This window comes from Podarcis muralis, chromosome 2, assembly GCF_964188315.1.
Source record: "Podarcis muralis chromosome 2, rPodMur119.hap1.1, whole genome shotgun sequence".
Lineage (NCBI taxonomy): Eukaryota > Metazoa > Chordata > Lepidosauria > Squamata > Lacertidae > Podarcis > Podarcis muralis.
The window spans coordinates 106,844,161-106,958,715 of record NC_135656.1 but is presented as its reverse complement, the minus strand read 5'-3'; the positions used below and the strand labels follow the sequence as shown (position 1 = coordinate 106,958,715).

Sequence of the window (114,555 nt, the reverse complement as noted above, 5' to 3'; positions counted from 1 at the left end):
ATAAAGCATCCAGCCTGGTGGCAGGATTTTAGAAGGAGCATCACATTTCCAGGCCAGCAAGATAAACTGCCTTATACTTAGTTGGGCCACTGGTCTTTATAGCTCCATATTATGGACACTGGCTGGCAGCAGCTCTGCAGGTTACTGAGATGTGGAGGCTTAAACCACATATAATTTGTACCTTCGTGTCCTGGAAAGAAAATAGGGGAGGAAGGAGAGAGACACCACCTTTTTTAAGCTTGGAAATTACTGATGGGGTACTTGTTGTCCACCATATGTTGTTGGACTCCAACATTTACTTGTTTATCCTATATTTTATTCTGTGAACCGCCCTGAAATCTTATGATTAAGGGTGGCATATAAATCTAATAAAATAAAATAGATCCCCATCAGCCCCAACCAGCATGGCCAATGTTGAGGAATTGAAGAGAGTTGTAGTCTGGGGTTTCACCCAGTCCCATCTTTATTCCAAAGAGCCCTGGTGGCTTCAGTGGCTAAGGGTATATTTTACCAGTTTGGGTAGGTAAGACAGCTATGGCTGTTTCTGAACAGGGATAGTCTGGCTATTGTTGTCAATGCACTGGAAATCTCCAGACTGGATTACTGCAATGTGCTGCATGCAGGGCTGCCCTTCAGGGTGACCCAGAAGCTGAAGCTAGTGATTCATAAATGAAATTGGGGGGGGGGGTTGTCCAGCAACATCTGGAGAATCCCATATTCCCCATCCCCATTCTATACCAGAGTTTAATGAATAACGTGCAGAAAACACACACACACAAACACATATCCCATGTATCCAGTGGAGCTTACTCCCAGGTAAGTGTGCATAAGATTGCAGCCTTCCAGCACAGTCCTCTACAACTACTCTGAAGTAAATCCTATTGATTTCAATGAAGTTTTATCTTCATTGAGTAAATGGGACTTACAAAATATGAATAGTACTGTTAGAATATGAATGTCTGAAACAATGAGTGATCACTTTGAATGAATGGACATACCTGCCAGATTGGATATAATATTCAAATTTGATTGTGAACAAGCAATAAACCTACAGGTTAAAGTTTGTATGGTTTTATGTGTCTTTTTAATAAAATTTTTATAAAATCAAGTCACACACTTTATTCAGTTTTCTCTGAACTTCTCCAAAATTTAATGGGCTTGCAAGCCGCAAGCATTTCATTTATCAGTATCAGCACAAAATCCTACTTTGAAACAAAACAGACTTATTTTGTTGGTTAATGAATTTACAAATAAATACCACTGGGAGGTTGGAGATAAAACAGACTCTTTTTAACTTATCAACTTCAGTTGAAGTTTTGATCTGGTGTCTCTATTAATGTAAAGGCAAAAAATGTATGTCAGGCTGTTTCTGCCCGGTTTCGAACCGGGGACCTTTCGCGTGTGAGGCGAACGTGATAACCACTACACTACAGAAACCCAGCTGTATGCCTTCTCTGAGCTACTGTGGCTGATTGGGAAAGCATGGCTGGTATGAAAGCCATGGGAGTCAAAAGGAATCTGCTGACACATCATTCTTGGGTCTGAGTCACTCTAGTCTCAGTGGGAGTTATTGCCGGTAATTACTGCCACTGCTAAGACCCTCAGGCTATAAATTGAACTTACTGAGTGTATAGGATTGCAGGCAGAGTTTATTCTCACAGCAGCTCAACAGCTTCTACAGCAGCAACATGCACAGATTTGTGTGCAAAAAATGTAGAGCATTTAGGTTCTCAAGAACAGGGACTATGCATTGGTTCAGGTCATAAACTCCAGCCGGTTGCCAAAGGGAAAACAACACTGTGGAGTGATCCTTTGGGAAATCTGAGCCAGATCCCCAGAAACTCTGCTGTACTGGAGGGTAGCAAGAGACTTAAAGGTAAAGGTAAAGGGACCCCTGACCATTAGGTCCAGTCGTGGCTGACTCTGGGGTTGCGGCGTTCATCTCGCTTTACTGGCCGAGGGAGCTGGTGTACAGCTTCCGGGTCATGTGGCCAGCATGACTAAGCCGCTTCTGGCAAACCAGAGCAGCACACGGAAATGCCGTTTACCTTCCCGCCGGAGCGGTACCTATTTATCTACTTGCACTTTGACGTGCTTTCGAACTGCTAGGTTGGCAGGAGCAGGGACCGAGCAACAGGAGACTTAGCAACCGGAAAATATTACTGCTGTTCTTGATATTATATTGAATATGTGATTTCAACATTTCTACATTACATTTCTGTTGCTTTTCACTATAGGCCATGATGAGGGTGGTTTTAATAGAAAAGCAGGGAATAACTATTAATTCCCCATCATCTATATTTCATGGAAAAATCAGGAAATGCAAGTTAGCAATTGGGGAAAGGGTGGAAAAGAAGGGGGAGCTGGGTGTCCACCGGCTGTTGTATCTAGCTTTGAAAGAAGGAGCTATGATTCCATCAGTAAAGGATATTAAGTGGGTCCAATGGTCAGGAAGGCGGGTTCTGCACACCCTGTACAGAGACATGAGGAGCAGATATGGGGCTCATCAACCTGGGAAGGCTACCCATCTAGGAGAAGGAAAACTCTGATGCTAAATCTCCACTGCCTTGCGGGATATTTTCAGGAGAAGAAAAGGCTAAGGAGTAAACCCGACACAAATCTGGAGTGGAGTCCTTAAGATGGTTGGGTGGCATTTTGTACCCCTCCTTCCAGCAACTCCTGCAGCCAAGCTGGTGCCAAATGTATTGCTGTGGTTTCCTTTCGACCACATCAGCAAGGGGAGTGGGGCTCTTGTCATCTGGGCAGCCCAGGACCTCCATACACACTGTTCAGGCTTGCACCCTGGAAAGGCCACTTTGGTGCTGCTTGTGTAGCCATTTGACTTCACCCCTGGAGCCACACTCCATTGCTTCTTAAGATATATGGATGCCAACCACATCAGCTTTCACAAACCTGGTGCTCCAGCTGGATAGCTCAGTCGGTTTGAGCACGAGACACTTAATCCCAGTGTTGTGGGTTTTGAGCCCCACGTTGGGTGAAAAATTCCTGCATTGCAGGGGGCTGGACTAGATGATCCTCATGGACCATTCCAGCTCTGGACCATTCCAACTCAGACCATTCCATTCCTCATGGACCATTCCAACTCAGAGCGGCTGGGGCAACCCAGCCAGATGGGCGGGGTATAAATAATAAACTATTATTAATAATATTCTGGTAACCCGCCCTGGCAGAAAGGCGGCATATCAAGGAAGAACCGCCGGCCCCAAATCAGTTGGAGATGGATCAGTTCACTGAGCAACGAAGGGCTCGGAATGAGTCTCCCGTAGCAGATCTGCCCATTAGCGACCCCGTCCAGGAGACCACCACCCTCACACCGCACGCGCGGGCAGAGGAGTCTCGTCGCAAGATATCGCGAGATCTGAAACGCCAGGGCGCCGCCATGTTGGCTGCTGGTGGGGAAGCGGCTGCGGCAAAGAGTCTTTTCTAAAGAGCGTGCCGCCGCGTTTCGTGCTTATGGATTCGCAGCATTGCGCGTCGCAATTTGCCTCCGCGAGGCTGAGGAAGCGCGGCCCAGCGCAAGGTGCTCCACCGGGTCGTTCGTACCGTTGACGTGGGGGCCGCCATGTTGCTGTACGTCGGCGCCGGCGCCGCGAGAGGGCGCCGGGAGAGGCTATTTCCGCTTCCGGAAGAGGCCGCCGCTTCCTTTCTCTCCCTGGGCCTCAGCGAGCTGGCAGGTCCGGGCTAAGGGCCGCCGGTGAATCCGCCTCCATCCTCCGCCTGTCGCGGGAGCTCGAGCCTTCTCAGCCGCCGCCATGACGGAGCAGATGACCCTGCGTGGCACCCTGAAGGGCCACAACGGATGGGTGACCCAGATCGCCACCACCCCTCAGTTCCCGGACATGATCCTCTCCGCCTCACGCGGTAACGGAGGGCCGGGCCGGGAAAGACCAACTCGCGAGGCGGGGGACGCGGGGAGGGAAGCGTGGAACGGGATGGGAGAGACCACCGTGTGATGCGGGGGGGGGGGGGGAGAGAAGCGCCCAGTTGTCGCGTGTGACGTGAAGGACGCGGCCATGCAGCCCCATCTACGTGTAATAGGGAATGGGGCATAAGGAGAGCGAGAATCACATGCTAGACAGGGTGAGGGTTTGGGGAGGCTCCCAGGCCCCAAGGGTTTTTTGGGAGGGGCGATTAAGGTAAGAGGGTAGGAAACCAAATGAACAGCAGGCGATCAGCCACAGCCGGGAAGGGACCACGAGGGTCATCTAGTCCAACCCCCTGCAGTGCAAGAATATTTTGTCCAATGTGGGGCTCGAACCCACAACCCTGAGATTTAAGGGCCTCATTTTGTACTGACTAAGCCGTCTCAGCAGATTGAGGCAGAAAATGAGGTGTATGTAGCAAGGCCCACCTGCTTCTCTTTCTTCCCAGCCCTGATGATTAAATTTGACATTTGTCTGCTGATCTTCATGAGGTCTGAAGACATGTCCTGCAATTATGATGGGGCAGGAGAGGATCTGTTCTCGAAAGGGAGCTTTCGGCCTTCAAAGCCAACCAAAAGTGGCCAGGAGCGAGCCTGCAATTCAGGAATAATGAGGCTCTAAAGCTGGTCGGTCATACTTGTGGGTTAGAGGGGAAGTGAATTTCCTTCATTAATTAGCAGCTCTAGCTTAGGAGGACTGATTTCAGACTTTAATTTCTGTCTTGTTAATTTATACCCCATCTTTACTCCAACACACTCAAGTTGGTGTGTGTGGCATCCAGTTTAGTGTCACACCTTGTAAGGCAGGTGAGGCTAAGCAATTTTGTCACTGGCCCTGTGTGCTTTGTTGCTTAGTGAGGATTTGAACCCCGAGGTCTCTCTGGTCCTAGTCTGACATGGTAATGGGGGGGGGGCCGGTAAGCCAAAGTGGTGCTCTCCAGATGTTGTTGGACTACAACTCCCATGATCCCTGTTGGTTGGCACCTCATAAACATCCTCTGCTCTAACTGCTATACCAGGCATTACATCCTTAGCACATGGTTCATAGGGTGGTTCCTTTCTGAGCCTCGATTATGCCAGAGAAGGAGCAAGCAACCTATTTATTTGGTGATGTGAGCCAGTACTAACTTTTATAGCAACGGCTGAAGCCGGAGGAGTCCACAGCTCTGGTGAGCAATTGAGGATAGCTTTCTCTGTGATATTAGTGCACAGGTGGATGTCTAAAAGGGGGTAGTACTGGGGTGTTACAAAGGATACCTCGTATTTGGATCTAGATGCTGAGACCTACAGTTAATTTCTGGTGAAGCTGTAAAAGCTGGGTCATAATTGTGTGTATTTGAAGGCAGTCTCTGGTTTGAGAGGACTTTTCTCTCCAAGGGAATTGGAGAATGTTTCGTGTGGTTTCACATGAGGGCATGTGAAGAGTTTGCAGGAAGCCTTGGCTAGTCCGGTCCTCACTGAGATGGTAAAGCAGAGTATTGTAACACTTCAGAATGCAAGTGGGGGCTGGTATAACTTGAGTGCTCCTCCAGCCACACACTTCCCTTCACATGGAAAACTAGATGTTGGGGAGAAGTATTCTAACCTAGCCATCTCCCTGAAATGCTAGCTTTCTGTGTGCAGGAAAGTGTTTGGCAAGGTGGCGCATTCAACTAGGCAAGTCCAGTCTGAAGTGGTACAGTCCAGGCATGACTTTACTCCCTCACTAGGAACTTGGTCACAGTGGAGTGCAGCAGCCTGCTTCAGGGAATGAGTAGTAAAGGAATGAGATGCCTCCCGCCCCTCAAGTAATATCTATCTCAGATTTGAGAAAATCTGTGGAAGAGCCATTTGCTATCTTTTTCCTCTTGCAGACAAGACGATCATCATGTGGAAGCTGACCCGGGATGAAACCAACTACGGGATCCCCCAGAGAGCCCTTCGGGGCCACTCCCACTTCGTCAGCGATGTGGTTATCTCCTCAGATGGGCAGTTTGCCCTCTCTGGCTCATGGGACGGCACCCTGCGCCTCTGGGATCTTACCACGTGAGTGTAGATTGGGGAAACAGGGTCTGTGTTGATTGAAAAGGATTGTCCTCAGCAGACTGATTATATGTTTCACTCTGCCCAGTTCTCCTGTGGTTTCCCCCTTTCTTCTAGGTTTTTATCCTAGTACAGTTTCCTGTTTTTATCACTGGTTGCTTTGGGATCAGGGTTTTGTGCTTGCTTCCTCCTGTCCCGATGATTAGATCTGACACAATATCTACAGACTCCACTGGGGTTTGATGATACGTCCTGCAATTATGATGGGACACTACAAGAGAGACTGAGAAAATGGAAGCTTTCTGTTTTATTGGAAAGGGGAGGGGAAGGGGAAATCAGTTGGAAGGAGACATCTGTTTCTGGCAGGTTTTTGGAATTGCACATTTCCCCATACAGGACATTTCAGGTTGCCCTTGTCATGGTTCCGCAGTGAGGGTGCTAAGAAATTCTCAGATCCTTCATGCCCCTTTCATTTCCCAAAGTTTGGGGAGGGTCATGGACTCGGTTCAGTGTAGATCAAAGGGAAAACCTCTTGTTGCTGGTTTGTTAGTTGCTCACCCTATGAGAGCTGCACAAGGTGGTAGGAGAATCTCTGCTTCCCTCTCTTTAGGACTCATTGGCTACTGAAATTGGAGTGAGGGATGTGGTCCTGTCTCAACTCCCAGAAAAGTTCCATTGAAGCAGGAGATCCTCTTCAAAAATTAACCTTATGCGCCCTAGGAGGAGATCAAGGCCAGAAGGGGAGGGTCTTTGCAGGGGAAAGAGGTTACAGGAAGTAGCATGGCAAGGGAGGGAAAAATGAGATTTGGTCTGAGGGGCTTTTTCTTTCCTGTGTTGCACTGGGTTTGTAATGAAAGGGCATCTCCCTTTCAGAGGCACCACCACCCGGCGTTTTGTGGGCCACACCAAGGATGTGCTGAGTGTGGCTTTCTCTTCTGACAACCGCCAGATCGTCTCAGGTTCCAGGGACAAAACCATCAAGCTCTGGAACACTCTGGGAGTCTGCAAGTACACTGTACAGGTGAGCCTCTCCTCCCTCCCAGATCTGGGCAATGAATACCACTAAAGTTCACACCCCTTTGTTTTAGATTTTTAAAATATACATCACCCAATCAACTGTGTCCTCTGTATGGGTCACAAATATAAAATAAATCAAACACAATAAACAGTATTTTAAAAGCAACACCGTGATATCATTTAAATGAAGCACCAAATCTACAAAAGCCTTGATGTGCCTTTAGTGGCTGTTCATCCAGACAGTTGCTGCAGGTGCTCAAAAAAGGAAAAACTTCTCAATTCATGTTTGTGGAGAAAGGATGGGTTGGATCCTCCTTGGGTCTGAGAGCATACTCTGCGTTTTACATAGAAGTAACATTTTGATCCTACCCTTCAAGTCTCTCCTCAACCTTCGAGGGGGCTGGAGCTGCAACACTTAAGAGCCTGATTTCTAGTACAAACTAAGCACACTAGTGGGGCAGGCAGTCCTCTTAGCAGTGCCCCTTCTGCAGAGCACAGTTGCCAGCCCAGGATATATATTGGGTGAGGAGATCTCTTGTGTACCCTGATCCCAAGTTGTTAAGGGCTTTAATTGCTCAAATGTTAACCTCTGCCAATGCTCATGACACTTTATAGCAGTTCATAAAGGGAGAGAAAAAAGACTTCTTTGCCCCAAGGAGCTTACAAGCTATAAATTTTGACAGGATGTGGAGACAACGGAAGGCAGGGAAGGATGGAGGGAATGGGGAATACATGTGCAAATGCAGTTAGATGTGCTCAAGTTTCCTTATTGATAAGGAGCTAGAACTAGGAGGTGACACGTGTGCTTCAATTTTTCAGAATGGTTGTTTCTCTGTAGCATCCTGTTACCAGCTTGTACTGAGAGCTGTCATACCTTCTTTTTCCCCCGCTCAGGACGAGAGCCACTCAGAGTGGGTGTCCTGTGTGCGCTTCTCCCCCAACAGCAGCAACCCCATCATTGTCTCCTGTGGCTGGGACAAGCTCGTGAAGGTGAGTCGAGGATCAGCCTTAATCCTCAAATCTCTGTCTAGGGCCTCCCCCTGGAAGTGTCTAAATGATGCACAAGCATTCTCTTTCCTGTCCTCTCTTTTGATAATCTGGAACCAGCCCTTCAGATCTTCTGGTAAGGAGGGGCAGGACTTTGGGGTGTGCTGGAATCTCACCACCTCTCTACTCAACTAGCAAAGCAAAAGTCCTGAAGCCAAGCCAATGAGTTGTGGAGGTGCGGGAGGGGGGATTGGAGGGAGAATTGGGGCCACGGGGTCCATCAGATTTGCAGCAGCTTATAAACAGTAGGGTGTTCTCTTGTCCTCTTAGCATAGGTGACTCAATGAGTAATACAGTCTCTTTGTTGCTGCTCCAATTGGAGCAGGAGTAGAATTCTGCTTACTCAGTCTTGCAAAGAGAGGAGATATATTGGTTGACTGCTCTTTTCACTAAATAGGCCTGCATCAAACAGCCATGTTTTATTATGTATCGGATGTTCAGTTATACTTCTATTAGACAGGCACCAGTTTTGTTAGGCAGGCTGTAAATTACCCGAGTGGGTGAGACACTTTTCAACAATCACTGGATCAGGAATTTGGTCACACGGCAAGAGCTCACCTTGAGATTAACAGCATCAGCGAATCATTTCTGAATTTGTACTCTCCCCATCTTGCAGGTGTGGAACTTGGCTAACTGCAAGCTGAAGACCAACCACATTGGGCACACTGGCTACTTGAACACAGTGACAGTCTCGCCCGACGGCTCCCTGTGTGCTTCAGGTGGCAAGGTAAGTCTCTGTGGCAAGCCTCCGCTCAAGAGGTTGAACCTGTGCAAAGGTATAGCCGTGTGCCTAAAGCTTACTTGTTCAGACAAACTTTGCCCAGTAAGTCATGTTACCTCCACACACAACCATCCAATAGGATTGTGTATGAATTCATGAAGTATGGCTTTGCATTGATTTATTTTCTTCATTGCATTTTATCAGTTCTGTGTTATACGTTGCTTTAGATACTTTTAATACAAAGCAGTATAACTATTTACTTGTTAATAAATAATAAACCAGAGGGGGTGGAGAGGAACTATTTTTCTTCTTTCTGTACACTTCTGCTTAGCTGATAAATTGGGAGGGCTGCCACTATAAACTGGCCAGGTGTTTGGTTTATTAGGGAGGGAGAGAGACAGGAGGAAACATGGGCAGTTGCTGTGAACCGGATGTCGTGTTCTCACTAGAAGCATCTAACCTAGACTTGTAAAAATAAGTTACTGTATTTTTTGCTCTATAAGACTCACTTTTTCCTTCCTAAAAAGTAAGGGGAAATGTGTGTGCATCTTATGGAGTGAATGCAGGCTGCGCAGCTATCACAGAAGCCAGAACAGCAAGAGGGATTGCTGCTTTCACTGCGCAGCGATCCCTCTTGCTGTTCTGGCTTCTGATATTCAGAATATTTTTTTCCTTGTTTTCCTCCTCCAAAAACTAGGTGCGTCTTGTGGTCTGGTGCGTCTTATAGAGCGAAATATACGGTACTAGTCTGCTAGGGGCATAGCCATGCTTGTCATGGAGGGAAGGGGAAGCCCTCTTCCATTTCCAGTAAGGAAATTCAGGATTCCTTTTCACCAGCCTTCTAATTGCGGACAGAGGGGAGTTAGAGCTGAGGGTCCGTCTTTCTTACCTGCACAGCTACAACGACAGCAACACAGGAAGCTGCCTTAGAGTCAGACCATTGGTCTGTCTCGCTCAGTGTCATATATGCTGAGTGGCAGCAGCTCTTCATGCAATGGTTCTTTTTCGGCCCTAGCGGGAAGATACTGGGGACTGAGCCTAGGAGCTTCTGCTGTACCACTGGGCTATGCCCTTTCCCTGAATCGATGGCTTGGGGGCCAAATATGGTCCTCTGGATTCTCCCCAGGCCACAATTGCCACTGCCATTTATATGCTAAGCATGGTCCTCTTTGTGCGTAACAGGTGGCGGTTACAGAAACAAGCTTCCTCAGCTCTTCTAAGTATCGATCGGGGGGGGGGGGGGGCTTTTTCCCAGCCCAATGAACACTGTCCCTTCTGCTGATAACATAGGGAGTGTAGCGTTAAAAACAGTTCTGGAGTTTGTATTGTGGAGATATCCTCAGAATAGACTGCAGAAATAAATAATCCTAATTAAAAGCAATCTAGGAGCAGAGGAAGCTTCGCAGGCTAATTTAGAATTGTAGAGTTGGGAGGGATCTCAAGGGTTATCTAGCCCAACCCCCCTGCAATGCCAGAAGCTTCAACCATCCTCTGCTTTGAAACCTTCAAGGAAGGAGGAGGTCTCATTGGGGGGGGGGGGAGTTCCGGGATGCTTGATCTACAAGAAATCATGCTTTTAAACGGAGTATGTGAGCAAGATGCTGCCCCCTTTTCTTCTGCCTAGCTCAGTGCTCTTGTCTGCTTAGTGACATTTAGCACTTTACCATCGGGTAGAGATCTAGTCAGAGAATCCTGACTGCTGTGATGAAACTTATACATGCCATCTGACTTACTACCATGCAGATACTCAGAGGCTGTTTCTGAGCTGTCAAACATTGGGTGGGAGATCTGTTGCTTTGGAGAAATGTTCCTTTCCCCCCGCCCTTGACAATTTCTGTTTGAGGGACAGGGGGTGCATGAATTAATAAGTTAAATGCCTCAGATTTTTTAGGGGCCTTGAGTAGGTGCTGGGAGGAATGGGGAGACTCGGACGCATTAAGATTCGCAGCCTATTGCCCTTTCCCATTGCAAAACCATTCTGGACTTGGGGGCTTTAAATCTAACGTCTGCTTTCTTCCACCGCAGGACGGCCAGGCTATGCTGTGGGACTTGAACGAAGGCAAGCACCTGTACACCCTGGATGGTGGAGACATCATCAACGCCTTATGCTTCAGCCCCAACCGCTACTGGCTGTGTGCAGCCACTGGACCCAGCATCAAGATATGGGTAAGTTCAGAGCTTGATGTTGGCTGTTGAAGGTTTGGGAAGAAGGGAGGAGATTAACTCTTCTCCCAGCCTAGGTCTTGTTTTCCTTGTCAGAATTAAGTTGCTGTTCCCTTGACATTTCTTCCTTGGCAGTCCTGGGAGAGTCATGTTAGGTTCCTGCAGCTGAAGTTCCTTGAATTTATAGTTTGAGCTTCTGAGATCTCAGCAGGCCAGAGCAGGATGTTCAGGGGTCAGGCTGGCATAGCTCCTTATATGGTAAAAACAAGCTTAAGTTATGCAAAGCATTGTACACAAATTAATTTGTATGGGCTGCGGAATGTGCCTTTCTTTGGCAGATAATTACTGTTTCAAGGCTAAATGTGGTTTTCTCATTCTGCTGTCTAAAGAGCAAGGGGCCTTTCTCTTAATGTCAGTGTGCAGAAGATTCAGTTGCCTGGACGTCTCCTGCTCCCTGCAACTGCAACACCCAGCCTTCTCATTGTTGAACAGAAGATGCAAATCTAATTGTGGCTGAAGGTGTTTGCGTACTTTTATTCCAAGTTAAAATCTGAACTGCCACAGTGGTGTAGAAAACAGACATTCTTACTTAAGAAGAAGTAGCCTCTCTGGTAAGAGAACTGGTACAGTGGTGCCCCGCAAGACGAATGCCTCGCAAGACGAAAAACCCGCAAGACGAAAGGGTTTTCCGTCGCGGAGGCGCTTCGCAAGACGAAGTTCCCTATGGGCTTGCTTCACAAGCCGAAAACGTCTTGCGAGTCTCGCCATTTCTCCCCCCCCCGCTCCCCCCCCCTTTTTCAAAGCCGCTAAGCTGTTAATAGCCTTTTAACAGCTTAGCCACTAATAGCACTAAATCGCTAATAGCGCTAATCCGCTTAGCCGCCAATGGGGTTGCTTCGCAAGACGAAAAAAACCGCTAGAAGAAAAGAATCGCGGAACAGATTCTTTTCGTCTTGCAAGGCACCACTGTACTTGCAAGCAGGTAGATAGTAGCAGTGATGATATTCAGATGACTGTTAGGGCCCACCCAACTGTACAATTCTGTGAAGCAGAGAAGCAGCAACAGCTGCCAGTGGCAATGGAAGGGAACACAATTGTGAGTGGTGATTTCAGGCTTGAGAGCGAGGGGACTGACGTGCTGTGATGAAACACACTGTGCCGTCTGATTTTGCTCCCGTGCGGAAAACCAGAGGCTGTTTCTGAGCCTGTTGCCCAAACTACATACAGCATGCAAATAGCAGCTGGAAATTGAACAAAATGTTCGGCCTTGAAGTCAGCAACTCCCATTTGACCATCTAACCCCTGCTTTCTTAACATCAGGACCTGGAAGGGAAGATCATTGTGGATGAGCTCAAGCAGGAAGTGATCAGCACCAGCAGCAAGGCGGAGCCACCCCAGTGCACCTCATTGGCCTGGTCTGCTGACGGACAGGTAAGAACCGGGCTGTGCAATCAATCTTCTTTGCGGTCAAAGACCAGACAGCAAAGCTAACGACAACAAATGCCACAACCACATAAAGAAGCGGATGTAATTAAAAATCCCCTATAAACTTATTTACATTAAAAATATCACTCCTTCCGCTAAAATCTGTATTCAGGAGATTAAAATCAGTAGTCCGTGTTGCTATAAAACAGCATTTCGCAGCAGGCTGTGCAAGATGCCCAGAGGGCCGTGCAGGAAGTTAAAAAGAGCTGCTGCCTCCTCCAGTCAGGGAAGAACTGGGAAAGCTGGATTTGTTAAAGCCTGCATTTCTGAGCTTCCACCTTTGTCATACAGGGCTTGTGGCATGTTTGGGTTTTCTTGAGGAACCAGAACTTTTCACCCCAACTGCAGCTGACCGTTTCTCCTGATCAGCACATGAAGGGTAACCAAGGGAAGAGGTTTTAGCAGTGCTGCAGCTAATCCTGGTTTCCTGGGCTCCTAAAAATTTGACACGGACACTCGTCTTGAGTTTTTAAAAAGTCCCGTGTCCCCCCCCAGTCAAATTTGTTATGTATAAAATACATAACATAAAATACATAAAATACTGCCCAAGAAGACTGGCCATTATTTGAACTGACAGATAAACAGTGTGTTGTCTTAAGATGTGAAGATGAGGGGAATGGCCCTGCAGCCAGGCTTTGGGTGGCTGTCTTCCCTTATTCTGCCCCAGTGACATTAGGCAGTGGGAGTTTGAGGGAATGAGCCCTGCCTCTTCTCTCCTCCCCATCCCTTTCTGCTGCATCCTGAGGAACCTGGCTTCTCAGCAAAGTCTCCCGTTGACTTTCTATCCAACAGTTGCTTCATGCAAAGTGATTGTTGCTGCCTTGTCAAAAAGCTGTCGCCCAGTCGCTTCCTAACACTGTTTCTCCCTTTCTGTTCCATCAGACTCTGTTTGCCGGCTATACGGATAACCTTGTTCGGGTCTGGCAGGTCACCATCGGGACCAGATGAGAGAGTGCAGTTGACCCACAAGGCACAGAATTATAATTATGTACAAAACAAACAATAAACTTTTTGTGCTGAACGTTATCACTGTGTCCTGCTTCTCTCTCCCCCCCCCCCCTCAAGATATACCTGGAAAATGAGAGTCACTGTTCACTTACCTGTTTTTTTACAGGCTTCTCTCCCAACCCACTCAGCTGATGGAAGCTGCCATCGCTTCAACCTGGAATAAATAAAACTCCTTGTCCCCTTAGATCAGGAATGACAAACCTGTGCACCAGGGACAACCCAGAAACTGCAAGGAGTAGACCAGAGATCACTGCAAATCTCAGTGCTGAGATGGGGTGATAAAATCCTCTACAGAACTCTTAGAGAGGAAGAGTAAAAAGCAGCATATTCCCCATCAGGGTGGATTTAAATCAAATTGATTTAAATCACAATTTAAATCACTAGTAAGACTTGATTTAAATCATTTTTTTACAGAAAGACTTCATTTTTGGAATAATAAATTTTCAGAGTATTTACAGTTACATCAAACATTACTGATTTGGTTAAACTATTGGAAATACAGATAATTATGAAATTATTGTGAGGTTTAATAAGTGGACTGTTTATATTTGCAGAACTTTATTGGAAGTAGAAAAATAATCATTTCCTTAACAATTTATTTAACTAAAGCTATAACATTATAGCATATGTATCCATGTTTGTTAACTGATGTGGTTAAACAGGTGTTTTTTTTAAAAACACACACCTTAAGATTAGTTTTAGCACACATGAAAAACTAAAGCAAATCCTTATTTCCTAATGAATAGCCTTTGGACTATAATGTAACTTAAATAGAAAACTATCTTTAGAAAGATTTTTTCCTCCAAAAGCATTTTATTTTAAAAATCCAATTTAAAAAAACCACCATCCTGTTCCCCACACCACAGCCCAACCACTGGGGAGGACTTGGGTAAGAGCTGTCTTCCTGCTTGAGTGTGTGCTAAGCCTGCAAGTTCAGGTCTGCTTGGTGTGTATGTATAGGGAGGCTGTATGTGATTTTGTGCATGTATACATACATCGGCCACATGTTTATTTGGCCCTCAGACTGAAAAAGGTCATGAAGATCACCCACTGAGACCCCACAGCTAATTCTCCCCTGGTCTCCTTACTGGCCCAAGTAGGACCAATTCAGCCAGCTAGCCCTGGGGATTATCTAATTGATTTTTGAATTTTATTATTCATGTTTTTATACTGTATTTTGTGCTGCTTTAAGTGTTTTAAAGTGTTTAAAATTTGTTGTTAGCCACCCTGAGCCTGGTTTTTGAACCGGGAAGGGCGGGATATAAATTAAAAAAAATATTATTACCTACCTTTGCCGTGAGAGTAACAGAGCTGTCGAACATCAACGTGCCTGTCTAGGACAAGTGATTCCAAGCTTATTCCTTGAAAGCCCATGCAACTCAAGACAACTTGCATGGTTGGTTTGTTTTTTTTAAATACCTTGTTACAAAAGCCCTGTTCAAACCCAGCTGCTTCTGTACTGCGTTAAACATTTTGGGACTAATCACAGAAGCATCAGCACTAGAACAGGGGAGCTGGATTGTATGGGTCTTAAAGAACATGAACACAGTTTTCCCTGGATATAAAAATCTTAAAAGGGTATGATGCTCATACTGGGTCCACTATTCAAAAACCGGTGACAAATGCATCATAAGATCACCGGATGCAAATACCAGGACAGAAGCAATTTAGGGAAAGGCGCATAATAGCTAACCCCCCACCCACCCTGGCGCCTATGGTTTAAAGTACCCGTGGTGGTTTTGAGACTTAAGAAAAAGGTCACAGGCAAGTGAAAGAGAAAATGATGGATGATTTCAATTACCTTCGCAGAGACTGCATATAGACATTGTGAAAGTAATGTTGCTTAGAAAAAGTTGGTTTCCAAGGGAGACTCCATTGAGTCAAATTGGAGGTTCTTTTGAAACAATGAGCTCGGGTTTCTGCAATGATCGGGAAACTGGAACCCCAAGAGGATGCTGGTATGTGCAGCTTATGCAGGATAAGAGAGCTTCCTTTGCAAAAAGGAAGTATATTACTGCCCAGTATGTTTAAAAACAAAAAAACCCCAAAGCAACCTCCTTTAAATATATCAGAAGCAAGAAATCAGAATAAAAGAAAACTGTTAAAGGAGTTTGGGAAGACTGCAGGAAGCTCAGTGACTTATTCCCCCTGCTGCTAAAAAACACCCAGTGTGTTTCCAAAGATCATGCGTAGGCAAACTAAGGCCTGCGGGCTTTCAATCGCCTTCTCAATCCGGCCTGCGAACGATCTGGGAATCAGCGTGTTTTTACATGAGTAGAATGTGTCTTTTGATTTAAAATGCATCTCTGGGTTATTTGTGGAGCCTGCCTGGTGTTTTTACATGAGTAGAATGTGGGCTTTTATTTAAAATGCATCTCTGGGTTATTTGTGGGGCATAGGAATTCATTCTCCCCCCCCCCAAAAAAAATAGTCCAGCCCCCCACAAGGTCTGAGGGACAGTGGACTGGCCCCCTGTTGGAAAAGTTTGCTGACCCCTGCCAAAGAGGGTCAACAGCAAATGAGGTTTAGTGTTAAGTTAGGACACACATGGGTGGAACACCCCAAATTCCCACTGATAGCAACTGCTGGTTGAGACCCTAACTTGTCAAGAGATCTTCAGAGTTGTGGCAGAAAACCCAATGCAACCATTAATTCAATGCAGAGCTGCAGTGAAACAAAGTCCATGCTTTGGGATTATGACTGACTGATATAAAATGGTCAGTATCATGTTGCCTTATGTAAAAAATTATCCTGTCATGGTTTTGAACACTGCCGAGACCAAACACAAACTAAGAAAGCTTAGTGAGTGTTCACCAATGAAGTTGCTCCATTTGCGCAATGGAACTTCCATTCCCCGCACACCCTCCCCAAATCTGGTTTGGGGGTTGGGAAAAACCCAGAGCAGTTTTGTTGGAGGTGGTGCAGGGAGACTTGTAGACGTGGCCTCCTGTGTTGTTTTTGGCAGCAACCAAGTGACCTGCCCGGGGTGCAAGCCTGGGCAGTGTGTATGGAAGTCCTGGGCTGCCTAGATAAGACCCTTCTCTCGGCCTTGCTGCTGTGCTCCAAAGGAAAGCACAGCAAGACATTTAGCACCAGCTTGGCAGCAGCAGTTGCCATAAGGAAGCGTACAAGACGCCAGCCTTAGGGACTTCACTCCAGATTTGTGTCTCCAAGATATCCCACAAGGCGGAAGAGTTTTGGGCTCAGCTTCTGTGGTCATTACTGGGCCTTTAAAAAAACAATCAGGTCTCTGTTATGTATTAATTTCTGCAGTGCTGTCTTTGAGGGCTCTAGTCAGGCAGAATGTAAATGTTTTAATATGGCAATTGTAGATATAATAAAAATTTTTAAAAAAATATTATTTGTACCCCGCCCATCTAGCTGGGTTTCCCCAGCCACTCTGGGCGGCTTCAAACAGGTGTCTCCTAAAAGTCAGATAGTTGTTTATTTCCTTCACATCTGAAGGGAGGGTGTTCCACAGGGCAGGCGCCACTACCAAGAAGGCCCTCTGCCTGGTTCCCTGTAGCTTTGCTTCTCGCAGTTAGGGAACTGCCAGAAGGCCCTTGGCGGTGGACCTCAGATATTTTCTGAAAACTCCCCCGCTAACATGAGAGTTCTGCAGTCACTGTGGCATCAGAGTGATTTAAAACTTTAGAAAGGTGTTTTGTTGTTGTTTTTTGAGAGGGGGACAAGTAAAAATGCACTCCGGCTATTGGCATACGTTTGGGGATTTCCTAGCCCAATCCAGCAGCCAGGTCTATGCTCACACAGTGCCTGTCAGATCACTAGCTTGGAAGAAGGTAACAGAGGGACTTCTTCCCAAGATCCTTCCTGCATCCATGGCAACAAGGCCAATAATGCGGCTAGGGCTAAAAGCACTTGGCCCAGGTATCTACTGACAGCTAGAAAGGAATGAATATTTTCCATACAAGCAGGTCCCAGTTCCAGATAAGGTTGGGAGACCCTGGGAGACAATCTAGTGCAGCAGCCTGACATACCATAAGGCAGTTTCCCACCTTCCCCATACAGTGGTACCTCGGGTTACATACGCTTCATGTTACAGATGCTTCAGGTTACAGACTCCGCTAACCCAGAAATAGTACCTCGGGTTAAGAACTTTGCTTTGGGATGAGAACAGAAACTGTGCTCCGTTGGCGCAGCGGCAGCAGGAGGCCCCATTAGCTAAAGTGGTGCTTCAGGTTAAGAACAGTTTCAGGTTAAGAACGGACCTCCAGAACGAATTAAGTACTTAACCCGAGGTACCACTGTATAGACACTTCCTCCCTCCCTCTGTGTGTTGGGGAGAGAGAGAGAGAGAGAGAGAGAGAGAGAGAGAGAGAGAGAGAGATTGCCATATTTCAAAAAGTAAAAACCAGGATACCCCGCGCTTTTCTTAGGAAGACCCAGAGGTTGTATGGCAGCCCTAAGAGAAAAAGAACACACTACACCTTGCCATTTCCCCCCATCCATTTTCAATATTTGAACAGACCATAAACACAAGAGTTCACTTGTAGAATTGTATTTATTTACTCAACTTTTCCCAAAAAACTAGATCTCCATTGTAAGTCTTTTTTACATATATAGCGAAAAATAGTTCAAAAGGAGCTCTGTAATGCCAAAAAGAATTGAGGGGGCGGGGGAACCAACACATAACAGCTGGCACAGCTAAGGCCTCCAGTGTCTTGCAGTCAGGAGAGAAGAGACTCCACACTGCAGATCCTGGGGCCTGAGAGGAAAAAGCCATTAAAAATAAGTTAATTAAGTCCTACAAGGGTGAGGGGTGTGTGAGGCAGCAGTGATGAAGTTTGATCACCAAAGCTCCTAGTGGGATTACATTCATCCCAAGAGCCACAGCACTCCAATAGTGCCCCAGAAAATAACCACCACCCTTGGACCTGTCATTTCTCCACCCCCACCTCCAAAATGGCCGTTATACCTATCTTTCTATCTCACTAGTAGTATTGATGAATACCTCCCTCCAGGTAAAAGAGATGGGGATAACATAAAGGAAAGAGGGACAAACAGGGGCATCCAAACCACACCTGGAACAGAGGGGCAAAACTGGCTCCTATGCGTTCCGTAAAAATAAAATGAAATCTGATGTGTGTGTAAACACTGGAAGATGCAAAACAGGAGATCATCAGGAGACAAGACACTGAGGAAGTTGAAGAAGGAACTATACCCGAACAGGAAACCAGGCTGGACAATTCTGTGTAGAGTTGAATTTAGATGTACTCACCACTATTAAGTGGTTTCAGGAGGTGACTGGTGCCTTGGGACGGCAAGGCAGGGGGACGGGGGGGACGGGGGGAAGAGAGAGAGAACGAACTGATTCACAGCATGGACTGGATACAGCTCCAAGAACATGTTGGGACTAGCTATCTTGCCTGGGCACCAAAAGTTAACACAATCCACAAGACCTGAGGGCCTGGCGTAAGACAGTTCAAGTGTCTTTGGAATGTCAAAGATGAACCTCCAACTACTCAGCCACTACTGTCAGAGAACCACATGCCAAATGGGCCTCAGCTCGTCAGAGAGATCCAGGTCCCAGAGATCCTGGAGGACAGGAGGAAAGAGAACCCCGTGGGGGAAGAGAAAGAGATTCTTGCTAGGATGGAAGTGAGCCACAGGAAAGAAATACAAATTTATCTGGCCGAGCACCAAAAAAAGGTTATCTGTGCAATAATAGATGTATGGAAGTGGGGGTGGGAATCCCCGCTCAGAGCGAACCCACAAGAAGACAGCAAGGTAAGGAATCCTCCAAGGTCCAACACTGAAACAGACCAGGGATCTTGTCAGGGTCAATCGGCTGTGACAGGAGGATTTATCGCTAGGGAGGGGGTTGCATTTAGCTACGTGCAAGAGAAACAGCAGCGACCGTATCAATTGCAGATTTTGATGCGGGTCCCCTTAGAAAGAATGCGGAAGAAGGGGAAGATGCGCTCGCGGAACGAGGCGTTGAAGGTATGGATATGGCCCATGCTCTCGGCATTGTAGAAGCTCAGCTGGCCCCGTTCATAGTCCAGGAAGACGCAGAAGCGGCGGAGCTTCTCAGATGGGGAAAGCGAGGTCTGCTCAGTGGTCGTCAGAGCCTGGTACTTCTTGCCGTTGGTCCCCACGCACCAGATCTCGCGTTTCTGGTGGGAGCCGCCGCCGGCGGACTTCTCTTTGCGCCGGGCCGATTCGCGGGCCACCCCCACAGCCCACCCCCGCCGGCCCCCCACCTCCACTTCCCAGTAGTGGCGGCCGTAGGTGAAACCCTGCAAGGCCAGAACGCAGTAGTCGGAGTCGAAGCGCTTGGGGCTGTCGGGCAGGTCCCGCCAGCGCTCTCCGAGCCGAACGCCGAGGCAGTCCGAGGAAACGGTGAGGCGCGGGTGGGCCGTCTCGGGGTCCAGAATCAATTCAGCTGCAGGAAAGAGAGAGAGAGAAAGAGATCAAGAAAACAAAACGCTAAAAAAAGGAGGTTGCGCATTTGGTTCCTTATACATTTTAGTAGGCTCCAAGCATGGAATTCCTCCGATTCACAGCCTGCCTTATTCAAATGGCTCAGGGCAGGTTAATAGCAAAGTTACTCTCAAGAGTTGAATGGAACCATGTTCTTAAGAAGGGCTCTGGCATGGCAGTGACCACCTCTCACAGAACAGGACAACTCCCACAGTTGGTTTTAATTCAGCTGTTTCTAGCCCAGGGGGATGGTAATAACCGTTGTAGTTTATTATGCAAATACACAGGAAGTCTTTAATACAGGAGTGGTCAAGTGGCAGCTCAAGATTTACACCCTATACAAAATTAAAATCTTTCATTTCCTCAATTACACACATGCAGCATGGCCGTGAAGACAGCTACTTCGGCTTTGGCATATTTTACACGACAGATTGGCCTCTGCTCATTCCCATACAATATAATGGATGCTTTAGGGAGGTGGGTGGCGTTGTGATCTAAACCACTGAGCCTCTTGGGCTTGCTGATCAGAAGGTCAGCAGTTTCAATCCCTGTGACAGGGTGAGCTTCCATTGCTCTGTCCCAGCTCCTGCCAACCTAGCAGAAAGTACACCAGTGCAAGTAGATAAATAGGCACTGCTGCAGCGGGAAGGTAAACAGTGTTTTCGTGTGCTCTGGTTTCCATCACGGAGACCCACTGCGCCAGAAGTGGTTTAGTCATGCTGGCCACATGACCCAGAAAGCCGTCTGTGGACCTTGGCCTGAAAGCGAGATGAGCACCACAACCCCATAGTCGCCTTTGACTCGACTTAACTGTCCAGGGGTCCTTTACCTTTACCTTTTTACCTTAATGGATATCTTATGAGAGCAGAATCACAGCGTAAAAAGTGGTTTTCCAAGCTATAGAATTTCACCAGTTCATACAGAATGAGAAGGAGGGGAAATCAATAAAGACATAGCCCTAGCACACCAGCCTAGTGGTCAGCTTCCCACTCAGGCCAACTCTGATATGTCAGTGTATGAAATTCTGATGGTGTTCCCAAAGCTTTAACCATAAAGATGGTGAATCAGCACCGATATGATAGCAGATACAGGTCAGTAGCTTATGGAATAGTCATATGTCTTAGACTACCCAGTGAGCTAATGGTCATGGCAAAACATCCTGGTTTTCAGTTCAGTCTCTTTACCACTGTGCTGCACTATCTCCAAAAGACAATCTCAATGCTTTTGTCTTTTCATAGAACTGCAGAGTTGGAGGGGATGGGGGGGGGGGATCATCTAGTCCAATGAAGGAATATTTTGCCCAACGTGGGGCTCAAACTCACAACCCTGAGGGTAAGAGTCTCATGCTCTGCCAACACAGCTATACTGCAAAAGCCTTTTCTTTTGAAGCTTGCCACTGCTCTACCTCTCTCCCACACTATTATCCTGCCCCCCTCTTCCATTCCCACCTCCAAACTCCCATTCCACAGCTTTATGCCTTGCAACAGCCACCTTCACCCCTTTTCACCAGAACTTTCCCCTCTCTTCGGTGCCTCTGAATACGATACGATATGATACAATACTCTTTATTGTCATTGTCCCATACAGAACAACAAAACTGAAAAATCTCAATAAAACATTCAAAACCCAAAAAGCCAGCTATCCCAACCTGAATGAATGAATGAATGAATGATTATCACTATGGCCAAACAGTCAGCACAGCAAAACCAGAATTTCAGCGCAAACACCAAAACGGTCAAAGTGGAATTCACCAGACAACATGCCAATTAAAAAGATCTAAAGTATGTACTTCAGTACAGTGGTACCTCGGGTTACATACGTTTCAGGTTACAGACTCTGCTAAGCCAGAAATAGTACCTCGGGCTAAGAACTTTGCTTCAGGTTGAGAACAGAAATCATGCTCCAGCGGCGCGGCAGCAGCAGGAGGCCCCATTAGCTAAAGTGGTGCTTCAGGTTAAGAACAGTTTCAGGTTAAGAACAGACCTCCGGAACGAATTAAGTACTTAACCCGAGGTACCACTGTACATCTTTCCCAGAACCTCCTTGTTCCGTGTCTCCCACTTACACCACAAACAGTTATTCCCCTACTCACACAGGTTGCTGATCATTCCCAGCCTCCCTCTTTTCTCCCCGCTCCACAGTCTATAAGCCCCTCTAGACAAGGGCATCTCTCCAGAATCAGCTGCTTCCTGCAATTTGTTAAGCCAACTGCACAAAAGCCAATTCCTAACCTCCATAAAGCGTGGGCTAGACAGCAGCCCTACATGAGGCAAAAGAAAGTCCACCCACATCCCTTAAGCAGTTGCTTCAATTGACTACAGGAGCAAGAGACACAGCAGCAAGGAGGAACCAGGAGCCTTTTACCTTGAGGGACTTGGCAGAAGATCTTCCCCATCTTCTTCATTAAGACGTCTATAAGGAAGTAGTTTCGAAATTTCTTTCCTGCATCCACTGGCACCATCTCTGGGTCCTGGAACGTAATGTTCTCACACCTGGAAAGTTGGTAATTTAGAGCACAAATACGTTAAGGGTGGGTTTGGCAACCAAGGGATAAAGCATTGGGTCAGAAGAAAGGAAGACGACCGCCCACACCACAATGGGACAGGGGGCTATTCCTAGCTCAGCTCGTCCAACCTCCTCCATATTGCTGCAGTGGCACCTAACAGTCCACTTCAATCCTTTGCTTTTAACACAAGAACACCGCACACTGAGAGGGAACAGAAGCGAGGAGATTCAAGTTAACAAAGAGGTGAGACGACAAGGTGGCTTTTCACACTTTTTGGTCCTCGCCTTCAAGAAGAAGGTTCAATGAATTCTGCCAATATTGCAAGCTTACTTCTCGTACACTATGCTCTCCGTAATGAGCTCAAATATTGATCCATAGATTCATGAACTTGTTAACAGTTTTGCAGCAAAAAAATGAGGACGTAAGAAGAGCCCTTCTGGATCAGACCAAAGGCCCTTCTAGTCCAGCATCTGGACATCACAGAGGACCATCAGATGCCCCGGGAAGGTCCACAAGCAGAACCTGAATGCAGCTCCTAGCAACTGGTATTCAGAGGTCAGGGGAGGTGAACCTCAGGTCTAGGGGAGCCAGACTGTTAGGCAAAGTACCAGGGTGGATTTGATTTAAATCACGATTTAAATCACTAGTCAGTAAGACTTGATCTAAATCATTTTTTTTACAGAAAGGCATTCCTGCTGGTATAATCTTAATATTTACGACGAGATGAAGGTTTCATTTTTGGAATAATAAATTTTCAGAGTAGTTTTTACAGTTGTATAAAAAATTACTGATTCGGTTATACTATTAGAAATACATAGATAATTATAAAAGTATTATGAGGTTTAATAAGTTAACTGTTTATATTTGGACAACTTTTCTGCTGTACTTTATTGGAAGGAGAAAAATAATCATTTATTTAACTAATTAACCCAGCCAGATGGGCGGGGTATAAATAATAAATTATTGTTGTTGTTGTTGTTTAACTAAAGCAACAACATTATAGCATATGTATCCATGTTTGTTGACTGATGTGGTTAAACATTTTTATTTTGTTTTTGTTTTTTAAAAAACTTAGGCTGAGTTTCAGCACACATGAAAAACTTAAAACAAATCCTTATTTCCTGATGGCCTTTGGACTATTGTTGTTGTTGTTTAGTCGTTTAGTCGTGTCCGACTCTTCGTGACCCCATGGACCAGAGCACGCCAGGCACCTCTGTCCTCCACTACTTCCCGCAGTTTGGTCAGACTCATGCTGGTAACCTCGAAAACACTATCCAACCATCTCGTCCTCTGTCGCCCCCTTCTCCTTGTGCCCTCCATCTTTCCCAGCATCAGTGTCTTCTCCAGGGAGTCTTCTCTTCTCATGAGGTGGCCAAAGTACTGGAGCCTCAGCTTCACGATCTGTCCTTCCAGTGAGCACTCAGGGCTGATTTCCTTAAGAATGGATGCGTTTGATCTTCTTGCAGTCCATGGGACTCTCAAGAGTCTTCTCCAGCACCATAATTCAAAAGCATCAATTCTTCGGCGATCAGCCTTCTTTATGGTCCAGCTCTCACTTCCATACATCACTACTTTGGACTATAATGTAACTTAAATAGAAAACTATCTTTAGAAAGATTTTTTCCTCCAAAAGCATTTTATTTTAAAAATCCAATTTAAATAAAAAACCAGATTTTTTAAAATGTTATTATTTCTTTTCATCCACCTGTAAAGTACTGAGTGACTTTGAAAACATACACCAGTTCATGGGGCCTTATTTCCAGCAGTTTGATAGCAGGCAGGCGCCTCCACTGTGTATTCTTTTCCGCTCCTTCTAGAAACATTTTTGTTCAGACAAGCCTACCACAGATGTATTTTTCTCATGTTTTTAGTTTAGCACATATTTTAAATAGCTGTGTAAACAATTTTTTTTAATGATAATCTTACTGTTTTATTCTTTTTGTAAATTCCTTTGAGGGTTTTTTAAAAAATAAACACAAGCAGTAAAGAAATTTTATGAAACAAATAAAACAAATTTTTAGCAGTGCCGGGAAATGTCATTTTTGATAGCTTACACAAACACCTGTCTGTTGACTCAAAGGAGAAATTGCTGGGTAAGATGTTACTATGTGTTTTAACAAAGCTTCTTAATACCCACTCTGTAAACATTTAGCCTTTCAAGTTACTCTGCCTTCCCTTGATCTGGGAGAGTCAAACACAATTATAGACTTCAATTCAGTGTTAGAAACTGAGGTATGAAAGCTAGGAGCTAAATAGTACATTAAACCTCAGTTATGGATGCAACAACTGAATGTCTAGGCGTGCTTTTTTAATAACAATACAAAGCTGAAAATGAATGAACTGCAGCTAAAATATGATGTTCATTTTTCACATGATCTAGTCCTTCCCCTGCCCCCCCCCCAATATTCTTAAGAGGGTCTCTTCTCTAGTCTTCAGAGTACCTGGAAGTGGGGAGGCAGAATAAGGTCCTCCTTTTCTTCCACTCTGCAGTTTTAATCTGAAATCTTAGGTGCAGTACTGCACCCGCAGCTCAGAAACTGCTCGAACTAATGAAATTCCCCGTCACAAAGTACGATTAGAAAAATGGGAGTTTCGAACACTGCTTCAATTAGACTCTGTGAAAAACCTTTTATGCAGATCTGGATTTTATGATGCAGTAGCAACTATGCCACCATGCACCGAAATACTGCAGCAATTCCAAAGGCTAACCAGCCCCAAACCTGCTTTGCTTCAGCAAGGTTGGTGCATGATGTGCCTTTAGATTATTCCCTCAAACGTATTTTTCCCTGGGGGTGGGCAGTTGATGGCAAAAATTGGAGAACCTCAGCTGAGAAAGCAGAGGCTACCTTAAGATGGCCTTGGGACACCAGTGCCAGAGATTATGGACTGTGGAAGCAGCAGATCTCTTATCATTCATGGAATTTGATCAAATGAGCATATGGAAAACTACCAAGTATCTCAAGGCCTTTCAGATACACACAGGGTAACCGTCAAGGAGAAATTGAAAGCAAAAACCAAGATCAACCAACCTGACTAAAGTGCCTTTGAAGTCCTAGAAAAAAAGAAGAGAAAAAAAAGTCAGGAAGACAGGCAAATGTGGGGAAAAACAAAATTTAAGAGTCTGTAGCCACTTAAGATGAAGATTTGATCTCTTCCAGTCCTACTGAGAGGGAGCATGCAGCAGTGACTTCCTAGTACAAGGAAGGGCTGAATGTTCAGACGTAACCCTTAGGAGGACTGAATATAATGATTATTTGCCCAGGGAATTTATGAAGTCAACACCCTTAGAATCTCCAAATCTTCAACATTATTATTTCCTGCACAGGGTGGTCTTATTGGTGGTGGTGGTCTTACATTCTAGACTTTATGAGCAGAGAAAGAATAGTGTTATCTTCCAGACATCACTGGACTCCATCTGTCTGCCAGCATGGCCAACAGTTCAGAAATGATGGGAGTGGACTCAAGCAACATATAAAAGGCCACAGATTCCCCACCCCTGTTCATTTCCCCCCCAAAAAATATAATCCAGCCCCCCACAAGGTCTGAGGGACAGTGGACCGGCCCCCTGCTGAAAAAGTTTGTTGACCCCTGAATTGGAGCTACTCAAATTCCATATAGCAAACTCACACTTAAAAAACACACAATCCTACACTAAACTCTTTGGGTCCGGGATCTGTACCACTGTACCACTTGTAAATCACTGTGGCACCACAGCCGGGCAGATTCTTGGCTACTGGTCACCCTGAAGCCAGGCAAGTAGAAAAGGGATTCATTCACCTTGATCATCTGCAAGCCATCCTGCTTGCTCTTGTCCTCCGCTTCTGCAATGAGGCGGCTGAGGGCAGCAGCTTGCTCCTCGAGGTGGGAGACGTTGTTACTCTGGCTGGCAAGAAGCACCTCGTAGCGGTCCTCCAGCTGGTGCAGCATCAATGCCTGCTCCCCAATGAGGAACTGGTGCAGCCGCTCAAAGTCCGCCTCAAAGTCTTTCATATCGAGCTTCATCTTGTTCTGCGGGAGGATAGGGAAGGGTGAGGAAAGCAAGCGTGAAGGTGGCTGGAACAAAGGTTTCAGTGGAATTATGCACCTCTTTTCTTAGCAGGTAAGCCCCTTTATGAGGGACGCGGGTGGCGCTGTGGGTTAAACCACAGAGCCTAGAACTTGCCGATCAGAAGGTCGGCGGTTCAAATCCCCGCGATGGGGTGAGCTCCCGTTGCTCGGTCCCTGCTCCTGCCAACCTAGCAGTTCGAAAGCACGTCAAAGTGCAAGTAGATAAATAGGTACCACTCCGGCGGGAAGGTAAACGGCATTTCCGTGTGCTGCTCTGGTTCACCAGAAGCGGCTTAGTCATGCTGGCCACATGACCTGGAAGCTGTACGCCAGCTCCCTCAGCCGATAAAGCGAGATGAGCGCCGCAACCCCAGAGTTGGCCACGACTGGACCTAATGGTCAGGAGTCCCTTTAACCTTTACTTAAGCCCCTTTATAAGCTACAGAATTCACATTATAAGCACAGAATCTCAGTACTATCCATAGAAACAATGCAACCAATCCACAAACATTGATCAATGGGAAACATTTTTTAAAAAATATGAAATGTAACTTAGAAAATAATGGGGATGGGAGGTAACATCTTAGACATTTCCTTAGACATTTCCCTTTCTCTCGTGTAAGAAAATGCCTCTTCCAAGATTCCACCTGCTGCAACATGTGCATCCATCATCTGAAAAAAACCCAAGCTCTCTCTTCTTTTCAGGTGGTTTGCAGGAGGATAAAATAAGCTTGTAACTTACCCTGAGATCTGCTATTTTCTCCTGTTCGACCGACTTCTGCTTCATAACAGTCTCCAGTTTCTTCTTCAGTGGATCCAAGTGGCCTTGAAGTTTGGCCTGAAAAATAAAATACTAGAACCTTGGAGAAACAGCCATTCAAGTTGCTTCAGTGTCTGAATTCTAAAGACACTGCAAATAGAATAAATGGTGCAATTACATTTTACAGAGCTTCCTGTTCATACATAAGGAGTAGGAAAGGCATAGGCAAACTCCGGCCTTCCAGATGTTTGGGACTACAATTCCCATAATCCTTGACCACTGGTCCTTTTAGCTGGGAATGATGAGAATTGTAGTCCCAAACGGCTGGCGGGCCAGAGTTTGCCTATGCCTAGAGTAAGAGCTTGGGAATAAACTTCTTGTTACTCAAAGACATTTTCCCTTTTAAAAAAAAGTTTATATCATGCCTCCACTTTTCAGATCATTGCTTTCTGGCCACCTACTTGTCACACTTGGATGCAACTGGTATAAACAGTTGTAGCCTCCACACAACTGCTTCCACAAATCCTGAAAATCTCAGCTATTGTTTAGAAAAGGGAGCACAAGTTTCTAGTCCCTATAGCTTAAGGATTCAGGGGGGTGGGGGTTAAACTATAAAAGTTTATTGCCTGTTTTTTTAATAAAGGATTTGAAATCAGATAGTGTCCAATGGAAAATATTTGCTTAATGTTATCTCTCATTCCTCTGTTCTGCCCCTCAGGGTCTTACTGACCTAGTTGCATGAAGAAATGCATACAAATACATCATCCTGAAGGAGATTGAGCTTTCTGTACTGCACATCAATGTTCACAGAGGGAAATCAAAGTGCAAAATTTAGATTCTAGTAGTAGTAATAAAACTAAAAAGAAGCTACATGCAGCATTTTAAAAAAAAGTTCAACACACATCTGCATGTCAGTCACAAGTGGCATACCGAAGTTTGTGCCACTGGTGTGCATAAAGTGAAACATAAAATTCATGCATTCTTCATACAGGTTTTCTAGTTATATAACTGGATGTTAGGCACAAAATACAAATGAAATGCTTTGAAGAGTACGAGAAGTTAAACAATAGAGCTTTTATCCCTTTATTGTTTCTTACTGCATATCAGCAATTATCATACAGATCAACTGACTGCAATTGTTAGAAAAGAAAACTCCTAAAGTCCTAATCCAAAAATAAAAGATTTTATGAATAGAAGGCTGCCTTAAACGGACACACCCTAAGTCCATCTAGTCCAATATTGTCAACTCTGACAAGATGCAACTCAGTCAGTGGACTATCCTAGCTTTGCTACATAAAAGGCTTTCACTAGAAATGTTAGGATTTGAACCTGGGATGTTTTGCATAAGTTCTAGCACAGGGCTACGCCCCTTGCCTCTTTGCCAGTAGCACGACACACACAACAGATGTTCCCCTAAGCAAGAGGACACATATAGTGGTACCTCAGGTTACAGACACTTCAGGTTACATACACTTCAGGTTACAGACTCCGCTAACCCAGAAATAGTACCTCGGGTTATGAATTTTGCTTCAGGATGAGAACAGAAATTGTGCTCTGGTGGCACGGCGGCAGTAGGAGGCCCCATTAGCTAAAGTGGTGCTTCAGGTTAAGAACAGTTTCATGTTAAGAACGGACCTCTGGAACAAATTAAGTGCTTAACCCGAGGTACCACTGTACTATAGGTTCAGACTGTACAGTCCTAACATTCACATTGACCCCAGCCTCCTGCATACCTTGTATTCTTGCACAACCTCTTCCAGCGGCATGACGCTGTGGTGCTTATGGGCCCGCGATTCTCTGCACACAACACAGATAGGCTCTTCGTCTGCCTCACAGAAAAGCTTGAGGGGCTCCTGGTGCTTCTCGCACAGGGTTCGCTCAGCACTCAGAGCTCGCCCCGCCGCTAACACGGACGGCGATCCGGATGAATCCCCTGCCGCCGCCAGTTCCACGGCCTCCGTGGACACCGCCACGGAGTTGAACGGCTGCGGGTGCATCTGGCGGATGATCTGCACCATATTGGCCAGCTGGAGGTTGGGGCGGAAGCTGCGGCGAGGGAAGACCTTGCGGCACTGGGGGCAGCTGAAAGCCGGGCGCATCTGGGGGGTCGGCGGAGTCGGGGGCACGGTATACTCATCCTCCGGCTCCTCTTCCTCGTCCATCACCTCGTCGTCGTCGTAGCTGTCGAACAGCAAGTCGTTCCCCATGTCATCGTCCCACATGTCATCGGACCCGGGACGCTGGGGCCAGTACGCTCCATCGTCTTCATCATCCCACACGTCGTCCTCTTCGTCGTCGAACTCCTCCTCCCGAGACACGGCCTCCTCCTCCTCTTCCATGTCCCCGCCATCATCCAAGTACTCGTTGTCCTCCAGGTCGTCTTCGTCGGGGTCGGCGTCCTCCTCCGGCCCCAGGTCGTCGACCCCTCCGTCATCCCCGCCCGCGTCGGAGCCGGGCCCGTACCCTCCGTCCGAGCCGGAGGCGCCCGCGTCGTCCCCTTCCTCCGAGCCCGAGCCCCACAGCTGAGTGATGCACACGCGGCAGAAGTTGTGGCCGCAGCCGATGGACACCGGGTCGATGAAGTAGTCCAGGCAGATGGCGCACACCGCCTCCTCGTGGAGGGTCGCCACCGGGTTGGGGGCGGCCCGGGAGCCGCTACTGGCGGGCGCCGCCGCCGCCATGGGCACCCCGAGTTCTTCCCAGTCGCCCCACACACTTCCCTCGCCTCCCCCCTGAAGGGAGGCGCCTTCCTCCCGCTCACAAGGCCGCTCCCCTCCGCGCTGCTGAGCCCTTCTCCTCACGGCGCCTCAGTTATGGGGGCGCCGCCCGAGGGGCACCCCCTCCCCCCCCCCGCGGCTCACCTGGTCGCAGGTACAACCGCTCGAGGCCCAACCGCCCGAGGCCCTTCCGGGCTCCCCCCGCCCAGCCCTGAAACAAGAAGCCGCCTCGGCACGCGCTCGACTCCCGCCGCCCAACTGGCCACGCCGAGGCTCCGCCGCCGCCGCCCGCGTCTCTATGGCGGTTAAGTGCGCCTCGGCGCCGGAAGAGAAGGGCGGGGGCTACGGCGCCGCTCTAGCAACCCGCGGGGGGGTTTCTATGATGCGGCGTGGGAGGGGGGCGGGGAGGCGGTGGCTTGGTGGGGAGAATGGGGCCTTTCTACCCGCAGCCGATTCCTCTGGGCTAAACCGAGTTCCCGGCTGGCTCGCAGCGCTTGTTTTACTGAAAGAGCTCCAGGGTTAGAGAGACGCGGCCGCTAAACAGGAAAGCCCTATTCCTTCGAGGAAATGCGCCGGAAACCGGGGGCCGCTCTACGTTGTTTGCGTCTCTATGCTCGCCGAGGGTGCCGCCTCTGTGAGATGGGCGGGCGAGGCGGAGCTGCAGCCGGGCTGGAAGGGGAAGTGGGTGGAAGAGCCGCCGGGCGGGTTTCTGGTCCCAGGAAAGGCTTGGGCCCAGAAGGACCCATACATTGGGGCTGGGCACCAGCTGGGCTCCTGGGATGGAATTGAATGCAGATTTCCAGAAGGAATTTCCTGAGTAGGGATGAAAAGTGCACCAGGCTTGCCATTATGGCCCCAACAGTTGCAAGGAAGGAAGGAAAGAAAATCGAGTATTTCAGGGTAGCTGAGCGGTGATCACGCAGCAGCAGATGCAAAATGCCAAAGATTTTACCAGCAAGGAAAAGAGTCGCATGCCAGAAAGAGCAGGCTCTTGTTTCGTGTTTTCAAATTTACAAAAACAACGCTGTCAGAATGCAGGATGCAGCCTGGGAGAGGCTTTTTAAGTGGACAGCTTGAGTAGAGTAGGCCTTTGTTGCATGCAACCAGATGAGTGCTTTGTGTTGGGGGAGTTGTGGCTGCAGATTTAAGCCAACCCCTGACTTGTAAGGTTTAAGCTGCTCTGCATCAGTCCAGCCTGCAATAGGGACAGAATATGACAGAACTACACTGCACTATAAACTACTGTCATCGACTAAGGCTCCACCAGAAAAATAGTATCACTTCCAGCATCAGCTTTCTCCTTCCTTCCTCTACCTGCCCCCCCCCCCCGCCCACCCCATTAAACCCTGCCACCCGTGGATATAATTCACCATTCAATCCCACTATGGCTTTTTCAAACCAGTGATGTCCAGTGAATTCAGGCAATTGATTCTTTTGGACAGCTTCTGATTTTGTGCTGAGCTCCATCCCTAAAATAACTGTGTTCTTAGGGACATAATAACAAAGTCTTGTATTATCTTAAACATGAGCTACAGACCATTTCATCTGATTAAATATTATCCCAGTATGCAAATTCACAATGTGTTTTTATTTCGCTACATGTGTGAATTGACTTACAAATGCCTGGATGTCTGTGTTATCAACACTTTTTCTGTGTGTGAATTACTTCTAATGACAAAATGACCTCCTCACACCATGTGTAAAATTGCAATGCAACGTCAGATCTCAGGCACTGATGCTTTTCACTTATGTTTTTGGTCAGAACATTATGAAGCCCTTCTACTGATCAGCTTTGTTCCCATGGAAAGTTATGCAGCAGCAAAAAATTCAAAACCGTTTTTGTTCAGCCTTCTTTTCTATTTTCAGAGTATTGTAGTCTATATGAAAAGTTGGTAGCCAGCTGGTTTCTGTAGTGTAGTGGTTATCACGTTCGCCTCACACGCGAAAGGTCCCCGGTTCGAAACCGGGCAGAAACAGCAATTGGATTTTTTCCCAAAAGATCTCTTCTTTGTCTTTTTTTTTTTTTTGCAGTTGTTAACACTGCCCACTTTATAAATAGCTTTTCCCGCAAAAATATTCATCTGGATACACACAACTGGAATATACGTAAGTCACAGCCTTAAACGTGCAAATCTTCAGAATAAGGCGACGTTTGTAGCGGCAGTGACAAATCTAATAGTGCTTTTTTCTGGGACGCATACCCCTAAACATTTTGTGAATCTTTGTATTTTTGTCCATTTACTGTATTTACTTTTCCCGATTTGAATTGTAAAATAATGATTTTCTTGAGTCAAAATGCGAGTACCCCTAAATATTGTTTAAAGAAAAAAAGCACTGCTAATAGTTAATAAATTGTGAGTACATGATAAAAACAACGGAAAATAATTTGGGATGATTTGAGAAATGGGGCTTTACTATTTTCTATGAGAGGCAACTCGTTTAATTCTTACTTTTAAACCACCAAACAACGCATTAGCACTGTGTCATGTGCATAATTGAGGCATGGCTCAATTCCTGCACACTGGAGTAATATGCAAAGCTAGTATTGACTATACGATTTACACTGAACGACATATTTAATTCTATGTTGGAAAAGCTCCGAGAGGGAATAATTGCATATTAACTAGACTAGTTGCAGCCCACAGCATCAGCCGCCCGGCTAGCTCAGTCGGTAGAGCATGAGACTCTTAATCTCAGGGTCGTGGGTTCGAGCCCCACGTTGGGCGCAGACTTTTGCTTTTTAAGATCTTCCGTTCTTGCTGTATTTCCTTAGGAACAAATCCCCAAATGACCAGTGGCTTCGGCAATGGTGAGAGCTGCAAAGACACCACTCCCCCGAAAACGCGTTTCTTAAATCTATACATGCAAGTGGAGTTTACAGTTGGAAGGAAACGCAAAACACCCAGCTTTTCGCTCCTAAATTGCTATTATTATTTTTCACTATGGAGCTCATACAAGAAAGTTCACGTGCCTATGTTTTCCCATCTGCAAATCGTATGCACGGGTTTTTGTGTGTGTCTATTGCTAAGTGAAGAGGAGGTGATCAAGAGGGGCGCTCTCCCTGGCCCCCATTTTTGCATGCCATCTCAGTTTTTCCAGCTCTTGTTCCAGTCGGTTTCCACCAGGTTTTTGCATTATTTGCCCGAGCCCAGGATCGGAGCATATGCGTAACCACGCAGGCTTGGAGCATGCGAACCATAGAGAAGAGTGCCCTTTAAGCATGTGCAGAGTGCATCTCGAACACCGAGCAGCACTCGCACTCAGGGCCCACGGGAAAGTGAGTTCAGGTGCAGGTCTGCTCCCTACAAAAGTGTTGGATCTTCTTCCCACCCGTTTCAATTAAGCACCACTTTCCAACGAGTCTGCAAAGCGAAGACCCGGGGGGGGAAAGAGTCCAGTCCGAGCCGAACTTCAATTCCCAGAATGCCTGGAGAGCGATGCGTCTCCCTCTTTGCCCACCAGGACTACATTTCCCATGGTGCTTAGCGGGTGCCGTACAAAAGGCCACAGGAATGCGGTCACAGTCTGGCTCCGGGTTGGGTGTTCGCTCCGCTGCGCTGCACCCCTGCTTTTCCCCAGGATAAAACCCAGGCAGACGCATATATACATATATACATATAGGAATGGACCCCGGTAAGTGCCTGAGGCAAGTTTTTGGGTGCCCCCCCCCGGCCAAAAAAGAAAAAAGAAAACTGGTGGTGATCCGGTTATTGCTGGAGTATTTTTGCAGGCGACTCTTGAGGCAGCAGGGCCGGCCAAGGGTTGCAGATTTCACATCAAGGGCAAACACAGAACCCCGCATCTTAAAACCTTTACCGGGAGACTTAAAATGCGCGTCATTTGACATCTTTCCTTGCCCAGCCTTTGCTGGTCTTTTGATGCCCCAGGAACGCCTCCTGTGACCACGCTGTTGAGATGTTTTTACTTTAATTTTGAGTTTATCTTTGCCTAATCTCAAGACCCATGCTTGCAATTAATTTGGACTAAGGATCCTTCCATGGCTGTGCCGTTGGTGATGTATACCTGGGTTAGAATCCTTGCTTCACCTATAGATGTGTTAGGATAACGAATACCCAGCCTTGTTATTCATCACATTAGAAAAAGTACGCTGAGCCCACTAGTGATTTTCAAGGGACAAGGCAGTTTGGAGGATGTGCCTCTGACAGCGCGGCCTTAGACTTACTCAGAAGTAAGTCCAGCTTAGTTCATTGGGGCTTGTTCCCAGGTGGGTATAGGATTGTTGTCTAAAATCAGAAAATAGTTAAGGAGGCTATTGGACTAGCGGGCAAGCTTTCTGAGTAACGCAAAGCTCCTCATCAGGCAGAACAAAAAGTGGCACAGTGAGCGTCTGAACTAAATGTGTCGGCAGGTAAGAAGTTTCCAAAATGGGAGTTGTAAGTAAACTGTGTTTAAGATTCCCTTTTTCATCCAAAAGGGCACATTGGGGAGAGTCTGTTTTGGGTCCTTAAGTGGCGAGATTTCACACGCATTCAGTTGCACCAGCCTTTCATTTAAGTACCTAAGGGGACAGTCAGGAAAACGACCTTGTAGTCAAGGGCTGCGCTTGCAGCTGGTTATCTAAGGATGCTTGCTGGAGACAGGCCTTTTGAGAGCCTCGAGAGCAGAGGACACTTCATTGGGAATTCACAGGCTTCTCATTAGGAACTAGAGAGTCCACTTTCAAAGCACTTGAAAAAATATTATCTGGGTCTCTTAAAAATGAAAAGCAAGTCACAATATGCACCACACTAGTGATGCTTACATCTGGAAAGTGTAGTTAGGTCAAAGTATAATTAACCGAGGCAGAGCCCTCTGCTTCCGCTCAGTATCCTCCTGCCCCATCCCTCCCCCCCCCTTTCTTAACTGGCCCTCTTCTTGTTTCCCTCCCATTGACTCCCTTAACTCAGTTCAGGGGATGCAGGGAGACAGTGACTTCAAATCACTGCAAATAGCTTGCAGAGAGCTCCGTGAGGTGCTTTGGAAGCTTGAACTCCCTGCCCATCAGCTGGTATGTGGGAAGTTCATGTCTGGCTTCTGTAGGGATGGGATGTGCGCATGAGTTCCCTGCGAGGAGCTCATGTGCACAGCCGGACCGAGCAGGCTTGCATTGGCTGCCCATCAGCTGGTAGGCGGGCAGTTCAAGCCTGGGCTTTGCAGGGATTGGCAGACTTTTGTATCTGGCTGGCCAAATTTGGCCTGCAAACCGGAGGTTTCCCACCCCACTTGTGGTGGGTGATGACTTGCTGTGTTGGGGGGGAAGGCAAGATGGGAGATTTAATAGTGTATCTAGAAACCAAGGTGCAAGGAGAATAATAATAATAATAATAATAATAATAATAATAATAATAATAATAATATAATTTTTATTTATATCCCGCCCTCCCCAGCCGAAGCCAGGCTCAGGGCGGCTAACAACAATAAAACAGTACAAAAGTACAGCATAAACAACATTCTAAAATCATTCATTATAAAATTAATAAAATTAATAAGTTTCTGTGCAAGAGAGAGTTTTTTATACAGGTAAAATCTGACTATTTCCTAGTGGCCCTAGAGTTGGGCACCTCAGTGTCGAGTTGCAGCTTGCTCATGCTCTCATGTACAAGCAATCATTTTCCCACACCTCAGCACAATCTTGACTTCTCAAGTCCTCCTTGAAAGTTCACTCTCTTTTCCAGTTTGTAACACCCTTTCCTCCCAGTAGCTTGTGGCCGCATTGTGGAGAGGGAATGACTGATGGTAATCTTTCTTCCAGCCGGCGAAGAATGGATCAAGAGAGAAAATGAGGAACCACCTCCCGGGCGAGCGGATGCTGAACAATTGCACGAGACGTTATCAGAAGGGAGCGAGGATTTTCCCGACTCTGAGCAGCCTGAAGGCCGTAAGAGGGGCCTAGAAACCCGCCGGGACGCGTTTGCGGGAGACCTTTGTTTCGACTACGAGAACGGCCCCCCGAGGATGCGCGCGAACGACCGGCCGTTCAAATGCGACGTGTGCGAGAAGAGCTTCCGCCACAGCTCCAGCCTGCTGACCCACCGGAGGCTCCACACGGGGGAGAAGCCTTACAAATGCACCGACTGCGGGAAGAGCTTCAACACCAGCTCGGCGCTCATCGTGCACCGCCGGACGCACACCGGGGAGAAGTCCTACGTCTGCTCGGACTGCGGCAGGTGCTTCAGCGAAGGCTCGGTGCTCATCAAGCACTGGCGCATCCACACGGGGGAGAAGCCCTACAAGTGCGCCATCTGCGGCAGGGGCTTCCGGCAGAGCTCGCAGCTGCGCGCCCACGAGAGGACGCACACGGGCGAGAAGCCCTACGCGTGCCGGGACTGCGGCAAGTGCTTCAGCACCAGCTCCAACCTCTCGGCCCACCAGAGGACGCACACGGGCGAGAAGCCCTACATCTGCGCCGAGTGCGACCGGCGCTTCGGCCACAAGTCCCACCTCATCTCCCACCAGAAGACGCACACGGAGAAGCTGCACGCTTGCCCCGACTGCCCCGCCAGCTTCCGCATGACCCACCAGCTGCTGGTCCACCGCAAGTCTCACCAGGAAGACCGGCGCTACAAGTGCCTCCTCTGCGGAAAGACCTTCAGCTACAGCTCGGCTCTGCTGGCACACCAGCGCATGCACACGGGAGACAGGCCCTTCAAGTGCCTTGAGTGCGGCAGGAGCTTCATCCGCAACTCGGACTTGAACAAGCACCAGAGGATCCACACGGGCGAGAAGCCCTACGAGTGCCCAGAATGCGGGAAGAGGTTCAACCAGAGCTCGCACCTGGTCAGCCACCGGAGGGTCCACTTCAAAAGCGCCGCCAAAAACCCAGGCGCGAACGTCGGCGCTCCAGCTGAGCAGGAAGTCGAGTCTTCCTGAAGGCCGCTTTCCGCAAGGAACTCCTTCTGTAAGTTATGGAGGCCGCCATCTGGCTTTCTTCTGAAAGAGGTTTGCACGGAGGGACTGTCAAGGACCTCCGTGTGCCGGAAAAACGAAAGTTTCTGCACCAAGGCAGCTGAGATCCTTCGCCGAGGAAAGCAGATTTCTGCAGCATTGGGTACCTTATGGTTGACGTGGTTAAGAGCAGTGGACTCATAATCTGGTGAACCGGGTTCGCTTCCCCGCTCCTCCACATGCAGCTGCTGGGTGACCTTGGGCCAGTCACACTTCTCTGAAGTCTCTCAGCCTCACTCACCTCACAGAGTGTTTGTTGTGGGGGAGGAAGGGAAAGGAAGTTAGCCGCTTTGAGACTCCTTCAGGTAGTAATAAAGCAGGATATCAAATCCAAACTCTTCTTGTATAACTATTTTGCAGGTCATAGAAAAGGGCAGCGAGATATGCAGGACGCAGAGGCTTATGCCCTCTGGCCCTTGGAAATCTTGCTCAGCCCTTCTGCCTTCTGGAAATGTGTGGGCAGTGTCTGTCTTTGCTGTCGTAAGGACTAGAAACTTGGGCATGCGGTGCTTTTTAAAAATGGAATGTTGCTGAAATCGGTGCGCTGGCCTGTGTCCTTGTGCGAGTGCAGAATATACTCTAGAAGTGGGGAATCCTATTTTTCTTTTAGCCCAAGGGTTATGCTCCGTCCTCTGCAGTCTGTCAGGAACCCCATGCTGGTGGTGGGTGGAGCCAGAGGAAAGAGTGGGCGGAGCCACAGGTGTGCCCTCTGGCATTGGTGCAGTAGGCAGCGGCGTAGCGTGGGTTGTCAGCACCCGGGGCAAGGCAAGTAATTTGCGCCACCTAACCCGTGGATTTGCGCCCCCTAACCCGTGGATTTGCCCTAACCCCAGATGTTGCGCCCGGTGCGGCCAGCCCCCCCTGCACCCCCCACACTACGCCACTGGCAGTAGGCTACGTTGCAGGAATGCAAAAGTCAGAGGTTTTTACATACATGCAGCCCATGCCCATCTCCTCCTCCAGCTAGATAGATGAGAGGCATTTTCACAGTTCAGGGACCCACTTGAACCCTCAACACTCAAGGAGTGCATGGTGCAGGATTGGTGCGGAGGTTCCCACTCAATTCAAGAGAACTGCAGTAGAACAGTGGGACTGTAACTAAACTTAAATTAGCCATGCTTTAGTCCCATTGAAGTCCATGGGGCAGGTTAGCCGTGGCATCATTTAGTTTGGATGCCAACTCAGCCTTTGAAATTTCTTGGTGGTGGGGGAAGAGAAGGGAAAGTTGACCTTCAGACCCCAGGAGGTACACAGAAACCAAAAGAGCTGTTTTTACACTGCAATGAGCTCCTTTTCTCTGTGGTTCCTCTGTTTGATGTTGGCAGTGCTAGGCAGTTGCTTATGAGACAGGACATGCTCCAACCAGCTTCTAATTGCCACTTTCCATTGTCTTGTATTTGAAGAGAGGAGTACAGTAGTCTAACAAGGAAGAAGAACTGTACTTTTAAACAAAAGAAATGAATGGCTATGTTTTGTTACTCGGTCATGAAATAAAACCAAGGGATGACTAGATGACCTTTGGGTCCCTCCCAACTCTGGTTCTAAGACTTGGAAAGTAGGAAACAAATAATCGCCCACCCGCCTCAAGAGACCATGGCCATCGCTTAATAATTCCTGTAGAATGTGTGTGTGTGTGTATCTTTATCTATATAGACAGCCATGGGACATGGGTGGCACTGTGGGTTAAACCACAGAGCCTAGGGCTTGCCGATCAAAAGGTTGGCGGTTCAAATCCCCGCGGCGGTGTGAGTTCCCATTGCTCTGTCCCTGCTCCTGCCAATCTAGCAGTTCAAAAGCACATCAAAGTGCAAGTAGATAAATAGGTACCGCTCCGGTGGGAAGGTAAACGGCGTTTCCGTGTGCTGCTCTGGTTCGCCTGAAGCGGCTTAGTCATGCTGGCCACATGACCCGGAAGCTGTACGCCAGCTCCCTCGGCCAGTAAAGTGAGATGAGTGCCGCAACCCCAGAGTCGTCCGCGACTAGACCTAATGGTCAGGGGTCCCTTTATCTTTATATATACAGCCGGATTCAACTAACCTGTTCACTAGCAGACACCAGCACAAGGAACGGCTAGCGCAAGGAAACTTTCCCTCCGACACACCCCAAGGGTCAGGGGCACCCCCAGAACAGTGTGCAAGGTTTTTAAAAAATCTTCTCTGGCACAGTTAGTAAAGTAAGCCAAACTTGGTTTTTTCTTGTGTTACTCTGCTTAATAAATTTTTTAAATAGTTTAAAATATTTTCGCACACCTTTCCTTGCTCTTAAGAACTGGGCTACAGCGACTCTGTCTATCAGTCTGTTTTAAAACACAGAGTTGTGTCCTTACAAAAGCACACGTTTAGAGATACGGTATTGGGGTACAGCAAGCTTTCTAAAGCAGGGATGGGAAACTTGTGGCCCTCAAAACGTTGGCAGGACTGTTAACTCTCACCAGCCCAGCTCATTTGCCACGGTGGCTAAGGCCGATGTGAGCTGGGAGTCCAACAACATGGTATGTGGTTGTCAAATATCTGAAGGGCTGTTACACTGATGATGAATCAAGCCTTCTCCTGCTCCAGAGGTTAGGACCCAAAGCAATGTGGCAAGAAAGGAATTCCGACTCATCATCAGGAATAAGCTTTCTGACAGTGACAGTTGTTCAAAAGTGGAGTGGGCTCCCTCGGAAGGTTGAGGAGTCACCTTCAAGGTTAGATGGCCTTTAGCTGTGATTTCTGCATTGCAGGGGGCTTGACTTGAGCACCTTTGGGTGCCCCTTCTGGCCCTATGATATGTGGAAAGCGACAAGTCCCCCACCCCTGCATTTAAGTGGCTTTTTTAAAAAAGCGTGAACAGAAATATTGCTGAGAGCTTCTCAAACCATCTAGCTGTGTTGGAAGCAAGGCTTTTATTCTACAAAAAAAGGGGGCAGGGACAGATCAAAGGCTTGGCACAATTTACATGAGGCTCAGAGCCTCTTGCCCAACCCCTAACAATGCCCCCCTGCTAGCAGTTACTATTTCTAGGGCAGCCATCCCAAAACTCGGCCCTCCAGCTGTTTTGGGACTACGATTCCCATCATCCCTGACCACTGGTCCTGTTAGCTAGGGATGATGGGGGTTGTAGTCCCAAAACAGCTGGAGGGCCGAGTTTAGGGGTGCCCGTTCTAGGGTACCTTTCTAGGGTGAAGGCGCTTCATCTACATTCTTTCAGTAATTCAGTATTCCTCTTTTAGAAAGGTCGAGGGATAGCAGCTTGCGGAAGGACCAAGCTCTCTGAACTTTTGAGCTCAGCACTCTTGCGCTGCATCCAGCTAAGAACAGACCCATTGAAATCCATGTGCCACCGCCCATACAGCTGGGTATGGTTCACAACTGTATGGTTTTATAAGCTGCACACTTGAGGACCAATTTGCAACTGCATTCAACAAGAAGTCTGAACAGCAAGAGAAGTCTGAAATGGGACATGGGCTTGGATTCTCACGTGCCTACTCTGAGTAAAGCCAACTTCATGCTTCCTTGCAATGTACGTGGATGCTGGAGAAGCCAAAATTCCCACCAGTTCCAACACTGAAATAAGCCCCTCCCATTATAATAAATCCCGGCTCCCTTTTCCACTTGACCATAACCCACACTTTTCTCTTAATACCTTCTATGGACACATACACGCTACTGACAAGAACATTATAACCATTTATTTTTTGTTATGAATTGTTAATTCACTTTAACAGGACACGGTAAAGATTTGGTTGATGAAACCCTACCCGGCTGCCCTGCTTTCGTTCTCCTCAAACCCCTCAATTGTAAGGAACCCTACAAATCTCCCTTAACGTGCTAAATCCAACCAAACAGAACATCTTTCAGAAGGTCCATGCTACGTTACTGTCACTGCATTACAGCCGAGGCTTAAACTCTTCTCCGAATCTCACACAGAAGCAAACTGGGAGTACAGGCCTTAGTGAGCTATTTCATCCTCATGGCTCAGTATCTTACATCTAGTAATTTATTTCCTAGATGGGATGTGGCACCGCCCCTTTCCCATTTGCTCTCCCCCAAATTTTGTATGCACTATTTTTTAACAGCAAGAAGATCTACTTTAGTCTGGGGCTGTGTTAAAGTACAAAAGCTGTCTCTCTGGTGCAGGCTAGTTGCAAGAAGTCCACTGTTCCCAGCCAAGCTAGCAATACTAAGTATTCGAAGCAGCCTCCATCAACCGGGCTCCCTCCATACGCTTTGGACTACAATTCCCATAAGCCCCAGGGAGCTGATATATGGAGGGTTCCATGCTGGCAAAGGCTGGCCCAGAATACATGGGAATGTGTAGTATAATCCACACACAAAACCACACCCGCCACCACCCTGTTCCCTTCCTGTGTGGGTAACATTATCCTATTCTACGCCTAACAGAAACTTCCAATAATTTCATAGCTTTTCAGATGGCCAGTAAATTCTCGTGCAATTTTTCCAGTAGTTGAAACACAAGCTGTGTTCACATTGAAACTGGAGTCTCTCACCAGTGTCTGGAAAAATACAGATTTGCAATAAATTTCTTTGGGAGGGGGCAAGGAAGTGAATGAGCCTAAGATGCTTTTTCTCTGCTCGCAGGCCAAACAACATCAACTTCCATTACTCCAAAGTGCATGTAAAGTTAGGGGCAGAGTCTGAGCCGGGACCGGAGCCCTACCCACATCCAGGGATGAATTATATCCCCTGCAAAGCGGCTGGATGGGAAGGCGAAGATCAAGTCTTCATTCTCTGCATCAAAAAAGGCCACCTGACCTGCTTCGTAGTCTAGATGCACTTGGATTCTTCTGTAGGCCTTTCTTAGGGGCAGCGGGGTTGGAGGGGATGTCAAAGCTCTGTAATGATTGGCTCCCAAATGCTCCAAAGCCCAGACCCCCTGTTCAGGCCGGAAGTTGAGTTTCTTCTTCCTTTTCACAGACTCTTGAGCTACACCTACAGCCCAACTCCCGCCTGACTCCACCTCAACCACCCAGGAGTGCTTCCCCGAGGCAAACCCTTCGCAGCCCAGCACACAGGGGTACAAGTTAAACCGGCCCCGAGAGGTGGGACGTTTCTGACGGGTGTCGCCCAACCACACACTTTTTCCGTCGTCCGAAAGGATGAGGTAGGGGCCCGCTGTGCCCGGATCCAGGGTCACACTGGCTGTAAATAGAGAAGAGAGGAACAGAAAGTTAAGGCTTGCCACTAACATCTCCTGTTTACCTCAAGGCGGCACATGAGCCTTACGGTGACTGTTCTGAACCACTTGCCCAAAGGAGTGCTCATGGGAGTGGCTGGGTGCAGGTATACCATGGGTAGGCAAACTAAGGCCCAGGGGCTGGATCCGGCCCAATCGCCTTCTAAATCCGGCCCCCGGACGGTCCGGGAATCAGCGTGTTTTTACATGAGTAGAATGTGCCCTTTTATTTAAAATGCACCTCTGGATTATTTGTGGGGCATAGGAATTCGTTCATTCCCCCCCCCCAAAAAAAATATAGTCTGGCTCCCCACAAGGTCTGAGGGACAATGGACCAGCCCTCTGCTGAAAAAGTTTGCTGACACCTGAGGTATACTGAAGGATGCCAAAAACACCAGAGTGAGAAAATACAATTACGATTTACAGAGTTGGCAGGGATCACGAGGGGCACCTAGTCCAACCCCCTGCAATGCAGTAATTTTTTGCCCAATGTGAGGCTCGATCCTACGACCCTGAGATTAAGAGTCTCATGTTCTACCAACTGAGCTATCCCTCTGTATGTTCAGTCCCAGTGCTTTATTAAAGAAAGGTGTAAACTTAAAGTCTGCCAGGTCTCCTAGCCATTAGACATTTGGGGTGGACACCACAGCAAGGAGATGGCTTGTCTGCACCCAAGCAAACACACTTTCATTCTTTATACACTTTGTCTAGGACTTCCCAACACTTCACCTGCCCAGATGAGGGCATACGTGGCAAATACCCAGGTCTTACAGATTGTTCCCCTGTTCTGGGCTCAGAGCCCAGCACCCCAAGCTTCCTGGATGAGGGTAACGAATCAAAGCAAGTCTATTAGCTCATATCAAAGCAAGTGAATATATGGGCTCATTGCTTTAGCGACTACAGATTAGTTATGGATTATCTTGGCTACCAAGATGGTGTAGGGAAATTCCGGAACAGTTCCCCTTTGGGTTCAACACAGTGGCTTCCAGTCTCAGCTAACCTCCCTGGCCAATCCACCATTGGGGGGGAAAGAATCAGGATTCAGAACTGCAGTGGGTGAGGCTGAACGGGTAAGAGAGACCAGCTCAATACTGCAACTGGAATGAACTGAAGGCTGAAGCGCAGTAACTTGATAAAGAATCAAGGAAGGGAGATAGTAGTAATGGGGGACTTCAATTACCCGGATATTTGTTGGATGTCAAACTCAGCCAAGAGCATAAGGTCAAACAGATTCCTCACTGCCCTTGCAGACAACTTCATTGTCCAGAAAGTGGGAGAAGCAACAAGAGGAACAGCCATTTTAGATCTGGTCCTAACCAATGTTGATGACCTGGTTAGTGGGGTAGAAGTGGAAGGATCATTAGGCGCGAGTGATCATGCTCTTCTGAAGTTTACTATACAGCGGAAAGGAGCAGCCAAGCATACTAGGACTCAATTTCTCGACTTTAAGAAAGCCGACTTCATAAAGCTTAGGGAAGTGCTGGGTGAGATCCCATGGACAGTAATACTAAAAGGAAAGGGAGTTCAAGATGGCTGGGAGTTTGTTAAGAGGGAGATAGTAAAAGCACAACTTCAGGCAATACCAATGAGACGGAAACATGGAAGGTGCCTAAAGAAGCCAGGGTGGCTATCTAAAGAACTTTTAACTGAGTTAAGATTAAAAAAGGATGTGTACAAAAAATGGAAAAGGGGGGAAACCACCAAAGAGGAATTCAAACAAATAGCCAGCACGTGTAGACACAAAGTCAGAAAAGCTAAAGCACAAAATGAACTCAGGCTTGCTAGAGAGGTTAAAAGCAACAAAAAAGGCTTTTATGGGTATGTTCGTAGCAAAAGGAAGAACAAAGAAACCGTGGGGTCACTCAGAGGAGAAGATGGTGAAATGCAAACAGGGGACACAGAAAGGGCTGAACTACTCAATGCTTTCTTTGCCTCAGTCTTCTCCGATAAAGAAAACAATGCCCGACCTGAAGAATTTGGAGCAAATGATTCAGCAGAGGAAACACAGCCCAGAATAACTAAGGAGATAGTACAAGAATACTTGGCTAGTCTAGATGTATTCAAGTCTCCAGGGCCAGATGAACTGCATCCAAGAGTATTAAAAGAACTGGCAGATGTGATTTCAGAACCACTGGCAGTCATCTTTGAGAATTCCTGGAGAACAGGCGAAGTCCCAGCAGACTGGAGGAGGGCAAATGTTGTCCCTATTTTCAAAAAGGGGAAAAGAGAGGACCCAAATAATTACCGCCCAGTCAGTCTGACATCAATACCAGGGAAGATTCTGGAGCAGATCATTAAGCAAACAGTCTGTGAGCACCTAGAAAGGAATGCTGTGATCACCAATAGTCAGCATGGATTTCTGAAAAATAAGTCATGTCAGACTAACCTGATCTCGTTTTTTGACAGAATTACAAGCCTGGTAGATGAAGGGAACGCAGTGGATGTAGTCTACCTTGATTTCAGCAAGGCATTTGACAAGGTGCCCCATGATATTCTTGTAAAGAAGCTGGTAAAATGCGGTCTTGACTATGCTACCACTCAGTGGATTTGTAACTGGCTGACTGACCGAACCCAAAGGGTGCTCATCAATGGTTCCTCTTCATCCTGGAGAAGAGTGACTAGTGGGGTGCCACAGGGTTCTGTCTTGGGCCCGGTCTTATTCAACATCTTTATCAACGACTTGGATGATGGACTCAAGGGCATCCTGATCAAATTTGCAGATGACACCAAACTGGGAGGGGTGGCTAACACCCCAGAGGACAGGATCACACTTCAAAACGACCTTGACAGATTAGAGAACTGGGCCAAAACAAACAAGATGAATTTTAACAGGGAGAAATGTAAAGTATTGCACTTGGGCAAAAAAAATGAGAGGCACAAATACAAGATGGGGGACACCTGGCTTGAGAGCAGTACATGTGAAAAGGATCTAGGAGTCTTGGTTGACCACAAACTTGACATGAGCCAACAATGTGACGCGGCAGCTAAAAAAGCCAATGCAATTCTGGGCCTCATCAATAGGAGTATAGCATCTAGATCAAGGGAAGTAATAGTGCCACTGTATTCTGCTCTGGTCAGACCTCACCTGGAGTACTGTGTCCAGTTCTGGGCACCACAGTTCAAGAAGGACACTGACAAACTCGAACGTGTCCAGAGGAGGGCAACCAAAATGGTCAAAGGCCTGGAAACGATGCCTTATGAGGAACGGCTAAGGGAGCTGGGCATGTTTAGCCTGGAGAAGAGGAGGTTAAGGGGTGATATGATAGCCATGTTCAAATATATAAAAGGATGTCACATAGAGGAGGGAGAAAGGCTGTTTTCTGCTGCTCCAGAGAAGCGGACACGGAGCAATGGATCCAAACTACAAGAAAGAAGATTCCACCTAAACATTAGGAAGAACTTCCTGACAGTAAGAGCTGTTCGACAGTGGAATTTGCTGCCAAGGAGTGTGGTGGAGTCTCCTTCTTTGGAGGTCTTTAAGCAGAGGCTTGACAACCATATGTCAGGAGTGCTCTGATGGTGTTTCCTGCTTGGCAGGGGGTTGGACTCGATGGCCCTTGTGGTCTCTTCCAACTCTATGATTCTATGATTCTATGATTCTATGATTCAAGGCAACTAAGGAAGCAAGAAGGGTTCTTTCCATGCAGCTGTACCACTGTGTGCACAGAATGACTTCTGGGAGTGCAGAAGAACTTCCTGTCTCTCTCCACCCCTCACAGCACCCCAAAATCTGCTCTGTAACGTTGGTGAAAACTCAGAGCAAGTTGGGGTATGTGTCAAAGGGTAAAGGGAAGCTCTGTTCCGCTTCTGTACCTGCAGTGATTTAGTTGGCTAGAACCAGAAAATCTAGTCGCATATCACAGTATGTTACAAACAACATCTTGCAATGCTCCCTGCAGCCCACCTACTTTAAACCTAAAAGATTCCTGACCCAGAACTCTTTGTTTACCCACAATAAATGTCAAAACAAACGTCACTTTGGCACCTCTCCCAGTCTTGTGGCGTCAGCACTCGCTGGGCCAGGAAACAATGCCTTATCAGCCAAGGCCTCGCGCACATGCGCAGCCTTTTTTGTACAGCCAAGATTTCACAATGCTTTCCGCTGCCGTCACCCATCGCAGCTCTCCTGGGGTTCACTGAACCCTGCAGTCTTTTGGGCCTGGCAGACACAAGACTGACAGGAGCCACATTTAATCTCACTGCACCCATTGGCCATTCAAAGCTAGGAAGCAGCATGGCAGGGGTGGGGAACCTCAGGCCCAGGCCCCAAATGCAGGCCTACAAACCTCTCTGCCTGGCCTTTGCGACTCTTCCCCAAGCCACTGGCCCTGCTTTATGTTTATACTTTGAAAATATATCAGTGTGAGTGGCGAGCAAAGTAGCTGGGGTGGCAGCCATCTTGTTTTTAATGCCACGGGGCCCTAACATCTTGTACTTGAGCTGTGTCGAGTGCCCCTGCTCATACCCGCCAACGTTTCTCTGATGAAAATAGGGACGTCCTATCCTATCACAGTGGACGCTCGGGTTGCGAACGTGATTCGTGCGGGATGCACATTTGCAACCCGCAGCGTTCGCAACCTGCAGCTGCACATCTCCGCATGCACAAAGCGCGATTTGGCGTTTCTGCGCATGCGCGACCGCAGAAACCCAGAGGTAACCCGTTCCGGTACGTCTGGGTTTCGGCAGTTCATAACCCGAAAAAACACAACCTGAAGCATCTGTAACCTGAGGTATGACTCTATTATTATTATTATTATTATTATTATTCCCCGCCCATCTGACTGGGTTGCCCCAGCCACTCTGGGTGGCTTCCAACATATATAAAAACACAAGAAAACATTTTTAAAAAAATTTAAAACCCTTCCCTATACAGGGCTGTCTTCAGATGGCTCGGGGGCTGGATAACCCTCCAACCTTTCTCCGATAAAAGCAGGGGAAAGTGGGACACTTCGGGATCAAATCAGAAACCGGGATGGCTTCTGTAAATCCAGGACTGTCCCTGGAAAACATGGGTACTTGGAGGACCTGTAAGCTTCTGGGGAGAAGGGAGACCTCCATGTGCAGCAACAGGGAAAGGCAGCAACATCCAGCGGAGAAGCACCAGACAAAATAGATGCAGCCACTATCTTAATGTCCTTGATGGAAGATCTACCAAGGTGGCACACAGGGCCAGAGGGCAGCTTGTTCAGGGACTCCTGTGGCCTGGCCCTGCTCCAACAGTAGTGCTTTTCACAACAGCACATGCCACAAGAATGTACTTGTATTTCCTGCAAAGTTTCTTCCTTCCATGCCGCAGAAGTTTATCCTTGCTTAGCAAATTCAGAGCCCCAAATGTGTGTTGCTGGAGGGCTGCATCCAACTTACTTTTACTCAGAGTTGATCCACTGAAATTAATGACTGTGTGACTGAACAAAAGCTAGCTGCATGCAACCCCATAACCTTTTTTTTTGGCCAGATTACATGGGGGAAGCTCTTCTTTCTTTTGATGAAGCATTTTTATACCATTTTGCTTTGGTTTTATTGGGTTTTTTATTCCACAGGCCACCACACAAATTATATTTTGTGTTTATATAGTTGGATCATTAATATTATCATTTTCTGAATTGTTTTTCTACACACCTATTTCGAAAGACTTATCGTCTTCTTTCTCTTGGAGTTCAAGTAACAAAGACTCTAGAAAAAAAGAGGGGAAATAATATGACACAAGGTTTCCAATTTCATACTAAATATTGGAGAAAGAAGCTGAAGTTCAGAGACAGAAGGAGAGTCTAGAATCCTACATGTCAAATACCAGGGACTGAGGGGCAGAATCAATGTGCAAAATTATTATTCTCCCTTTGCCTAAGGTTCCTGATGTAAAACAGATTTATCTGTACTGTTTAATATTGATACTCAAGTATAGATTTAGGAGAGTCTTTTCTGCATACTTCTCTCAGCTCTTTAATCTCCCCACTGACAAAACCAGATACATTCCGAATACACTGAAGGAGGAAAAGTGTAGGACCGTCAGGAGAAAAACCCAGTAAGAAAGTTGGAAAGCCCACAGCAAGAAATGATGGAGGAACAGGACTTTGGCCAATTGTCCTTTACCTTTGACTCTTTTCAGGGTTTCTGCTAGGGAAATGTTTTTCTGAGAAAATGCACTGAGTTTCTCTCTTACATCTGGAGGAACCTCCTCCAAAGGAAATGGTCTCTTCTTAGACCTAGGCAAGAGGAAAACACACTGAAATTATTCTGGAAGGCATTCTGTGGCAAGATAACTTTGGATTAAAGAGCAGACACAGCCTAGGAACTAGGTTTTCTATAGGCTTCCCTTGCTGCACCTTATCAAAATGCTTTCTGGCATCCAATGCTCTTTTGATCGGACTTCTTACCATCAATTCCGTTTCCACTGTCTTGATCAGTTCCTCTAATCTGTTCTTGTCATCTCCCACATTTCTTCCCTTTTCTGCTCTCTGCATTGACTCTTAGGGCTCATCCACACTTAACTTTCTCTGCTCTTTCCAGGCACAGTTTGAGCTTTAAAGCTCCATGTCTGAACAACCTTTTTTCTTTTTTGTTCCAGAGCTTTCCCCACAAAAAACTGGTCTTTAGTGTTTCTTTTTAATTATTTTTCTATTATTTTCTTTTATCTTAATTATGTCTCCTTTGTTCTTTTTTCTCTTTATATTTTTTAATAATTGTGTTTTGTAAGGATCATGAGTACAGTGGTACCTCGGGTTAAGTACTTAATTCGTTCCGGAGGTCTGTTCTTAACCTGAAACTTCTTAACCTGAAGCACCACTTTAGCTAATGGGGCCTCCTGCTGCCACCGTACGATTTCTGTTCTCATCCTGAAGCAAAGTTCTTAACCTGAGGTACTATTTCTGGGTTAGCAGAGTCTGTAACCTGAAGCGTATGTAACCCGAGGTACCACTGTATTTTATTTTATATTTTCTTTCTCTTTATTCTTCTTCGATATAATGTGTTTTATTATCTTTTTATAAACATGTTTGGATTCAGAGCTCAGTGTGTTTAAAACCTTCAATAAAATCATTAAAAAGGTTTTTTAGCTTCTCAACAACTCTCTCTTTCACTCTTTTAAATCATTTCCTATTCCTTTTCTCTATATCATCCTTTCTCTCTCTCGCTCGCTCTTATTTCCTTTCTCCTATTTCCTTTCTCTTTTTAGCCTTTAGATTAATGTTTTAGTTTGGACAAAAAAGATATTCAATAGTAATCTTTGTATTTTTCTTCTTAAACCCTAAGAAAAATCTATTTGAAAAAAGAAAACCCACTCTTTAAAGTTCACTTGGAACAAATAGCAATCCATGGAAAGCCCAAATTGACATTTGCTCCAACTGAGAGCTAAAGAGCAGTTTTCATAGAGGAAACTCCAGGACAAAAAAGGAAAAATGCTTGGACCCAGAGCTTTTAAGCAGAGATCTGAGCCTGGAAAGTGTGGGTAAGCCCTTACTTCACACATCCGGTTTATTTAAACTTCTTCTGGCACTGCGGAACTGAAAGCTGAGGAACACCAGAGCAAAGAGATGACCAGCCTGGCTCCAATCACTGGTCACAAAAGAAGTTGCTGCAGGGAGCTTACTTCCCGTCCTGCCGGAAATCTACTCAGCTCTGGGACTGCAGAGCCAAAGAGGAGCCTATTCTTCCACCATCCATCAGACTCAGGACTGCTAGATTCTGTGGGTTTGTGCATAAGTAACACAATCTATCGTAAGCAACCTTTAGGATCATTTCACGCTGTGCCCCAACTCCAGCCTGATCTTCGCTGATTCGCCACCATTTCAAGTCTTTACCGACCAACATCCAACCAGCTGCTTTTGTTTTCAGCGGAGCCAATGCACACATTTAGCTGTAAGTTATCGTGCATTCAGTGCTCAGAAGATGGACCTAGAATTATAGCATTGCAGAGCTGGAAGGGAGGGTCATCCACGCAGTGCAGGAATCTTTCTGCCTGAGGCGGGGCTTGAACCCAGAGATGAAGAGTCTCATGCTCTTCTACCAACTGAGCTATCCCAGGACATGCACATATGAAGTCAGTCCTCAGACCCTTTACAGAAGGAGGAGATGGAAAGGACCGCATACATACCTGCTCAAGGTGTCCTTGACATTCTAGAAGGGTGAAAAAGTAGAGGAAAATGAAATTCACATTATGGACATAATCCTTTCCAAGGCCATTCTGCTTCCTTCAGCTAATCTTAAGAGCAGACATGTTGAGGATCGCCAAATCCGTTATTTCAGCAACCCCTTTATCAGGCTAACCCAAACATCACATGGTAGCATGCAAGCTTTCAAGGTCTCCAGAACTCTTCATCGGGCTAGATGGCAAAACATAGCAAGGGGGAAGCGTGAGAAGGGAATGGCCGGTGGTGAAGCCATGAATATGGAAGAAACCTTCCAAGATGAAACGTGGAAGGTAGTTAAAGGTAAAAGTAAAGGGACCCCTGACCATTAGGTCCAGTCGTGACCGACTCTGGGGTTGCGGCGCTCATCTCGCTTTATTGGCCGAGGGAGCCGGCATACAGCTTCTGGGTCATGTGGCCAGCATGACTAAGCGACTTCTGGCGAACCAGAGCAGCGCACAGAAATGCCGTTTACCTTCCTGCCGGACCAGTACCTATTGATCTACTTGAACTTTGACGTGCTTTCAAACTGCTAGGTTGGCAGGAGCAGGGACCGAGCAACGGGAGCTCACCCCGTCGCGGGGATTCGAACCGCCGACCTTCTGATCAGCAAGTCCTAGGCTCTGTGGTTTAACCCACAGCGCCACCCGCGTCGCCACCCGGAAGGTAGTTGGAGACGTGCAAATGAGGCTCTCTGATAAGTGCTAAATGGGTTTAGGGTTATACCAAGGCCCTCCGGGAAGGAAATTCATTTTGTCAGGTTTTTTTATGGACCAATATGGCTATGTTTACTTTTTCCATACTCTTGAAACAGAGAACCTAGCAATCTATTAACCAGAGGCATGTTAGCAGCAGTGGCTAGCATATACTTGGCAATGCTGCCATATAACACTAATTCTAAAAGAACCAGCATCTTCTAAAAGAACCAGCATCTTAAAGACAAAGTGAAACAGTTTAATTAGAATTCTTCAAGAAGTTTAATACCATCACTTGTGGATTTAATCAAGACAAAGGTTTGCTACCACACAATATGTGTTATTAGCTTTCCAGTGCTAACCTGTATCTGTGCTATCCGTGACTTTCTTGTGAATGGCTCCCTAACTACAGGCGGCAAAACAGTAATTCAGCAATTATCACCAATCTGCTGTTGTAAAAGTTTTAAATTGTGCCCATTTAACATACAGTGGTACCTCGGGTTAAGAACGTAATTCGTTCTGGAGGTCCGTTCTTAACCTGAAACTGTTCTTAACCTGAGGTACCACTTTAGCTAATGGGGCTTCCAGCTGCCACTGCGCTGCCGGTGCACGATTTCTGTTCTCATCCTGAAGCAAAGTTCTTAACCTGAGCTACTATTTCTGGGTTAGCGGAGTCTGTAACCTGAAGCGTCTATAACCTGAGGTACCTCTGTATTTAAGCTCTCATTATCACTGACTGTAAATTTTGCACCTCACTGCCATTTCACTTCCAATTTTCAAATTTATATACCTGCTAACTAAGATTTCACTTCACACCTCTGATGAAGTCTGCAAAAGCTTATGCCCCAATATATTTGTTCAGCCATTAAGGCTTCACAAAATTCTCTGCCTATAAAATAACCCGCGGATTCTATTATCGCCGCCAAATCCGGGACTTGCAGGACTCCACATATTTTAGTCTTCAGTCAAAACCTCTTGACAAATTCATGTTCTCACCTGCAGGAATTCCTTATCCGGCTGCCTACACTTCTCCTCCATCTCATTGATCAGGTCCTCAAGGACAGAAACTGCCTTAGAGTATTTGGCAACGTTTTCCTCCTGCCCGTTCTTAATCTCCAGCTCCAGCTCATTCAGTTGATCCAGAATGGGCTGTTCCAGTTCTTCAAGAAATTGATGCAGCAGCTCAAATGCAGATGCCACTCTCCTCCTTTCAGCACCCAACTTTTCCTGTAATTAAAGGGTAAAGTAAGAAGGGCAAAGTACTAACAATGCAATCCTGTAAACACTTAGGCCTGGATAGAATGGACCGTATACGGACTTTTGAATGTGCCCCTATATAAAATACTTCATGTCACATACACGTACAGTGGTACCTCGGGTTAAGAACTTAACCTGAAACTGTTCTTAACCTGAAGCACCACTTTAGCTAATGGGGCCTCCCGCTGGTGCTGCACAATTTCTGTTCTCATCCTGAAGCAAAGTTCTTAACCCGAGGTAATATTTCTGGGTTAGCAGAGTCTGTAACCTGAAGCGTATGTAACCCGAGGTACCATTGTACAGTACACTGATTACTGCTTTCATTTTATGGATCAATGGTCTCCTTAAATAGTAAAATTCATGTTAAATTGCTGTTTTAGGTGGGGGTTTTTTAAAAAAGTCTGGAACGGATTAATCCGTTTTGCATTACTTTCTATGGGAAAGAGCGCCTTGGTTTTGGAACGCTTTGGTTTTGGCATGAACTTCCAGAACAGATTAAGTTCGAGAACCAAGGGACCACTGTATTGCTATGTGGCTAGAAATACTGTAATAACGTATGTGAGCCATTTAGGAAAAATGCTACATAAATGCCAGATTTTCTTATATATTTCTAATGTTGTTCAAGGTACAGAATGAGGGATGGGGTGGGTTTTTTTGGCACCAAATACTTGTGTGTATAAGATGTGACCATTTGTATGTTGCAACAGCAGTCAGAATAGGCCGCACTGGTAAATAAGGACTCCTACACATCACAAGAGACTGCAGGGTCAGAACTGAAGTACCATAATTAAAAAATCACTTAGTCCCAGAGCAGTTTGTGAACGAACGCAGGAAGATAATGAAAATCATCATCAATCCTCCCAGCGGATATTATTCATTCCACAAATAACTTTCAAGATTGTTCTCACAACCCCCGCGCCGCAAAATTTGGGTTAGCGCTAATTAAAAGAGGGACTTACAAGATTTTCTTCAGTTGTCCTTTTACCGGCCTGTTTAAGCTCCTCCAGTTTCTCTCTCTCTTGCTTAAGACTCTGTGATTCAGTCTGAATTTGTTCCTGGGGAGGGAAAAATACTTATTTTTGCTAGGACAGACAAATCAGATGCTATTCATACAATTAACAACGGTATGAATGTTTTATTTTAAAAAGTAAATCCCCCGCCCATCTATATTACTATTAGTGGCAAGCTGCTTTTGCACTTGCAGTCTACAGACCTGATGCATCTGCTGACTGTATACACCTTTAAAGCACGTTCAAAGCATATTCATTCCTTCAAAATTCTGGGTTCTGTAGTTTGTTTAGGGCTGCTGGTAACTCTGTGATCGGTAAACTACACTACCCAGAATTCTTTGAGGGAAAGGATGCAGACACTGTACATTTGAAACACACTCCTTCCTTCAGAGCTTCAGTGGTACCTTGGGTTAAGTACTTAATTCATTCCGGAGGTCTGTACTTAACCTGAAACTGTTCTTAACCTGAAGCACTACTTTAGCTAATGAGGCCTCCTGCTGCTGCCACACTGCCGGAGCACGATTTCTGTTCTCATCCTGAAGCAAAGTTCTTAACCTGAAGCACTATTTCTGGGTTAGCGGAGTCTGTAACCTGAAGCATCTGTAACCCGAGGTACCACTGTACAACGGTCAAGAGTTTTTAGAGGGAACATGCATGCTTTAAAGGCATACACCCAAAGTTATTGCCGAATTCTTCACAAGGAACTGCTTCACTAAAAGGACAGACGAACTCAAACTGGCTTATGTCCACAGTGCTCCTGGCTGGAAGTTGCTTGGAAAAGTCCCACCAAAAGAAAACATACAGAGAGACTCTAAAATAATTCGGCAGAAGTCAGCTTTCTCAGTGAGGAAATGCAAAGCAGAGGGGAAAAGCCTCACCAACTCCAAGCTCATTCAAGCCCAGCTGAGCAATTAATTAGCCTCACCCAGAAACAGCTGGGAAGGGAGACAACCTAGACAACCTATAGTCTAGGGATTTTTAAAAATTAGTTTTTAAAGTTGTGTGTCTTTGTTTCTCAATTTGCATGGTTTTGTATGTATTGCGGTGTTTTCTGCGTTGTGCCTTGCAGTTATTTTCATTGATCATAGTTTGCTCATTATTTATTGCAATTGTTAAGAAGGAATTTCTGCTTAATTATCACTTGCTGATGTTTTAAATGTTATTGTGTGCCATTATATTCTAATAGATGATTGAATATTACTTTATTTGGTATTATTATCATTAAATTTGTATACCGCCCTATACCCACAGCTCTCAGGGCAGTTACAACGTAAAATCACAAGATAAAAACAAAAACCCAGTTAACTGCCCCCCTGCGACACATTGAAAACGGGCATTGAATGTCGTTCCATTTTAAAGTTATGCTTTATTATGATTTATTTATTTTTTTGCAAGGGGTCAGATTATTGTAAGGTGTGTGTTCTTTGTTGTGCAGTTTATTGTTGCAAACCACCTTGTGTACAGTAACATAAAAAAATGGTATACAAATTAAAAGCGACATGAAAATGAGCGTATGGTTTTGGACTCTCTCTGTGGAATCGACTCTTTTCATACTAAATCCCATGGTATTTCTGCTGCATGCATTTTCCAGCAGTAACTGTGTACAAACCATGCATTTACAGCGCATCCTGTCCCTAGACCTTAAGGACAGTGGTTTGTAGCTCCTTAAAGTGCAAGCCACACTCCCCAGGATTTGGGTGTGGGTGGGTATGGTTTAAATATATAGCATGTGCACAATCCAGTTTGCCACCAACACTGTCACAGTCAGAGACGTTAGCTGCCAGCACAAATCTAAATGAAACCTGGGTCACGGACAGGGGAATAAATACCAAGGAATCTAAAAGAAGATTCCACCTAAACATTAGGAAGAACTTCCTGACAGTAAGAGCTGTTCGACAGTGGAATTTGCTGCCAAGGAGTGTGGTGGAGTCTCCTTCTTTGGAGGTCTTTAAGCAGAGGCTTGACAACCATATGTCAGGAGTGCTCTGATGGTGTTTCCTGCTTGGCAGGGGGTTGGACTCGATGGCCCTTGTGGTCTATTCCAACTCTATGATTCTATGATTCTATAGAGACTGTTTATGTACGCTACCATGGTTGCTAGAACGTTATTTGCCAAAAAGTGGAAAGAAGAAGGCGTACCAACAAAGGAAGAATGGATAATCAAGATGATAAGAGCATGCCAAAATGGCAAAACTTACTGTGAAGATCAGGCATCAAGACGAGCAGAAATGTAAGCAAGATTGGGGGGGAAAGTATGTTAAGGAACACTGTAAATGTGTTAAAACATTAGCAGGATTGATGTAGCATTTTGTGCCGGATTTACGTATAAGCTAAACAACCTATAGCTTAGGACCCCACTCTCTTGGGGGGCCCCCAAAAAAATTTAAAGAAAAACCTGGATGTACATTTCCAAAATGTAAGATGAAAAACAAATAAAATAAAACCTACATACGGCAACAGTGTTTTGTGTTGTGTAGGCTCCTAGGATGTAATGGCCTGCTAGCCTGCTCCCTAAAATATCACTGGTTTGCTCATTTCTATGTATAGGGTGCCTACATTCTGCACAGACTGGTGAAATGGCAACATGTGCAAATGGCTTTAGATACCTATTAGGTCCATAAATTACCAGATAGCATACAGTGGTACCTCGGGTTACATACACTTCAGGTTACATACGCTTCAGGTTACAGACTCCGCTAACCCAGAAATAGTACCTCGGGTTAAGAACTTTGCTTTAGGATGAGAACAGAAACCGTGCAGCAGCAGCGGGAGGCCCCATTAGCTAAAGTGGTGCTTCAGGTTAAGAACAGTTTCAGGTTAAGAACAGACCTCCAGAACAAATTAAGTGCGTAACCAGAGATACCACCATTTGTTGTTGACAAAGGGCAGCTGGGCATATAAAGTGCCCCATTCCCTTCAGTAGCTTAAACCTAAATCCGGTTCCCTTCAGTAGCTTAAACCTAAATCCTAAATCCATCAAACCTAAATCCGGCCGGGAGCATTCATGAAGTATTTTGATAATTTAGCTAAAAATAAGAACTGGAAATGAATTGGACAAAAGTAATTATATGCGATAATAGCAATAATTTATTATTTGTACCCCGCCCATCTGGCTGGGCTTCCCCAGCCACTCTGGGCGGTTTCCAACCAAGATTAAAAAATACATTAAAATGTCACACATTAAAAACTTCCCTGAAGATGTCTTCTAAACGTCAGGTAGTTGTTTATTTCTTTGTTGTTTATGAAAGGGGAAATAAATGTGAAACTTGGAAACGTAGGGGGGGGGGGGAGCCAGACAAGATGAATTTGGTGTTAAGATGAATGAAAAAAATGTTGATTTAAAAAAATCTTGGAAAATATTTAAATATATAGATACAAAAGCAAGATACCTGGGTCTCTATAAGTATAGAGGGGTCTCTATAGTATAGTGCATTTTAAAATGGGGTTTCAGAGTTTTTAGGGGTTTCTGAATGTTTTATGTAGGTTTTTCAATTTCATTGTTCTGCATGGGACAACGACAATAAAGATATCGTATATCAACTGCCTTCTTACCTTATAGTCCAGGGCAGCCTCTTTGGCAGGGAGCACTGCGTGAGTTTTGTGCTCCTTGGACCTGTCGCAGACCACGCAGATCAGGCTCTGGTCATCTTGGCAGAAGAGTTTCAGAGGCTCCCGGTGCTTCTGGCACCTGCCCATCCTCTCTCCCGGCGCTTCTTCCACCTGCCTCTTGAACCGCTTGGCGATCTCCACCATCTCCGCCAGTTCCCGGTTAGGCCTGAAATCTTTCTTGCAAGACCTCCTGCGGCAGTGAGGGCAAGAGAAGCGGGTCCGGGCGTCGTCGCAGCACTGGGCGATGCAGGCCTGGCAGAAGTTGTGCCCGCAGTCTATGGACACCGGGTCTTGGAAATACTCCAGGCAGATGGAGCAAAGGGCAGCCTTTTGCAGGCCTCGCATGGGGTCCTCCTCCTCCTCCTCTGCATCCATGCCGTGCAGGGAGGCGGGAGCCAAGTTGTGAGTCTTTGCCTGGGCCCCTGCCTGCAGGATCAAAGGGAGCAGCTTCCTTCTCCAATCCGATTGGCTGTTGTGCAAAGGGGCAGCATTTATTTTTTTTAAAAAATATATATTTTCATTAAAAGATTTTCTTGGTTTACAAAAGCCTTGCTCTTTTTTTTCAGGTTGTGCAGTCCTTCTTACAAATCAATTACATTTGTTGTGAGACCTTAGTGTTGAGTACAGTATAAAGTTGGGGAAGAAGAGGGAGGAGAGGAGGGGGTGGGGTGGTGAGGCTTATATTTTTATATAGTGTAGGTGTGGGGTTTTGTTGTGTGTGTGTGTGTGTGTCTATCTATCTATCATCTATCTATCAAATCAAATATATCCTTTATTAGGCATAGCAAACCAGCTCATTAAGAAACCAATTTCCCCCACGCCTGTGAGGGTACTATCACTTTAAGTGAATCAGATGAGGCTGGAACAGGCCTTGGGGGTAGGAGAATGATTCAGCAATAGAGAAGCTATGGCTTCCTTTAAAACAGAGATGACCCATTTATTATTATTTATTTATTTTTAAACAGTTTCATAAAGTTTGTCTTATGTTTATGGACATCTGGACTTCTGCAAGTTACTAATATGAGGATAGCCCAGTGTCTGCTGCTCTTGAGAGCCAGGTCAGAGACAGAGAGTGCAAGCCTGGACAAAAATATTTATGGTGTGGCTCTAGAACCATCAAAATCAAGTTTATTTCTATGCTGTTTTTCCAAATTCTGCTCCGAGCAGCTCACGACAACCGTCATGGAAGAGGCAGAGGCACTTGTAAAGGGACCTACAACACCACACCGTTTTATTAGGCAACAATCCTCATAGCACACTATTCAGGACCACCAGTGAATATCAAGATAGTATACCACTGAAAATGCATTTCCGCCTTGTTGTCTCTCGTTTTCTAATCAGCTTAAGTAAAGCGTGCCAAGGGCAGACTGACCTTCATCAGAAGACTGGGGGCTGGTTTCAAAGCCATCAGAACAATAATTTCATTGTACGCTCAGACATTCTTCATGTAGCAAGATAACACTAGCAGAAAAGTACGATATTCTGCATGGGACAAATTGATAACTTTGCTTAAAGATATCTGTTGCTATGGCTTTGCACAGTACATAGGAGCATGTTTTGAGAATGCATAGAGGCAGCCAGTGAGGATGGTTTAAGTTTCTGTCACAATTGCATTCCTTCCTGTAATATTATTAAGGCTGTGTGTACCTAGACAGCATCTTAAAAAGCAGATACATCACCTTGCCAACAAAGATCCATATAGTTAAAGCCATGGTTTTCCCAGTAGTGATGTATGGAAGTGAGAGCTGGATCATAAAGAAAGCAGATCGCCGAAGAATTGATGCTTTTGAATTCTGGTGCTGGAGGAGACTCTTGAGAGTCCCATGGACTGCAAGAAGATCAAACCTCTCCATTCTGAAGGAAATCAGCCCTGAGTGCTCACTGGAAGGACAGATCCTGAAGCTGAGGCTCCAATACTTTGGCCACCTCATGAGAAGACTCCCTGGAAAAGACCCTGATGTTGGGAAAGATGGAGGGCACAAGGAGAAGGGGACGTCAGAGGACGAGATGGCTGGGCAGTGTTCTCGAAGCTACCAGCATGAGTTTGACCAAACTGCGGGAGGCAGTGGAAGACAGGGGTGCCTGGCGTGCTCTGGTCCATGGGGTCACGAAGAGTTGGACACGACTAAACGACTAAACAACAACAACAACAGCAACCCTTTGTTTGGGGGTTCCAGCTTTACAGAGATATCCACTGTGGTCTCTAGATTTACTCTTCAGCAATAAATCTGAACTCTTTCCACACGCAGAGTTTCTCTTCTTTTGGCTGAAGGGTCACCGTACTCATCCCACCATCCTTTGGAGGGTAACACAAGTTCAAAAGAGGTTTTAGCAGTTCTCATTTTTATATGTAACCTGCCATGAGTCCCATCAGGAAGAAGGCAGGGTATATATCAAGCATAGGCAAACCCCGGTCCTCCAGATGTTTGGGACTACAATTCCCATCATCCCTGACCACTGGTTCTGTTAGCTAGGGATGATGGGAATGGTAGTCCCAAACATCTGGAGGGCCGGAGTTTGCCTATGCCTGATATATATAAATACTGTTGTGAGTTGGGGGGGGGGTGTTAGGCTATATGGGGCCTGAGTCCCTTCCAATTCCTGGATCCAGCGAGAATTACATTGCTGGCATAGCCAGCCTAGCTTCCTGGTGTGGTAGTGGCTTAAATACGATTCCTTAAAATAACAAAGGAAGTGGCTCTGTGTCAGAGGACGAATGGCGGGTCCCCCTCCTCACCTGGCTGGTATTTTAGAAGAACCAAATAATGGGTAGGCAAACTAAGGGGCCGGATCCGGCCCAATCGCCTTCTAAATTTGGCCCACAGACGGTCCAGGAATCAGCATGTTTTTACATGAGTAGAATGCGTCCTTTTCTTTAAAATGCATCTCTGGGTTAGTTGTGGGGCCTGCCTGGTGTTTTAACATGAGTAGAATGTGTGCTTTTATTTAAAATGCATCTCTGGGTTATTTGTGGGGCATAGGAATTCCTTCATTCCCCCCCTCCCAATATAATCCGCTCCCACCCCCAAGGTCTGAGGGACAGCGGACTGGCCCCCTGCTGAAAAAGTTTGCTGACCCCTGAACTAAAGACACATTCAACAGTGTCTTTAGTCCAGGGGTCAGTTGGAAGCTAGGAGGAGGCCGGTTGAAGCCCGTGAGGGAGAGACATGCTTCATTTCTGCTGGAATCCAAGCCTGTGGTTATGGGAGAAGCAAGACTTTATGGGGCGTTAATGCTGTGAGACCTGTAGAACTCGAAGTAGCAGGGTTGCCCAAAACCAAGTTTTTGTGCAAAAACGTAATCAGTCCACAGCCTCGGCCCCCACTGCATCACCGAAAGTGGAGTGTTTTGTGTGCAGGACTAGACGTTTGAATGTAATGCAAGGGTAGCCACAGTGTGGGGTGTGTCTGTGTGTGGAATAAGTGTGCCTGCTCAACCCCATTGCCAAAGGTGGGTGGAGATGGAGACAACCCGAAAAGCAGACTATTTAGAACTAGGAAGAATGAATGGGAAAACACAGGTTTTCAGGGGTCTTTCCCCAATTAAAACCAAAGGCAAAAAGTACCCGTGGGAATGGCCAACGCTGGACCAAACTAATGTGGATCAGCCCCAATTTTTCATTTTCCCACGATCAGCCTGGCAGCAGATCATTTTATTTTTCCATTTCCTAACTGGCCAGTCGATCAACCAATCTCTGCCTTTCAGGAAGCTTAACCTGCAGGCATAAGAAAATGATCGGCTTCTGCTAACCTCCTTGCTATGAAAAGCTTCTCACGGCTGCAGATCAAGCTGTTCACTGCGCAGGAAGGCAAACTGGATTAAGATAAAATACACCCAAACTTGAATGAAAACAGGTGTCACTCTGCCTTTCTATTTGTATGTTGAGCATAGTTATCCTTGCACATATTGCATTGATTCATATTGTTTATTCTGAATAAAATCAGAACGATGTGAAAAAATCTTGCGCTTCGATAGCATCCATTTCCAAGTTCTTGAGGGGGTCTGTCATTGCACCACCGATTTCTACACACAGCCACAGTCCAGTTTGCTCACTCTTTCCTCCATCCACCCAGTTAGCAGGCCATGTGTAAGGGAAAGAACCCTGGTAAAAAGTTGGGGAGGGGAGATATGGGGTCCTCCCCACCCCAGAAAAATTAGAAAGAGGGGAAGGTTTATTTCTCACACTGCCTGCTTGCTTGGTCCTCCCTCATTTTGTCCTTTCCTTGCCAGCCAGCCAGCCATCAGCAGCAGTCTCTGTGACATCTGTGACATCCTTGCCTCTTTTTACAGGCACCTGCCGGTCTTCTTCATGTGGGGCCCAGAGGCACCCTGCAGAATTAAATGGGCGGAGAGCTTTGCTCTGGCTGCATTGCGCTCATGGTGAAGGACTGTTGTTGTTGCTTTTTAAAGGAAGGTTTTGTGGGTGCTGTCTGATGGCGCTAGCCATCTGCAGCGAGGGGCAGGGGATGTGCCCAGCAGTCCAGGCCTAACAGTGCCGCTCCTTTAATATGAAACTTCCAGACGTTGTTGTACTACAACTCCCATCAGCCTCTGCCAGCGGTCAGGGATGATGGGAGTTGTAGTCTAGCAACATCTAGATGGCACCATGTTGGCTATCTCAACCTGATATGATGTATGTATTCTTATAACATCAGCTGTGTTTAAAAGAGCTGAAATCAGCACAAAGTTTGTGTAATTTAGAACTGATACGCACAATACAATTTGCTAGTGTTTTGTTTTTTGTTGGCACAAAATGTGGGTTTTTGCTGAAGGAAATTTGGGATTGGTTTCACAACAGGATCCTTGCCTTGCAAGTGGGACATGGCCTGTAAAGCCACTCTTCCCATGCCGTCGAGAAGATAGCTACCCAAACCTAGACAAGTGATATTTTTGCGTGTGTGTTACTCAGCCTCGCTGCAGTTAGCCCAATACACTAACATCAAAACTCGCTGCTAAATCCTCAGCTCAGTTCCAGGCCAGACCCAGAGCCAAGGGAAGATTCTTTCCTGACTGAACATCGCTGGTGAGAAAACGTAGATTAACACTGATGTATCGGCATCAAAAAATGCCACACGCTCCTCTTCATAGTCCAGAAATACCCAGACTCTCCTGGGGCAGTTGCCCGAGGGCAAGATAGTCGGAGGATAGGTTAGAGCTTCAAGGAGATCCCCACTTTGTTGTAGAGCCCATATCTGCTCCTCGGGGCTAGGGGTGATCTGCCCTTTCCTTTTAACAGATTCTTTTGCAAAGCCCACGGCCCAGTGCTTCCCACTGGCTACTTCAACTTCCCAATAATGCCTCCCCGATGTGAGTCCCTCGCAGCCCAGCACACAGGGGTAAGGATCAAATCTCTCGGGGTTGTCAGCTACATCCTGCCATGCATCTCCGAGTCTCACACTCTTCTGATCCGCCGAGAGGACGAGGAAGGGGTTTGCGGTGTCTCCATCCAGCGTCACGTTCACTTGGAAGGGAGGGAGGAAAAAGAGAGAGTGTATGTTACAGACAACCTATCCATTCTGAAGGAAATCAGCCCTGCGTGCTCACTGGAAGGACAGATCCTGAAGCTGAGGCTCCAATACTTTGGCCACCTCATGAGAAGAGAAGACTCCCTGGAAAAGACCCTGATGCTGGGAAAGATGGAGGGCACAAGGAGAAGGGGATGACAGAGGACGAGATGGTTGGACAGTGTTCTCGAAGCTACCAGCATGAGTTTGACTAAACTGCGGGAGGCAGTGGAAGACAGGAGTGCCTGGTGTGCTCTGGTCCATGGGGTCACAAAGAGTCGGACACGACTAAACAACAACAACATGTTACAGACAGAACTGGTTCCCTATTACAATGCATCTGTGTATGTTATGTTCTCTAATACTGTATTTTGATGCACGTTTTCCCTGAATATACGTATTTTTGTGACACATTATTTGTTGCTACGGAGAACCGCACGGCAACATTAAAAGAAGGAGTTTCAAAGGGTGGCTGTTTTGATTTGTCCGGAAAAATTTACACATCACTTGGGAAGACAGGCAAACTAATACCAGTGTACTGGAAGATGCAAAGATCACCAGTGTCGAAGCAATGATTCTTCAACATCAACTTCGTTGGACTAGTCATGTTGTGCGGATGCCTGATTATCGTCTTCCAAAGCAACTACTCTATTCTGAACTTAAAAATGGAAAGCATCATGCTGGTGGTCAACAAAAGAGGTTTAAAAACTCTCTCAAGGCATTTTTAAAAAAATGTAGTATAAACACCAACAATTGGGAAACACTTGCCCGCAAGTGCTCCAATTGGAGAAGAGCCTTTACCAAAGGTGTCATGGGCTTTGAAGACACTCGAACTCAGGACGCAAGGGAGAAAAGTGCTAAGAGGAAGGTACGCTTGGCAATTCCATGCTGCGATCAACTCCCGCCCGGAAACCAATGTCCCCACTGTAGAAGGATGTGTGGATCCAGAATTGGCCTCCACAGTCACTTATGGACTCATTGTTAAAACCGTGTTTATGGAAGACAACCTTACTCGGCTACGAGTGATCGCCAAAGAAGAAGAACAAGAATTCCAGAAAGTGCTAATTAAGTAGATTTACCTTTCCCTGGGAACGGAATTTAAAATCTCCCCTGCCCCTACTGCTGCAACATACCCAGAAGGTGTGCAGCCACTACTGAGCACAAAAACTACTGACCTCTTGTGCCTCTTTTTTTTACTTCGGCATAAGGCAACTCAAATAATCTTGTCCTGCCTTTCCGGACTCCTAGTTCCTCTTTGGACAAAGATATGCTCTCCAGTTCAACTGACACAGCAGCTGGAGGAAGAGGGGAGGAAAATGGAGATTAGATTCCACAAAACTGATGCGCTTGGGCCAGTGGTTTTCAGAATTATACATTCAAGGAACTCTTTCCCCTTCAATTTATATAATGAGGAGCTCTGATCTAGAAACATGATCTAGAGCAGGGGTGGGCAGCAGGTAGACAGGGCGCTGGTAGAGCTCAGGGTATTTTGAAGTGGATCAGCAAGAGTTGTTTATTGATTCCAGATTGTCCATATTTTACAGGAGGGATTCAAGAGCATACGGGAAAATTTAGCTTTACAAAATTATTTATTATGATTAATTAAATTTGCATGCTGCCCTATATCCCGTAGACCTCAGGGCAGTTTACATTAAATTATAACATGAAAAACACAAAATACATAAAGTGGATCTGTTGCCCTGGTGCTCCAAATTCACTTCAAAAGAAAAGACTTTTTGCAGTTAGGAAAGTAATGAGGAAACACATAGAGAAGTATGGGATGGACAAATACCCTGCCAGGCTGGCTCTGCCAGCGTGCCCACATAGCTCCAACCTCTCCACTCCCCTGACTCATCACTGCACTGTCAAGGTATAAAGCAGCAATACTGCCATCAAAAGGGTGGTACCACGGCATTGCTCCATCATGCTGGCCACTCCTGATCACCAGCTGGGAACCCAGTGTCAGTGGCGAACTTTGGGCTTTCAAATTTCAGCGCACCCTGTGCAGTACCAAAATCCCCTCCCTCCCTGCTTCCTTCATGTGGCGCCTCCTGCAACACCCTCTTGGCTCGGCACCCAGGGCAGCTGAACCAGTCACAGTCCCTTAAATCGCCCTCTGCAATGATCCGGGAGCACAACTTATCTTGTCGTTTAGTTGCTTTGAGACTATATACGGTATATGGCACGTGGGTGGCGCTGTGGGTTAAACCACAGAGCCTAGGACTTGCCGATCAGAAGGTCGGCGGTTCGAATCCCCGTGACGGGGTGAGCTCCCATTGCTCGGTCCCTGCTCCAACCTAGCAGTTTGAAAGCACGTCAAAGTGCAAGTAGATAAATAGGTACCGCTCGGGCGGGAAGGTAAACGGAGTTTCCGTGCGCTGCTCTGTTTCACCAGAAGCGGCTTAGTCATGCTGGCCACATGACCCGGAAGCTGTATGCTGGCTCCCTCGGCCAATAAAGCGAGATGAGCGCCGCAAACCCAGAGTCAGCCATGACTGGACCTAATAGTCAGGGGTCCCTTTACCTATATATATGTATATATACGTATATATATATATAGTGACAAACAAATGTTAAAAATTACTATTTTACTATTTCTAGTAATAATAATTCCTCCCTTCCCTCCCACCCCCACCTTGGCACCTTTGAATTTCTTTAAGATCTCTTCCAGATGCATCCTTTTCTCGGAAAATGCATCCAGCCTCTTCTCCAGATCTTGAGAGCAACCCGCTGGTTTCTGGGTCTTCTGATCCTCGCATCTGGAAGGGGAAAAGGCTCTCCTTAACCGCGGACTTGGGAATTCTCAAACCCATGTTCCTTGCCTCTGCCTCCAGCTTGGGAGTTAGTGATTCCCAGAATAAGCGTATTCCCCACCACCACCCCCGAACCAGTGATTGTGTGTAAAGTGGATCAAGGCCACCCTTGGAGAAGGAAGCAGCGTCAATGAGACACTTGCACCCCAGCATAGATCCTGCAACCCTCAGGCCTGTCTCTAGTACTGGTCTGAACGCATGAGAGAACCGTACCTGCTCAAGGTGTTTTTGAGATCCTAGAGATGGGAGAGAGAACACAAAGTGAGATCATGCTAATCAGACATACATTGCTCATTGTTCCACATTGTTAAAGTTCCATATTCCTGCATTGCAGGCGGTTGGGCAATATTGTCAGGAGCTCAGCCTACACTCAAGTAGGACCCTGGCAGAGACACATGCCCGACTGGCATGTTCCCTCCCTCCTGGTCGATCGTTTGGGAGCTTCAAAAGCTTTCTTCAGCCCGAACATCACAGCAACCGATGCCAACCGACACCGGCACACTTAGGGATCTGCAGAGTCTTCGCAGCTTGTGTGACAGACCTCAGCAACTCAGCATTTTGGCTAATCTACTTTATTTACATATAAACACGTACGGAGCACTGCAACATAGCTCCCTCTCTCTCTAGCATCAGACAGCAAAGAGAGAGAAAACAAAGGACAATAGTCCCACTTCATGGAACACAGTAACACAAACATCCTGTCTCCGTCACTTCCCACTCTGTGGAGTCAAAACATACACCGTCATGAGATAGACAACAATCCCATGACTGCAATCACGGAGGAGGAATTCTAACAAATATGACCCGCATGGTCCCTTCCAGCTTTACAATTCTCTGATTTTAAGTGTTTTTACTCTTAACTTCTCTCATTTGCAGCGTCTCTCCGGATACTTTGCTTGCATCTTTTCTCTGCTTAAACGTCTTAATATTTATTCCCAGGTGAAAACACACTTTAAATACTTGTAAGGTCATTTGTTTGCAGTCGTTCCTTCTGCCCTGTTGGTCCTTTTCCTCCCATCTTCCTTTTGCTATTTCCCCCAAAGGCTTTTTTTTTATTTTGAAAAGTAAATAAATAAAAGGTTTTCATCTGTTCAAACAATGAAGAGATAAAAGAAATAACAACGGGTACTAACCATCTCTCTCTCTTTGGCACGTTCATCAGCTGGCCAAACTCTGACATCACTCTGATGCAAGGTGATTGACAAGTGGGTAGCCCCACCCACTTTTCATGCAGCCTCCAGGGGTGTGGGGAAAATCATGATCCGGCCCACTGGACAGATCCCCTATTCCTGCTCTAGAGTGTTTTTGTAATATTTGCTTTTCTTACAAATGTACAGGAAGAGCCCAAAGGTGCTGCTGCTACACATCAGATCTGCAGAGAGAGATCCTGCAACCGCAACATGCTTTCGGTCCCTGAATTGAAACTCTTAGAATCATAGAATCGTAGAATTGGAAGGAACCCCGAGGGTCACCTAGTCCAACTCCCTGCAATCCAGGAAATCTCAGCACTTGGTGCCCCATCCAATTTGAAACCATACCGGACCCTGCTTGTGTGACTAGAAGCGAGAACACTAAGCCCCATGTGAAGACCAAAAAAAGCCAGGTTCACTGCTCCAGTCTAGATCATTAGACCTTTTCCAGCCCTGTACATGGCAGTGACACGTGGGAGGATAACTCACCCCATTGCTAAATCTAGATTTACCCCATGCCTGTCTAGATTTAGTAGCCCCAAGGCCCCAGAGGAAGGATCCCTCCTCTCCTTACCTGGAAAAATTCACTCACAGGCTGCTTACATCTCTCTTCCACATCGTGGACGAGGTCACGAAGCTTGGAAATCTCTGATGTGGTGGTCTTCTCCTCCATTATCACTTCCTTCTGCAGCTGTTCTAGCCTGGCCAGCAGGAATTCTTCTTGATCTTCTAGAAACTGATAGAGCTGCTCAAATTCAGACACAATCTTCTTCCCTTCGGAGTCTAACCTTTCCTGCAAAGAGCAGGTCAAAAGGAAGGCAGGGAAGGTCAACAGAAAATGTTACGGTATAGAGTTGGGGCATTAACACCTGAACCACCGACTTTCCCCCATCACTCAGCATTCACGGTGGAAAAGCACCCCTCGCTGATATTTTGTTTGTTATGCACCTCTTCAAGGCACAGAAGCCTGGTAGAAGGGGGGAAACGGGCAATTTGGACTGTTTTCATCCACCTGGCAGCCCTCCACATGTTTTAAACTCCAATCAGGTGTTACGTCTGAGAACTGCTGACTTACCAGACGTTTCAAGCGTCTTCTCGCTTCAGCTAATTTCAGGGCCTGGAGTTCCTCGGTCTTTTGCTTCCAGATCTTGAGTTGCATCTGAAAGTGTTCCTTTTCAACAGAGAAATTATTAGCAGGCTTGTGGGGCATGGGGGTGGGGTGGGGAACCTTACCTATACAGTGGTACCTCGGGTTAAGTACTTAATTCGTTCCGGAGGTCCGTTCTTAACCTGAAACTGTCCTTAACCTGAAGCACCACTTTAGCTAATGGGGCCTGCTGCTGCTGCCGTGCAGCCGGAGCACAATTTCTGTTCTCATCCTGAAGCAAAGTTCTTAACCTGAAGCACTATTTCTGGGTTAGCGGAGTGTGTAACCTGAAGCGTATGTAACCTGAAGCGTATGTAACCCGAGGTACCACTGTAGTAAGATAGGAAGGGGAAAGTGCTTTATTATTATTATTATTAATAATAATAATAATATTATTATTATTATTATTAATTTTGTGTTTTTATGTTGTGAACTGCCCTGAGATCTATGGATGAAGGGTGCTATACAAATTTAATTAACAACAACAGGGAGGTAAGTTATGAGAGTCTGAGCAACCTGTGTGGGGCTTAAGTCACATAATTCTCACTTGAAATAATCAGCAAAAGGGATAACGTGCTTGCTGCCAGTTCTACATATGGCAAGAGTCAACTCACTTGAATAACTAAGACCACATTCATGGCTTGTATTTAAATTGCTGTTATCACTTTAAACAGTCAAGGCTTCCCTGAAAGAATTATGGGAGCTGTAGTTTGTTAAAGGCACTGAGAGCTACCCTCGCAGAACTACACTTCCCAGAGCAACTGAAGAATCAATCCCCCTTCGCAGAGTGCTCTGGGGACTGTAGCTCTGTGAGGGAAATGGGAGTTCTCCTAACACTTCTCAGCACCCTCAACAAACTACGTCTCCTAGAATTCTTCGGGGGAAGGTGTGACTGCTTAAAGCGGTGTCATAGCACTTTAAATGAGTGGTATGAATGTACGGGTGACGCTGTGGTCTAAACCACTGAGCCTAGGGCTTGACGATCGGAAGGTTGGTGGTTCAAATCCCTGCGACGGGGTGAGTTCCCGTTGCTCGGTCCCAGCTCCTGCCAACCTAGCAGTCTGAAAGTACACCAGTGCAAGTAGATAAATAGGCACTGCTGCAGCGGGAAGGTAAACAGCGTTTTCGTGTGCTGCTCTGGTATCGTCAGAAGCGGCTTAGTCATGCTGGCCACATGACCCGGAAAAACTGTCTGCAGACAAATGTCGACTCCCTTGGCCAGTAAAACGAGATGAGCACCGCAACCCCAGAGTTGTTCGCGCCTGGACATAACTGTCAGGGGTCCGTTACTTTCCCTTTTATGAATGTGACCATAGTCATGCTCATTAATTTCAAGGGGTCTACCCTGAGTAAAACTGAGTTGAATACCACGTGTAAGAAGCTACCTTATACCAAGCCCATCTAGCTCTGTACAATGGTCCCACTGATTAAGAATTTAATTCATTCTGGAGGTCCGTTCTTAACCTGAAAGTGTTCTTAACCTGAGGTACCACTTTAGCTAATGGGGCCTCCCACTGCCACCGCACCGCTGCCACACAATTTCTGTTCTTATCCTGAAGCAAAGTTCTTAACCCAAGGTACTATTTCTGGGTTAGCAGAGTCTGTAACCTGAAGCGTCTGTAACCCGAGGTACCACTATATTGTTCACACGAGCATTTCTCAACCTTATGCCCTTCATATGTTGTTGGACTATAACTCCCATTATCACTAGCTAACAGGACCAGTGGTCAGGGATGATGGGAGTTTTAGTCCAACAACAAGGTAGAGAAAGGCTGATTTACACCAACCAACCCGTAGCAGTTCCCCAAAGGCAGGAAACATTCCCTGTCTCCCCTAGAGATACTAGGGACTGAACCATGGATGTTCTGCAAGCAGTCCAGATACTCCACCCCGCCTGAGCTATGCCCCTTTCCCCTAAACTACAGTGATACCTCGGGTTAAGATCTTAATTCGTTCTGGAGGGCCGTTCTTAATCTGAAACTGTTCTTAACCTGAGGTACCACTTTAGCTAATGGGGCCTCCCGCTGCCAGCACACGATTTCTGTTCTCATCTTGAGGTAAAGTTCTTAACCCAATGTACTATTTCTGGGTTGGCGGAGTCTGTAACCTGAAGCGTCTGTCACCTGAGGTACGACTGTACCTTGTAATCCTGAACAGCTTCTTCTATCGGAACGACAGCGTGATGTTGATGCTCATTGGAAATAGTGCATACCAAGCAGATGGGTATCTTGTCGTCTTTGCAGAAGACCTTGAGGTGTTCCAAGTGCTTCTCACACACTCTCCCCTCTTCCAGAGCTTTGGCAGCTTCCAGATTCAAGCATTTGACGATTTCTACGATTCTCGCCAGGTGCTGGTTCTCTCTGAAGCTCTTCTGGTGGCTGCTTTCCCCACACTGGGGGCAGGACACGCCAGTCTCCTGCCCCCACCAGCACTGAGTGATGCAGGCCTGGCAGAAGTTGTGCCCACAATGTACAGACACCGGCTCTTTGAAATACTCCAGGCAGATGGAGCAGGAAGCTTCCTTGCTCAGGTTTCCTAAGAGAGCGCTTGCATCCATGATTCTCTAGTCAGAAGTTCAGTTTCACTTTCCTCTGCTCGCTTGGACGTGTCATTAACTGGCTCCAGCTCCCGGATTGGCTGAGATGACACCAGGCTGCCTTGGAGACAGTAAATTCCTGCGAACTGTAATGAGGAAGTCAGGATTGACTTTGAGTCCAAGTTTTCTTCTGCCAAAACAAATTAAGGCTTAACACCGAAGGCAGGCCCCAAACAGCAGTGGAGCCCGCTTTTAATGTTTCAGTAAGGAGCTTCCAGAGCTTTCTGATCAACATTTTTTGTGTGCGCTTGTGCCTGCAAGCTATTTTTATTTGTTTTAATTAAAGCTTGAAAACACAACGAAAACACACTATACAGAAAGAAACATGCTTGGTATTTTATGTTTATTTCTGTATACTGTGTTTTCTGTGTGTGTGTTTTCAAGCTTTAATTAAAATAAATAAAAACAGCTTGCAGACACAAGCGCACACCAAAAACTTTTAAAACTAAAAAGTAGAAGAAAAGGGATAAAGGAAATTTAAAAACTTCTGCCCAGAGAGGAGTGCTGGGCTGCACTGCGCTAGGGTTGACCCCACTCAAAAATTCACAGCCAGGGCTATGGCATCCCCCATACCACAACATTTGTGTGTTAAGATTTTGCAAAAGAAGCTGAACAGCTTTGCCAACTTTTGTGTCCAGATTTTCACTTTTTGAAATATGGCAACCCCCTCCTCCTGCTCCTCCTCCTATTTTCTGCCAGATGGTGCCCCTGGACTCTTCTTGAAAGAGCTTTAAGATCTGCTTGGTCTGTACTGTGGGTAGGTCAGAGCGGCAATTTCTGCCTCCAACTGCGGAGGCAGAAAACAGCCACTGTGGCTAGGAACCATTGACAACCATTGTGGAATCACACAACCATCCGACTACTGTACACCCAACGACCCACAACTGGGATTACTTCAGTAATATTTCCCTTTTTGGTGATGCCTCTGTACCTGTTGCTATTGTTTGTTTGTTTGTTTGTTTGTGTGTGTGTGTGCATTTTAAAAGTAGTTTTTATTGAAGTTATTTTTTGTGATACGAACCAAACAAATAACCAAGGAAATCAATGTATGGCGTCCCCGCTTTCAAATCATAGTCTTTTTCATTGTTTGTTTGCATTTGGTATGAGACACTATACCAAGGGTTGGGGGTATACTATATAGGGTTGGGGGGATAATGATGATTGTCAGGACTGGGTTTAGGTTTGATGAGGCCCTAAGCCACTCACTGAAGGTAATGGGGCCCTTTATATGTCCAGCTGCCCTTTGTCAACAACAAATTGTCGCTGTTTTTTGTGTTGAATATATGCTGTATGGCAATTTATGGACCTAATCGGTATCTAAAGCCATTTGCACATAACAAATAGGAGCCTACACAACACAAAACACTGTAGATTTTATTTTATTTGTTTTTTGATCTTATATTTTGGAAATGTACATCCAGTTTTTCCCCCTTGATTTTTTTTGGGGGCCCCCAAGAGAGTGGGGCCCTAAGGAGCTATAGCTTGTTCAGCTTACACGTAAATCCGGCAATAACAACAATTTGTTGTTGGGTATTGTAGTCCGAAACGTCTGAGGGCACCAGGTTGGCGGAGCGCAGAAGCGCAGATTTGTTGTTATTGTTGGCATTCTCTTCTTTTGATCTAATTCGTTTGAAACTGAAAATCAAGAAAACACAAATGTGGGGGGGGGCGGAGCCACCCACTTTTCAGGAGACGCAGAGAGAGGACTGGGCTGGAAACCAGCTATTTCCCATAACGCAGCCTTCTCCAACCTGGCGCCCCGCAGACGTTTCGGACTACAGTACCCATCAGCCCCTGCCAGCGTACACGCTGGCAGGGGCTGATGGGTACTGTAGTCCGAAACGTCTGCGGGGCACCAGGTTGGCGGAGCGCAGAAGCGCAGATGCTCCTGCGCTTCTTGGGCGCGCAGAGAGTTACGCTCCCTCGGTCCTAATCCTCTCCCTGGCTCGGCCTCTCCGCCTGAGCTACGGAGCGCCACTGAGCCCGGAGGACCGGGCACTGCTGCCGTTTCTTGCTATTGCCCCCCCCCCCCCCCCGCCGCCATGGAGAACCCGGTGGAGAGCCTGCACAAAGAAGCCACTTGCTCCATCTGCCTGGAGTACTTCCGCGACCCGGTCTCCATCCCTTGCGGCCACAGCTTCTGCAGGTCGTGCATCGCGCAGTGCTGGAAGGAGCGCAGCAGCGACTTCTCGTGCCCTCAGTGCCGGGTGGTGTCCCTGCAGAGGAATTTCAGGCCCAACCGCGAGCTGGGCAACGTGGTGGAGATCGCCAAGAGGCTGGGCTCCCGCGCCGAGCAGGAGGAGCCGGGCGGCGGCGGCGGCGGCGGGAGGCAGCTGTGCCCGAAGCACCGCGAGGCGCTGAAGCTCTTCTGCAGCGAGGAGGAAGAGCTCATCTGCTGCATCTGCCGGGAGTCCCGAGCGCACAGGAGCCACGCTGTGTTCCCCGTGGAGGAAGCGGCCCAGGATTATAAGGTGAAAAGTGGGAAAAACGCGCACACACTTGACTGGGAACCAGGCAGAGGGGCCTTCTCAGTGGTGGCGCCCGCCCTGTGGAACGCCCTCCCATCAGATGTCAAAGAGATACCTGACATTTAGAAGACATCTGAAGGCAGCCCTGTCAGTGGCGTAGCGTGGGTTGTCAGCACCCGGGGCAAGGCAAGTAATTTGCGCCCCCTAACCCGTGGATTTGCGCCCCCTAACCCGTGGATTTGCGCCCCCTAACCTGTGGATTTGCCCTAACCCCAGATGTTGCGCCCCGTGCGGCCGGCCCCCCCTGCACCCCCCACGCTACGCCACTGAGCCCTGTTCAGGGAAGTTTTTAATGTGTGACATTTTAATGTAGCTTTAATCTTTGTTGGAAGCCGCCCAGAGTGGCTGGGGAAACCCAGCCAGATGGGCAGGGTACAAATAATAAATTATTATTATTATTATTTGGCGCCCTTGAGGCACCCCCTCCTCAGAACGGTGGAACATAGGACGGTGCCTCCCACCCAGCGCCAGATTTACATATAAGCTAAACAAGCTATAGCTTAGGGCCCCACTCTCTTGGGACCCCCAAAAAATTCAAAGGGGAAAAAACCTGGATGTACATTTCCAAAATATAAGATAAAAAACAAATGAAATAAAACCTACATACAGCAACAGTGTTTTGTGTTGTGTGGGCTCCTAATATGTAGTAGTAGTAGTAGTAGTAGTAGTAGTAGTAATAATAATAATAATAATAATAATAATAATAATAATAATAATAATAATAATTTATTATTTGTACCCCACCCATCTGGCTGGGTTTCCCCAGTTACTCTAGGCAGCTTCCAACAAAGATTAAAAATACAACAAAACGTCACACATTAAAAACTTCCCTGAACAGGGCTGCCTTCAGATGTCTACTTTTGTCAGGTAGTTGTTTATCTCCTTGACATCTGATGGGAGGGCGTTCCACAGGGCAGGCGCCACTACCGAGAAGGCCCCCTGCCTGGTTCCCTGTAGCTTTGCTTCTCGCAGTGAGGGAACCGCCAGAAGGCCCTTGGCATTGGACCTCAGCGTCCGGGCAGAACGATGGGGATGGAGATGCTCCTTCAGTCATGGGCCCCACCTGCTAGCCTGGTCCCTAAAATATCACTGGTTTGCTCATTTCTAGATATAGGGTGCCTACATTCTGCATGGACTGGTTGCACGGCAACATGTGCAAATGGCTTTAGATACCTATTAGGTCCATAAATTACCACACAGCATATATCCAACACAAAAAACAGCGACAATTTGTTGTTGACAAAGGACGGCTGGGCATATAAAGGGCCCCATTTCCTTCAGTAGCTTAGGGCCTCATCAAACCTCAATCCGGCCCTGTTCCCACCAAGTCAGAAGCATTGGTCCATTTTGCTTGGTATAATGACAGTGATTCCCCAGGATTTCAGGAAGGAGTCTCGCCTAGGGCTGCCATATTTCAAAAAGTAAAAACCAGGACACCCTGAGCTGTTGACTCCCAAGTTGTTAATTTTTTTTTTAAAAAAATGCCAAAACCCCACAATTTTATTATTATTGTTAGTCTTAGTTGAATTTATATTCAACTATACCCGGGGGTCTCAGGGCAGTTCACAGAATAAAATCAAGATACAGTGGTATCTCGGGTTACATACGCTTCAGGTTACATACGCTTCAGGTTACAGACTCCGCTAACCTAGAAATATTACCTCGGGTTAAGAACTTTGCTTCAGGATGAGAACAGAAATCGTGCTCCGGCGGCGCGACAGCAGCAGGAGGCTCCATTAGCTAAAGTGGTGCTTCAGGTTAAGAACAGTTTCAGGTTAAGAACGGACCTCCAGAATGAATTAAGTATTTAACCCGGGGTAGGTAAAGGTAAAGGGACCCCTGACCATTAGGTCCAGTCGTGGCTGACTCGGGTTGTGGTGCTCATCTTGCTTTATTGGCCAAGGAAGCCGGTGTACAGCTTCCGGGTCATGTGGCCAGCATGACTAAGCCTCTTCTGGCGAACCAGAGCAGCGCACGGAAACGCCGTTTACCTTCCCGCCAGAGCGGTACCTATTTATCTACTTGCACTGTGACATGCTTTCGAACTGCTAGGTTGGCAGGAGTAACCCGAGGTACCACTGTACTAAATCAAATACATAATAAAAATAAAAACAACAACCCAATAGCTCCCCACCCCTTCCAAATTGCATTCTCTAAGATCCAGGACAGTGCACCGCCTTTCGGAAATTCCCCCAAACATCAGTTCTGCAGACATATGGCAGCCCTAGTCTCAACCAACTTTACCATGGATGGCCATCCGTCATGAATGCTTTACTTATGATTCCTGGAATAGATGACCCTTGGGGTCCACTCCAACTCTAGATTTGTATGATTCTACCTGGAGACATCGGGGATTGAACTTGGGTCCTTCTGCTTGCAAGGCAGATGCTCTACCACCAAGCTACGGACAGGCCCATTCTTGTTGCGGTAGAACCTTGCACAAACACTGAAACTCAAAGGAAGGAAGCCGTTATTATCATAATAGTGAAAACGCTGATAATAATAATGCAACATTATGTTGTTGATGACGATGACATTGAGACCAACCTACCAATATTATTAGTGCTATTAGCAGCAGCAGCAGCATTGTTCCTTCTCGTCTGAAGAATCTTGTTGGTTGGTTTCCCCCCCTTCTTGCCTTTGAAACTATGTGTGACGTTGAAAGTATGTTTGAAGTTGGAGAAATAAAATGCTGGGTTCATGCCATAATATTTTATTTCCACTGCTCCATAATCTGAGTGGGTTTCTTTTGTTCCCGTGTTGATTATAGAATATCAGTATTTTTGTGTGTCTCACTATAGGTTAAATTGGATGTAACCCGTTGCTTGTATGTGAGGCAGCAGGGGCATTAGTTACTAACGATAACACTATTTCAAAATAAGTTTCTCTTTGTTTAGAAAGAAATCCAGAGCCGTCTGCAGAGCTTAAAGGAAGAGAAAGAGAAGCTCCTGGGGTTAAAACTGGCTGGAGAAAATAGACACCAGGAATATCTGGTCAGTATAGAATCCTGTGGTATAGCCTAGCAAGGAATGTGGGCATTAGTTTATCTTTATTTAATGTGCTTTTACATCCTGGGTCTTGAAGATATAATGCAGGGCTTTAATCAGCAGACCAAGGAAACAGTGATGACCACCAGCTTGGAAGGCTTTAAAAGTGGGCTAATAAAATTCACATAGGGTAAGAGACTATTAGTGGGACGTGGATGGCGCTGTGGGTTAAACCATAGAGGCTAGCACTTGCCGATCAGAAGGTTGGCGGTTTGAATCCCTGCGACGGGGTGAGCTCCCGTTGTTTGGTCCCTGCTCCTGCCAACCTAGCAGTTCGAAAGCACGTCAAAAGTGCAAGTAGATAAATAGGTACCACTCCGGTGGGAAGGTAAACGACATTTCCGTGCACTGCTCAGGTTCGCCAGGAGTGGCTTAGTCATGCTGGCCACCTGACCCGGAAGCTGTACGCCGGCTCCCTCGGCCAATAAAGTAAGATGAGCGCTGCAACCCCAGAGTCGGTCACGACTGGACCTAATGGTCAGGGGTCCCTTTACCTTTAAGACTATCAGTGGTTGGAGTCACCTGGGAGCAGGGAGGATATATAGACCTTGTAGTGTTCCAAATGCAGCTCTTTTCCCATGGCAACATTTCACTATATAAGAAGAGCCTTGCTGGATCAAACAAAAGACCCATCTTTTCTCGCAGGCAGGTTCTCTGATGTTCTAGTTGCTTCTGAATTTTAGCTTTTTGTTTTGTTGCTTTGATTATACTTGCATTTTGATTTGTGCAATCCGCTGCCTCAAATGCAGATGACACCAAACTCAGAGGGGTAGTTAATGCCATGGAAGACAGAATCAGGGTTCAGGATGACCTTAACTAACCCAATGAATTTGAATAGGGACAAATTTAAGGTTTTACACTTAGGCAGAAAGAACCAGCTGCACAAATATAAGATGGGGGGACACCTGGCTTGCCAGTAGTACACGTGAAAAGGATCTAGGGGTCTTAGTAGACCACATGCTGAACATGAGTCAACAGTGTGATGCAACAGCAAAACAAACAAACAAACAAACAAAAAGCTAATGCTTTTCTATGCTGCATCAACAGAAGTATTATGTCCAGATCAAGGGAAGTAATCTCTGTTCTGCCTTGGTCAGACCACACCTTGAACAGAGTGTCCAGTTCTGGGTACCACAATTTAAAAGGGATGTTGACAAGCTGGAACATGTGCAGAGGAGGGACAACCAAGAGGATCAAGGGTCTAGAAACCAGGCCTTATGAGGAACAGTTGAGGGAGTTGGGTATGTTTAGGCTGGAAAAGAGGAGACTGAGAGGAGATATGATAGCCATCTTCAGATATCTAAGGCACTGTCACGTTGTGCTGCTGAATTTTAAAATCAAAACTTAGCATATTTTGGTTTTCCAAAAGAGTTCCAGTATTTCAGATTAATTTCTGCTTATTTGATTGGTTTTTGCTGATCTTCCCAACGGCCTGACCCCTCTTTCTCCCTCTTTCCTCCCTATGTTACAGAAGCAGACAGAAGCCGAGAGGCAGAAATTGATGTCTGAATTTGAGCTGGTGCATCACTTTCTGGAGGAGCAAGAAAAACTCCTGCTGCTTCAGCTGAATGAGCTGGAGAAGGAGATTATGAAGCATCAGAAAGAACATGGGGGAAAGTTTTCTGATGAGATTGTCTCTCTCAGTGCCCTGATAGATGAGATAGAAGAGAAGTGTACACAGCCAGACAGCGAATTCTTGCAGGTGAGATGAGGTGGTTGTTGGGTGGGGTAGAACTGAAAAAAGGACACATCAAACTGAAGAATAAGCCTAAACTGTCCTTAACATAACTGAATCCTTATACTTATTGCCCAGTAAGTAATACACAGGGGCCAGCTAAGTGTATGCAGACCAGAAAAGAGCTATATAAATAGCAAACACTATTGTTAGATATATCTTTCTACTGCGGTTGAAATGGCTTGCTCAGTAATGCCTGTCTCCCTGTCTCAGCAGATGAATGCATAATTTCATTCCAATTAACTCATTTCCCCCTGCCCTGCTTTCTTTTCCTAATGATTAGAAGGTGCGCAGTTTCTAAACTACGCTGTCTCTGTTTCTCAGATATAAGTGGCTTTAATGAGAATCTCCTGTTATGCTCATGTTGATGCAGAGTTCCTGTCTTTCTCTTTCCTATCCACCTACGCTCCTCTTCTCTCTCTCTAGGATATCAGGAGCACCTTGGGCAGGTATGTGGCACTGACCCCCACTGAAGGCATGCATGTACATAAATATATGCCCTTAAGATTGCCCTGCTTCATTCTGTTTTGCAGGTGGTTTGCTTTTCAAAATACTAAAACTGTGGTATACTGTGACAGACCGTCTTGCCCAGAGATGGGGAACCAGGTATTGTTGGACACCAGCTCCCATCAGGCCCAGCCTGTGTACCTGTCAGGGATGATGGGAGTTGTAGTCCAGCAACATCTGCAGGACAACATGTTCCACCATCCCTGATCTAACCAGCACTGTCAACTCTGAATGTGAAGGCTTGTCCAGAATCTCAGGCAGAGTTCTTTCCCGCAATTGCTAGCTGCGACCCTTTAAGTGAAGATGCCATGAGCTGGGCCGGGTCTTTTGTACATGTGGATCTCTGGCCCTTCCCACTTTTGTTAGCAGCTTCTCTCAGTCTCCAAGCTGAGATGGGCTTTCTGTTTCTTCCATATTCATACAATCACACTTTGGATACTCTTGGACTTTGGTTTGTATTACTGTGACGCGGGTGGCGCTGTGGTCTATACCACTGAGCCTCTTGGGCTTGCCGACTGGAAGGTTGATGGTTCGAATCCCTGCGACGGGGTGAGCTCCCGTTGCTCTGTCCCAGCTCCTGCCAACCTAACAGAAAGCACACCAGTACAAGTAGATAAATAGGTACCACTGTGGCGGGAAGGTAAATGGCGTTTCTGTGAGCTCTGGTTTCCATAACAGTGTCCCGTTTCACCAGAAGCGGTTTAATCCTGCTGGCCACATGACCTAGAAAGTGGACAAATGCTGGCTCTCTTGGCCTAAAAGCGAGATGAGCGTCACAACCCCATAGTCGCCTTTCACTGGACCTAACCGTCCAGGGGTCCTTTTCCTTTTTTTACCTTGTGTGAGAGCTATTCCAGAATGCCTTTTTAAAAAATGGACAGAGACACTGTGCTCTTAACAGCTTCACAAAAAATTGTTCTGGGGAGCCCAGGATATGCTTTTCCAGGCATAGCAAAAATAACAAGCAAAATGTGGGATTTAGTCTCTTTTGCAAAATCACATTTAACAGAATAGTCATAAGACCAATGAATGCACTGAAGAAAAACATTTCCTCAGGTACAAAATCCTGCACTATCACTTATGAGAAAATAGGGTGCTCTTACAGAGAAACTGCAGTCATCTCACTGCTTCTCCCAGAGAGCTAGATGTACTCATACTGTACAGTTCCACCTCTGAGGGACACATGCTACTATTTCACCCGTTGTATCACAGTGCCACCTTCCAGGGCTGAATCTTGGACTAGCACCGACTCAGATTTAAGTACAGTGGTACCTTGGGTTACATACGCTTCAGGTTACAGACTCCACTAACCCAGAAATAGTGCTTCAGGTTAAGAACTTTGCTTCAGGATGAAAACAGAAATTGTGCTCCGGCGGCGTGGCGGCAGCGGGAGGCCCCATTAGCTAAAGTGGTGCTTCAGGTTAAGAACAGTTTCAGGTTAAGTACGGACCTCCGGAATGAATTAAGTACTTAACCCGAGGTACCACTGTACAACTTTTGCCTGTAAAAAACCAAGTGTCACGCAGCCTTAATCGGGCATCTGCAGAACGGTGGGAAACTGACGCATTTCTTTTTCCAAGGTTTGACAAGGAGCCCTTTCAGCCACCTGAAGAGATGCCATCCAAGGTGGGAAAAAGACTCGGTGAATTATCTGAGAAAAACAGTGTGCTCACAGATATCCTGAATAAATTCAAAGGTACTGATGACCTGCTTTAAAAGTTGCAAGTAGAACTTTGGGCTAAAGGGTTCAATGCGAAGCCAGACACGCTGTCTTCCAGAATACTACAGGCTGCACACACACACACACACCCTGTTTTCTGTCCCTCACAAAAAAAAGACATTCAGCTTTCATGAGTACAATTCCTCCCTGGGCTGGTTTTTTTGGGGGTTTTTTGGTGTGGGGGTGCCCCATTAGTTCACCTGCCCCCTCTCACTATCCCCTGAAACGTTGGATAATAATAAATAATAATAATAATAATAAATTATTATTTATACCCCGCCTATCTGGCTGGGTTTCCCCAGCCACTCTGGGCGGCTTCCAACAAAATATTAAAATACAGTCATCCGTCAAACATTAAAAGCTTCCCTTTCTGAGCTTTTGGAAGATACGACTGAGTTTATTATTCGGTCTCCCTTAATTTCACTTTTTCTGGCAATCCTGTCCATTCCCTTTCAACTACCTGCTAAGTATTTGCAGGAGAAAATAAACCTACTTGCAGCAAGGAGAGTGAGAGAAGATAATGAAACCCACTTTTCTGAGAATATATAAATGAAATTAGAAATTGATCGCTGTTTGAAAATCACATATGTCTCCTCTCATCCCTTAGACACTCTGCCATCAGAACTGGGGACAGAATGGGGTAAGCAACTGATGAAAACATTTGCAAGAAAAGTTAATTCATTTGTGTTTGGTTCTGGAAAGAAATAGTTGATACGGAGAGGTCTGAACTTTACTGGATCAGTTTGATTGCGACAGATAAATCTTGAGGTGCCGTTGTTAATGTTGTCATCATCACCATTGTCAACATCATTAAATTTATTGCCTGCCCTTCACCAGCAGGTTCCATATCAAAAACAGCTTAAACAAAGGAATGGGCAGGGGTGGGGGGCTTCTGAAAGAATACATCTCATTTGTCAAATGAGCAGTGTACCACAGGCTCCTAAACTACAGCCAGTGTGGTGTAGTGGTTAAGAGCGGTAGACTCGTAATCTGGTGAACCAGGTTCGCTTCCCCACTCCTCCACATGCAGCTGCTGGGTGACCTTGGGCCAGTCACACTTCTCTGAAGTCTCTCCGCCCCACTCACCTCACAGAGTGTTTGTTGTGGGGGAGGAAGGGAAAGGAGATTGTTAGCCGCTTTGAGACTCCTTAGGGTAGTGATAAAGCGGGATATCAAATCCAAATCTAAATCCAATTTGGAATTAGCTGACAAAAATATAAACTGTTCCTTTATCCCACATATTCTCTCTCTCTCTTTCTCTCTCTCTCTCTCTCTCTTTGCAGTCAACATAACCCTTGACACAGACACAGCAAACCCCCAAATCATAATCTCCGAGGATCGAAAAAGTGCGAGATGGGACGTCACCAGGACAGATGTGCCCCATAACCCTAAGCGATTTAAGTCCTCTTGCTGCGTGCTGGGCTGCGAAGGATTCACTTCCGGGAGACATTACTGGGAAGTCAACGTGGAGGATGGGGGCATTTGGGCTGTGGGGGTAGCCCGGGCCTCTGTGAGGAGGAAGATAGAGCTCAAGCTGACTCCGGAGGAAGGGATCTGGGCCTTGCAAGGGGATTTTGGTCAATACCAGGCTCTCACTACCCCTGTGACACCTCTGTCCCCCCTCTGCACCCCTAGGAGAATCCGAGTATTTCTGGACTATGAAAGGGGACAGGTGGAATTTCTTAACGCTGACACAAAGGACTCTGTCTTCATATTCCCATCGGCTTCATTCTCTGGTGAGAGAGTTTTCCCCTTTTTTAAGGTGCTGCTTGCCCAGCTGACACTCGATGGCTGATGGGTCCGTCATCCAAGATCACTTAGGGCAGATTAGTTCCTTCTTAATGCCGCTGTTCAAGTCCACTACATTGTACTTGAAATGAGGAGGGGTAAAAGCTGGAGTAGACCTGCCCTTCCAATGCATGCTGATGAACGGTTATGATTAATCCACACGATTGGTTGCCAAGCACAGCACCCCCATCACTTGGTGGTGCTCCTTACTCCATTCACGGAGATCGCAAGGGTGCAATTTTTTTGCATGCGGCATTATACATGGATGGTGCCAAAGTAATGTTCAGGCTAGAGTGGGTTCAAAACACTGGGCTTCCATAAAATAGGAGGTCGCCGTTTGTGTGTGTGGATGCAGAGAGGGTCTTTGTCCAATCACTCAACGCAGCGCCAGTTCTTATCACAAAAGTCACTGTTGTAGCAAGAACTTGAGTTTGCCAATGAACTATATAGCCCTTCTCTGAAGCTACCTTCACCAAAGACACATTAAGTGGAGAATAGTTGGCTGCTTGGTTTTCCTATGTTGCTGCGTTAAAGATGTGTTGTTGTTGTTGTTCATGACAATGTTGATGTTTCAATGTATTTAATTGTGTAAACTGCCTCATATGCCCACAGACAGATGAGCGGGATAAAAATAATAAAGTCAAATGAAGTAGTAATGAAGAACAGAATACTTTCGATTCCGACTGGCTGAAGCCCCGCTCTGCCCCACACTTTCTTCTGCAAAGCATGCCTTTACTTTGCCCCCCAGGAACAGATTTTGAATGGTTTGTGTCATTGTGTAAAATGAGAATAAATACTGGTCTCTCGTCCATTATTGTTGTGAGGTAAATAAACGAGGACACCAATAAAATACCACATGCAGCTAATGAGATCAAATCTTTTATTATTCTTTGGCGAAGAGTGGGAAGGTAGAGGAAAGAGGAAGCAATGGGTGCAATCCTGTTGTCATGCTGGAGGAATTGTCTTCAGAGGAGTGAACATTATGGAGGAACAGGTGGTCTGGGGACGGTGAGACAGATCAGGGCCTTCTGGGGTTGCTGCGCTCCAGCCTCCTACACGGAGATGGCCCTGGCTCAGACTTAGAGATGGAAGCTGAGCCATCTCCAAGCCTCAAAGAGCACCAGCTGCTATGGGCACCAGCTGCTATGGGCACAAGCCCATTCCACTGATGCCAGAGTGCCTGCCTGAAGGCCAAGGTCTCTGGAGGAGTAGAGGGCTATGCCTCATGAGTAGACCAAGCTCCTCAAGCAACATAGATCACTTGCTCCTGGGCTAAGGGTGATGTTCTTCAGCTCCAGACAGAGCGCTGGAACAACATGGTTAGAGGTTCTTGGACCACATTCACACCATACATTTAAAGCACGTGTGATACCACTTTAAACCATCATGGCTCCCCACCCCCACCCCCCAAAAAAAAGCATTCTGGGGGCTTCAGTTTGTTAAGGGTGCTGAGAGTTGTTAAAGGTAAAAAAGGGACCCCTGACCATTAGGTCCAGTCGTGGCCAACTCTGGGGTTGTGGCGCTCATCTCGCTTTATTGGCCGAGGGAGCCGGCGTACAGCTTCCGGGTCATGTGGCCAGCATGACTAAGCCACTTCTGGCGAACCAGAGCAGCGCACGGAAACACCATTTACCTTCCTGCCGGAGCGGTACCTATTTATCTACTTGCACTTTGATGTGCTTTTGAACTGCTAGGTGGCAGGAGCAGGGACCGAGCAACGGGAGCTCACCCTGTTGCGGGGATTCGAACCGCCGACCTGATCAGCAAGTCCTAGGCTCAGTGGTTTAACCCACAGCGCCACCCGCGTCCCTTTGAGAATTTTTCCCTTACTGAGCTACGATTCTCAGAGTGGTTTAACAATCAAACTCTCTTCACAGGGAACTGTAGCTGTAGTCCAACCCCCTGCTATGCAGGAATCTTCTGTCCAGTGTTGGGGCTTGAACCCACAACCCTGAGATAAAGACCTCCCTGCATTGCAGGGGGCTGGACTAGATGACCTAGGGGACCCCTTCCAACTCTACAATTCTACGAGTCTATTCTGTGATGATTCCAAGAGCCCCATGCTCTACGGACTGATTGGCGAAGCAGTCAAGAACTTAAAAGTCATGTCTTTGTCACCTATAAGCAGTGCTTTTTTTCTAAAAAAAATGTTTAGGGGGTACTCTCTTTTTGACTCAAGGAAATCACCATGTTATAGTTCCAATCGGGGAAAATAAATACAGTAAATGGACAAAAGAACAAGGATTCAGAAAACGTTTAGGAGTATGCGTCCCCCCAGAAAAAAAGCACTGACTATAAGAACACGAGCTTTGATAGTCTCTTGAGCAGCCTGAGTCAGTTCAAAGCAATTTCGCAGAGGAACAGGGCCGGATTTAGGTTCGATGAGGCCCTAAGCTAATGAAGGTATTGGGGCTCTTTATATGTCCAGCTGTCCTTTGTCAAAAACAAATTGTCACTGTTCTTTGTGTTGGATATAGGCTGTGTGGTAATTTATGGACCTAATAGGTATCTAAGCCATTTGCACATGTTGCCACGCAACCAGTCCATGCAGAATGCAGGTGCCCTATACAGGTGAAACTCAGAAAATTAGAATATCGTGGAAAAGTTCATTTATTTCAGTAATGCAACTTAAAAGGTGAAACTAATATATGAGATAGACTCATGACATGCAAAGCGAGATAGGTCAAGCCTTTATTTGTTATAATTGTGATGATCATGGCATACAGCTGATGAAAATCCCAAATTAACAACCTTTGAAGCTGAATTGCTGAAATAAACGAACTTCTCCACGATATTCTAATTTTCCGAGTTTCACCTGTATAGAGAAATGAGCAAACCAGTGATATTTTAGGGAGCAGGATAGCTACCTACATCCTAGTAACCTACACAACACAAAACACTGCTGCTGTGTGGAGGTTTTATTTCCTTTGTTTTTATCTTATATTTTGGAAATGTACATCTAGTTTCCCCCCCCCCCTTTAAATTTTTTTGTGGTCCCCCAAGAGAGTGGGGCCCTAAGCTATATAGCTTGTTTAGCTGATACGTAAATCCGGCACTGCAGAGGCGTAACGTTTGCGCATTTTTGGGGAAATTGCGCATTTTTAAAGTGCATTTGCTGAACTCCAGCTCCCATCAGCCCCTGCTCAGCAGGGCCGATGCTCAGGGATGCTGGGAGTTGTGGTCCGGCATCCGAGTGCGGCGGAGGGTGGGGGTGGAGGAGTCCTTTCCCCCTCCCCGCTCCATCCTTGCGCAATGTTTTGCCCGGGTCTCTGGCCCCCGCGCAGCCAATGCGGCTCCCGCAGGAAGCCACGTGGAGCCTCACCAGTCCTCCCCCCGCGGGCCGCCCCCTTTCTCCTCCCCCTCCTCCTCCTCCTGCCATCGCCGGGCAGCCATGGCCACCGAGAGCCCCCTGGAAACTCTGCAGCGGGAGATCACCTGCTCCATCTGCCTGAGCTACTTCAAGGAGCCCGTGTCCATCGAGTGCGGCCACAACTTCTGCCAGGCCTGCATCGCGCAGTGCTGGGGCAAGGCGGACGCCGAGACCACCTCGTGCCCGCAGTGCCGCCGCTGGTCGCGCAAGAGGAGCTTCAGGCCCAACCGGGAGCTGGGCAACGTGGTGGAGGTGGCCAAGCGGCTCCGGCTGGACGCGGCCGCCACGCTGGCCGGCCAGCGGCTGTGCGAGAAGCACCAGGAGCCCCTCAAGCTCTTCTGCGAGGAGGACGAGACGCCCGTCTGCGTCATCTGCAGGGAGTCCCGGGCGCACAAAGCCCACCCCATGCTCCCCATCGAGGAGGCGGCGCAGGACTACAAGGTGACGGCCGGCTGGCTGGGGGGCGGCAGAAATGGGGAGGCAAAAGCAGCCCACCGCCCTGTTCCCCATCATAATAATAATAATACTACAGTGGTACCTCGGGTAAAGAACTTAATTGGAAGCAAAAATGGGGAGGCAAAAGCAGCCCACCGCCCTGTTCCCCATAATAATAATACTACAGTGGTACCTCGGGTTAAGAACTTAATTGGAGGGAGAAATGGGGAGGCAAAAGCAGCCCACCGCCCTGTTCCCCATCATCATAATAATACTACAGTGGTACCTCGGGTAAAGAACTTAATTGGAAGCAAAAATGGGGAGAAAATGGGGAGGCAAAAGCAGCCCACCGCCCTGTTCCCCATAATAATAATAATACTACAGTGGTACCTCGGGTTAAGAATGGGCGGGGTATAAATAATAAATTATTATTATCATTATTAAAGGATCTAAAAATATATGCACACAGAATGCGCTTTTTGATACTTTGCAATACTTTTCAAAAACACCTTCCAAATGAGATTGGATTTACAGTGGTACCTCTTAACCTGAAACTGTTCTCAACCTGAGGTACCACTTTAGCTAATGAGGCCTCCCGCCACCGCTCAATTTCTGTTCTCATCCTGAAGCAAAGTTCTTAACCCGAGGTACTATTGCTGGGTTAGCGGAGTCTGTAACCTGAAGCGTAGGTACTACTGGAAAATAATAATAATAATAATAATAATAATAATAATAATAATAATAATAATATACCTTGCTCATCTGGGTGGGTTTCCTCATCTACTCTGGATGGCGTCCAGCAAAATATTAAAATTCAATGCTCATTCCGTTATTCCTGCATGGCAGGGGGTTGGGTTAGATCAGTCATGTGCAAAGTCCATTTTGGGGGGCCTAATCTGGCCCGCCGGTTGGTTTAATTCAGGGCCCCTTTGGCAGTTTATTTCCTGGGGTAAAATCCTAAAAAAAGCAACTTCAACCCTAAAAAAAGGTCAGCAACGTTAGTTGGCCCTCACGGCCCTTCACTTCATCAAATCTGGCCCTCTTTGAAAAAAGTTTGGACACCACTGGGCTAGATTGTCCTCAGGGTCCCTTCCAAGTCTTGGTTTCTATGGCGATCCTCTGCTTAGTCATGCACACCAGGCGCGGCAGCCTTGAGTCTTCTGCTTAGCATGTTTTTTTGTTCTTACCGGAGCACCCAAGCTGTGCCAGCCGCAGCTAGATGGGAAGGATATGCAGGTAGAAGTAAAGTTTCCGGGGTGGTGGGGTGGGGGAGCATGTTTGGATGTGTTGCAGAAAAACCAGGAAGGGTCTTGGGTACCTGAAAGATGACCAAATTAATGACGTGCATGACTTCTCGAAAACTACGGCCTCAGGTCCGACCTCACAATCCCTCACTTGTCCACACACACGACACCTGATAATCTCACTCTGGCCATCTGATGACGTGGTCCACAAAAGCTTGTGCAATAATTAAGGCAGGTTTGGGGAACCTTTGGCCCTCCAGATGTTGCGGAATGGCAATCTATGGCTAGGGGAGATGGGAGCTGTAGTTCCGCAAACATCTGGAGGGCCAAAGGTTCCCAAAACCTGCTTTAAGGTGCTATTAGATTCTTTGTCGTTCTTCGTTTCTGGATATGTTTTCCTGAGCGCTGACTTCTGTCTTCTGACTTCTGTCGTGTGATTATGTTATAAAGTAGTTGTGCTCTGTGCTACAAATCAAGCACTGCTAGGAGTTGTTTCTTTTTTGTTTCCCAGTATATTTCTTACCAAATAGAAAATTAGGTGTGGTGTAAGGAAATTTTTATTCTGCAAACGTGGCCCAGCGAAAAAGGTTTGAGAAGCACAGCTGGGCTAGCAGTTTACTCTTGAGTCTCTGTGGCTCAAATCTGTCTCAGGTCTCTCTCACAGCAAGCAATTTCCAGTCTCCTCTTTCCCCTGGTAACAGTCTTGTTCAGTGTTTTGCATTTGCATCGCCTTTCTCCCAGTTCTGTGTTCGGAGGAATGAGAGTGGGAGACCCACTTATCCAAGGACGTGATGAATCACCCTGGTACAAGATAAGAGAGATCACCAGCTGCAGCTTCGTACTCCCGGCAGCTTCATTGGGGGGGGGGGTGAGGGGAAGAGATAAATCCTTTTATGTCCAGCTTACACATAACAAACCATTTCCTTAACATGGGTCCCTTCCAACTGAAAAACATGGAGGGGGTGGAAGATTCTCTAGACAGGATGCACAGCTCCCTCTGTAATGTTCAGTCTTCCCAGTCTTTGACAGATCCTCTGAAAGGGGTCAAGGAACAGAACATTTCAGGCCAAAGCCATCTTCACTTCCCAGTTTGTTGCTGTTTTGTCCTATTGCTTCTTTGTCTGGTGTACATACGTCAGTTCTGAGACTTAACGTGTGCAGTTACTATGGGTTGTTTTGGTACGTTAAACAGCTGATTACACTGTTTGATATCTTACATCTGTCTCCCCCCCCCCCTTTTATAAAATTTCTATACAGTGGTACCTCAGGTTAAGTACTTAATTTGTTCCGGAGGTCCATTCTTAACCTGAAACTGTTCTTAACCTGAAGCACCACTTTAGCTAATGGGGCCTCCTGCTGCCGCTGCGTGATTTCTGTTCTCATCCTGAAGCAAAGTTCTTAACCTGAAGCACTATTTCTGGGTTAGCGGAGTCTGTAACCTGAAGCGTATGTAACCCGAGGTACCACTGTACAGCCTTGTCTGGTGGAAAGCTGAGCTGAAATTCTTTTCAAAAATTAATCCATTTTGAAAATAATTGACTAGTGATAAGCCTGAAATTTGTGTGGAGTTTGGGGCAGATCAGTGACAGCTGGAGAATCAAACACAACAAGCAAATACAGTCGTACCTTGGAAGTCCAACGGAATCCATTCCGGAAGGCCTATCGACTTCCAAAACGTTCAGAAACCAAAGCATGGGTTCTGATTGCCTGCAGGAAGCTCCTGCAGCCAATTAGAAGCCCCGTCGGACGTTAGGCTTCCAAAAATAGTTCACGAACCGGAACAGTCACTTCCAGGTTTGCATTGTTTGGGAGCCAAAACGTTTGAGAACTAAACTGTTTGAAAAGAGAGGCACAACTGTACATGACTTGCCTTATGACTTAGGCCATAATTTGAATAGCATTTAGAATGATCTTCCTAAAATGGAAATTGCAGAATGCCCCCCAAAAGTATACATTTCCTACAAGAGACACAAGACTTTTGATTCCCGAGTATGCTGAATCCATCCCATAATTTAAAAAATGGCTGGAGTACTCTGCGCTAGGGGGAAGTAAGTTGGCTAAGCAGAAAGTCAAGTGACTTATCACAACATACATGAGAAAAAGGGTATGTACATTACTTTCAGATTTCTCTTTTGTCAGAAACAAGTTGCCGCCCATGTGAAAGTTCTGACAGAACGGAGGGAGAAGCTGAAGGAATTGAAAGAAGACCTGGAGTGCAGAAGGCAGGCTGATCAGGTGAGAGCTTGTCTACAAGAAGGACCAGGAGTGTGGGAAATTGTGATGACGGTTTTCTAGAAAATTTTGAATTGCAAATTAGAGTAATTTGCATCAGAAGATTTTCAGTCTGCTGTGGAAAACCCAAGAGGGTGGTCTAACTTAGCAAGTCTGTTTCAGCTGTGTTTAGTAAACAAAGCTGAAAACTTTGAAACTTCCCAGGTTGCCTAATGTTTGTATTTGCAAATGGCACCCGTTCATTGTTACGAATGAACTTATGAAACAGATTTTTTTCCCCCCTGTTGTGAAAAAAGCACTGGGGGAAAAACTGTTTTGGAGAAATTTCAAGGGAAATTTCTCTGCACCACCTCACTGGAGAAAGAGAAGACTGTTTCTTCAGGTGTTGAAGGAGGCAGGTGCCTTAATAAACTGGATAAAATTTCTCTTACATGTCATGAACCATTATCTGTTCAGTCTGTTTGTACCTATGATTCAGTTAGACTGAACCTGTCATCTCCATCAACTTGGCACAGTGGTACAGAAGGTCTTTCATCTCCAGTATGTCCCCTGGCTGAAATGCCAGAGACCCAACTGCTGGTCAATGTGGACAGTGTTGAGCTAGTCTCACCAATAGTCTGACTCTCTGAAACAATGGAAACTGCCTTACGTTATATTCCTTTGAGCAGGTACCCAACCCTGGTTAGGGTACCAATGTGAGAGCATCAGGGATATTTGTACGTCCGCTTCCTTGTGCTGTTTCACCATCCCGGCTGGCCCTTCTCCTGCTCCTTACAGGATGATGTACAAAGTGAGAAGCAGAAGGTGGAGTCTGAATTTAATCAGATCCACGAGTTCATGGAAAAAATTGAGCGCTTCCTGGTTATCATGCTGAAGAAGTTTGACAAGGAGATCGTGCACAGGAGAGACGTGGAATCCGGCAGGTTCTCAGGGGAGATTGATCGCCTCGATGCCTTGATCAGCGAAGTTGAGAACAAGTGCCAACAGCCTGCCAGTGAATTCCTGCAGGTGAGATTCTCTGGAGGGCTGCTTGCCTCTCCTGGGTTTCAGCGCTAAAGCCAAAAATGCAGAAACAGCCAAAAGAAAAGAGGTGCCATACCTTGTTTCATTTGTGTTGCATGCACTGAAACTTCCTTGGTTTGTGACATTTGCTAGGAGAGGGATTTGAGGAGTCGTTCTCCTATTTGTTGTCGTTGTTGTCGTTGTTGTTTAGTCGTTTAGTCGTGTCCGACTCTTCGTGACCCCATGGACCAGAGCACGCCAGGCACCTCTTTCCTCCACTACCTCCCGCAGTTTGGTCAAACTCATGCTGGTAACCTCGAAAACACCATCCAACCATCTCGTCCTCTGTCGCCCCCTTCTCCTTGTGCCCTCCATCTTTCCCAGCAACAGTGTCTTTTCCAGGGAGTCTTCTCTTCTCATGATGTGGCCAAAGTACTGGAGCCTCAGCTTCACGATCTGTCCTTCCAGTGAGCACTCATTGGTCTTAACACTAAAGACCCAACCTCCCGTCTATTCCATATTTCGATTTCATATTATTTATTGCCAATACACACTTTTATCATATTAAACTTTTTCTTAATATATCTAATTTCTTATATCTACCTTGCAACTATTACTGAAGTTCCCCGAATGCTGCAACAGAATTTAACTACTATATTTATTTTTCAAATATTCTTTGAAAACCTCCCGTTTTGAAACAAATTCCTGCTCATTCTCCTTGATCGCTCAATGGTTTTTGGATACTGTCGACCATGGTATCCTTCTAGAGCCGTGGTTCCCACAAGGGGGCAATTTGATTTTGATTTTTTGATTTTTTAATAATATTTTATTAAGTTTCCATTTCATAATATATAAACATATCCATATTGCTCACAATAAATTTTTGCTTGTTTGAGCTGTTCGACTCCCCCCCCCAGCCTTGTGGCTAGCATAATTCCTATCTATTTCATTGCATTTGTACCTCTTCCTCCTTACATTTCATCCATTTCAATTTTTTACATTTTAAATAAACATAAAAAGGTATAAATCACAAACATTACAAGTCTTCTTAAGTCAATCCTGCTAGGGTTGTTAATTGTTTGCAATTGTCTTTCAAATAATGTATAAATTTACTCCAGTCTTTTTGGATTTTCCCGGTCAGCTTCGCTAGTTGTGCATATTCCATTTTTAAGGGGGGAAATTTGATTTTTAAGGGGGGCAATTGGAGCTTGTTTAGACCAAGTTAATGGCCTTTTAGGCTTCCTCCATGTGAATAGGAGTTCACATTTTGAATGCTAAGAATTATATGTCACCAGGGGGCAGGGGTGGGCAATCAGGATTTTAGAGATGCCTAGGTGGGGCATGGCCAAAAAAAGGTTGGGAACCACTGAGTCTTGGGGAGGTCAGCATTTTGGGCAACGTGCTTAAGTGTTTCCACTCCTACCTCCAGAAAGTAGCCATGGGAGGCTGTTGTTGAGTGCCAGACATCAGCGCAACTCAGTAGCGCAACATCAGTAGCCTTGTTCTCCGTAAATTTGGCTAATCTTCTTTTAACTCCATCACTGTGCCCTGTGGGAGGGAGTATATGGTTACCGGACGTCCCCGTTTCCTGGGGAAAGTCCCTGGATTTATAAATCGGTCCCTGAACAAAATCCGTCCCCAGAATGTCCCCAGATTTCATTTAATGCCCCCGGATTTATATTTTAAGTGTTGTAGATTGATTAGTAGGGAATGAATGTTGCCTGGTTGGTTCAATGGCACAAGACACATCATATGGGGAATTCCGGTGTGGCAAAACGGCAGGCGCCACGGCAGCAGGCAGGTCCTGAAGCCAGCCAGAACCAACTGTGCTACCAGGCTGGCTCCGGGCTGCTGAGACTGCCGCTGCCGAGGGGGAACTGGGGATGTCTGGCGCATCGATTAGGGGAACTGCTGACTCCCAAATCGAGCCGGGAGCGAGAGCACCTTGCCACCCGGCCGACTGTCCAATGGTGCTCTGGGGCCAGGAAAACCCCAGAGCCGACGCAGGGAGAAGGAGGAGAGGAGAAGGAGAAGGAAGAGAGAGAGAAAGAGGAAGGAGAAAAAAGAGGGGAGCCCTGACCTTGCTGCCCCGCTGCCGCCACCACCGCTGAGGAGAGGTAGGAGAGCACCAGGAGGACAAGGGCACTTGACCGAGCCCAGGCCTGGCCTGAGCCTACTCCATGGCAGCTAGCGCTCCCAAGAGAGCAGGCCGGGGCCTAGAGGAAGGCTGCGCGACAGAGGAGAATATAGAAGAGAAGATATTGCTTCTTTTTAAAAAAAATTCTTTGAAAAAAAGCTGGTAACCTTAAGGGAGTACCATTGTTTTCTATGAGCTGTGTGAAGAAGCACTTCCTTTCCCCTGCCCTGCATTTTCATTTAATGCCCACAAGTTCCTCATTCAGCTTTACAACCTTGCAAGTTAAGTCCCTTTTTATTTGGCCAGCAGACTGAAACTCTGAGGTCTTAACAAAAATACCCAGTGACTCTTGTGGCAGAAGTGGATTTTAAATACTTATTCTATAACAAATATTTGTGCTCTTTCCATTTGCTTCCTAATTTCTAAGCCTTTCAGCCAATATTTATGGCATAATAAATGTGAGAATGATCTTCTTGTTCTTTTCTTCCCTTGCCTCCAGGACATCAGGAACATTTTGAGCAGGTAGGTAGCACTTTTGCAAGTCTCACTTTTTATCGGCATAAGAAAAACTGAGAAAGCTTTCCTCAAATCCATTCTAATCAAAACCTAGCTTATCCCTGCCTCTTTGGCCCCTCCAAACACAGTAATTCCACATTTTCTCCCCCTTCCTGTCCCAGGGCCATATGTGCAAAGCTTACCCTTTTGTGGCATAGGGGTACTACATCAAAACAAGCTTTCCACATTCCCTAAGCGGTGGAACTTTCCCAGCAGAAGTTAGAATGTTTACGAACATTCTGTAACATCACAACATTGCAGTTTGGGAAAGGGGGCTTGCAGCTCTTAAATGCTCTCACCACATATGGAAAATGCTGGGACCACAATGTAACGCTTTCATGTTTCCCATTCTAGATGTAAAGAAGGACAAATTTCACAGATGGCGGAAATTGCTTCCTCTCCGACTGAGCTGGAAAAGAAACTTGGGCATTTCAGTCTGAAAAATATTGTTATCAAGGAGGCACTGGAGAAATGTCGAGGTACCAAGAAGGACAAAGGATAGCTTAGGACCGTGTAAAATACATGAGGATCTCCATACTTTGGGCTGAATTTCCGTACATCTAATGTTCTCTGTCCACTAGTGCAAATTGCATGATCTGCTCTGCAACACAGTTAACAGCAACCTGCTGGTGCATTCTGCTGGTGCGAAAGATTTCACCAGTGGAGCAAGTATACTTCTAAGTGACTTTAACTTAGTGCTATGTGGGATACAACTTCCTTTTGTCTTCAGATCCAACAATGCAGTTCGCAGACATGTGGACATGAGCAATGCGGTTTCTGCTTGAAAAAAAAGTACCAATTTTATGTCCAGTAAATATATGATTGGGACGCGGGTGGCGCTGTGGGTTAAACCACAGAGCCTAGGACTTACCGATCAGAAGGTTGGCGGTTCGAATCCTTGCAACGGGGTGAGCTCCCGTTACTTGGTCCCTGCTCCTGCCAACCTAGCAGTTCTAAAGCACGTCAAAATGCAAGTAGATAAATAGGTACTGCTCCAGCGGGAAGGTAAACGGCGTTTCCGTGTGCTGCTCTGGTTTGCCAGAAGCGGCTTAGTCATGCTGGCCACATGACCCGGAAGCTGTATGCTGGCTCCCTTGGCCAATAAAGCGAGATGAGCACCGCAACCCCAGAGTCGGTCACGACTGGACCTAATGGTCAGGGGTCCCTTTACCTTTAAATATATGATTGGTTGAAAGCAAGTAATGTGGTAGGAGCAAGAGCGATGGAGAGGTGGGTGGAGAAGAAGAACAGAAATGGAGTTTTTAGGCAAGAGCCATGAAAGGGCTGTGCAGAGCACTTCAGCACTGTGTTGTCTCCTAAGTACCATGCTTATTACTCGCACCTTATCCCCCTTTCACAGCTCATATAACACAGGAGACCTTGTTTTGGGGCATACACAAGCTTGCCCCCTTGGCCAGATCACCTATCACTCTGCTTATAGCAGCTACACCGATGCACATTATTTAATGGATGCGGGTGGCGCTGTGGGTTAAACCACAGAGCCTAGGACTTGCTGATCAGATGGTTGGCGGTTCGAATCCCTACGATGGGGTGAGCTCCCGTTGCATGGCCCCTGCTCCTGCCAACCTAGCAGTTCGAAAGCATGCCAGTGCAAGTAGATAAATAGGTACTGCTCCGGCGGGAAGGTAAACAGCGTTTCTGTGCGCTGCTCTGGTTTGCCAGAAGCGGCTTAGTCATGCTGGCCACATGACCCGGAAGCTGTACGCCAGCTCCCTCGGCCAGTAAAGCGAGATGAGCACCACAACCCCAGAGTCGGCCGCGACTGGACCTAATGGTCAGGGGTCCCTTTACCTTTACCTATAGAATACATTCTGTGATACACCTTTTTCCTCTCAGTAGCTAGAGCATGTCCATCAGCAGTCTGTGGCAGGTCACCTTCTGCTGATTCACCTGCTTTGTGGTTTCTGACTTTTCACCAGAGTGCTACTGCATATTTCCCCTGAAGCAGTTGTCTTGCACCCATGAGGGCTAGAAACTTGAAAAAGAACTATGGCAACAGGCATGCTTAAGCACCACTCTTAAGTACCAGCGTCTGTAGCTCTCACAGCCTACCCAGTTTCCCCACTGAAGTGACATTACATAAAATAATTTCATCTCTTGCGCCAACAGCCTTTTCCTCGCCTCCTTACTGAGATCATATCCAATGCTTCACCTTTATTTAGCAGCAAGAGTAAATATTCCTGATTCTTAAACCCTTCTCTCTTTCTAGAGACAATGATATCTGAATTAGCAAAAGCAAGGACAATGGAAGCATCAGCTAAAAGGAGTAAGTTGTGGTTTTTTTGAAAAAAACCGGGATAGTCACTTTCTAAGAAGCTGAGAGCAATGTTGATTTGGGACCTCTTGTCCAACTCTGAGAAATGGCTTCGCATGGTGAGGGATGGTGGTATTTATGGCTTCATCCTGTACAGCAATAATTTCACAGGAAAAGGGGAGGGCCTAATTTCACAGGAATAATTTCACAGGAAAAGGGGGGTCACCTAACCCTCTTTGCTCCCCCCTTCTTTCCTTGCCTTCAGAGGGTGGAAGGAATCTGTCGCCATGACAACACACAGCCCAAGTCCTTATTGTGAGGGAAAGTAAACATAAGAAATTGTTGCTCTTGTCCATGACTTAGGACCTGGAGTTTGGAGATGTAGTATGTATCTGGGGATCCCTGAGATTTTTCCTAGCCCCCCCCCCTCAAATAAGTGGTCTTTCCACTTTAGAGTAGGAAAAAGTGAGGCTTTGTATTCTTGGGCCTCCCCATTGCTATTGCTGCTGCCACAATCCCATTAAAGGAGACTGCAGCTGGGCCGAAGATCATTTTCCAGACAAATGCTTCACTTATGGGATGCTATACATGTCAAATTCAGTCCTAGGCACCTCCAGTTATTAATATTGCTAATTATTATTCGTTTGTTGCATTTTTGCACTCGTGTGTCTCAGGGCGACTTGCCCAATAAAAATAGAAATAACAAACCAGGCACTAAAACAGCAATAAACAAAAGCTGAAATACATTTCAAGGGACAAATTGTACCCACCCTACTTAAAGGATGAGTACAGGAAATGCCAACCACCCTCCCAGTTAAAAATCAAAAATCAAAAGATATTGATGGTGCCAAGAGTGCTTCTCCAGGAAGAACATTTTAACTGGAAAGCCACCACAGAAAAGGCCCAGTTAAAAGATCAGGTAGCAAATGTTGCAAAAGCTCTTGGCCTGATTGCTGGTACCAGTCATGGTAGACAATATTGGTCTAGATATGCTGGCCCAAACACTCTCAGCTTCATGGTTGAGCAAGGATTTGTACCAAAGCCTTCTCAGTCCTAATCTAACACTGGTTAATACAAGACAGGGGAATGTGTTGCCCTCAAGATGTTCCTGGACTCCCGCTCCCATCGGTCTCAGCCAGCATGGCCAACAGCCAGGGTTGCTGGGAGTTGTAGCCCAGCAATATTTGAAGAGCAACACCCACCCAAGCCATTCTCTACCAGTGTTTCCCAAACTTGGGTCTCCAGCTGTTTTTGGACTACAACTCCCATCATCCCTAGCTAACAGGGTCAGTGGGCTGATGGGAATTGCAGTCCAAAAATAGCTGGAGACCCAAGTTTCGGAAACCCTTCTCTAACCATTACAATAGCCTGGCACTCTTTAATGGCCTGAAACTAGCCAGTTGACACAGGGCTTTTACCAGCTTCTTATTGTATGGAACTGGTAGTCATTCAGGTCAGTGGAGATTGGGGCCCAGATTGTAGCACTCTTGACAAACTAACAACTTTGTTCTTTCCAGATTGATTGATTGATTGATTGATTGATAGATAATACCTCTAACAAGCCAGAATGGCTTAAGCAGTTTACAAGTATGAAATCAAATATCCACAGGTACAGTGGTACCTCGGGTTAAGTACTTAATTCATTCCGGAGGTCCATTCTTAACCTGAAACTGTTCTTAACCTGAAGCACTGCTTTAGCTAATGGGGCCTCCCGCTGCCACTGTGCCACCGCTGCACGATTTCTGTTCTCATCCTGAAGCAAAGTTCATAACCCGAGGTACTAATTCTGTGTTAGCGGAGTCTGTAACCTGAAGCATATGTAACCTGAAACGTATGTAACCCGAGGTACCACTGTAATTAAAATGCACATTTAAAACAATTCCATCAAAAATTATTAAAAACATCCATAATCAAACAAGCTCATTAAAAGGTGTAATCATTAAACCAGTTAAATGAGCAGCCAAAACAATTAGATCAAGTGGTCTAAATTTTAATTCTTTTGTTTCCTTTTATTTCTTTTGAGACCCTGCTCTAGCTTGCATTGGGCTTTCCCGGATCTGATTGTAAAAACCCGTCTTTCCTTTTCGTCAAGCTCTTCTGATTGTTTTCCGTTTGTCTGTTTCTCCTCAGTAAGCGTTACTCTTGATCCCGACACAGCTCATCCCCTCCTTGTGGTGAGCGAAGACAGGAAAAGTGTGAAACGTGGAGACATGGTTCAGCCGCTGCCCAACAACCCCGAGAGATTTGACTCCACTCTGATTCTCCTGGGCAGCGAGAGATTCGCCTCAGGGGTACATTACTGGGAGGTGGAGGTGGGTAATGGGCAGAACTGGGCCCTTGGCGTGGTCAAAGAGTCTGTGATAAGGAAGGGACCTGTTGTCACTTGCCCCAATGAAGGCATCTGGGCTTTGGGACTCTGCGGGAATGAGTACAGGGCTTTCACTTTAGCCGAGACTCGCCTGACCCTAGATGAAGCCCCGGAGAAAATCCAGGTATTTGTGCATTATGAAAGGGGTTGGGTGGCATTTTTTGACGCTGGTTATATGTCCCTCCTTTTTATTTTCCAGTCAGCTAATTTCTGTGGGGAGAGAATTTGTCCTTTCTTTAAATTGTGGGGCCTAACTACAGAGCTTAGAATGTGCCCCTGAAAACAGCCTCTGCAATATGGTGGTCCAGCTTGTTTTTGCAATTCCATTCCATTCATAATTTTGTACAGAAACACAGAAATTGGCAAAGAATTTTCATTTTGAAAGGATTTTGACTTAACTCCATGAAGAGAAGGAGCCTTCATTTGTGGAAGAAGAGTTCCATGAGCGCAAGCTCCTTCTATTCACAGCTAAAAAGTTAGGCTCAAAATCCGTTTTTTTTAAAAATAAGTAAAGGAGCAAGTTTCTTCCTGTCCCAAAACATTTTAATTTAAAAGAAAACAACTTCTAAGTTCACATAATTCTAGAGAGGGAGAAAGAGCATTTTGCATCATAAGAAACATTTAAGTGCCGGCTGAATATTATAAATACATTTCTATACACTTTTATATTGTATTATCTCAGCTAGCATTCATATTTCTACTTAACTTGCATTCTCACCATCCTCCCCACTGATCTTATTGGCTGGGGCTGAAAGGAGTCAAAGTCCGACATCTCAAGGGCCACAGGTTCCCACTCTGGATTTAAGCTATGGTTTGCTTAACAAGCCATGAGTTAATTGCAAGTTGCTTCATAGACAGACAAACAAACCATGGCTTGTTTCTCCAGAGTTTGGTTTGCTTGCTAGTTGCTTTTGCCTCATTCCTTTGAAGCTTGGCAAGTGTCTGGGGTGGAATGGCCAAACAGTTCACAGTTAAGGAAGACTGTACTGGGTTCACATTTAACAGGAAGCCATAGTCAAAACAAACCAAGTTTCATAAGCCAGCCGCAAGCTCTGCTTTTAGATTGTGGTTCGTTGACAGTAAACACACTATTAAGGCTTTCTGTAGGGTTCACACATAATGCTCAGCCACGGTTTAATAAACGATAGTTTAGTCCGGTCATAAACCAGACCTTGCGTATGTATAGGAGTTTATTAAATACGCACTTGTTTGTTCCCTGCAATCCAGACATCTTCCCTCAGGGCAGTGTCTGTGCTGCAGGAATGCTTTCCCCCCCAACTCTCAGGCAGCAGTACTTCTGTCACTTGGGAAACAAGATGCTTTGCTCCAGCTAGCAAGTTTATGGTTAATAGAAGTGTGCTCTGTGGCGCTGGTCTTCAGCTGGTGGGTTGCGGCCCTATCTAAGGTGGGTCGCAAAAGAGCACTACCTCCATGCCAATACATGGTTAAAGATTAAGAAGTGGGTCCCCGAATGTATGTTGCACTGAAAATTGGGTCCTGGGAATGAAAAGGTTGAAGATACCTGCTCTAAGGAACATGGCTGTGTTTGACTTACTTGCACGGCATCCAATGGGTGGCCACTCGCATCAGCAGTGGTGACCAACGCAACACCTGCTTCTCCCATGTCAACACCGTCGGACAACCTTTCACATGCTGCTTATTACCAGTTTATGAAATAGATGCTGCTGTACCACTTCAGCATATGAGCACTTATCCTACCCCATTTATTTTATTGTTATTTGTTTCTTAAAAAGGAAGGCTTTCCCTTTTTCCATGTCACTGGCACGCTGGGGGTCATAGAATTGTAGGGTTGCAATCCAGTCCAAGCCCCTGCAATGCAAGAATGTCAACTCAATTGTTCAAGACACAATGACCACCCAAACTCTGCTTAATAGCCTCCAGGGAAGGAGAATTCACCATCTCTTCTGGGAGTCTGTTCCACTGTCAAACAACTCTTCCTGCCAGAAAGTTATTCCCAACGTTTAGTCGGAATCTCCTTTCTTGGCAGCAAGTTAGCGGAAAGTGGTATGTATAACGCTTGCACCTTAGGAGCTTATGTAAATGAGTGCTTTGCTAATTGCTGAAATCCCAGTCACTTGTCCCCCTTGGTCTGGATTTGTGCGGGACATCTTAGTTATGTTCAAAATTGATAACATACTGCATTGAAATAGAATGAAGACTTGAAAGATGCAAAGATTAAAATGCAGTAGGTGTTCCCTACCTTGATGGATAAACCCAGAAAAGTAAGGAGGGATGTACGGAGTAGTCCTTGGCTATATTTTCACTGCATAGTTAAATGGTTATGGCTTCCCAGGATCCCTGGAATTTGTAGATTTTCCACAACAGAATTTGGAAATATCCATTCCCACCATCGGGATTCCTTGGGAGAACAGCACAGTGGCTAATCTGGCCCAGCTCAGGTTTACCAAAGCAGCCACAGCTTCAATCCGTAAACCAGATAAACTGGAGTCTTTGCTTTTAGGTTGTTTTTATGTCCTTTGTTTTCACTGCGACAAAACAGGATTAAGGGGGATTTGCTGGATTATGGCTCCACTTCTTACACACTTACCTGGGAGTAACTCCTCTCAAGCATAAGACTTGCTTCTTAGTAATCATGTATAGGATTGCACTGTTAAGTGATTTATAAATGGCTCCCACGCTGACACATCGGCACTTTTGGAAGATGTGTTTTCTTTTTTGTTAAGGTTCAACAGATTTGCATATATTTTGATCCAGAAAACTGTCCTGTCATTGCATTAAAATTCCTTTTGTGAACAGAGAAGATTCTTGTGTTTTTTGTTTGTTTCTTGTGTAATAGGTGTATTCCAGCTGAAAAAAGCCCTGTGTAATAGCTTTTAAAGAACCTCACTACCCCTTTCCTCAATCTGCTTATCAACTAGACCAGAGCGGGGGCGGGGGGGGACCTGTGTGTCCCTCAAAATGTTGCTGGACAGCAACTCTCCTCATCCCTGATCATTGGCCATGGTGGCTGAGGCTGTGGGAGTTGTAGTTCAGCAACATCTCGAGGGCCACAGGTTTACTGCAGTGATCTCTGCTGTGAAATTGTTCTGGTGTATGGGTCATAATGTGTGATTATCATATGTGGGCTACTCCCATATGAAAAAAAGGTTCAGCATTTGGGGCTTTTCAATTCAGAGAAAAGGAGAGTAAGAGGAGACATGATAGAGGTAAATAACACATTTTAAGTGGTGTTGAAGTAAATTATCTAAAAGTGTGAATAAATACATTGCACAAATACATAATTATTCATCTTTTTTTTCCTTTCAGTTAATTAAAATAAAGAATAATTGTTTTTAAAAAATATAATGTCAGTTTGTCAAAGTGTTCTGTTATATATTCCCTAATAATACAGTGGTACCTCTGGATGCGAACGGGGTCTGTTCTGGAGCCCCGTTCGCATCCTGAGTAGAACGTAACACGCAAGTGCGCGTGTGCACGGGTCGCGTTTCGCCGTTTCCGCGCATGTGCGTGATGTCATTTTGAGCGTCTGCGCATGCGCGAGCGGCAAAACCCGGAAGTAACGCGCTCAGTTACTTCCGGGTCGCCGCGGAGCACAACCCGAAAATGCTTAACCTGAAGCTACTTCAACCCAAGGTATGACTGTACATGTGGATTGACCGGTTCTTGACTTTTATCATTCCTATACTTGATAAACAAGCTCTATTCACAATGTCCTCCTTCAGCTGGCCTTCTCTCACCCTTATTGTTTGTCTGCTTAAGCCACTTCCCATACCTAAGAAAACCATGTCAATAGAACATGATCTGGGATTTTTTTCAGTGTTTCCTAGCTGTCTTTATTAAATGAACTACAATTTTCAGGTCTTCCTCCAGTATTACACCTCTAAAATAATCCAACCATGATCATTAATGGGTCCTTTGGAAGATACCTAAGGATATGGCTGGCCATTTCTGTGTCCTGGGTCATGCTACGGATTCTAAACCCTATTCACCAAAGCACCAGCACTACACAAATTTGAAAGGATTGTCTGGAGACCGCTGAATGCAATAAACAAAAGACATTAAATCTTTTATCCATATACTGATCTTTGAGAATTGCTGGTAAAATATGGGATGAATTAAGAATGTAGACCTTGACTCTAGCGTGAGCAACTGCAAATGGCTTAATAACAGTTGCACTACTATGGAGCATCCAGAGAGTATGTGGCTGGCCAAGGAGTTGACCTTGAGTCTCCCAGGTCTAAGTCCAATTCTATTGCCAGTTTTGCTTACTTAACATTAAAGCCTCTGGCTAAAGTTCAGTTAAGAATGGAGGCTGATAGTGCATACTAAGAGTTGATCCTGATCTCTTCATGTGCCAATCTCATGTGGTCCAACTGTCCTCATTTGCCAGGGACAATCGCTATTTTCTGAAGCCTAATTCTCATAAAACAATCTCTATTTTGCCTCTGAGTTTTTTTATTAGGTTATATGATTTTGTTGTTCTTTAGAAGGGAGGGAAACTCAAGAAAGTGTGCGCTTGCTTGCTTGCTTAACATTCCCCCTATTTAAAAAAAACAACTGTCGGTGCCCCTCCAAGACTACAACTCCCCCTGCCTGAGTATCAGGAAGAGTGGATTAAATTTAATGATTACCTAGTTAAATATGTTAAGTTTAATTAATTGAAAACAGCTTGCACATACTTAATTGGTTTAGTATTTTATTTATGTTAAGGGATGAATTAATATGTTTAATTTCATAATGTGAAGATTTAAGGATGTTAATGTTTAAGTTAAATTTTATAAGAACTGATTTGGAAAACGGTTAAAAGGATATGCAATGAAATTCAACCAAAGGGAAGCGAGGAAGCCACTTAACAATGTTAATAATAATAATAATAATAATAATAATAATAATTTTTATTTATACCCCGCCCTCCCCAGCCAAGGCCGGGCTCAGAGCGGCTTACAAGCAATAATAAAAACAAGTTAAATGATTACAACTTAAAAACAAAATTAAAAATACATTAAAATATTGAAACATTAAAATATTAAAATGTAGCCTCATCGCAGGAGGAGAAGGAAAAGAAAAAAGAAAATAATAAGTGTAATTTTCAATAAGGCTATGATTTATGTTTGTTTGTCTTATGTGTTTGTTTATAATGTTATGAAAACCAATAAAAAAAAATTGGGGGGAAAGACTACAACTCCCATCACCCCTGAGCATTCGCCATCCTGGCCTGGGGCTGATGGGAGTTGGAGGCCCCTATGACGTCGGCGCGCACGTTGCGCCAGCTTCTACATCGGGCCGTTGCCTTTTCCCGCTTTGCCGCCTGGAGCCCAGCGCGCGAAGGGTTACGGCCGTAACGTCTCCCGGCTTCCCCCTCACTTCCGCTTAGCGCCTGTCGGCTCAGCCAATCGGGTGGCGCGTCCGCCGGAAGGGAGGCAGGCGCGTCGTCGGCGTCCTCGCGGGCAGGCAGGCAGGCTGGAGCTGGGCTGGGCTGGCGTCATGAGCGGCGGCGTTGGTGGCGGGATGTCGGCGGAGCAGCAGCTCCAGCAGCGGCTCCTCCGCAGCCGCCTGAGGGGCGCTCAGCACCCGGGCCTGGCGGTGGGCGGCCCGCTGGCGCCGCCGCCGCCGCTCTTGCCTCCGCTGCCGTCCGTCCTGTCCCCGCCGTCGCCGCCGGACTCGCCTCCGCCCGGCACGACCCCGGCCGAGATCCCGGCGGGCCCGCGCTGCCCCAGCGAGACGTGGTGCTCGCTGTGCCGCGTCTACTGCCCGGACCCGGTGTGCCTGCCGTGCGGCCACAACTTCTGCACGGCCTGCATCGGGCAGCGCCTGGGCGAGCCCAAGATCAACATCTCCTGCCTGGAGTGCGGAGCCACCGCCCGCAAGAGGAACCTGAGGCCCATCAAGCCGCCGCCGCTCCTGGCCAGCCTGGTGGCGGACAGGCCCAAGAGGCAGAGGCTCGACTCCGGGCCCGGAGGGGCGGTCGCGCTGCCCGCGGCGCCCGTGGTGGTAGCGCCGCCGCCGCTGCCCCAGCAGCACCAGCCGATGACAGTGGCCCCCGCAGTGTCTCCGGCGCCGGTATGCGCACCGGCACCACCACCACCGGCAGCAGCAGCGCCGCCGCCGCCCCCGCCGCTGCTGTCCTTGACGCCGCCCACCCCGCCGTCTCCCGTAGCGTCAGCGGCTCCTGCAGCACCGGCGGCAGACTTGTCGACGTCGCCCCCGCTGCCCAGAAGGTTGTCGGCAGGAGGATGCGGAGAGGGCGCTGGAGGGAAGCTGTGCGAGAAGCACCGGGACGTGCTGCAGTTCTTCTGCGAGGAGGACCAGGCGCCCATCTGCGCGCACTGCGATCGGTCCCAGGAGCACCGGGCCCACGCCGTCTTCCACGTCGAGAGGGCAGCCCGGGACTACAGGGTAAGGGAGGGAAGGGGGAGAGCTCTCCGAAACCAGAAATCAGTGGCGAGCAAAGCAAGCAGGAGAAGGGTAGTCCTGGTGGCCTGTTCAGCTCCCCCCAAAATCCGTTATTAGGGCAGTGCCGTGGTTAGCACAAACAAAACAGCACATGGGACGGGGTTATTGAATTCTCGTTGCAAAACGTTTATACCTCTGACTTCTTTGCATAGCAGTCAACTTTCAGATTTGAAAATAAGGGATCAGCAGCCTCACCTGTCCTGGGGACAGTACGGGATATCTAACAATCCAGGATAGCGGGAAGCAGCGCGAAACGGTGCTGCAATAAGGGGATTTCCCACAAAAAAAGGGAAGGTTGAAACCTATGCTGCTTTGGCTGTAGGAAAACATTTTGCTGCAATAATTTAACATCACTGGTTTTGTTTTTTGTTTTTTGGTTGCTGTAATGAACATAAGGTTTTTAATGATTGACTGCATCCTTCATGGGTTCAGAGAGCGCTTGAGTGATGCTTAAAAATGGCCAATTTATATCCTGTATTCGCTACTTTCTTTTTTTATCTTTCCTCATCTTTTAATAGCAGGGCATTTTTGTAAAATAAAGTAACAACAGCAGTAAAATAATAGTATTCATTGTTCTCTGGCTGTTTTATACCTAACGCCAGAAGTATCTCTTACTAAGCCATGTTTGGAAATTAATTTTCCTTCTTATAAGACAGGTTTATTCTGGATAAATAATTATGCTTACATAGACCTTTAAATTTCCAACTTTCTGGTTACTTTTGTATCTTGAGTGAAAATTATGTTCAAATATTGTTGGCATGGGTCTTTTCTTGCAATAATGATCGCATAGTTGTGAGTTTATGTAGCATTCCAAGCTGTGATCTTCTCAGAAAATGCTTAGCTGTAGGATGGAGAAATAATTGGGTTAGAGGGTGTGTGGAGGGCTCTTTAGTCATCAGATTTCTAGCTTATTTTGGCATCTCTGGTTTCTACAGGACATCAAATCAGCTGGAAGAACTGTGGATCCTTAGCTTTATGTTGAAAACAGGTTTCCAAATCTAGGTGCCTAGCAACCTCTGAAAAAAAACCAATGTCAGTGCATTTATCAATAGAGGATTAGAGACCATTCAGCCTGATTCTTTTGTATTCATGAAAGTGTCAAGTTACTAGTTCCTTGTTTCTTATTCTTAAGGTCCAGTGCAGTGACAATGGCCTGTCAACTGATGGAGGTTTCTGAATAGTAACTTTCCCCTCTTTGTGTCATATTCCCTGTTTATAGAACTAGAAGCTTGGATTACTTATGAATTGGAACAGTAATATCTACAAGAAGTAGAGTCAGAAAAACAAACTCTTCTAACTTATTCTTTCCTATGCATTCTTACTTGAAAATAAATTCTATTGATTCCCCCCCCCCATCTTTTTTTGAGAGCTCTTCTCATATTTCCTCTTGTGCCATTTATCATATTGAGTTGAGAAAAGGTGGTGTTCTTGCCACAGTGTTGAGTTTCTTAGTTTGTGCTTCGGGGAACTCACATTAGTGAGCTTCTGATAACTATTTTTTGCTGTCGGCTCCTTCAGGCTCAAGAATTTTAACACCACAAATTATTCAATAAGTAATAGCTTCATCTTCGTGTGCCCCTGCTCTCCAGCTGCCAAATTCCAACAGAAAATTCTGTGTCCCAGATACTGAAAAACTGCCCCACCCAATTTTAAGTGATAGCTCGGCCAGCTAAGGAGAACTTGTTGGCCTCTAAGAGCCCAAGTATATTGTTAATGTTGATTTAGGTCTCAACATGCACATCTAGGTTTTAATACCTGCAGAATCAACATATTGAGGTTATTTTAAAGAACCAAGTATTTAGCCTTGTGGATGAAAAGATAAATATGAAAATACATGGCCATTTATAAAGTATGGGATGCCACAGAGATGCCAGGCAGGACTCCTAGCTGTAAGGAAAGGAGTAGGGCGTCAGTATTTCTCTTCCCAAGACTAGCGGAAGTCTTAACAATGCAATGCATTCAGCATGTGGATTCGATTTCTTTTTTCTTGCTATGGAGCGCACACAACCGTATGGGGCTATTGAAGAAACCCAACCTCCTTGTTCCTCAGATTGGGAAAAGGCTTCTGGGTGCAGGTTGCCTTCTCTTTCACTTGACAGAGTTACCTGAAGGCAAAAAAGCCTCTTGCCCAACTGAACTATACTAAAACAAACTCCTGTGCTCTTGATACCTCTGATTCCCTCCCTCCCATCTCATGCCACTTCTGTTTTCTCAGGAGAGGGTTCTGGCACAACTAGAGATCCTGAAGCAGGAGAAGAACACGCTGTGGAGCCAGAAGCTGACTGGAGAGAGGAAAATTCAGGATTACATGGTAGGTACCTGTTGCCATTGGTGATCAGGAACAGAGGCATTGGGTCTTGAGGGGTGGTTGTTGTTGTTTGGCCGTATTACTCCCCGCTCCCAAATCCCATTTTTTTCTACAGGTTCATAAAAGGCAGTGCTAACTATCTTGTGTAATTAGCAAATTATGCTGTGTAAATGGGCCTAATTTGCATAGGATTCCCCCCCCCCCCAACACAAACCTTTCTAGAAAACCCACATCACAAAATGTGGCCAAGCTCAGCAATAACACAATACCTTGCTTCCCATTAAAAAAAAATGTAGAAATGTTGTTTCTGTTGTAAAAAACCCCAAAACTTTTTATATCTGAGTGTTTGCCTGAAGAGGCAGTCACTATTTTGTTCTTGATGTTTGTCTCTTTTAGTGGCTTGTTGTGTAATAGCTAGCTGATGGTCCTAAATAAATATTTTGATTTCATCCTGCAGAGCAAGCTATCCATGGTTGGGTCCCATACGGTGGACAAGTGGGATGTTTGTCCTGGATAACAGTCCTCAGGCGGGGTGCTGAGCATTTTCCTGTTTCTGCTGCAGCCTCCTCTTGCAGCCTTATCCTCCAACCAGGCTGGCTATTTTGCCAAGTCCAGGGACTGAAGAAGCTGGGTTGCAGATGCTATACAACAGAACATGTTTCTCAACCCCTCCAGGTCCACCTGGAGGGAGATGGAGGCCGTTCCAGGGGATGATGGGGTAGTGGTAGGGAGAAGGGAGGGAAGTGTTGCAGACGCCTGCTGGTTTTAGATAATGCCTCCTGCCCCCGCCCCCCCCCATCCCCAGCTACTCCCTGGTCATTTTTATGTTGCCTCCCTTGTCATAGTCTATTTTGGCCTCATATCTTCTGTGTCTGCACTGTCCCTCGTGCTGGTTTGTTATACAGTCTTGTTTGGTTGCTGTCTTCTTAGGGCTGTAATGACGATCTTTTTCTTGTGCACCCGCAAAGGGCTCTCTTAACTCCCATTTTACCTGTGGTCATTACAGGAAACCGTCCAAGCAGAGAGACAGGAGATCATCTCTGAATTTGAGCGCCTCCACCAGTTTCTCAAAGATGAGGAGCAGCAGTTGCTCGCCCAGCTAGAAGAGCTCGATAAAGAGATAGAGAAGCGGAAGGACGAAATGGTTACCAAACTCTCGGAAGAGCTTTCCCGTCTCGGCGACGTGATCGCTGAGATGGAGGTGAAATGTAAGCAACCGGCAGCCGAATTTTTGCAGGTGAGATTTTGCAATCAACAGAGACCTCTTTCTCTGGCCTGGAGCGGAGACTAGCAGTGGGTTAAGGGCCCCAAGCATTGGGGGGCCCCGGCACTGGAGCTCTAGAGAGCCCGCAAGTATCTGAAAACGGGAGTTGCCGCTTCCTTGCCACCGCAGGAGTTTGGGCCAGGCAGAGCTTAGACCTTCTCCCTGCTGGAACGGGCAGCAAACTGTTTTGTGTACAGGATGCTGGCGGGGCACAAGCCTCCTGGAGACAGCGGCATATGTGCTGTTATACTGGATTCGGGGTCTCTATGTGGACCCCCATCAGCTGTCCCGCATGCCCAAGTGCTGCGATTGCCCCCCCTGTGCAGGTGGCAAGGCTGTTCCTTAGGAACCAAAGCCAGGTGGGAGGGGGAAGGAGGAGCTCCATGATCCCAGCTTACGGAGAGCTGCGAAACGGCCATTCCGAAGGAGGGAGGGGAGCGTCCCTCTGATCTCGACTCGCCTTCTTTTAGAGCGCCCTTTGGCCCTTGCAAAGGACGGCTGGGACGCTGTAGCTCCTCCCCTTGCGGAAGGCTATGACACCAGAGCACTCTGCTGTTGGCAGATGTACTTCCAGGTCCCTCAGCCTGACCTGAAGGCTGTTGAGAAGCTGGCCTGGATGACCTCATTCCTTCAGGTTCATGTCGGGACACATCGGGTATGGCTGCCATGCAGACCTCTAGTACGTACAGTCCTGTTCCTATGGGTTCTCTCTCTTAGGGGTGTTTTGGGGACTCGGGGCACTGCTGTGGCTGTGGGACTGGAGCAACCGTCACTCTGAGCTTTCAGTCTCTGGAATAATGCTGATGACTGCATGCCACGGGGATATCGGGGGAGGGACGCCGCTTGTGTTTTGACAGCCAGCGAGCGGGGTTTATTTACTTACTCGTTTGGAGGAAAACGAAAGGGGCTTGTGGAGTGTGTGTGCCTGCAAAAAAGCCTGCATTTTCTGGGATCTCCTTAGGGTCTTCCTGTGGTCCACTCTGCGGTGAACGTCATTTATAGCTATTCCAAGGATGTGAGGCTGGTTTGTTTTTTAAAAAAAAAACGAGCGGCAGCTCCTGCGCACTTGATCCCTTGGCACAGAATCTTTTTTTTTCTCCTTTAATTACCTTGAAACCAGCTCTCTGATCACAAGCAAGAAGGAGACGATTTTAGGTAACCTGTGGCGTGCAGAGAGTCACTACAGGTGATGGTGAAGAGTGCGGCGCAGTGATCGCGGGTTGGGGAGATTGCGGAGGCTCTGCCGGGGCCTGTGCTCCTGGGAGCGGGGCGCCGTTGCCTCTGCCGAGGTGCACCCCCTCTCCAGCGGCGACGCGGTGCGCCTGTCGGGACAGCAGGTCGTGTGGGTGGCGTGGCTGAGGGAAGGAGCCAGCGGCTCCAGGCGAAAGGCAGCCGGTGGGCAGGCCCCGGAGGGGGCGAGAAGCCAGCCTGTTCACCGGCAGGACGGGGTGGGAGGACAGTTCGGGAAGGAGAAGGCTGCTAAAAACTAGGGCAGCCCTTCTCCTCAGAGAAACAGTTGCAGCACCAGGGAGACCACCGTGCCGCGAAGGCTCCCGTGTGTAACCAGAGCACCCCCCACCTCTCCTGTCTTGGAGCTAACACCAGATGTGCCACCTCTAGGATCCCAGGTAAGAGCCTGAGGGCAACTGGGGGGGCAGGCTACTTACCCCCTGCCTTGTGAAGCAGCAGAGGCTAGAACAAAGCTTCCACCCCTCCTGCCTTTGATAGCACTCTCGGAAGTCCTCTGCAGCCTGAGATGGGGGGTGCAGAGGCAGGCTCCCCTTTAAGCTTATGACTCGCTCCTAGTGCAAAGCATTGTGGGACTTAGCTCCTTTCTCTCTCTCTCTCTCTCTTTCTCTCTCTCTAGGACATTAAAAAAACAATGAGCAGGTACGTGGCGATTTATTGTGTCTCCCCATCCCCCCCAAAAACCCCTCAAAAGTGCCATTTGGTAGCATTCCTAGTCCTCAAACTGGTGATAGCATGCAGGCCAAGGAAAGTGGTGCCCCTGTTGCTCCTCCAGTCTTACAAGTACCAGGGCAGTAGAGCAGTGTTCAAGGCAGCATTTAGATTCCTCTGCTTCCAGGGACTCAAAACGGCCGCTCAGCCTACCCTAGGAACATTTGCAGCCGGAAGCAGCTCTTCGGCTCATTTGTCACAGGTAGGGAATCTGTGGCCCTCCACATGGCTGTGGGATTCCAGCTTCTCTCTGCCTCTGCTTGTGTGGCCAGTGGTCTGGGATGATGGGAGTTGCTGCTCAACAGCATCTGGGTAGCCACAGGTTCCCTATATGATAAGTGACGGAGCAGGAACAAAGCTTGGGAAGCAGGGGCGGCTTCACGCAGTAGCTTGTCACATAAAACTGCACCCCTTCAGTCCCCAGACCAGCTCATGGCATGTTGGTACCTGAAGTGGGAAATACAAATGACACACACGTATATTAAAATGGAGCACAGCCCGTCGTTAAATTATCCAGCACAAGCCTGACAGATTCAGTTGGCAGCTGTGGCAGAGCTTACACAGGAGAACTCTCTGGTGTGAAGGAGGTTTGTCCCCTGCTCTGCTCCATTCACGGCACCCAAAATCTGCTGCTTGAGGCATTTGCCTCATTGCATATTTGAAACGGTCCTTTGCAAATGTCGAGACCAAAGACAAAGGTAAAAGAGAGATCTGGAATTGCACAATTTCACAGTGATTTAGTGAGATGTATTACTTAATAAAGTGGAAGACAGAAGTGCCTGGCGTGCTCTGGTCCATGGGGTCACGAAGTGTCGGACACAACTAAACAACAACAACATTCCTTAATAATATGTCTGCTTCGTTTCCTCGAACCAGTAAAAGTGTCACGTGGCCAGAAAAGACCGGCCTGTACATTGGATTCCAACTCCCTTCAGCCCCGGCCAGCATGACCAATGGTCAGGGATGCTGGAAGCTGTAGTCCAAAACATTTGGAAGATGCCTAGTTGGGGAAGGCTTGGCCAGACCATTATTGCCTTTGAAGAGGAATGCAGGTCATGGTTGATGGGACTGTTTACACTCGGCGTTTTCTCTTTCAAAATGCAGATGTGCAGCAGGGCATTTCCAGCCATCCGAAGAAGCTTCTCCTAAGCTCGAAGAGAGGCTGGATGACTTCTCACGGAAAGGGAAGCTTCTGAAGGAAACTCTAAATAGATTCCAAGGTACAGGAAAAAAAGGCTGAAGAGAATGCGGAACTTCTAGCACCTGGCTCTTTGCCATCTGAAAATACAGTGGTGCCCCGCAAGACGAATGCCTCGCAAGACGAAAAACCCGCTAGACGAAAGGGTTTTCCGTTTTTCGATGCGCTTCGCAAGACGATTTTCCCTATGGGCTTGCTTCGCAAGACGGAAACGTCTTGCGAGTCTTGCGATTTTTTTCGCTCCCCCCCTCCCTTTTTCTAAGCCGCTAAGAGCCTTTTAGCTGCTAAGCCGCTAAGCCTTTAATAGCCGCTAAGCCTTTAATAGCCGCTAAGCCGCTAATAGCCGCTAAGCCGCTAATAGCCTTTTAGCCGCTAAACCGCTAATAGCGATAAGCCGCTAATAGGGTTGCTTCGCAAGACGAAAAAACCGCTAGACGAAGAGACTCGCAGAACTGATTATTTTCGTCTTGCGAGGCACCACTGTAACCTAAATTCTAATGAGTGTCTTCCGCTTTTCATTTTAAAAAATTGACACTGTGCATTGAAATCCAGTTCAGATAGAAGTCCTCACATAACTTTGGGAGGGAATGTGGCTCTGGATTTTGTAGAGGCACAAGGAAAGATGGGGTTTCACCAGGAGCTGTCTAAGGGCATTTAACTGTGAACCGAAAGTCATGATTCATTGCGTGGCTCTAAGCTGAACCACTTTTTCAGCCTTTGGACCTCATTCCCTCTAGTTGTTGCAGCTTAGCATTTAACGTGGTTTTGGTAAGGGTTGCTTACAGCAAAGACAAACCACTTTATAAATTGAGGTTCTTCTCTACAGTATTTGTACCATGATGTTGCTATGGCAAAATGGGAGCTCTGTATTCTTGGTGAGGTGTTGTGATCTCAGTCCTAGAAGGCAGTGATGGCAGAAAATGATAGGGAAAGACTGCAAGTTGTGTTTAATGGGAAGCTAACAAAAGAGACGCGGGTGGGGATGCGGGTGGCGCTGTGCGTAAAAGCCTCAGCGCCTAGGGCTTGCCGATCGAAAGGTCGGCGGTTCGAATCCCCGCGGCGGGGTGCGCTCCCGTTGCTCAGTCCCAGCGCCTGCCAACCTAGCAGTTCGAAAGCACCCCCGGGTGCAAGTAGATAAATAGGGACCGCTTACTGGCGGGAAGGTAAACGGCGTTTCTGTGTGCTGCGCTGGCTTGCCAGATGCAGCTTTGTCACGCTGGCCACGTAACCCGGAAGTGTCTGCGGACAGCGCTGGCCCCCGGCCTCTTGAGTGAGATGGGCGCACAACCCCAGAGTCTGGCAAGACTGGCCCGTACAGGCAGGGGTACCTTTACCTTTAACAAAAGAGAGAAAGGGAAGGTTCAATGATGGCAGACTGTTTTGCAGAAGTAGGATGCGGGAGTCACTTAGCCGCTAAATTCCATTCCATCTCTTAAAACAGCAGTTCTCAACCTGTGGGTCCCCAGATGGTGTTAGACTACAACTCCCATCATCCCTGAGCTCTGGCCTTGCTAGCTAGGGCCGATGGGAGTTGTAGTTCAACAACACCTGGGGACCCACAGGTTGAGGAAGGCTGCCTTAAAGCAAGCTGCATCCACATTAGTAACTATAATCTGAAAGGAAGTTTGAGTGCACTGACTTCTACCATGAGAAACCCAGGATGAAGTAGCCATCTAAGAAGGCCACTCAGTGGCCTCAGGCAAGTTAATTTCTGAATTGTGGGGGGCTAAGTTATTTCTTTAAGAGACATTTTGCTGGGAGGAAAAACTACCTTTTCTTTCTCTAGATAATGTGACATCTGTCGTGGAGAAAGGAGAGACTGTGAAAACACTGAACGATAAAGGTGAGTTTTCATAGTGGTGGGCCTGAACCCTGTGCTCTTTGTTTGCCCGCCAGATGTTTAGGACTTCAGCTCCCATCAGATCTAGCCGTTATAGCAATAGAGATGTAGTAAAAATGGAGAGGCGAGGGGCACCTCTGCATTGTGGAACAAATCTTGTTAGTGGGATGGCCCCACCCCTCACTTCCTCAGACTGAAAACGGCTTGCCTTATACCTACAGCAGATGCGTATCCGGATGTACCAAGTGCTTTTCTACCGTTGGACCGAAGGAACGCAGGATGCGAAGAACTCCAGGAGAGGCTTCCCGCCTTAGACTACGTCCCCGACGCACCCAAACGATTGGATTCCAGAGCTTTGGTTCTGGGCTGTGACGGGTTTACCTCTGGGAGATACTTCTGGGAGCTGGAAGTGGGCGATGGGGAATTCTGGGCCGTCGGGGTCACCCGAGACCCGTCAAAGAAGAAGGGCATGATGGGCTTCAGCCCAGAGGAGGGGATCTGGGCCGTGGGGTTGTGGAAGGGCCAACACTGGGCTCTCACGTCCCCTGTGACCGCCCTGTCCTTGAGCATGCCCCCAAGGAGGATCCGAGTGTCCCTGGACTATGTGGGGGAGTGTGTGACCTTTACGGATGCGGACACCGACAGCCCCATATTCACGTTCCCACCGGCCTCTTTTAATGGGGCGCGTACCCACCCCTTGCTGTGGGTGGTGGGGTTCCCCGCTCATTCTGTGTTTCTGAGGCACATGGGAGTGAAATACCCAGCCGGGGTCCATGAGATGGATCTCCTGAGTCCATGATTTTAACCTCTTTCCATGGACCCTATGTAAGAGGGGGGCGGGGAGATGTCTAACTGGCCAAAGCAGAGAACCAAGCTCTTTGGGAGCAAGAAAGTCTGTGTTTTACCTCTGTGTGATCTTTGGGAGAATAGGAGGAGGTGGCAGAACTGTTCTCCTTGCACCAAGGCCTTACGATGTTGCCCTATGGAATAGCACAAGGACTGTGAATGAAGAAGACTGTAGGCCTTGAAAAATAGTATCGCTGTTAGGACATCCTTCATTATACAAAGGATTGTCAAGACTCCTCTTCCTAGTGGTAGGTTCGAGCTTGTTCAGTTTGTGGGGGGGGACTTGCAGATATTAAAAATGGAAATTTTAACTGCATTCTCAGCTGGTTCATATTTAACACATTTTTAATTTATTTATTTTCCTTTAAAAGCAACTGCATTTTAGCTTTAATACTTAGCAGCTGATTTATGTTTCATTGAAAGGGTTTGCTCAAAATGGAACACTTCATCCAGAAAATTTTTGCTTCCTCTGCGGGTGACCCTAGCACGGATGTGATGATCCTGAATTGGGCATCCTCAGATGTGGCAGATCTGTTTGTGGATAGCTTTTAATCCATTCTCTAGGGCAGATTGATCTCTTTCCTCCCACTGGTTCATTCTGAAGCCCAATTTTACTCCTGCTTTACTCAGTTGGTACAAATCCTCCACACAACAATGCTAAACTGGGTGTTCCAATTTTCCTGAAGGTGACAAATACATAGCGTCTAAACATTGTGCAAAGAATCTTAGGACAGTAGTTGAGGTGGCTACATTTATAAAAAACAACACACCAAACATGTAGTGTTCTTCAAAGCATTTCACACTCTCTGCTTTTGGAATATCTCTCTTTTCTGAATGGGTATTTCCCTTTGTGAACATGGCACTTACTGGACACAGCATGATTTTAGAGTGAATGGGATCCAGTGCCATCCTTTTTTTGTATATCACAGGAAAAAAGAAGCCTGTTTTAATAAAGTTGCCTTCCCAGTAACAGGAAAACGGTGTGAAAATGATCCAAAGTAGCTTGATGTGTATATGTGGCTCTTTAAAAAAAAAAAAAAGCATTTTAGCAATCCTTATTCCATCCTCCCCCCTGCTGAGCATCAGGAGAGTAGAGGGCAAAATTAGGGATTGTAAAACTACCATTCCATGTATACTGAGGTAAAAGTTCCTTGGTGGTACCTTGGTTCTCGAATGGCTTAGTTGTCGAACAAATCGGCTCCCCAACGCCGCAAACCCGGAAGCGAGTGTTCCGGTTTGTGAACATTTTTCGGAAGCCAAACATCCGACGCGGCTTCCAATTGAGTGCAGGAAGCTCCTGCAGCCAATTGGAAGCCGCGCCTTGGTTTTCGAACAGGTTTGGGAGATGAGTGGACTCCAGGAACGGATTAAGTTCGAGAACCAAGGTACCACTGTCATGACTTCTGTGACGTTTAAGAGTTGGAAAGAAATCAGTCTGTTGGACGTCCTTTCTCCGTAGGCTTTCCCAGCCTGCTTGTTACAGCAAAGCAGTGCCCATGTTTATAAACCCATATTTCCCCTGTGGTGAAAGGCTTAGTTTTCACAAATTACATTGCTCCTTCATACGTCTTCCTCCTCTAATGAGCAGGGATCCAACAGTAGGCGGAGTTTGGGGGGGCAGTGGGGGGGCTGTGTGATGCTCTCTTTGCAGTTAAAGTTGTTCCATTCCAGAAAGGTTTGTGTCGCATCTGTATGTGCTAAATAACCCAAGGAGCTAAGTTCCATTGTGAAAAATCTGCATTTACACTTCAACGTCAGGTTAGGGATGCTAATTGCTTTGCTTGCCCGCCCACCCACCCACCCTGCTGTTGGTTCTGT

General features: G+C 46.6%; 7 protein-coding genes and 3 non-coding genes across 18 annotated transcripts; 7 read left to right on the top strand and 3 right to left on the bottom strand.

Annotated features, from left to right (window-relative positions):
• Positions 1–1,364: 1,364 nt before the first annotated feature.
• Positions 1,365–1,437, bottom strand: TRNAV-CAC (transfer RNA valine (anticodon CAC)). Its single transcript has one exon. It is a non-coding gene; the product is annotated as a tRNA-Val (tRNA).
• Positions 1,438–3,653: 2,216 nt separating this feature from the next.
• On the top strand, positions 3,654–13,424 carry RACK1 (receptor for activated C kinase 1). The gene is made up of 8 exons (XM_028714013.2): positions 3,654–3,882; positions 5,797–5,968; positions 6,839–6,986; positions 7,877–7,972; positions 8,646–8,756; positions 10,776–10,916; positions 12,234–12,344; positions 13,281–13,424. Exons 1-8 carry the CDS (start codon positions 3,774–3,776, stop codon positions 13,344–13,346), a joined length of 954 nt encoding a protein of 317 aa, XP_028569846.1. The 5' UTR covers positions 3,654–3,773; the 3' UTR covers positions 13,347–13,424.
• A 4,485-nt stretch (positions 13,425–17,909) lies between these two features.
• On the bottom strand, positions 17,910–57,124 carry LOC114588481 (uncharacterized). The gene is made up of 14 exons (XM_077925259.1): positions 56,638–57,124; positions 53,035–53,130; positions 51,815–52,045; positions 50,090–50,112; positions 48,091–48,203; positions 47,620–47,673; positions 41,454–41,966; positions 35,952–36,608; positions 28,897–29,969; positions 27,146–27,241; positions 26,134–26,364; positions 25,386–25,408; positions 22,215–22,342; positions 17,910–19,812 (listed from the first exon to the last, which is right to left on the bottom strand). Exons 1-14 carry the CDS (start codon positions 57,067–57,069, stop codon positions 19,289–19,291), a joined length of 4,194 nt encoding a protein of 1,397 aa, XP_077781385.1. The 5' UTR covers positions 57,070–57,124; the 3' UTR covers positions 17,910–19,288.
• Positions 31,784–31,856, top strand: TRNAV-CAC (transfer RNA valine (anticodon CAC)). The gene has a single exon. It is a non-coding gene; the product is annotated as a tRNA-Val (tRNA).
• On the top strand, positions 32,534–32,606 carry TRNAK-CUU (transfer RNA lysine (anticodon CUU)). Its single transcript has one exon. It is a non-coding gene; the product is annotated as a tRNA-Lys (tRNA).
• On the top strand, positions 33,372–39,632 carry LOC114588534 (uncharacterized). Of its 2 annotated transcripts, none has more exons than XM_028713907.2 (3): positions 33,372–33,513; positions 35,633–37,552; positions 37,719–39,632. In XM_028713907.2, the coding sequence occupies exons 1-2, from the start codon at positions 33,504–33,506 to the stop codon at positions 36,748–36,750; spliced, it is 1,128 nt and encodes a 375-aa protein (XP_028569740.2). In that variant the 5' UTR covers positions 33,372–33,503; the 3' UTR covers positions 36,751–37,552; positions 37,719–39,632. The 2 variants fall into 2 exon arrangements, with proteins under 2 accessions (XP_028569740.2, XP_028569741.1); XM_028713908.2 differs by lacking the exon at positions 33,372–33,513 and adding an exon at positions 33,541–34,249.
• Positions 57,125–61,415: 4,291 nt separating the features above from the next.
• Positions 61,416–70,121, bottom strand: LOC114588590 (E3 ubiquitin-protein ligase TRIM39-like). Of its 2 annotated transcripts, none has more exons than XM_028713994.2 (7): positions 69,489–70,121; positions 67,277–67,360; positions 66,776–66,994; positions 65,225–65,247; positions 64,842–64,957; positions 63,374–63,493; positions 61,416–62,155 (listed from the first exon to the last, which is right to left on the bottom strand). In XM_028713994.2, the coding sequence occupies exons 1-7, from the start codon at positions 69,903–69,905 to the stop codon at positions 61,647–61,649; spliced, it is 1,488 nt and encodes a 495-aa protein (XP_028569827.2). In that variant the 5' UTR covers positions 69,906–70,121; the 3' UTR covers positions 61,416–61,646. The 2 variants fall into 2 exon arrangements, with proteins under 2 accessions (XP_028569827.2, XP_028569826.2); XM_028713993.2 differs by having other exon boundaries at positions 67,277–67,372; positions 69,489–70,118.
• A 1,863-nt stretch (positions 70,122–71,984) lies between these two features.
• On the top strand, positions 71,985–82,135 carry LOC114588450 (E3 ubiquitin-protein ligase TRIM7-like). Of its 2 annotated transcripts, XM_028713754.2 has the most exons (8): positions 71,985–72,415; positions 75,370–75,465; positions 76,991–77,221; positions 77,681–77,703; positions 79,342–79,457; positions 80,089–80,121; positions 80,765–81,217; positions 81,882–82,135. In XM_028713754.2, the coding sequence occupies exons 1-8, from the start codon at positions 71,987–71,989 to the stop codon at positions 81,887–81,889; spliced, it is 1,389 nt and encodes a 462-aa protein (XP_028569587.2). In that variant the 5' UTR covers positions 71,985–71,986; the 3' UTR covers positions 81,890–82,135. The 2 variants fall into 2 exon arrangements, with proteins under 2 accessions (XP_028569587.2, XP_028569588.2); XM_028713755.2 differs by having other exon boundaries at positions 80,765–82,135.
• A 2,389-nt stretch (positions 82,136–84,524) lies between these two features.
• LOC114588513 (zinc finger protein RFP-like) lies at positions 84,525–99,669 on the top strand. Its single transcript, XM_028713873.2, has 7 exons — positions 84,525–85,080; positions 88,458–88,553; positions 89,328–89,558; positions 92,189–92,211; positions 92,599–92,723; positions 94,475–94,531; positions 96,650–99,669. Exons 1-7 carry the CDS (start codon positions 84,661–84,663, stop codon positions 97,165–97,167), a joined length of 1,470 nt encoding a protein of 489 aa, XP_028569706.2. The 5' UTR covers positions 84,525–84,660; the 3' UTR covers positions 97,168–99,669.
• A 2,615-nt stretch (positions 99,670–102,284) lies between these two features.
• Positions 102,285–113,048, top strand: LOC114588512 (E3 ubiquitin-protein ligase TRIM15-like). Of its 6 annotated transcripts, none has more exons than XM_028713868.2 (9): positions 102,285–103,265; positions 105,538–105,633; positions 106,637–106,867; positions 107,457–107,573; positions 108,403–108,522; positions 108,762–108,784; positions 109,958–110,073; positions 111,838–111,894; positions 112,116–113,048. In XM_028713868.2, exons 1-9 carry the CDS (start codon positions 102,354–102,356, stop codon positions 112,688–112,690), a joined length of 2,247 nt encoding a protein of 748 aa, XP_028569701.2. In that variant the 5' UTR covers positions 102,285–102,353; the 3' UTR covers positions 112,691–113,048. The 6 variants fall into 6 exon arrangements, with proteins under 6 accessions (XP_028569701.2, XP_077776346.1, XP_077776355.1 ...); XM_077920220.1 differs by having other exon boundaries at positions 102,286–103,265; positions 112,113–113,048; XM_077920229.1 differs by lacking the exon at positions 108,403–108,522 and having other exon boundaries at positions 102,286–103,265; positions 112,113–113,048.
• The last annotated feature ends 1,507 nt before the right edge of the window (positions 113,049–114,555 follow it).

Bases quoted from the DNA above. Each gene is read 5' to 3' on its own strand.
- RACK1 (XM_028714013.2), top strand. From the start codon at position 3,774: ATGACGGAGCAGATGACCCTGCGTGGCACCCTGAAGGGCCACAACGGA. The intron at 5,969-6,838 runs GTGAGTGTAGAT...TCTCCCTTTCAG, and splicing joins CGCCTCTGGGATCTTACCAC to AGGCACCACCACCCGGCGTT. The intron at 8,757-10,775 runs GTAAGTCTCTGT...CTTCCACCGCAG, and splicing joins TGTGTGCTTCAGGTGGCAAG to GACGGCCAGGCTATGCTGTG.
- LOC114588481 (XM_077925259.1), bottom strand. From the start codon at position 57,069: ATGGATGCAGAGGAGGAGGAGGAGGACCCCATGCGAGGCCTGCAAAAG. The intron at 47,674-48,090 runs GTAAAGGACAAT...CTTTTTTTCTAG, and splicing joins AACCCTGAAAAGAGTCAAAG to AGTCTTTGTTACTTGAACTC. The intron at 27,242-28,896 runs GTATGCAGGAGG...TTTATTTTTCAG, and splicing joins AGGTTGTGCAAGAATACAAG to GCCAAACTTCAAGGCCACTT.
- LOC114588590 (XM_028713993.2), bottom strand. From the start codon at position 69,905: ATGGATGCAAGCGCTCTCTTAGGAAACCTGAGCAAGGAAGCTTCCTGC. The intron at 65,248-66,775 runs GTAAGGAGAGGA...TCCCATCTCTAG, and splicing joins CTGTGAGTGAATTTTTCCAG to GATCTCAAAAACACCTTGAG. The intron at 62,156-63,373 runs GTCAGTAGTTTT...CTCCCTTCCAAG, and splicing joins AAAAAAAAGAGGCACAAGAG to TGAACGTGACGCTGGATGGA.
- LOC114588450 (XM_028713755.2), top strand. From the start codon at position 71,987: ATGGAGAACCCGGTGGAGAGCCTGCACAAAGAAGCCACTTGCTCCATC. The intron at 75,466-76,990 runs GTCAGTATAGAA...CCTATGTTACAG, and splicing joins ATAGACACCAGGAATATCTG to AAGCAGACAGAAGCCGAGAG. The intron at 80,122-80,764 runs GTAAGCAACTGA...CTCTCTTTGCAG, and splicing joins AGAACTGGGGACAGAATGGG to TCAACATAACCCTTGACACA.
- LOC114588513 (XM_028713873.2), top strand. From the start codon at position 84,661: ATGGCCACCGAGAGCCCCCTGGAAACTCTGCAGCGGGAGATCACCTGC. The intron at 85,081-88,457 runs GTGACGGCCGGC...CTCTTTTGTCAG, and splicing joins AGGCGGCGCAGGACTACAAG to AAACAAGTTGCCGCCCATGT. The intron at 89,559-92,188 runs GTGAGATTCTCT...CCTTGCCTCCAG, and splicing joins CTGCCAGTGAATTCCTGCAG to GACATCAGGAACATTTTGAG.
- LOC114588512 (XM_077920220.1), top strand. From the start codon at position 102,354: ATGAGCGGCGGCGTTGGTGGCGGGATGTCGGCGGAGCAGCAGCTCCAG. The intron at 105,634-106,636 runs GTAGGTACCTGT...TGGTCATTACAG, and splicing joins GGAAAATTCAGGATTACATG to GAAACCGTCCAAGCAGAGAG. The intron at 107,574-108,402 runs GTACGTACAGTC...CCTTCTCCTCAG, and splicing joins GGCTGCCATGCAGACCTCTA to AGAAACAGTTGCAGCACCAG.